This window comes from Gymnoscopelus braueri (assembly GCF_963280865.1).
Source record: "Gymnoscopelus braueri genome assembly, chromosome: 14".
In the NCBI taxonomy this organism is placed as follows: Eukaryota; Metazoa; Chordata; class Actinopteri; order Myctophiformes; family Myctophidae; genus Gymnoscopelus; species Gymnoscopelus braueri.
In genome coordinates, this window is record NC_137619.1 from 31,113,191 (window position 1) to 31,257,369 (window position 144,179).

The 144,179-nt window shown below is 42.3% G+C and overlaps 5 protein-coding genes across 7 annotated transcripts in view; 1 reads left to right on the forward strand and 4 right to left on the reverse strand.

Moving 5' to 3' along the window:
- Nucleotides 1-3,109: 3,109 nt before the first annotated feature.
- LOC308101067 (phytanoyl-CoA hydroxylase-interacting protein-like) lies at nt 3,110-22,947 on the forward strand. The gene is made up of 5 exons (XM_080450377.1): nt 3,110-3,369; nt 14,115-14,302; nt 15,936-16,110; nt 18,237-18,354; nt 20,661-22,947. The coding sequence occupies exons 1-5, from the start codon at nt 3,264-3,266 to the stop codon at nt 21,202-21,204; spliced, it is 1,131 nt and encodes a 376-aa protein (XP_080306503.1). The 5' UTR covers nt 3,110-3,263; the 3' UTR covers nt 21,205-22,947.
- LOC308101066 (protein FAM13A-like) lies at nt 22,944-72,409 on the reverse strand. 3 transcript variants are annotated; one of them, XM_080450376.1, is made up of 20 exons: nt 72,103-72,409; nt 70,930-71,131; nt 69,788-69,997; nt 66,787-66,967; nt 62,665-62,860; nt 56,039-56,145; nt 46,590-46,772; nt 45,795-45,903; nt 45,348-45,448; nt 44,485-44,521; nt 42,769-42,976; nt 40,887-41,175; nt 38,685-38,826; nt 37,037-37,118; nt 35,997-36,208; nt 35,732-35,815; nt 35,341-35,445; nt 24,579-24,793; nt 23,745-23,846; nt 22,944-23,206 (listed from the first exon to the last, which is right to left on the reverse strand). In XM_080450376.1, exons 1-20 carry the CDS (start codon nt 72,130-72,132, stop codon nt 23,080-23,082), a joined length of 2,922 nt encoding a protein of 973 aa, XP_080306502.1. In that variant the 5' UTR covers nt 72,133-72,409; the 3' UTR covers nt 22,944-23,079. The 3 variants fall into 3 exon arrangements, with proteins under 3 accessions (XP_080306502.1, XP_080306500.1, XP_080306501.1); XM_080450374.1 differs by having other exon boundaries at nt 38,685-38,868; XM_080450375.1 differs by lacking the exons at nt 22,944-23,206; nt 23,745-23,846; nt 24,579-24,793 and adding an exon at nt 31,301-31,608 and having other exon boundaries at nt 38,685-38,868.
- A 1,625-nt stretch (nt 72,410-74,034) lies between these two features.
- Nucleotides 74,035-82,601, reverse strand: slc16a9a (solute carrier family 16 member 9a). The gene is made up of 5 exons (XM_080449215.1): nt 82,379-82,601; nt 79,522-79,665; nt 77,938-78,033; nt 76,507-77,388; nt 74,035-76,144 (listed from the first exon to the last, which is right to left on the reverse strand). The coding sequence occupies exons 1-5, from the start codon at nt 82,575-82,577 to the stop codon at nt 75,960-75,962; spliced, it is 1,506 nt and encodes a 501-aa protein (XP_080305341.1). The 5' UTR covers nt 82,578-82,601; the 3' UTR covers nt 74,035-75,959.
- A 12,649-nt stretch (nt 82,602-95,250) lies between these two features.
- Nucleotides 95,251-130,424, reverse strand: LOC308100079 (coiled-coil domain-containing protein 6-like). The gene is made up of 9 exons (XM_080448978.1): nt 130,036-130,424; nt 128,550-128,699; nt 120,839-120,967; nt 119,970-120,073; nt 118,445-118,605; nt 109,968-110,124; nt 108,552-108,652; nt 104,369-104,490; nt 95,251-96,847 (listed from the first exon to the last, which is right to left on the reverse strand). The coding sequence occupies exons 1-9, from the start codon at nt 130,300-130,302 to the stop codon at nt 96,614-96,616; spliced, it is 1,425 nt and encodes a 474-aa protein (XP_080305104.1). The 5' UTR covers nt 130,303-130,424; the 3' UTR covers nt 95,251-96,613.
- A 1,334-nt stretch (nt 130,425-131,758) lies between these two features.
- The window catches only part of LOC308100967 (ankyrin-3-like), a gene marked incomplete at its 5' end in the record, with an annotated part of 144,595 nt that continues 132,174 nt past the window's right edge, over nt 131,759-144,179 (reverse strand). Inside the window, 7 exons of the mRNA XM_080450186.1 lie at nt 131,759-133,948; nt 135,781-135,880; nt 136,828-136,953; nt 137,106-137,189; nt 140,161-140,238; nt 140,680-140,845; nt 141,518-143,081. Of these exons, the coding sequence (XP_080306312.1) occupies nt 135,797-135,880; nt 136,828-136,953; nt 137,106-137,189; nt 140,161-140,238; nt 140,680-140,845; nt 141,518-143,081 (2,102 nt within the window). The 3' untranslated portion in view covers nt 131,759-133,948; nt 135,781-135,796. The remainder of the gene's footprint in view (nt 133,949-135,780; nt 135,881-136,827; nt 136,954-137,105; nt 137,190-140,160; nt 140,239-140,679; nt 140,846-141,517; nt 143,082-144,179) is intronic.

Genomic DNA, 144,179 nt, shown 5'->3' on the forward strand with positions numbered 1-144,179 from the left:
GGGGCGGGTGGAGAAGGGATCTATAGCCCGGGTCAGAACGGCAGACTGGACCGTGGTTATGTGGGAAGCGTTCCCACTCCCCTCCCCTTCACTTCCTCTCGCAGCTCGGATAGTATGCTGACACTAACACATAGTGACTCTCTCTCAGGGGGAGGCTGGGAGGAGAGAAGGAGAGAGGGATGAGAGGAGCAGGGGAAGGATGGATGGATGCAGGGATGAGAGAGGGGAGGCGGGTGCAGGATCACTTTGCTTCATCATCCAACTTTACTACCAGCGCTAGATGAGCGCAGCAAAAGGAGGGGCAACATGGAGAGATAGTGAGAGAGAGAGAGGGGGGGGGGTGTCAGCAGGATGAATAGATGATGGCAAGGCCATGAGCCCATCTTCAGCGTGTAACCTAAATATCTATTTAGTGCATTTCAGCTCATGCATTGCTTTGCAGATCCTGGATTGTGAAGTACATTTCTAATCCGATAGTTTATTCATATTAGCCTAAATAGTGTTATAGGTAGACTACTGATGATTTAGAATGCTCTGTTAATCTGCTGATGCCAGTGCAGATAAGGTGACACACACACACACACACATACACACACACACACACACACACACACACACACACACACACACACACACACACACACACACACACACACACTCACACTCTCACACACACACACACACACACATACACACACACACACACACACACACACACACACACACACACACACACACACACACACACACACACACACACGTGCGTGCCCATATACTGTATATGGTGGTGACACTTTAAATGCATACCTACCTATAAATAGCTTTGAATATTTATCACATTTCAAATGACAGATCAGCTGAATCCTCCAGTCACACTCCCCCCCCCCTGACATGGTAAGCCTTTGCAAAAAATAAAATAAATCAGACTTGCTGTTTTTCACGTGAACTAGATGCTGCACCAACCAAAGCTGATGAGGTGTTAAGACTTCATAGGGGTGTAGGGCTGCTGTCTGCCTCCCAATGCAGTAGCCTAGCGAATAGATTATGGGCTTATCCAAAGGTTTAATTCGCCTGCTTCACATAACCTCAATTAGTCATCCTCCACTGCACACGAAATGCACACTAACCAGTTTACTATACACTCCCTGACTTGCAAAATTAAATGGAGAGATGGTGCATTAAAGGGATAGTTCATCCCCAAAATGACTTATTTTCTATCAATTACTCACCCCATGGAGCCTTGAATTCATGGAGATTTTTTAGTTTTTGTCGCATTCCTAAGCCAATAATTTGATGACCAGCAGAGTCTAGGAGACTCAAAGAGTCTCCATTGAGTCTCCTACCGGAGAGTCCGCTGGTCATCAAATCATTGGTTTAGGAATGTGACAAAAACAAAAAAATCTCCATGAATTCAAGGCTTTATGGGGTGTGGAATTGATATAGAAAATAAGTAATTATTTGGGTGAACTATCCCTTTAATGTAGAAAATGTAATGACATTTCAAGCAGCACGCATATTGGCCTATGTTTTGTACAAACCTACAGGGAGATACTATGCAACTGCAGGCCTACAGGCAGACTTATGCACACATGCGCACACACAGTCTAGTTCTCCATTGTGTGTGCATGCGTGTGCGTGAGTGTGTGCGTGTGCGTGCCTGTGCCACTGCCTGCATGAGGGCGTGCGGGTTCCTCCTATTTTGAGGCGCACGCCCATATAAATGACTTCTAAGCATTTATTATAATAAACCCCTGGCTGCCTATTGAACAGAATGACTCAGGGCTGAGGTGAGGTCTGCCATCGGCGCAGCCGCACAAACCGACTGGCCGAGTGTTCTGTGGTCTCTCTCTCTCTCTCTCTCTCTCTCTCTCTCTCTCTCTCTCTCTCTCTCTCTCTCTCTCTCTCTCTCTCTCTCTCCTCGGCTAAATGAATCAGTAACAGATAGGGATAGAGAAGAGATAGAGGCCGGTGTACTATTTAACAACCCAATAGTTGGTTTGCTATAAAATGCTACATATATTGAACAATTGATTTCTGCATTGATTGATTGATTGATTGATTGATGTAGTTTATTTAGTAAGACATGAGAATAGTACATGACAGTACATAACAGTACATGTACAAATTCACAATACAAGGTCTACTAAACTGGAACTCTCATTAAGCACTAAGCTTGTTTAAGATGAGAACCCCATGTACACAAATCATGATTGCCAGGCAAACAGTGTTATATTATGCTATGCAAACCTCAAGGGTGTGATGTTTGCACGTGTACTTGTGACGTTCTGTGGCAGACCTGGTCCAGTGGTCCCTGTGGACCTCTATGCTGTGGACAGCTGATAGACTGGGCGTTGTGTTTTGGAGAGAGATAATAACACGCACTCTCTCAGAGACACACGCCTATGCAGCCCCAGAGAAACGCGAGCGAAATTCGGTGAAAAACGTGAGATTAGCACTTCACGTGTTAGTCCTACAGCCCATTGCCATTTCATTATACATCAAAGTGCATACAAAATGATTGATGTAGCCTAGACAAAAGATCATTTTAAACACATTATTCTTTGTCAGGCAATTGAGAGGATCTTTCATTCCCACCTAATTACGTGAGGTCCACTTGCACCTGCGTCCCTGTCTGTCTTCATTCAGCATGGCCGTGATGTGTGGGATCATGTTTAACGTCAAATAAAGAAAGGACGGGTGTTTGTTTTGGTTAGACTGTAGACAACAAACCCGAGGGGGAATCACCGCCACCGGACTAATCCGGTTACATAAAATGACACAGAATTTGTGGAGCCCTTTCATCACTAATCCAGTACAACTGTCCTGCGGGGGGATCTGGATCACAACACACACACACACACACTTGTAGCTCCGAGAGCTCTGCATCGCATACCGAGAAGCAGCCCATGCAGGAAAAAAACACACAATTAGTTTCGCTTTGCATTCGACCGGTCCGTGTCGATGTAAACGGCCAAGTCCTCACGTTGCAGCCTCAAATTGGCACAGTGTGTGTGTGTGTGTGTAAGTGCTGCTGTGACGACGCGCTGCTGACGCGCCTTCCACCGCACCACCACCACCACCACCCAACAGAGAGGCGAGGGAACGAAGACAAGGGAACGGACTGGAGAGACGCTTTTCTTTAGTTGAATGTGAACGGAGCCACAGCCCATAGTAGCAGATCCTGCGGTTGAAAACAAAGAGAGATTCTGACTATCAGCATCCCATCCCATCCATCTATCCAGGCTCATCTGATCTGCGGAGAGATGGAGGTACCGGGCTTTGCGCACAATATCACCAGTCCTCTGAGTCCGTGCGAGGGCATGATCAAGAACCTGAGCTTGGACGCCATACAGCTATGTGAACGAGATGGTAAGGATCAGAGCATCATTGTATTCTATGCATATTGTTTTTTATTTAACCTGCTATCAATCACATACAGAGGCGCTGCAGGTATTATTGTGTGTTGGAAGGGGATGATATGGGCCGGTTGTCCAGATGGATGGTGCGCTGGCGCGTGTGTAGAATAGCAGAGAGGGTCTTTAGATGTTTTTGAGTAGCCTAATGCAGTGGTTCTCAATGTGGGGTTTGGGGACCCCCAGGGGTCCTCGAGGGGGTTCCAGCCAGGGGGTCCCCAGCTAAAATACTGGTAACTCTGAGAGTGTACAAATGGAACCAAATGACCCTAACGGGTCCATTTGGTTCCATTTGTACACACTCACACCCATGGCCCTAATGCATAGTAAACTGGGGGTCCTTGAAATGAAACAGTTTGAGTATCTCTGGCCTAATGACCACACTTGCCACGAAAATTGTTGATAGGCCCATGTCCACAAATAATACAAATGAAGAAAAGGGAAGGGATAATAAACTATGGCTACTGTTCCTCAATGAGGTTTCACTAATTCAGCACCATGGAGCCTGGACAGAGGCCATCAGTATCTGTACCTGTGGGCGCTGCTCCCCCTCTCCTTTTAGGTTTCACGTGCTTGGTTTATATTTATAAATACAAAAAAGGTTATTGACCGTCTCTTTAAAGTCCATGAAAAAAAAAACTCAGGGCTCTTGGCTCTGGATGTTAATTGAACAGGCTAAGCTAAAAGGCACTCCCAGCACATTAATCAAAAAAAAATCCAAAAGTGTTGGGATATACTCTTAAATACTATAGGTTGAGGCTCCACCTAAGATTTGATTGACGTTTAATAAATGAATAGATTAAGGACTGTCTGTCTCTAAATCGGATTGTGTTTTCAGTGTACAGATCTGGCCCTCAAGTGATTGTGGAAAAATAGCAAGTCATCATCAGGACAAAATGATGAGAGACTCAAATATGGCTGCACCCATAGAAACTTGTGTAATCTCCGAATCAGAAACACACACACACACACACACACACACACACACACACACTCACTCACTCACTCACTCACTCACTCACTCACTCACTCACTCACTCACTCACTCACTCACTCACACTCTCTCTCTCTCTCTCTCACACTCACACGCAGTCGGAGCACCCATCCACACCCATCACAGTAATTACACAGCACTGATTCCACTTCAGAGTGTGAAATAGCAGGGAGAGCATGCTGATCCCCTTTTTAAATTAAGATGACAGCATTGGCTTTTCAACAAAAAAAAAATGCATGGATGGTTGAACTAAATCTGGAACTATTTAAAAAGTGGACCAGGGCTGCTTGTTTCTCTGGGTTAACACATAGAGTTGACTTGTCTGCAAAACCCATCCTCCCTCAATGGTTGTCTTCATTAAGCCACAAAAGGAGCCCCGGCCAGCCCCACATCACAGTGCAGCCATTGTAGCCTACTACACCGGCTCATCTTCTCTTCTACCGGAGCTGCACCTTATAATGCAATGCAGTGAGATGCTGTTTATAACCCTTTAGTGCTTCGCTGGCTTGATTTTAAAGCTGTTATTTAAGTAATTGAGTAATAGGCTTGCGTTGGCCCCAGCTAATGGACACTAGTTGTCAGTGCCAGGCTGCCAGCACTGTGCTTTGTACCACTGCAGGTTCAGTAGCCTAGAGGGCTTTCTGGTTGGACTGTTCTGTGAAGCACAACAATACAGCGTATTTATCAGTCAAGATTTTTGTGTAAATAGTGTACTTGAGACACCCACATACCCTTTTGTTTGTTAGAGCAACACAAACCACCATTTCTGTACAGCTTCAGGCGAAGAACAGAAAAGGACGTAGGTCTTTCTGAATGCAATGTGGTTTGAGGGCAGGATACTACGTTTCCAGCCAGTACAGTTGAAGCATTGTTCCATTATCGTCTGATTTCCCTATAGATATGTACACTGACAGTGTTGATTTGTGGCTTGCTGTCAACATTAAACCTAGCCCTAACTGGATTTTGTAGTCTAGACCAATTCATACTACCGTAGAGATCTGTCTATGTGGGCGATGTAGTCTGGGATCGATACCCTGAAGCTGCCAACCACTTGCTTTGATGCATATCAGTCTGTCAGTTTAAATGTTCTCCAGAGATAACTCATGTCACATGAGGTTGCCTCCGTGCCATAGCCCAAAGTGTTAAAATGCATGGCTACTCAAGGTTCCTTGGACATGAGAAGCAATTACTTTCTTATAACCCTTTAGCCAGTTGGGTTATAAGGACACATTTTCCCACTATACTATTCAACTATTCTACTGAGCTTTCTAAATATATCCTCCAAATCATAAATATTTCAGTCTTCACATGAGAAGGCTTCTGTTGCTTTGCTGACCCTGATTAAACTCAAGTAGCCTACGTCCGGTAGGCTTACGGTACATTCTGAATTGACCCTTTGTAAAGTCCCGTCCGTGGTTGTGCCCCTCTTCGCACCCATTGGTTACTGTTTCTTGGTTGGACAAAATCCTTTCTCTCCATCCACTACCATTGAAATAACAGGTTTTTCAGTTGCTTCGTGTTGATATTCAGTGTATTCAATTCTTATTTTAAACTTGGTCTCAGTAAAAAGGAACATCTCAGGTCCAGTAGTGACTGGGCATAAATTATGTTTTTTTTTTAATGTTTTAGAAAATTCCACATAAACAACCATAAGGAGGAACCAGGGTAGAACAAGGCAGAAAGAGTATTGTACCCTGGCCTAGTTGCATAGTGTTACAGTATATCCTGTTTAGTGTTGTACCCTGGTTGGGTAGTGTTGTATCCTGGTTGTATCCTAGTGTACCTGGTATTGTACTCTGGTTTGAAAGTGTTGTTTCCTGGTTGGTTAGTGCTGTACCCCAAATGGTGAATATCAGGGTGTTACTGAATCTGCTAATGTGACTAAACTGTTCTGTCACTGGTGGGGTAAAGCTCAGAGAACATGGTAATGAAATGGCTGTCATACAGTAGTATGAGATATCTTCTTTTTCATTGCCCCTCACAGGGCCAACTGAGGCCACCATTTTGTTTTTGTATCAACGTGGGATAATTGAATACACAGTGCACATCTCTCAAGTCATTCGTGCCATTGCCACCGACATTATTAAGTTGCCATGACGGATGGCTGTCGTTACTGTAACGTGTGTGTGTGTGTGTGTGTGTGTGTGTGTGTGTGTGTGTGTGTGTGTGTGTGTGTGTGTGTGTGTGTGTGTGTGTGTGTGTGTGTGTGTGTGTGTGTGTGTGTGTGTGTGTGTGTGTGTGTGTGTGTGTGTGTGTGTGTGTGTGTGTGAGCGCGTGCGCTCTGAGACCTCTATGCTCCAGCTGGGGTACCTTCTTTTTGGCTTTTGTGTATGTGACACAGAGATACACAGAAGGACGGCACGTTCAGCCTGCCGTCCCCCTATTTTCGGCACACAAAGCAGATATAGCTAGATTAGCTACAAGCTCACAAGGCGTCACAATTTTATGAGCCTATAGATCTGTTATTTAGATTACAGTGCTACACAAAGAATGAAATAGGTCCATAGGGGTTTATACATCACCAACTAGTTCTCTCAAGTCTCAAGTTGATCCCTGTCTTGAGCCTACCAATTGCTAGATGATGGCATGTACTGTTGTAATATACAGTATATCACAACTTTAAAGCAAAAGGCATAGCTCCCAATGTTAGTCTTTTGTCTAAAAACGAAAGTGAGCTTGCAATGAGCTTGACAGATTTCAAATTATTTTTAGCATTGGGTTTTTGATTTATGCAGAAAATAAGGTCTGTGGATAACAAAAGCATAATATTTTCTTCTACAATATAAGTTATACCTATTAATATCTCAACTGTAAATGTTTAAGCTGCCTTTCTTTTACTTTATATTTGTTGTGTGGTTCAAAAACATAAAAATTGTTGATTTGTGGCCTTTGTTTGCTCCAGAGCTTATTTTATTAATTTATCCTAATGTAAATCCATTGCAAAGTTCTCCGGAAATATCTGATGAGAAGCAGGTTATGGGTCAGAGAGCTGTTGCACTCTATAGGAGCGTAAATGCCACAGCCTTTCAGAATGTAAGTCCTTAATAATTGTTGTCATACCAAATCAGTCAGGTGACCTGGCTACAAATTAACCCACATAGTACAGTGGCAGGCCACATTAGTATCATTCCTGAGTAAGCGGGCATGGTAGCGTTCCTATATTTTATGTTTGGCAATTGCTTCATGACAATGCTAGTGAGAGACACAGTAAATACTGCTGTCACCTCACTGCCAGACCTCACAGGTTTAATCATGTCTTCCATAAACCTGCTGTCTAAAATGCATATCAAGTAAGTTAATGGAGTTATGCAGAGCATAGTGGAATATAATGTACGCCTTTGTGGTTTATTGCTGTGCAAGTCTTTGAAAATGAAAGGTCTCCCAGCCCCTTTCTCTCGTATGCTTGATCCGGCCAAGTATGGATTTACTTAACCCTTTTAAACGTATGTCGAAGATAGGCCTACTGTGTAATTAAATTCAAAAACTTGGTGGAGCTCCAATGTGCCAGTGTTCTATCATCCAGTGCCACAGGAGAGACTTTCTGCCAGAGAGGGCCATTGAGGGCTTTCACATGCCCTTATCAGGGAAGGCAAATTTTTATGCTAAAGATAGAAAATGACTCATCCCAAGTTAAGAAATGAGAACTTCCTTATACTGTCTCTCCAAAAGGTGTTCAATTCATTTGCGAGGAAAGGTGTGATTACATTCAGAACTCCTCTACAGTAATGTGTTTCTTTCAAACCAGCCCTTTTTGCAGCATGTCTTTCTTGAGTTTCATGTCTTTTTGTTCAAGAGACAGGAGAGGGGCTGAACTCTAGACTACATAGCCAAGATGACAGAGATTTTTTCGGAGCCAGAGAAAGATGCTTTCTACTCTTGGCATCACTTTCCACTCTCTGTATGGTCTCGGTCTTTAGACTTGCATGAACAGGGGTAGGAACAAAAATGAGATTTTTCAAAGGCTGACTTGCCTCGATGCCTATCAGTTGTCTGCTACACTGCACATAATGCTCGGTTCAATTTTAGACGAAAGAATGGATTTTGAAAGTAAGTGCCTTATTATATATAGTTGTACACAGCGGTATCAGTGCTGCTGTCTCCCTTGAAATACTAGCAGCCCGCATCAATAAGTAATCTTTAAAGTAAGAAGCTTGGGCCTTCAAGTATGTACCAGCACTCTCACTCAAGACAGACACAGACTGCTAGTCTGTCTCTCTGCTGCCTACTGCAGTACCATGAGTGCTTTTGTTGTCTAGTCTAGACCAGTGGTTCTCCAACTTGTATATAAATAGATATGCATTTGGCCGCAGACTCCAATCTGAAAAGTGATCGGCTATTTTCAAATAGCCAATGAATATTAGTTAAACAGATTTTTAACACATTTTGCTGGGGATCCCCTGGAACCCCCTCAAGGACCCCTGGGGTTCCCCGGGCTGGACCCCACTTTGAGAACAACTGGTCTAGATAAGTGTTTCTCAAACATTTTCATGTCAAGACCCCCGTATTGATATGTATTAGGCCACGGAAAACCCTTCTGAAAATATTAAAGTTTTTCCACCATTTTCCAGGATTTTTCCAAATGTTTTGAAAACAGAAGATGATACAAGCTTACGACACGACGCGTCATGACATGCTTGTAGATCGGCTGTTAGCCAAAGTATAAAATAGGGTTAAAGTCAGGTTAAACTGGTCCTCATTTTGCTGGTGTAGTGAATCAAACCAATATCCCTGGACTCATTCAGGCAGAAACAGATATTCCACAATATCAAACCAGGTGTGACCGCAACAAATCCTTTTGCAGAGGGCGATTATTAGGATGATCTCTTGTGTGCATGTAAACAAGGTTTCTATTGATCCCTCTGCTGCTACTGCTTTTGCTCACAGTAGCATTGATCTTGCACAGACTAAGGGTCAGTTCCCAATGAGGTCCATTTGATGAGGTCTATCCGGCATACAATGCAGCAGGCTGTGATTCACTTTTATGATGCTGTTGCCACTGCATGTCCAACTATTAGCTGCACTCTGCACGTTGGTTCTCTGCCAACCCAGCGTAATGTGGACCCGAATTCACCCCGGCCCTGCTGCGAGATAGACATGATAAGCATACTTGTTAGGGCTGTCACGATTCCAACATTTTAAGTTGACGATTAATTGTCTGACAAATAATTGCGATTAATGATTTAATTGTGTTTTTGTCATTGATCATTGGAACATATGAATCAAAATGAAATTTCTGTTTGCCTTTTAGGCTTTGTAATCAAAACTCATATGACAAATAACATAAACACTTAAATAGGTATACAAAGAAATGACTGACATATTTAATAATTGTATACAATAGCAGTATACAAAGTATACAAAATCAATAGCAGAAATAGCTGATCGCGTTGTAAGCAGAAATGGCTGATCTACAAGCTTACAATGCGTCACTTTTCTAATTAACACGACACATGCCTACATAATGTTTTTATACAAGGATGAGTGATATTATTTGTTAAAATAAGTCGGCTTAAAAAGGTGGGTACTGGGGTACAGCGACTCTAGTGAGAAATGTATTTAAGATGTACTGTATGAGATATACTGTAAAATATATTTTCTACTGTAGTGCTCTGCATAGTGCAGGCTATATACTGTTGTTTATTATTGATGGTGCTTTTTGTGATGTTGTTCTTCCCATGACCACGTACTCTTGCTGTATCTTACAGTACTTGTTCTTACTCTGTATCTGTAACTGTTCTGTGCTGCCTCTTGTGACTGAAGTTCTCCCGCGGGATAAGGTCTTATCTATCTTATCTAGTCTACAACAGTCTTTCTTAGTAAACTTCTTCAACTTGCCAACTTAACTAGTGGAAAATGTGTGGCAGTGTTGTAGTTTGGTTGCAGAGTGGTGAATTGTTAATAAGCCACTGCATTTAGCTGCAGGAGGAGAGCAGACTGAATGAGCACATAAGTCAAACCGAGTGATTATGCCTCCTCTGTGTCTGATTATGAGGAACGGGAGGCTTTTACTTTCTCCCTCGCCACTTGACCTTGATCCTACGTGGATCCATAATTCCATCCTCATTCCATAACTTCACTCATGGTCCCAGGGGTAAAGAGCAGCTCTATACAAGCTTAATTTCTAGTCAGCATTTTCTGACCAACATGCTACCTGCCTGGTGGTGGGTATGTGTAAGCACCACGGTAAGCACCCGGATTTGAACCAAGGTCTCCTGCATGGGAAAATATCTACCGCTCATGCAAAGGGGAACACACACACACACACACACACACACACACACACACACACACACACACACACACACACACACACACACACACACACACACACACACACACACACACACACACACACACACACACACACACACACACACACACACACCCCTACTATTCTACAAATGCCTTCTAAACCAGTAGTTCTTTCAAGATTTTTCAAAAATAGCAGATGTACAAGCTCGCAGCGCGGCATGAAGTGACGCGCTGTGAGCTTGTATATCTGCTATTTTTGAATAGCCATCGCAGAATATGAGAGAATGAGATAGATGCTTGCTTTTCCTGGTTTGAATGGGTTAAGGCAGAACTACCCTGTTACACATAATCACAGAGAATTGAAAGGCACAATGTTGAAAGGCCTACTAACTGCAGTTTAAAGATAAACATGAGGGCCCCAAGAAATGGTTGATTTATTCAATAAAGACATTTTATTTTATTTCAGCTTAATACCTGGAATAAAGTGTGGCTTGGGTTTGTTGCTCCTATGCAACAGGACAGTTTGTTGATGTGGATATCTGGGCATGGAGAGAGTTATTTTACACAGTTGGGTTTCTCTCACAAGGGTTCCCTTTGATTTCTCCCCAGCAGCGAGCTGTAGCCACGCCTGGAGTGTTGACAGCAAATATTTTTCCCACTGATTACATCACTGTTGGGCATGGCTTTGCAGTGTCCATGTAAATCCCCTCCATTTTGCAGGTTAACTACTGTAGGCAAGCTTTACTGTAAACAGATGATGAAGAGTCAGCATTCTGGCTGTTGGGCTCTAAGAAAGTGCCAGTTGGCGAGTAGACTGGCTCTCTTCAATAGACTTGGATTTGCACAAAAATGGATAGCAGAGATAACTAATTCAACATTTTATTTATTATTTATTATTGTTATTGTTATTAATATTTGGGGGGTGCAAATTCATGTAAGGCAAATGCATCAGCGTCATTCACAGCAGTCCTCAGGTTCTTCTGTATGCTAGTTATCTGTTGAGGTTCTTATTGCTTGTGTTAAGGATACTATTCCTTGTCTCTCCAACTTCTAACCAGTCCTCAGCCATAACCCTTCTTGCAGCACCTCACAACAGGCTAACGTTGTTTCTGAAGCTGTGTTACATTACACATGAAGGTTGTTTGATATATGAGTGTTTTGGTATTCAGTTGCAGTCCACACAAGATGGGTACCGTGAAAAGGTCATGGCTGCCTGCAGAGTGAATCAGGACACCAGTCAGAGATATTAAATCCCACAAAGATGTGAAAGACAGAATGAGCTTGTGAATGACAGCGGTATTGATTTAATACCAATATTACTCTGCATTTCTGTGTTCTTTATCATTCTGCTTGTATTGCAGCCAGATGGAGAAACCAAGGATATTATTATAATTGTATAAGCTTTACAATATGTTATTATTATTATTACTTATTGTTGTAGAGCTGTTAGACAAGGCAGTGGAGCCCCCCTCCCCCCCTCGTGACATTCTAATTTAATCTCCCCACCCTGAATCAATTGTCGAAGACTGTCATCAAGTCTTTTCCTTCTCCAGTGACACTGGATACCTGCTGGGGTGCTGTGAGGTTGACATCACAGGCTTGTACAGTACAAGTCATGCTGACTTGGCTGTCCAGACAGAATGGTTTCCCTACTGTGTCCTGTATTGGAGCTCTCAGTCTGAACCATGACCCATAACTCGGTAACAGCTAGCCATAATTCAGGATTAGGATGTACAGTATTGTATGTCTGCGTCTAGGCTAATTACTGGTTTGCTTTTTATCATTCCTCTCACAAATTCCGTACCCCCAACAACCAAAAAAACATTGTATGCCTCACATTTCCAGATAATAAATCCTACTGTGTGTGTTAATATCCAAGCACTGTGTGTTTAGTTACAGTAGGTTATTTTATCACTTTGTATTCTTAACTATGAAGATCATAAAGTGTTTTGTTTTGTTTTGTTTTGTTTTGTTTTGTTTTGGACTTTGGACTGGAGGAACATAGTGACTGTGTGACCTGTCACCTATCTTTTAGGTAAAGATTACTATTCTAGATTACGTCCTGCTAATTGGCTAACCAGTGATTAGGAGGATAAAAGTAGGTGAGTGACTTGTTTTTCACTTGGGTCATTTTGGGTCATTTGACCCACTGGTTTAACGATAGAATGTAGCCCAAGCTATAAAAAAGTTAGGCAGGGCTATTTAAAACGGTTTTCATCTTTCAAAAAGCAATGTAGGCATTTCTGGTTGACTGTTCCCTAAAAAAATGAATGAAGAGGGAATGCTCCATACTACCCAATTATGTGGAGTTACTCATTTATCAGCTCTTCTCTAAGCTGATGAGTGGAGATGGGTGTTCCATGCTCCACTGCTCGCCCCATTGTCTATTCTCTGGAATCTAATGGCATTGCGCACTACGCCGGAATTCCATGGTCTTGTTTCATATTCATTCTTAGATGTAGGCTCAGCACAGCAAACACATTGTTGCCATGCCAAGTGGGTGTTTATTAGCATGGAGCAAAGTCTATATTCATCGCAATTCTACAAAGCTTGTATTCAGGCACTTGTTTTGGTGTTTCGTATGCTGTGTGTGGTGTGCACTGTAGGGTGCAGGTCTGGGCTGCATGAAACCTACTTATCTCACAGCAGTGCACGGGTTATAGTGTATTGTCTCAGGCAATTTGATATGTGTAAAAGCCCAATTCCACCAAGGCTACCCCACTAACACTATTGCTGAAAAACCTGAGGTGGTGCATGACACATCAGTGAAGCTAGAATTACCCAGATCCAAAGAGCTAAACGTCTTCCTTTCACATTCTACATTTCCAAATGTGCCGATGCTGTCACATGTAGTAGACTAAGCTGCTAGACTATTGCCTGTCATTTCGAAGGCTGAGGCTTTTTCAATACCATCTCTGTGTTGTAGAAAGAGGAGGTACAGTCGTGTTTGAAATATTTAATACCAGCATGTGCTGCTCCACTGATAGGTATGGAGGGGATTAATGTGTTTCTATGGCAACGTGTGGGTGTGTGTGTGTGTATGTGTGTGTGTGTGTGTGTGTGTGTGTGTGACGCCAAGTCCTCTATGAAAAAACGAGGCAGATGTGTCGCCTACTGTGAGTGCTCTCTATGGCACAAAGGCATAATGACTGAGCCACTGAGCCACAGAGGCATTGTGCGTTTCCAGTCTTATATTAAGAAAGATGGCTACAGCCAGATAAATTAGGTAATATTACAAGTTAGTTACTGTACCTATTCCATGCAGCCTTCGGCGAATAATGTATCTATTAACAGGCTTCTCAGAGTTGATGCAGTGGAGTCATTTGGTCACAAGATTATATCGGCATACCTCTTTGAGGCTGTGGATTGGACAAATGTTGTCCGGGATTGTTTGTATTGACCAGTTTTTTTTTCTATTCTCATCGATGTGTTCTCGTTTTGTGTTGTGTGGCCAGGAAATAAGTCCCAGGATAGCGAGATGGAAGAGCTTCCCGTTCCCCAGAGCATCAAGATAAGCAACATCACATGTGACTCGTTCAAGATCTGCTGGGATATGGAGCCACGCGCCAAGGAGCGCATCACACATTACTTCATTGACCTGAACAAGAAGGAGAACAAGAACTCCAACAAGTTCAAACATAAGGTAATGAATGAGCCAATGCAGAAAGCCGAAACATTGTGGCTACATTGTTCGTGTTCTTTGAACACCAAGTTCATATATTGCATAAATACCAGATTGTTGATAAACATAATGGTATAAGAAACAGAATATATTCTACAGTACACTTTTTCAGAGGAAAGCATATGGCATGAAAAAAGTATTGAATCCATAGTGAATAGAGACAGACTTTGGCTTCCCCAAGTAGCTTTTAAAGTCAGTAATTGCTTCTCAGTATTCTCACAACACGAGAGAGATGAATCAGTCTTGCCTCTAAGAACAAGAGGTCATTTACCTTTTTCCATTGCTTGCTGTGTCAAGTTGATGATTGAAGTGCCACATAGGGGGCTAAACACATTGAAAGCACAAATCGATTGAAAGGGAGAGTATATTGGCATTGAAAACATTACAGAGTGAAATTATTCACTGAAATACTATGCAGGGGTCAAAAAGTTAATGTCAGGACATTTCACTACAGCATTGCATTATTTACACTAAACAACACCAGGTGTAAACTGAGTGAAGACGGATTCTTAGTGAACTCCACAAGGGAGGTAATATTCTCGTTAGACTCTTCATAACAAGGCCCGTGTTCAAAGGCTCGACGATGAGCTCCAGCTCCGAGCATTGACAGGCAAATATGGCAGAAGCCAACACTCTCCCAGAGAGTATAATTGCAGCAGCGGCGGGTCAGAGACAGCAGTTCTGAGTAGTTAGGCTAATGAACTGGCTTGGTAATCTTGCAGCCCAGTTTCATCAGCCTCCTGCCTTCTTTCCCACAGCTAAAAGCAAACCTGATAGGAAGTGTTGCTGTCTCTGCTCTGTGTGAAGGTAGACCCCATACCAGTGTTGTTACGGTGGTACACAGGGACGATGTTGGTGGATTAACGGGCTGCCACGGTTGCTAGGCAGGGGCTCCTGTAATTCTCTGGTCCAATCAATGATCCACTAAGGTGGGGACAAGGCTCCATAGCTGACTGTACCGCCGTTGCTCGGGGAGTTAAATTCGTTTTTTGTATTGAACTGGACTACACTCTAATTATTACGTATATGGGTTGTGTACAGTGTTGATTTCGTCGACTAAAACTATGACGAAAAATGTCTCTCAACTACCTTTTTCCACTTTTTTTTCAAACTAAATAAAAACTAAGCTATGATGACTAAAACTATGACGAAATATTATGAAATATACTGACAATTTCGTCAACAAATAAAAACTAGACTAAAATGTTTGGGTGTGACTGGTGGAGAAGAGATCCAGTAGAACTAAAGGACAAGTAATTTTATGTTTGGTTGCGCTCGGGTGTTGCGCTCTGAAAATAGCAGATCGGCTATTTTTGGCATGCAGCTAAGTGAAAATCATTTTGATGCCATCACGGCCCATCAAAAATACATTTTAGTCGACTAAATCAACTGTAGATTTTTAGTCGACTGAAATCTTATGATATTTAGTCGACTAAAATTAGACTAAAACTGAAACATTTCAGGTGACTAAAATATGACTAAAACCAAACCAAATTTTATTCAAAAGACTATGACTAAATAAAACATTTCTGTCAAAATCAACACTGGTTGTGTGATTATATTTATATTCTCTTCTTCTCCCCCCTTCCTTCAGGATGTGCCCACCAAGCTGGTGGCCAAGGCGGTGCCCCTGCCTATGACAGTGCGGGGCCACTGGTTCCTGAGCCCCCGCACCGAGTACACAGTGGCCGTCCAGACTGCGTCCAAACAGACGGATGGTGACTACGCCGTGTCAGAGTGGAGCGAGATCATCGAGTTCTGCACTGCCGGTGAGCGTGCCGGGGATGTGGGTGTACTGAATTATAAACACACAACGTGTGATGGATGGTTTTTTATCCAAAGTTGCCTCAAGGTACCGCGAGAGTGAGCAGTTTTTGGAATGGATGTGACCCCCGTTGCAAATGTGAATCGCTGACCTTGGTCTTCGTCGTCCATGCCTGTCCAAGGAAGAGGAGGGAGGAGATGATGGGGAGAGCCCAAGAGAGGGATGACTGTGTCACAGATAGATGGGGGGGAAAGACGGATGGAAGGATGGGGGAGAATGTCTTGATGGGGCAAAAAGAAAGGATTAGAAGGGGGGGGGGGGAGCATGCTGTCAGGATGCTGAGGTTATTGATGCACTACTGGTGCCTCAGCCAGGGGGGGTGAGAGAGGAGGAAGGGGCTTGTGATAATGGCACGCAGCCGGGGTGGAGGAGGAATTGATTAGAGTGGTTGAAGCGATGAGCTGTAGAGGGGGTGGGGAGTGAAAGAAAGAGAAGGTAGATTGTGGATGATGGAGGCATGTTGATGAAATGCCTTTTATCCTGGACTGTTGTGAGGAAAGCAATAAGCAAGAAAGCTGCTTACATCAACAGCCGCCTACCTGACTGAGCTGCTAGTTACGATTGATTAGATTACAGACTTAAATGTCTAGTCTAGACTCCAACCTATAAAAAGCTTGAGCTTGAGCGAAGTCATGAGTTGCAAAGGCATTTCCAAGAACAGGTTTATTGATCTATTGGTGCAGAAACACATGTCCATGTTCTATATCCAACTATGTGACCAAAGCCTGCACTTTCATGCTTCCCCATTAAGAAAGACCTCATAAAAGAAATCCAGTAGGATCTTACAGTGCCAGATACTCTTACCCCAAGACACTTGCAAGATCATCATTCCACAGCTGAGGGAGACGAGTCCAGGTCATTGGGAGCCTTGGCCAGGTTGTCGTAGGGAAGGGTCAGACAGACGTCCTGTGTTTGTTGATTAAAGTGTCCAGGATGTAGGGCTGGGTGATATCCTGCAGGTTGGGGGATGCCATGCTCTTGATTGCTTTGCATCACTAGTGTTTTGAATTTGATGCTGGCAGCACCTGGGAGACACTGAAGGGATTATAGAAGTGGCAAGACTTCAACATACATGCGTGCCACAGCATTCTGGATCAATTGTAGAGGTTTGAGAGAGCATGCAGGCAGATAAACAAGGATGGAGTTTGATGCTTTCAGCACCCTTGGTTGGGCAGATATGCAGACAGTGACATACTGTACCGTAGATATCCATACATACATATGCACAGATATTGATCATTTATTTTGTACTGTACTTAGTTTTTTTTAAGTAATGGAAAAATCACGGCCCCCTTATGCATTAGAAGGACATTCTAATGCGTGGGCTACATTCTTTTCATTTATTTTTTATATATTTGTTTGTGTTTATTTTATTTGAAAGTGAAATATCCCTTTAACAATCAGCATCCTTTATCACAGTATATCTTTTCCTCCCATTGGCCTGTGTTTATTCACACCCAGAATGTTGTCATCACATGCCCCAGACAGAGAGAAAGATGGAGGGAGGGCATGCCTCCTAGCAGAGATTTGCACTATGAGCACACCTTTCTAGGTATTATTATTTTAAAGATATTTTTGTGGGCTTTTTGGCAGTGTATAGTGGAGCTAGACAGTAAACAGGGAGAGAGAGATAGGGAATGACACACAGCAAAGGTCGTCGGGATCGGGATTCGATGTGGTACGTATGCGCCTGGACCGCTAGAGGTGTTATTGACTTAAACAAAAATGGATCATGTCTTATAAGACAGTGGGGCTCAAACATTTTCATGTCAAGGACCTCTAAATTCATACGTATTTGGACGTGGACCCCCATTTGAAAAGATGTTGTGCCAGGAACTCCCATAAGGGAGGGCTTTTCAAGATTTTTTTAAAATAGACAAAAAAATTATAAAAGTGTTTAAACTGTTCCTCATTTTGCTGGGGGCCCCTGGAACCCCCTCAAGGAGCCCTGGAGGTCCTGGACCCCACTTAGAGAACCACTGTTATAGGGAACAATATGATAATATCATGACTGTATATCTAATGTGTGTCTGTCTGTCTGTCTGTCTGTCTGTCTGTCTGTCTGTCCAGACTACTCCTCAGTGCATCTAACACAGCTACTGGAGAAGGCAGAGGTCATTTCCGGACGGCTGCTGCGTTTCTCCGTCTTCTACAGGAACCAGAACAAAGAGTACTTTGACCATACCAGGTGGGCAGCCCACACTTACATCTATAGAACCACAGCCAAAGAGGACTCAAGTTGTTGTACCCTTAACCTTGTTTGAAACAATTCATGTGTTTTCCAGTAGAGTGAATTGTTTATCAACTAATGAATCACTCACTCAATCAAAGCAATCAATAGGGGAACTACTGTAATTTATTTTAAATTAATCTGTTTGATTACAACTTTTATTGAATAGCCGACTTGTTATATTTTGTTATGTTTACACCATCTGCCTCCGTTTTTTGTAAGGTTAGCTCAACCTGAAGCCTTTCCACTTTGCCTTTGTATATGGTAGAACAATGACTAATGCTTCAGCTCTGTAAAACATGAGTTCCAATGTAGCACATTAATTGGATCTCTACACCTTTATGTTGCCCATTTCTCACACTGAAAAGTTGATGTAGCCTATTCGTGTATGCTAGGTAGGTATTAGGTACACTATACAGTATTATACTGCAAGGTTATAGGGCTGGGCAATACAGTCAGTAAATGAATGTTATCTAAATATTGTGATAAGAGACTAGATATATAATATTGTGATATGACATAAATGTTGTAATTTCCTGGTTTTAAAGGCTGCATTACAGTAAAATAATCTAATCTTCTGTACTTACCTGACCGATTTAGCGTTTTTTTCTTTACCCAGAGTTAGTTATTATATATGATTTATTCATGATTATTTATCAAAACTTTTATTGTCTAAATATGTCCAGTCTGAAAAGTTACAATGCTGAATCTCAATGGAAATATCACAGAGAAACTACAATTACACCGTTCAAAATGTGCATGAATCACCACTTAACACAGTTGGCTTTTTCATGGGATCATGGTGTGCTGCAGGTCCTTGCCATTACTCCAGTCCGTATGCATGTTTAATGGTTGAATAGCATCTCATTCAGAGACAGCTGTCATAGTCAAGCTGTGCTCTCTAGTGATATGCTGTTGATTGAAGCTGTTGATGCTCCGTAGTACGATTGTGTCGCTCGCTGAAAAGAACAGATTTACAAACTACAAACGTGTAGCGCCCTATCGGCTTGAATATCTGTGTTGTGTCATGTGGACAGTCTACAGAACAATGCATAAAATCATGTCCATTGCAAGTTTAGGATTAGCTCCATAAATCCCAAATCCCAAACACACTGCACCTGCTGTTCTGCTGCCAACAGTAATCTGCTAGCAGGCCCAATGTATTACTATACCGATAAATTACACCACTCACAGGATGTACTGTATCCTGGACACAGTTAACTTTTAATTATTGCAGTTCCTGTCAGAACAGCTAAAAATTGAAATGCATGTCTGTGGAGTCTACTTCTTTTTTTTTCTCTTCCTTTTGTCCCCTTCTTCCCTTCTTTTTTTTTTGCAGTCGGCACATAATCTTCCTGTAGCAAACAAGGTCCCTGGGGCTTTTCTTGCAGTGGTCCAAAGCCTGGTGTAATTTCTCCAGACAATATGACACAAATACTGTATGCTCGTGGGAGAAAAAAACTCTTTTAAGTCTGTGATGATTTCAGTTCAGATGTTAGACAACCAAGTATCAGCGAGAGACATACTGTACAGTACATTTGGAGAGGATGACATACTAACTACACGGTATGTCTGGAGGAGTAGCTTATTTTTAGTGGTTTGCTTGAGTCATGCATTTAGGTAGTGCATTTCCTTTTCTTGGTCCCTGCTATACTACTCTGGTGGTATTCCCCTCTCTCCCATCATCCTGTCATGCTCTCTGCTTACTCCACTATGGAGCTTTCTTTTGTTAGAGGTGTATGACGTCAGTCACACTGTGAGTTCTCCGACTTTCACTGCAGCTGGGGCATAAAGTACTACTATAGTAGAAAATGCCTATGTCAAACAGCACCCCCTTGTGGACATTACATTATCTGAATTTCACGTAGCCTCCCCTACCTAGCAGAGTTCATTCCATAAGTCAGAACAATTAGAACTATAATGACAGCCTTTAAAGTGGCAGCAGCAATTCATAATTGGAGCTACAGATCTCAGATGTAGTAGGGGAAGATAAGCAGCCGCCTCCAGCGCACACACATTTGCATCTACTAATTTGAAGCAGGGAGCTTTGTGAACGCTGTGTTTTGTCTGTCTGAGAGTTTGTTATAATAACAAAGGAATGTTGCGGTACACTTAATTACTGCTAGTTTACCTTGATGAGGCAGCCTAGACAAAGAGTGAAATCAAAGCAGAAAAGTAGATGCAGCTTAGGTGTAATTAATGTTTACAGGAGGATAATGCCCCATAATAATTAATGTGTCTGTCTGACTGTCCGCCCACCCCAGGGAGGCGCAGGGAAATAAGATGATGCCATCGGTGAAAGACAACAGCGGCAGCCATGGCTCTCCCATCAGTGGAAAACTAGAGGGCATCTTCTTCAGCTGCAACACAGAGTTCAACACAGGCAAGACGCCGCAGGACTCACCGTATGGACGCCACCGCTTCGAGGTGCTTGCCGAAGTGCTCTTCAACCCCGACACAAACCTGTACTTCGGGGACTTCTACTGCATGTACACAGCATACCACTATGTCATCCTGGTGCTGGCGCCGCGCGGCTCACCCGGGGACGACTTCTGCAAGCAGCGGCTGCCACTGCTCGACATCGCCAACAACCGCTTCCTCACCTGCGAGCGGGACGAAGAGGGCGGGGGAGGCTTGGTGTTCCGCCACGCGGCGGACGTGAACCTGGAGGTGATCTTCACGGAGCCTGTGGACCTGGCACTGGGCAAGGTGGCCGAGATCAGCGGCCACCAGCTGATGAGCCTCTCCACGGCCAGTGCCAAGAAGGACCCTAGCTGCAAGACCTGCAACATCAGCGTGGGACGCTAAAGGAGGTCTGGGAAGATGAGGAGGGCAGGAGGAGGAAGACGGAGGGTAAAGGGGGCGGGTCGGACCTCTTGGATACACACACAGTATAGTTAAACTCACATGCTCAGACGGAGCAGAACGACACAAAGTATCAGATTTGGCAGATGGCAGTACACATCTGGACCATCACCCCCGGAAGAAAACTGTGGAGAAAGAACAAGAGGAAGGTGGACACAAAACACACACACAAACTTAATTCTCCTTTCCATTTAGCAAGATTAACGTAAAAAAATACAATCTCATACAGGCATTAAAGTAGAATACCACACACCATCCATCAAGAGACATTACACTGGTCAATCCATCCCTCCCTCCAAATCTGTATGTCCATCGAGTCAAGCCAACTCTGGCTATTTGACTGAACCCTTTAACTATACTAACCACATAAATGCCCGCTCTCTCCCTCCTTGCATGTGTTCGCTGTTTTAATTTCATTCCCTGTTTTCTTATGTATCTATTTTTTATTTGTCATCCCTCAGTCTCAACGACCTTGACCTGTTTGGACTGATATTCTATTGGTCAACCGCTGTCCATGTGGACAGACACTTGTGTTCTTTTTTATTTGCTTGTCTGCCTTTCTAGAAAAATGTTCCGTTTGTAATTTCAGGGCAGACCAACATAGGTTTTTTTATCTCCTACTTGTGGCAGGGACTGGTACTACAATTTCCTAGGGCTGCAGCATTGATGTTCTTTCGGTCTTCTTTTACACCAAAGGTATAGAAAAAACACACACACAAAACCGTAGAGTCATAAAACTACAGTACTAATGCAACAGCTTCTGAAAGTGTGTTCACCAATAGTGGAAACTATACACTAACCATTAGTAACCTTTTAAGCATGATGCAGTTCTGTGCAGCATGAATTTGAAAACTGTCAGTACCTCCACCATAGCTACCTGTCTTAAACACTTTTTTGTATTATCTTTTTTTTTTTACTTATTCTAGCTGATGGAAAGATAAACAAAGTAGAACCATAAACTGTGTTTAGCAGAGTAAGTGTGAAAAAAATATTTATTTTTTATTGATATATAATATATATATATATAAATATATGAACCAGAAGTGCACAATGTCAAACACTCTGAACATTGTCAAGAATGGCATTTAGGGGGGAAATTAACTGTGCTCACAAAAGAATACGAAGGAGTGAGGGATTGGACTGCAGGAGAAACTTGCACTACTATGCCAACATTTACAGTACAATGCCCACCCCCCCCAGTTAAAACATGCAACTTGAACTGTCACAATTCATATCAACTATGAAATTCCTATTGCATATCATAGCACAATGTATAACTAAAAAGCTAATTGACATGCACAACCATTCTATGAGATTGTCTGACTGATTGTGTAACATTTAAGATGCTCTTGCCAAGATCGCACTTTACAAGAAAAAAATGCAGTGTTTCCACATCAACTCTGTACCATGTTGTACAAAAGCAGTATTTTGGCACGGGAAAAATGTGAAAGCAACAAAGTGCCATAAAATACATGAGCTTAGAAATTGCTAACATGTAACTAACAACAACTTGGTTATTGGTATATTTTGTCATGTCATGAGATGGACTAGTGCTACATGGAGTTTATAATAGGATGTTATAAACATGTCATGTACAACAAGGGGTGTGTTTTAGGGACTAGAATCTGCTGTTGCGACCAGCAGTTCTTCTGGCGTGTCCTTGTGTTGCCATCGCTCCAGACACCAGAGTCAAATGTCATTTAAAGTGCATCAACGTAAGCATGGCATGAAACACCAGCTTCTGACAGGCCTGACAGTTTTTGTTTCTGGAAAACGTAAAAGCTGTTTTCAAAATAAAAGTCCCACTGTGAGTGACTCTCAACCTGTCTTGGTTGAGTCCTGTTGTTTACTGAGCAGGGCGTCCAGTAGACGGAGCTTTGCTTTGAGGTTCTTGTACTGGCAGTACTCCTCTGCCATTGGTCCACGGTCCTCCTTTTGACAAGGCCTTGAAGAAGAAGAAGGAGAAAAAAATAAGAAAGTGAGGCCAGAAGATAGAGATGAAAATATAAAACCTTTTTTTTTATATAATTTCCAGACAAACTGCAGCAGATCCCATAACTGGTCAATAGCCCCTGTGTTGCCTTACTCAGATAGCTTTGTACAGTGTGTATTGTAATAAATAAAAAATAAAAAACATTGTATTTTACTTTGGAGAACTGCTAACGTGTACAGTATGAAAAGATGTGTACAGTTCAGAGCAGTTATCTCCATGTCTCTCTCTCCTGAGTACTTCTCTCTGTGTTGTGTTCTCGTTAAGTGAGTGTGCATCACGCTGTTGTACCATTTACGATGGGACTTTTTGTTTTATCGTGGATGTTCTTTCCTTTATTTTACACAAAGGCATTGTTGAAATATGAAAAACCAAATGTTCTGAATTTATTAAAAGACTAAATAAAATGCCAAAAAAACTAGAAGAGGTTGTGAGTGCCTGTGTCTTGTGTGTACAGTGCTGCCCGGGTTACATGAAACTCCGGAATGCTTACTGGCCAGTATGAGTGTAGAAATGCTCCTCAAACTCTCTGAGCACCTGGTGTAGCCGACGCTTTTCCAGCCTGGTCGTCCTGAGGTGATCCAGTAATTCAGACCTATGGCACAGTAAGAGGAGTATTCAAAGACAAACATAACACACATCCTCCATCTTTGGTGCTGAGCCAAAATGCAAATAAAAAAATCATGAAAAACAAACTTCAAGATTTGAAGCATTTTTAAGTGAGTAGCGAGCCTCCTGGTTTTTCCACTGTAAGGAGTATCCAGGAGTGTATTAACCTACCATTTTTGCAGAATGTTTGCGTACTATGACATGCCCAGAATAGATTAGTGACATTATGGTTCTTGTAGTTCACCATCCAGTATGTATTTGTTCATGTGATGAACACAAAGTGGATAACGTTACACCAAAATATGGCTTCACATCTTGAGGAAAGGCAGCCACTTAACGATACATATAGAATGTAATACTGGTGGTCTGCTGCCACAAAAAATACAGCAACTGACAGGAAAATAGCCAATGTTTACCAATATATGGCCGAAGCTGTGGCAATACATGTATTGACGGTGGTATGGTACTTGAAGGCTTTTCAGCTTTTTGCTAGATGGTAGTGTAGAGATCTGTTCTATCTAGCTGAGCACCCCCCCCCCCCCCAATTTATAAAATGTTTTGATAACATAACATTGATCCTCCCTACTGTAAATTCAATTGTTATGAGTTCAACCTAGTTTTGGAACCATGATATTGACATGATACTGACGTTGTACAACATGCTGTAGAATAAATTAGGCTTAACGTGGTAGTCAGGTTATTGGAACGCACGCCACACCTGGAGGCTTCGTGTAGTGTCGCCACAGCCACAACATGAGGCTGGAGACCTTTGACCTCCTCCAGTGGGGACACCAGCGGTGTGTTGGACACCTCGTGGAAAGGCAGATGAAGAGATTCGTCAGACGACAAACACTTGGTAGGCTTGGATGTGTGTGGCTGCTGTCTGGGGCTCCGCTGTCTCACACAGTCTTCATCAGAGCCCTCCTCTTCCTCCTGAAACAGACACACGGAATCACTTTAAGCCTTTACAGAACATTTCAAAGCCTTACTTAACCTGGAAAGTTAATTAAAAGCAGTTTTCAAAATAAAGGTCCCACTGTGAGTTACTTTCGACCTGTCTTGGTTGAGTCCTGTTGTTTACTGAGCAGGGCGTTATTCAGCATCTAAATCCTATGCGCTTAAATATATCTCAACTAGGAGCAGCAAACAACCAGGGGCCTATTTCACGAAAGCAGAATTAGGTGTTAGCGATGAATCGGGTTTCATGAAAGCTGAATTATCTTGCCAGATTAGTTTAGCCAGAGCACCCTGGATAAGTTTATCCATGACTCGATTTCACGAAAGAAAATATACGCAATCCTACCTTAGTTACCATGGAAATTTAGCTGTGAAGTTAGCCTGGTAGGGACCAGGCTAACAGCCAAGCTTACTTACTTAATTCAACACATGTGTTTGTATGTGGACTCATTTTAATGACCCTGCATTCAAATAAAATCTTCACCAATGTGTTTGTAAAAGTCTAGTAACACATCTCACAAAGACTGAAATGCAGTTTCCCTAGGAGAATTTTTGACAGCTGCTGAAAGTTGGGGTACCCACCATAACCTTATGCAGGGAAAAAAAATCTAAATTTAATTCTGTTTTAAGTAGCATGTGAGGGGTCAAACTAGGGTGTTTTTATGATTCTGAATCCATTGCAAGCATTTGTATTTTGCACCAAAACCACTCCTTGGGCTAAAAACAGCCCAATCTCAATGGGCTTTTTACACAAAAAGTATACCTGGAAAAGGATGGCTATGGCCGTTTTTAGCCCAAGGTGTGGTTTTGGTGCAAAACAAATGCTTGCAATGGATTCAGAATCATAAAAACACCCTAGTTTGACCCTTCACATGCTACTTAAAACAGAATAAAAATTAGATTTTTTCCCCCGCATAAGGTTATGGTGGGTACTTTCAGGAGCTGTCACAAATTCTCCTAGGGAAACTGCATTTCAGTCTTTGTGAGATGTGTTACTAGACACCTTTACAAACACGTTGGTGAAGAATGTTTTTGGTAAGGAATTTATCCCAAGATTATTTTAATATCCCCTGACTAGTAAGCCTGCAGAGCTGATCAACCAGGAGCTCCCCCTCCTCGCCACTGCTGTGGAGTCTGGCTCTCATGGTGAGTCACACACACCTACACACCTGTACGAATAAGATAACTGCAGTGGTGGAAGAAGTACTCAGATATTTTACTTAAGTAAAAGTAGCAATACCACAATATAAAAATTCTCTGTTACAAGCAAAAGGCCTGTGTTCAAAAGGTTACTTGAGTAAAAGTATCAAAATATGCTTAAAGTACCAAAAGTAAAAGTACTAATGTTTGAAAATAGCAGATCTACAAGCTCACAACGCGTCGCGATGCGACGCGTTGTGAGGCTTGTAGATCGGCTATTTTCAAATAGCCTAGGTATAAAATAGGGCTAAAGTGGTTAAAGCATGTTATATAATATAATAATGTATATCTCCAAAGTAACTAGTTACTAAAGTTTTCAAATTAATTTTGTTGAGTAAAAGTACAATATTTGCCTCTGAGATGTAATGGAGTAGAAGTAAGAGTATCGAAAATTGGAAATACTCCAGTAAAGTGAAAATGCCTCAAAATTGTACTTAAGTACAGTACTTGAGTACATGTACTTTGTTACTTTACACCACTGGATAATTGTGCAATGAGGAGTTTTATTTAACTGTGCTTGATTCGCTATATTCATTAGCCATCAATGGATGATATCAATTGGGAATAAGGTCATATCAATGGGGATAACAGAAGGTGATCACGTGTTTATCTGTAGATGGCGGTCGTTATCTGTAGCTAGCTGCACGGTTTAACTGCTTTAGTAAATCTGAGACTCCTTGGACCATGTCATTCACTCATCTCTCCATCGCAGCTCATTGCTCTCAGGAGAACCTGTTCCCCTGTCGTCAGCCTCCAGCACAGAGGTACGCCCAGGCAAGGATAACTTTTATTACAGTTTGTAAAAGTGACAGCTTCATGCTCATTGTCTGATGTGACTTTAAGGTTGAAATTTAAATCAGTGTGAATGCTAATGTGCACTTCATTATCATCATCAATGTATGATTATTTGTCTAATTGTTTGTTTTTAATGTCACCTTTTCTTCAATAAAGCCCTGCCAACTACATCATATGGCCTGTTCCTTGGAGGAGTTGATGAAAAAAGGAGTTTAGCTTGTTATTAATTCAGTTCCTACATTGACACAATAGTATATGAGAAAAGTCATACTAAACTCGTACTGTGTCATAAAAAATTAAGCCATACAATACTTTAGTATAAACAAAATGCCATACAGTCCTCGTCGTTAAAAAAAATACTTTGTTCTTGTCAGCCTAAATTGTTCACAGCACAGCTATCTATTTTTATATTTAATTATTGTTGTCAGGGTAACTGGTGTGGTTGTCATGGTTACTAACCATGTGTTTCAGAATGATTGGAGGGCGGAGTGTGTCATCAGTGGAGATCTGGCCCACCTGGATTGTCCTGTATAAAATAGGTGGCTGGACTTCACTCTTGTCCTCTCTCTCAACATGAAGCTCACTGGGAGCACTCCAGCCTTTTGGATTTTGGTTGTTAAAGGACAAGACCACTTTGGTAGAGGTTTGGGTTGTGTAGTTACCTTGACATGATGTAACTCCAAAGGTGAACAAGAAATCTAAAATAATTGCTCCATTGAATAGAAATTGATCATTCAAAATATGCTCCTCATTGACATTGTACGGTAAAACGGCTCTCAAAGTCACGCTTTTAGCACATAAACGAACACAAAGCTGATTCAGTCAATATAGAACCTCACCAAACCAAGTACCGTTTGTTTTTTTAATAAAAAATTTAACTTCCTGATGATTTTACTATTTGAAGATCCGAATCCTGGTCTGCGGATCCAGTCCGGGTTTTCTTTTTAATAAAAATGGCAAAATCAACAGGATGTTAGGGTTATTTAAAAAACGGGTTTGGTGATGTTTTATTTTGTCTGAATCAACTTTATTTGCGTTCGTTTGTGCTAAAATAGTGACTTTGAGAGCTGTTTCAGCATACAATTCAATTCAATGAGCATATTTTGAATTATCAATGGAGCAATTATTTTAGATTTCTTGCCCACCTTTGGAGATGCATCATGGCAAGGTAACTACACAATCCAAACGTCTACCAAGTGGTTTTTCCCTTTAAGCACTGTTAACCACCCCAGTATCCGTATTGTGGGGATAGCTTTAGCAGAAAATAGCCGATCGACAAGCTCACTGTTGTGAGCTTGTCGATCGGCTATTTTCTGCCAAAGCTTTCCCCACTAACACAAAACAGAAAATACACTAGTATTGAGCCCTGAGGGACACCGGTTAAGTTAGTTTTAATAAAATCATTTAAACATTCTTTGTTTGTGTGAGTTTCCTCATTTTGTTACAAACTCAGCCGTTTGCAACACTGTTTGCAATAAATACATTACATTTAAGTGGTTGGATTCAATTTACATAATTCGTTATCCCTGAGTCACTAGAATACCTCAAAACGAAGTATGGAGCTCGGCCTATAATTGATCATTGATTTGATTGATATGCTGCATGCCATGAGTGCAAAGTGGTATTTTCTTAAACTTAATTCAGCTAATCAAAGAGGATCTGTGGTCATAATACAGCACTGTTTGAGGAACTATAGTTGAACACTTTACAGACACTTGATTTAACACCAAAACTGCTATAGTTTTGATCATCTCAAACTAAGGAATTTATAAATGACAAAAAGGGTATGAATTTTTATGACATTACGAAACATCTCTGTTTGCTTTCAATGAAGGTGTAAATCTGGGTTCAGACTCAGAGTAAACGTTTTCTAATAGATGGTTTTAAACAACCTAAATCTCAGTTGTGTCATAACGAACCCTTTCCCTGATCATCAGAGGGTATATCTAGTAGATTCAGTCATTCTGTCAGGGGTAGAGGTGTTTGCTGTGGACTTTCATCTTTTGACCTGTCACCGCTCGCTTTAACTTTAAATATAACCTCAAAATCATAATAATTGTGAAAGGCCTGATGGTGCAAGAGAAAAGCATAGGCTCTATAAGCAGATGGTTGTGGGTTTGAATCTTGGTCAGGGAAGATCTCAATTTTCGGTCCTTTTAAAGCGAGAAGCATGGATGAAGCCCGCCTCGCTCCCTCCTCACGCTCTCTTTTAGCTCCGGTAGGAGAGGGAGGAGCATGGAGGGAGCCCACCTCCAGGGGGAGGAGCTTAAGAATCCGGTAGGAGAGGGAGGAGCATGGAGGGGGCCCACTCCCAGGGGGAGGAGCTTAAGAAATTTACATATTATGCATATTATTATTTATTTTTTTGTGATTTTATGGACGTTGTTTTTTTCAAATTAATTTGATTGATGTAATTATTTTTTTTATTGTTAAGTGTTTTTTTTTGTTGTTTAGTGTTTTTTTTCCCCATCACCAGTTTGTATTGACCACAGTTTCATTTCAGTTGTTTTACCCTTTCATTTTGTATTTAGTAGTTGTTTGAGTTGTTTTGAGTGAGATTTGAACCAGGAACCCTGGGATTATGAACCACGTATTTATCTTTTAAGCCACGCTGGCATGGAAGCTACAATTGGGAGCGTCATACTTAACCCACCTTTTAGAATTGAGATGGACAGTGAAAATATTCTTCAGGAGTTTTGAACCCCAAACCTTCTGCTATCAGACCCTGTACTTATCTCTTGAGCCACACAGGTATGAACAATTCGAATGAGAACGTAATACTTAAACCACCTTTTAGAATTTAGATGGACAGTGAAAATGTTCTTCAGGAGCTTTGAATCCTATACCTTCTGCTTTCAGACCCTGTACTTATCTCTTGAGCCACACAGGTATGGACAATTCGAATGAGAACGTAATACTTAAACCACCTCTTAGAATTTAGATGGACAGTGAAAATGTCCTCCAGGAGTTTCGAACTCTAGACCTTCAGTTTATAACCCCCAGAGTTTTCTCTTAAGCCGTGGTGGCATGAAAGATGCAACTGAGAACGTAATACTTAACCCACCTTTTCAGGATTTAGATGGACAATGAAGATGTTCTGTGGGAGCTTTGAATCCTAAATCTTACGTTTATAAACCCTGGAATTATCTCTTGAGCGACGCTGGCATGGAAAATGCATGGGAGGACGTAATACTTAACCCACCTTTTAGAATTAGGATGGACAGTGAAAATGTTCTTCAGGAGCTTTGAACCTTAAAATCTTTGATTCATAAACAGTGACACATCTCTTGAGCCACAGAGACATGAAGCATTCAGATGGGAGGGAAATACTTATCCTTTTAGAATGTAGATGCAAAGCATATCTCTACATTGTGGTATTGATATTTTCACTTAAACCCTCTATTCTTAGTAAAGTTGCAACTTTACTTGGACCGCTTGCCTTTTTCCTGTCTACACCAAATCTCTTCACTAAAAATAGTTAATCTACAAGCTCACAACACGTCGTCGACACGTTGTGAGCTTGTAACTCTGTTAATTTTGACAAATGTTCGCCCCGAGAATAGGGATGCTGGGGTTTACTTCTTCCACCACTGCTGAAGAGCATTCAAGACAGTAGACAACTAAGAAACAGTGGTGGAAAAAGTACTCACATTTCTTAAGTAAAAGTATCACTACCCTAAAGTAAAAGTCAGGAATTCAAAAGTATTGGCATCAAAATGTACTTAAAGTGCAGAAGTCCCATTTCAAGTTTTCAAAATGTATCAAAATCTTTTGAAAATAGCAGATCTACAAGCTCACAATGCGTCGTGATTTGTGAGCTTGTAATCTGCTATTTTCAAATGGTCAAACATAATGTTGAACAATTCTTTAGTGTGTATTTTTTTGAGAATTGAGACATATTTATTTTAAGCATTTTATTATTTGGTGTTTTTTTCACCCTTTATTTCCTTTTTCCCATTGTTTATTAATTTGACAGACCTGTTAATGTGTTTTTTTCATGGTTTGATTCCATGGCAATTTTAGTATTTTATTGAGGCATTTGAACCAGCTTTTTTAATCACACCAGTTAGATTTCACAGTTGTTTGTTGAGTTTGAGCTTTGAACCTAGAACCTTCGGTTTATAAACCCCTGACATTATGTCTTGTGCCACGCTGGCACAGAAAATGCAAGTGAGAACGAAATACTTAACCTAGTAGAATTTAGATGGAGAATGAAAGTGTGCCTAAAAATATTACTTTATTTTCAAATATAAAATCAAAATAGATTTTATTAGCATTATCTCTAGATGTATTTTTTTGCCAGATTTTGTCACATTGAGCGGGACATAATGCAGAGAAAACATGTTTTCTAAAAATCATCATGTAAAAAAAAACATTTCATTTCACTGCAACAGTAACTGAATTCTGTTTTGTGTTGAGCTATTATAGTAACTCAGGGATAACTAATCATGTAAATTGAATGCAACCGTTTCCATTTCATGTATTTATTGCAACAAACACCAATCAAGAATTAAATACAAAAACACACAGCTGTGCTGTGAACAATTTAGGCAAATAAGAATAAAGTATTATGGCATAGTATAACTTTATTTTTTAACAGTACTGTATGGCATTTTGTTTAAACTAGAGTATTGCATGACTTCATTTTCTATGACATAGTACAGTATGACTTTTTTGTATACTATTCCCATGTCAATGAAGGATCTGAACTACAAAACAAGCTGAACTCCTTTTTGCATCAACTCCTCCAAGGAACTCAAACAATGATGGAATGTGATGTAGATGGCAGGATTTTACTGAAGAGAAGGTGAAATTAAAAACAAACAATTAGGCAAATAAACATACATGAAATGAGTAATAACATTTACAGAAAACAAAGTTAAGTACACACAACTATTTTCTCTTAACTCTCTAATCTTAGCAAAGTCTACCCATTTGCAGCATACATGGGCTCCAAATACGATCACTTCGTCGCATATGATCATTACTAAGGTGTTTTAACTAAATATTTACTTACTGACAATGCCAGGAGAAACAAACAAGTGATCAAAAGGCATTTCTGAGCTCAGTCTCACCACATGTTCTCAATCAACCTAACACCCTGCTTCCTGGAACTGACATGTGACCACCTCACAAAAGATTCCTGGAGATAACATGAAACCACCACACAAAACTTCAATTCTCGGGGCTAATGGCCTAGTGGTTAAAGCGGGTACCAAATATAGGCTCTGATGCCGCCTGACAGAGAGTCCTGGGTTTGATTCCCGAGCCTAACTGACCTTTGCTGCATGTTACGCTTTCCCAATTCCCTGTCAAATCTTCGTATCAATAAAGGCAGAAAAGCTAATAAATAATACAATTAAATCAACCAATATCCAATCTTGCTAAAAATAAAAGTCAGTTTGACATCATTTCAACTGACATGTGATGTGCTCACTGGGTAGTCTAGTCTCTGGTTTGAACTAGCCTACCAACCCAACTTGTACAAGAGGCATGTGTGTTCTATGTTGTTCTCTTCAATGAAATATTAGGTAGGTTACAAACCTGGAAAAACATCTGAGGTTTGAACTGCCAACCTCCGCTATGAAAGGCTACATGTCTTAACACTGCCCCACTGTTTTGTCCAGCTTCCATGCACTTCAGTGAAAGATTAGAGCCAAGTACAACATTTGAAAAAATATCTTAGTCCAAGGTTTTAGCTGCCAACATCTGCTACGAGAGGCTCATATCTTACCACTGCACCACTGTGTTTGGTATTTTGTCTGTTGTCTTACATGCTCTTCAGTGAAAGATTAGAACCAGCTATAAACTTGGCCAAAACATCTCCAAGGTTTGAACCCCCAACCTTTGCAATACCTGCCCGCTGTATATTTTGTCTATTGTCTTTCATGCTCCTCAGTGAAAGATTAGAACCAGCTACAAACGATGCAACCAAAGAAAATATTAAGCATCTAAAGTTGTGTTCTAAATATGTAAACATTTGATATCAAAACATTCACAAGGTACACAGTAATGAGTCCAAATCACCACCTTGATTTGGCAGGGTTACCCTTTCAATCCCTATAACAAAGGGAGGTCCATAGGGTGATCAAGTTTCTACATCAAATATTGCTATGGTGTTCAGTTGTGTGTTTAACTCTTTTTGTCTTGCCCATATAAGGCTTCTCACAAGGGCAGGTAATCAGATAATGGACTCCTTTGAGTTGTGCTTGTGATAACTTCTTTAATAAAAATGTGGTGCACATGAGCCATATCTATAGTTGCCATCTGGTATAGGGCATGTGCAATGAGATTGTTGAGAGTTTATGTATTTATTTGTTTGTTTATTTACAACGTTGTAAATGAATACATTTTTGGACAAATAGAAGTATATCACTGAGGGAGATTTTGTGCAGCAATTAAATGAAATCACTTTTTAAATCAACCTCTGAGGCTCAATCTTAGAGAATCCCTGAAAGTGGAACTCAAAGAGATACTGATAATAGCAAATAGCAAAAAGCTGGTATATAACAAGGTGACCAAAAATGAAGATATCCGATGTCAAACCCATCTACAAAAATAGAGTGATATGAAATTCTTCATTGATACCCAGGTATTGAGTTGCTCTTCTCAATATCAAAGTTGGCTTCATGGCAAATGTCTGTAACGTGGCAATGGGGACCACTGGACAGAATATAGAACGAATCTTTAAATAAGAGGTACAGTTGTTGTTGTTGTTGTTTTTCTTGTCTCTCTACTCTCAGCTGTAACTGTCCTGTTTCATACTGCTGTTACTGCTTCGACACCTGAATTTCCCCACAGGGCTCAATAAAGGTTATTTTACCTTTATAAGAGAGAGAACTCTCACACAGGAAGATTCTGATTTAGTCTATACCACACTTTGAAATGTGAGTGTATCGCAAACTGCTAGACCGATCAGCGTCACATTTCTTGTGCACACTGCTAGCAAGCCAAGCCAAGGAATTCCATTCCCAAATATTTTCCTAATTGGTCAACAACAGCTATGCTATCTTTGTGAATTAATAACTTCAGACCTATAATTACAATTACAACATGCAGAGGCAGGGAGGGAGAGAGAGACAAAGACAGAGAGACACAGTGTGCCGTCACTCCGTCAGACTAACAACCAACACACATTTATGAACATGACATTCTACCTCAAAAGCCCTAAATTACTAAAGACTTAATGTCCACGACTCCACGCACACTCAACTCAATCCCACGAGAGAACGATGGAGAGCGTTTGATGTACACTACAGTACATGAAGACAAGAGACCAGTGTTGTTACAAATATGTTTGTCTATTTAGTGCAGCGTTTCTCATCACACTTGCGGCTTCGTTTTGTGGCTCATATACCGTAAAACAATATGGGTTTTTGTGTTACAAAAGCTGTAACTTACTGTACTGCAATAGGTAAGTCCTGTTACGCTGAAATTATTATTGTCCAACAGATAGCAGCATACTGAAATTACATCAAAGAACAGAGGCTATGTAACACTGGCATAGCCACAGGTGTGCCATGGAGAGTGCCATGGAGTTCTTATTGATTGGTAGTTTAGGGTGAAGGGGGACCTACAAGTACAGCTGGGGAAATATCTGGTGGTCTAAGCAGAAGGACTGTATATTGACTGATGAATGATTTTCGTAACATTACCGTTTAGTTTGGCATAGGATATGGCTGTAAAGCAGTCTGGCTGTATTCATGAATAAATGTCACTGGACATTTCTCCCTTGTGTAGGAGAACTCTACAATGTAATCAATAGACCTACTGTATTACACTGGTATTTTGTATATTTTAGAAAATAATAAAACACAATAAACATAAATAATTAATACACACACACACACACACACACACACACACACACACACACACACACACACACACACACACACACACACACACACACACACACACACACACACACACACACACACACACACACACACACACACACACACACAAAAGCTTCTGTTGTAGAGAAAATGTTTATGTGGCAATGCTTCTGTTTTAGAGAAAATCTGATCTGGCAGAACACAGCTTTTCTGACGCACACTGGGGGAAGGAATTGCTGCTATGTAACAGCAAGGAATCATGTTATAGCAGAGAAAACAGAGATAAGCGACATGGTGCAATGTGTGTGTGCGTGTGCGTGTGCGTGCGTGTGTGCGTGTGTGTGTGTGTGTGCATCCACTTAATTCAAAAGGATTAATTTTGGGAGGAGCTGTGTTTGGATTGGTCACCACTTCATGGACAGAGGGGAGGATGTTTTTCAAGCACTGATGTCAATTTTGGCAGAAAAACAAATGGACTGGTCAAAACTTGTGTCGGTGGGTAGTGGTACTGATCTCCAAGTATGATGAAGTGTAGCATTAGTAGGCTAATATATACAGTATATTTTTGTGAAGCACTTGCCTCCTGGCAGAGTCTTTTTCTTATTCTTCAGCGTTTATTAAGGGTGAATCAGAATTTATTTTATAGGTCCCTGGAGATTCTTGTTTTGTGTGTTTGTTGTGTTTACTCACTATTGTGGTGATGACTGGCGTAGTTGTGGAAGCTAGCAGCAGCTGTTTGAGAAGACGGTACCGATCATACAGAGGCTTCATAAGCGTCCGCTCCTGTCTGGTGCTCTGTATACACACACACATGTGCGTGCGCGCGCACACACACACACACACACACACACACACACACACACACACACACACACACACACACATACACACACACACGCAAAGAAACCACTTTAAGACCAAATAGTGGAGAATAAACGTCAAGAAAATAATCCTGCTCAACACATGAAGTCAAGTAAGCTATGTGTAATACACATGATGTAGTGGATTACATATGACATTAACATATACTGTATGACAGACAGACAGGTCTGTCAGGTAAAGACAATGTCCCAGGTCTTACCGGTCGGCCGTGCACACTCTCAAAGTAGAGCAAACACTTTTGCAGGCTGGTCTTCTCCAGGGCCATCTGTGAGTGGGACATCTCCTGGAGTATGAGAGCATACAGAGCTTCACTGAAAGGAAGTCAGCCACGCGAGCACGAGCCCCACAACGGGGGCGCGCACCGGAAATTGCAGATGTACAGTGTGTGTGTGTGTGTGTGTGTGTGTGTGTGTGTGTGTGTGTGTGTGTGTGTGTGCGTGCGTGCGTGCGTGCGATTTAACTACCTTGATGTTATCTGGCAGGCCGAGCTCTTGCCGTCTGTCCCTCAGCCTGTTGTTCAGCATGAGGACTGTGTCCTCCAGGCTGGGCCTGCTGTTCCTGCTGATGTGGTGTGGCTCTGTGGGACTCAGTGGAGCCCCCTGATGGTCTCCACAGGAGTTGTAGGAGCCCCTGTGCTCCCTGAGTGCACCTTCTGTAGACTGTCTTATCTTCATGTCTGGAGGGGAAGAGAGACGCACGGTACTGGAATCACGCTTCTGGTTTAAGAATATCATGCTATCTTCCACGTGATACTAAGGAGGTTCTTTGGGGCTGTCTAGAAGCAAATTCATACGTAAAAAGACTACTTAATCACACAACCATTTTCACTTGAAAGTATGTTTATATATATTATAATATTTTTGTTATTATGTCAAAAGGGTCAACAAAGTCACACAAGTCTTGCACCGTTTGTTTTCCTGGTCATACTTGAGCATATCCACAAAGATTAGTTTTTCTAGTTTGTTTAGTTTTTTAAGAATACATTTGTTTGACCATGAAGAAGTAAATATCCTGCTATTAACCATGGTTAACCCTGGAGTCCCTATTTTGGGCATGCCATTATTGGCGCAAATTCTCAAAAATAGCCTCGGCCTATATGCTTAATTTATGCACGTATATATGACAGTGTTGCACGGAGAAAATAGAAGATACTGTATAAAAGCTCAATCAGCTATTTTTGTTGTACAAAAGTGTCAGGCTTCAGACGTTTAAGGGCAGTACTGGTTTGAGTGTGTGTGTGTGTGTGTGTGTGTGTGTGTGTGTGTGTGTGTGTGTGTGTGTGTGTGTGTGTGTGTGTTTATAATTATATTAATTATTTATGTTTATTGTGTTTTTATTATTTTCTAAAATATACAAAATACCAGTATAATACAGTAGGTCTATCGATTACATTGTAAAGTTCTCCTACACAAGGGAGAAATGTCCAGTGACATTTATTCACATGTGTGCGTGCGTGCGTAGGTGTGAATATGTGAATGCGTGTGTGTGTGTGTGTGTGTATGACCTTTGAGCTGCTTCCGGCTCTTGCTGAGCTCTTTAATGAGTCTGGCCACCTCTGGATGAGCCGTCTTATCATTATGGGCCGGCTACGGACGACAACAAACAACTCTTATTACCAGGTGCAGGTTATTACGTCACTGCTACAACCATCTGTAGTACCGGGTGCAGGTATTACATCACTGCTACAACCGTCTGTACTGGGTGCAGATACTGTATTACATCACTGCTACAACCGTCTGTACTGGGTGCAGATACTGTATTACATCACTGCTACAACCGTCTGTACTGGGTGCAGGTACTGTATTACATCACTGCTACAACTGTCTGTACCGGGTGCAGGTTATTACATCACTGCTACAACCGGGTGCAGGTACTGTATTACATCACTGCAACAACCGTCTATACCGGGTGCAGGCACATGAACACATGCAGCTCTTCACTCAGTTCTCCCACCCACAGGCCTTCTGATTAACTGGCAGCAGCCTTTCATACCCAGGTGAGCTAGACTGCACCATTCAAATGGGTGTGTTGTAAAATAAAAAAATACATACATTAAATACAGAAATAAACACAATAAATACATACATCCCACATATCATATTAACAATCTTAATGAACTCACACAAGTAATGATTCCTTCTCAGTACAACCTAAATATCATTAGCAATTACCAAAAACACATCACAACCACCCCCTCTGCCATCCTGACTATGGTCCAATTATACTGGAAACACAACAGGTACTGTTAAGCATTCGATCAACCTTAACAATCACACTTCCTATACGATTGCGCTTCTCTATATGGCACTCTAAACATTACACTTACTATTGCACTTGCTCATCATGATTCACCAAACCAAACATTTCAGCAATAAAATCATGACTGTGCAAAATCTAGCTGTGCGAATTAATAAAGTGTAAATATGCTGTGCAACATGATTAAAGGTGCAAACATAGGTAACAGAGGACCTCTCTCTGTTACACACTGTGACGCTGCAACAGGCCTTACTGCTAAGACGCTCTTCTGTTGTTAAATAAAATATGTGATGTCTCTGATAATCCACTAGAGGGAGTGGTTTGGCTTTAGGGTGATCTCCATCAAGCATCAGCAGCACAGCACAGTAAACAGTAATCAGAACCAGAGTAATATAGTGTGAGATGAGGGACATCTGAAAAGTCCAATTGGCCCTCACACCCTTGAAGACAAACATGCGTACATGTTAATTATCTGCAGAGATAACAAGCTTTGACTTTAGTTATTATCACTTATCATGCTAAATGGTAGATTCTATGTAGATAAACTGTGAAAAACTGGGATTATGTCTAAGTTATCAAGGGGGGGGGGGGGCATTTAAGTGACATAGGGCAGTGAATCTCAAACACAAGGACCCCCAAAATTGTGTGCATGGACACCCATGTTGTGACAGGGACCCCCATAAGAGAAGATTTGTCAACTGTTTTTCAAAATAGCAGATCTATAAGCTCACAATGTGTCACAAGCGTGTAGATCAGCTATTTTAGAATAGCCAAAAAATAAGTGATTAAATGACCCCCTCAAGGACCCTGGGGGTCTACAGATCCCACTTTGAGAGCCAGTGACTCCATTCTGTGGTCACACCTAATGAGATGAGTGTGTTTGACCCTTCCCTTACCCTGTAGTGCCTCTCCTGCTCGAAGCATTCCTCGAAGAGTCTGATTCTCTTCCTCACAGTGTGGATGTGTCTGTTGAGCACGGAGAAGGACACACACTCTCTGGCTCCCTCCTGAAGCTCCGTACGCACAGCGCATCGAGCCCTGGGAGGAACAGAACAGCAGCGGTGAAACAATGTTTGAGATCTGTGGGAAAGATTCCAGAGAGTAGTGAGTGTGAGGCATTAACAATAACCAGGACAGCATCAATCAAAACAGCTCAAACATTTTTAAACAACTTTGCAGGCATCGGGTCAAGAGCACATGTTCACATGTGTAGCTTCTCTAAACTGACTCCCAATCCCTTTTAGAATTTTAAAATCCTGCTCACGATACACAAGGCTAGGTCTAGGTCGGGTCTTGCTCTGCCTTACATATCTGATCTACTCTCCCCCTATGTGTCAACACGCCGTCTGAGATCCTCAGGCAAAGTGGAAACCCAAGTTTGCAGTTTAAAGACCAGAGGAGATCTGGCTTTCAGTACCAGAGCCCCGACACTTTGGAATGCACTGCCCTTGGAGATCAAGCTTGCTGAATCGGTCTCCTCCTTTAAGTCCCTGCTGAAACCTCACTTTTATAGATTAGCTTTCAGTGCTAACTCCTATTAATTTCAGTCTATCATGTTAATTATTGAAATGTCTCTTGTTGCTTCTTGTTTTTGTGTACCATGCCTCATGTGTAAAGCACTTTGTAACACAATTTTGAAACCTGCTATATAAATAAAGTTTTATTATTATGTTGCAGAGCTTATGCTCCACTTCTTGTATTTCACTACGCTGGATTGAAGTGAAGTTGGAAAGAGTGCTGGCATTATGGCACCAGAAGATGAAGACACCATGTTATTCCTGATAATTGAAATGTTATACAGTAGTTAAAGTAAGAGGCAAATTCATTGCATTTCTACAGGAAGTGGAGCTCAGCTGGTATTGATCTGAGGGACACATTTCCTGCCAAAAACGTTTTTGAGAATTAAGCTATTGCCTGCCAAAAACGTTTATAAACGTTTTTTTATTTATTATTAAATTATTTTTAAAACATTTCTAAAATTATTTTTAATTTTTTAGGTTTTTCTGTTTTTCCGTTCTTCACAAAGAACCAGGAGATAACACGATCCAAAGATTTGCTGCTCCATTCACTTCAATGTTAAAAAATAAACGGAGAAAAAGATTCAAATTTTTCCTGTTTTACTATGTATTTTTGAGTGAAATTCAAATTTTCAAACATCAAACAACAAATGTCAACGAGGTCGCGATGACCTCTTGACATTTTTGAAACCACACCTGAAAACCTTCAGTGATTATCAACCATCAGGGGATCAATCATACTGGAGATAAATATTCTGTGACTACTTGAAAAGGTATGAAATCGTAAAAAATGCTGGCAGAGGCTTCAAACTGTTTTAGAAAACCCCTGGCAGTGAACGTGTTAATTCGTTTGTCAATGGTATTAAATAGAAACTTAGAATTATGCACATTTTCAGTGATGATTTGAGAAAAGTAAAAGCAAGATGTTTAGCATAATTTTGTATTTTCACATAATAATAAAAAACTAATATACATATTTATTGATTATAAAAATAATTGTTGGGTTTACCAAACAATTCCTAGTTTGGATCAACAGTAGAAGCGTGCACATACAAAATGATGTTACTTCGGTATACTACGGGATTAAATATAATGCAGAAACTCCAGAATACTGTACTGTACTTTAAATACATGTCACATGCACTCTGGTCCTGTGCTATTGTCTGATGTACTACAGTATATTATGCATGTCCCACACACACTGGCCCTGTATTGTTGTCTTACATACTTATGTGACATGTCCCCCACACACTGGCTTTGTATTGTTGTCTTACACACTTATGTAACATGTCCCCCCCACCCTGTCCTGTTGTCTTACATCATGTACTGTATACAGTATATGTTGTGATATGTAGTGAGAGATGTAGTGATATGTAGTGAGACATGTAGTGAGACATGTAGTGAGACATGTAGTGAGACATGTAGTGTGAGATGTAGTGGGAGATGTAGTGAGATATAGTGATATGTAGTGAGACTGATGTGGTGCTGACTACAGTTACTGACTATGGGGCTGACTATGGTGCTGACTATGTGACTATGTGTCCAACACACACACACACTGGCCCTGTCCTGTTGTCTTACATCCTAACGTGCGGTGAGCAGCAAGGCGGGGAGGGGGCGGCGTCAGGGTCCAGGTGGTAACGTTGGCTGTGGCTGAGGCTGGGACAGCGGGGCGACAGGACGGGGCAGTCAGCCATGGAGATGTGCAGCAAGAGGGGGCTGTTGTAAGGGCCAGGGCTGGAGCCGGGGTTGGGGCTGAAGCCGGAGTTAGGGCTGGGTCCGGTTACAGTGACTGGTGGGCTATCCTGGGTCTTGGCTCCCACTATCCCATTCAATGGAGACACAGCAGTCTGCCGCACTGGAGTGGACACTGATGGATATAGAGAAATGGAGAAAGAAAGAGGGAAAGAGAGAGAGACAGAGAGAGAAGGTTTATTATGCAATAAATCATTGCGATCATAACACCTATATCTTGGAGTCGCTCATATTTAAAATGTGTATCTGAATTTGATTGATCAAAGAGGGAGGGAAGGAACATGGGACTGATGATTAGGATGAGGGGGTGTGGGGGGGTGAGGAAGAGAGGGAGAAGAAAAAAGAGTGATGGAGGGAGACGGATAAAGGTGATAAAAGGAGGAAGAGCGGAAGATATATAAAACACACACAGAATTCCTACCTAAAAATGATTCTTGACAAGAATTTGGTGGATCAGCATTAGGTGTTAAAGTGAATTGGATGGTTTCTGTTTGTGGTTAAAGTATGGTGGGATGAAGAGGACTGCTAAAACTGTTCTTAATCTCTGAGACAGAAAGGAAAAGGTAAAAGAACAGTGGCTGCATAGTTAAAAAGGACACGAGACATGTCAGGGAACCTCATGCTCTGCTTTACCGTGCCATCATGCAGCTTTCACTGTGTGGGCAGAGAGAGATGCTCCAATTACATTGTATCTTGGTGCATTGCTACTTAACTCCCCCCAAAAAGGCACTGGGAAAGCGATACAGCTCACGATGCGTGCTAAACTGGCTTTGACTCATTTACTGTATGTACCTAGACATGCTCTAAGAGAAGTAGACTGAATAAATACATTGTGAATTGGTGAACTATTTGGAGTTATAACTGAAATAAGATGATGAAATTAGATCAATGTCTAGTAAGGTAGGATATCCTGGCACAGTTAGAGTTACACAAATGGTTTGTATGTTATAGGAGTAGAGAAACGTAATAGAGATGTCTAAGTTATCTTGGAAGTACTTGGAAGAACATACTGGCAGAGCTTGGTTTGTTAAAGGGCTAGGAGAATTGTCTGACAATAATCCTGTCATTCATCTTCACGCAGCTGCCGCATTATGAACAACACAATTAGGAAATCATGTAGATCTTGGAGAACACATAGAAATGGCATGGCTCCAGTGTGGATCTTGGACTACACGTGAAGAGCCTGTGACATCAGTTTCCTGTGATGTCAGTTGTCTATGACATATGACTCCAAATTTGGGCCAGGTGGGGCATTCTGCCGAATGGTTAGGGCATATACCACATGGGCTCTAATGCCCGGCAGTGAGTACCCCTTGCGCTTTCCGCCCGGCCGGACCATTTGCTTCATGTGACATGTCACTCCCCTGCTCTCTGTGTTTCCTGTCTTTATACACTGTATCTGTCAAATAAAGGCTCTGAAAAAGCCCCTCCAAAACTAAATACATAAATAAATATATAAATAAATAAATAAGCACAATCACAGCCCCACTGATTTCCATTATCAAATTAAAGTTACAAAAGATATGTGGCCTACTTGCAGCATGCAAAGTCTGGCACTGATAGGTCAAGCGGTTTGGGGGATTAGCTCTGGACAGACAGACAGACAGACAGACAGACAGACAGACAGACATATACAGCACACACAGACCTAGCGGAGCCATGCCGTATAAACAAAGGAAGTAAGGAAGCGAAATGGTCTTTCTCCTACCAGGCGGTGATAAGTTGACTGTATCCTGGCCCTGCTGTGGAGGTGATGGTGGAGAGCAGGTGAGCAGGGACGGGGACAGAGGCAGGCTCAGGTCCCCAGCGCAGAAGGGCTGCCGGTGGGCAGGTTGGCGTTCCACATCCTGGGGGTCAACTGGGGATGGTGGCGAGTCCAGTTCAGCCTCCAGGGCCTGCATCTTGAGGGAGGGGCTCTGGAAACAGAAGCAAAACATGGCTTCAGGGTCAGCCCTCACAACAAGAGGTCGGAGAGGTGTTGTTGTGGTTTTGCTGGGAGGGCTGTGAGGTTGTCTCGCGTATTGCTGATGAAATCCCTTCCTTCACTAGAAAAAAACGTTGGCAGTTCTTGGACTGCGAGGAGACACGGTGGGTGAGGTGAGCAATTGCGTCTTTTGGGGGAGATAGTGTCAAGAAAGGGGTGGGGGGGAGAAGTTCTCAGCAAAGTTTCACCATTCGCAAAGAGACAGAAATCCTTCAGTATACAAATCTGTCAATCAGTTACAAAAGACTCAAAAGGTATTCACAACAGTAGGGTAGGGCCTACAGTGAACGCAGAGCTGACCCTACCCCGCAAATCAGTCATAGTAACAACTGTCTCCTCTAGGTCCAGTCAGGTCTCCTTGCGATCAGCAGCCAGTGAAGCGCACCAGTTGGTCAACCACCCAGTCAAGAATCCATTATTCCTTTCATCACTGACCCGATCAGATTCCAAACGTGTCAGCAATCCTGATTCCAGAGCGGTTTCTGCTGCTGTGCCCATTCCCAGAGTGTGTGTGTGTGTGTGTGTGTGTGTGTGTGTGTGTGTGTGTGTGTGTGTGTGTGTGTGTGTGTGTGTGTGTGTGTGTGTGTGTGTGTGTCGATCTTGAGAGAATTCCAACATTCGTTACGGTTTCCCCTCTTGTTCAGCGGCATTCCCAGCGATGCGGCTCCGCATGAATTATTCACTCACGACAGCATGTGTAAGGGAGGGTGTGTTTGAGAGAGAGAGAGATAGCATGGGCATTGGAGGGAGAGAGGGAGTGTGGGAGACATGTGACGAGCCGTTTCCATGGTAACGTTGTCTGTTAGACTCTAACGTTCATTCTCAACCTTCTGAATTTCATGGATTTCTGTGGGAGATTAAAATGTCTACACTTTTAAAACGTGTTTAATTCCGAGAGTGTACAAAATGGAAGCAAATGGACCGGGACGTTGAGAATCGTAGTGTTAGAGGTAAGTGGCAGGCAGACTGTGTGCACAGTCAATATCTAGGTCTGCCACGCAGGGTTATGTAGAAATGACGTAGGTATGTTTTGCTGCAGACGCAAGGCTCTGCGTGTGAAAATGAAAATAATTGTTGAATTATGGTTAAAAAAAGAATGAAAGAATTGTCGTGGTGGTAGTGGTGGTGGTTGGGATCTAGTACATCGGCATCATCCTCATCTCCACGATCACCAACCATCAGTGGCTGCAGCTGACACGTGGGGCTCCGCCCCTCTTCCAACCTCCTGGCCGTTCATTCATTCACAAAAACAAGCACAGCTCTCGTGCGTCACACAGAGGAAGGAGGAGGGGGCAAGGAGAGGAGCGAAGGAGGGAAGCTGCTGTCATTGAGAGAATACACACAGGCACGCTCACGCACGTTCATGCACGCACTGAAGCTCTTGAATCTCAGGGCTACTTTGATCCTATGATAGACTTTAGACAGAGAAAGTCAAGTTACCTTCGAAAATGTCGTCTTCCACGTATGATTCAGCAGGCTAAAAGACAAATGGCACATTAATGGTTAATCAACCTCACTTTACTGACTTAATTGAAAAACAAAATCAAATCAAATACAGCACTAGGCCAACGCATGCAAAATCAAAGGCTGTTTCTTTTGTCACAATGCCATGGGCAGAAACCCTGTGTCCTCTTTGGCACCATCACAAACATTCTCCCATTAACATCTCTGCCCATGTGCCTGCACTGCACGTTCTGGTGTTCTGTCTATACGTAGTTCAGCTTTCAGACAGTCATCCACAATGTAAATAACATCATGACGTCTTCATGGTTGAACGACATCTTCATGGTTGAAATCAATGAGGTGGAAGTGGATCATCCCCTGCGTGGAAGCCTCACTAACACAGTGGCGGCGTGTCACTGTGACTGTCACCATGCTGTCTCTAGCATGGTACCGCTCCATGTGAGGTCCCCTGGCGAGTTATTTGAACTGGAATGAAAGCCGCGGCTGTAGGCAGCACACTGCTCCACTAACCTAGTTCTAACTAATAACTGAGCATTGCTACCGTACATGTTTTATAGACATTTGTTACATATTTGTTACATAATGATATGTCTTATTATGTTATTTTTGTTGTTGTGTGAGGACCCCAGGAAGAGTACATAGCTGCTACCTTAGTGGCAGCTAAAGGGGATCAGATCTGATTTAACAGATCTTTTATGGACGTCTGCAGTCAGATCTTATGGTTTTACTTGGTACCATTTTGTACTCTCTCAGAGTACACAGTGCACACTCTTGAGTGTTAAATTAACATTCAGGATTTAACAGTGCATAGTCTTCATCTAAAAGGGTGTTCCACTCACCTCTCTATGTGATGGCACTGGCTCTGGGCTCGGTTCTGCCGCTCCTCCTCTGCTGTGCAGTGGTCAGAAGTAGATGTGATCTGTTCTGGACCTGCTGTACCCTGGAACAATTCAAAACATTGGAGTAAGTGCAATATAATTCACCAGTCTCCAGATGTCAGTAAACATATTTATTAGGAACACACTGAGTTTTGAGACACAGTACAGTACAGCATCGTAGAGTAGTTTCAATTTGCAAACAGCAAAGACATCTCTGCTGTTTGCATTTGACAGCATGTGACACAGAACATTTGACGCTGAATAGGTTTCACCAGCTTAAGGCTGTCACGCATCTGTAAAACAGAGGAGGAGGCAGAGGAAGAGAGGCAAAGAAAGAAAGATTCAGGGATGAGAGGAGAGGAGAGGAGAGGAGTCAGGGATGAGAGGAGAGGAGTCCGGGATGCTCACCACAAAGCCACAATCATGGGTGATGGATGTGTCAGAAGCCTCTCTCTCCCCTATCCGCTCCTTTGTCACTGAGCCCAACGTCAGCATCTCATGATTTGACCTTGTCCTGCTTCACATGCAGAAGGAAACACTCGTTAAAAAAATATTAAGTGACAGTCTTTCCAAATGACTAGAGCTCACTATTTAGGGGACTCTCAGAGAGAGAGAGACAGAGACAGAGACAGAGGCACACGCACACGCACACGCGCGCACACACACACACACACACACACACACACACACACACACACACACACACACACACACACACACACACACACACACACACACACACACACACACACACACACACACACACACACACACACACACACACACACACACACACACACACACACACACACACACACACACACACACACGACTGGGCTGGAGTGTCTGACCCAGAGATGGATTAAAACAATGGAGAGATGGAGTGACAGAGAGACAGACACGATGAGAGTGCTTGTGCAGCAGATTAGTGGACACAATCGTTCACTTTGTGATACAAGCATCACATTTGGCATGAATAATGGCTAGGACCTACTTTTTCAGATTTTTTTATTGGGGTTCAAAGGTTTTATGACAATAACATAAGAGTATAATAACAAAACAATAACATATTGGACAAGAAAAAATGCACATAATTGTTTTTACTTATTTTAATGTGTCAGCAATACTGTTGCACGTGACATTCACCCTTATAAATTATACTGAGCTGAAGTGAACTGAATGTGAAGTGACAGGGTGCCTCACTGTCCAGTGGTGCGGTCCATCTCCATGAGCCCCTCCTGGTTGTCCTGGAGTGGTCTGTTCACCGCTGCTCCTGGATCAGTGGGGCGTGTCCCCTTACCGTCCCCTTTCTCCTCCAGCTGGTCCAGGATCTGCTCCTGGGTGCTGGTGCTGACGTCGGCGACGCCGTCACAGTCCGCCTTCAGACTGGCTGGGAGGAAGGGGGAGGGAGAGAGACAGAGACGCAGAGAGGAGAGAGAGAGAGAGAGAGAGAGAGAGAGAGAGAGAGAGGAGAGACACTTATTTAAAAATCACGATGGCCAATTTTATATAGGATTTCCTCTCTAGTCAGTAAGAATACCTTGAGGATTCTAACAGGGGCCATCATCCAAGGTCACTTCGACTATGCATGCACCTCATGGTACCACAACACCACTATGGCCTTAAAAATCACACCCAGTGTGAAGTGAGCGGTGCTATTTATGAGCGAAGTTTTAAGTTAATGTCATCATGTGTCTCGCTAGCCAATCACAGCACGTCCTGCAAAGATAAGTATTCAGACCTTTGCTATGACACTTGTATATTTGCACCACTATGTGCTCAAAAACAACAGTGGTCATCACAGTGATGGAAGCTCACTTCAAAAAAACAAGAAATGACAAAGTCATAATATACCCGCTTGCGGCAGGCTGTTTTTGCCCCAATCTGCAGCACAAAATGTAAAAGTTGTCATCAAAATAAAATCTCAGCCATTCGAATGCAACAAAAATAACTCCACAGAGGTTCATTGGTTGGCTACCAATATAAAGTGTGTGTGTGTGTGTGTGTGTGTGTGTGTGTGTGTGTGTGTGTGTGTGTGTGTGTGTGTGTGTGTGTGTGTGTGTGTGTGTGTGTGTGTGTGTGTGTGTGTGTGTGTGTGTGTGTGTGTGTGTGGTGTGTACAATAGCAATGATAGTGAAAATAATTGATCTACAATCTGACAGATCTGCTATTTTCACCAGCTGATATAGTTACTTCATAATGTAGCCTACCCTTACCCAAGTCAAAACTACAGTGTTTCACTTAGAAATGTATGAACAACAAAAATGACAAGACACACACACACACACACCCAGGAGGACTGGTTGATAGTGTTGTATGCATTGTTCCTGGACAAAAGACCGGTGGTGACCAGTTAGTATTCATTTATGTATGAAAGAAATAAACTATTTTCACAATAAACTAAGTGAGTCCATAGAATACAGGTAGCGTAAGGGCAGTCATGTTAAAAACATCAACAGTGGTGGAAAAAGTACTGTAATGTTTTACTTAAGTAAAAGTATCAATACTGCAATGTAACCCTAACCCTTTATAAAAGTGAAGCTCACAACGTGTCTTTTGATTTCACTGTTTGAAACAGCTAGGCTTGAGTTGTAATGCATAACTGCAAGTTAGCCCTTTTCACTACTGGCTTAAATGAAAGAAAAACCCAAATGGGTCCATTTGGTTTCATTAATGTCTTTTGTAAATGAAGTATTCAATAAAACGTCATAATAAAAAATAGCAGATGTACAAGCTCACAAGGCGGCGATGCGTTGTGAGCTTGTAGATCTGTTTTTTTCTGATAAAATGCAGCTGATTTTAGCGTCATACCTTACATGAAAAATGTTGCTACAGTAACCTTGGTTGTAGTGTGTAGTCATTCATTTGTAAACAGGGCAGTCATGCTAAAAACAGCAACAGTGGTGGGAAAAGTACTCGTACTAGTGTTGCCATGTATACTAATTACCGCTGTCCGAGTTATGTACCGATAGGCACAGAATAGTAAATGATGTTGTGGGGACTGCGTTTGCCCCAACTCGTTTCACTCAACTCGCCGGTCTCTCCCCGCACCCGCCCCGCGCTACTGAGACCGGGGGTAAAAAGGCAGGTCGCGTGAAAGGCAGTATTATGTTGAGAAAATAGGAAGTCATTACAGCACCATAACATGGTGAATAAATTTTGTTTTGGGATGTACAATACATGAAAATTACGAGAGTAATAACGCGACTTGCGTCGATAACTAATGGGGAGCGGACAGTAGCGTGCTTGGCTAAAAACAGTTAGTTAGTAACATCATACAAGCTAACTATTAGCCAAATTCGGCTAGCGCTCGGAGGACTGCATAGTCCCATAGCTTGGGAGGACGAGGCCGCCCGTTCAGAGTATGGGAAAGTATCCCATTGGCTTAAACGACAGCCAATGACGCAAATCTGTCGAACAAATCTGTCGAATGCAAATGAATCTGTCGAATGATGAGTCATAGGTCTGCCTCTGCATAGACCCGCCAGCTTTCAGCAAGCGGGTAAAAATCACACCCAGTGTGAAGTGAGCGGTGCTATTTATGAGTTATTAATTTCATCATGCATCTCGGTAGCCAATCACAGCACGTCCTGCGAAGTGACGTGCTTACATTTTTTACATTATTATTAATTTCATCATGCGTCTCGCTAGCAAATCACAGCGCATCTGCGAAGTTTGAAGTTAATTTCATCATGTGTCTCGCTAGCCAATCAAAGCACGTCCTGCAGAGCTTAGCCTATGGGCGTGTTTTCCACAGCATGGCATCACAGCGAAAGACAAATTTTCGTGACGGTAAGAAAAACTTTCACCACGGATGGGTCCTAAACCCTCTTATAGGAGCGGTTACACCGCTCAACAAGCCCAAAGTCGCTTATAATAAGCCAACATGGCAACACTGCCACCAGGGGTCCAAATGGACCCTTATGGCTCTGTAACTCAGAGTGTAGAAATGTAAGTTACATAAACACTGCCAATTTTGGAGATAAAACAAATTGCATAAAATGGGGGTCCGTGGCCTCATGCATATCAAACTGGGGGTCCGTGAAATGACAAAGGTTGTGAATCACTGTTTTAGCAATTTGTGAAAAGGGAAATATTATGCGGGAATAGAATCCTGCGCAAATCGCGGGCATGGCAACGGCTCGTGTTGTGACATCACACCGGCTTATATAAGGTGCTCCAGGTGTCGAAGGCGTCCAGAGAGAGAGAGAGAGAGAGAGAGAGGGCGCCAGAGATTCAGAAAAAAAGAGAAAGGAAGGAAGATGTTTTGCTGGACTGCGCATTTGAAAGGACTGCAAGGGGCACGTAGTCACGTAAATAAACATAGTCACGTTGCTGTTGCAGTGGAGGACAAGGTGTATTCCTTTGTCAAGAATGACACGGATCAGAATCAGATTCATGTGCACGTTTTCCATACAGTGTCTTTGAGCTGGAGATCGTTAAAAACTGTGACAATTGGAAGAGGAGAATTTTTCCCTAATTTCCGTGGGTCAGCTGTGCTGATCGAAGATATCATCTACATCTTCCCTTACAGCGGCAACAAATTTCTTTATGCATTTGATGTTGACACTCACAGATGGTTCAAAACCAAGGTTTCTGGGACTATTCCAGGGAAGGGGTGTGGCGACGCAGCCTGTGTCCTCGGGAAGGTCATGTATATGCTGACTTACCGCTATATCTATAAGTTAGACACCACCACATTGGTCTGGTCTTTGATGAACACCAGAGGCACTCAACCAACTTATCCTTCATCTCTCAACTGTGCCACCATCCTCGGGACAAAGATATTTTTATTTGGGTGGGACCACCGTTATGACACGGGTTACACGTTTGTGAGCGTTTTTGACACAGAGACCAACTGCTGGCTGCCTTCTGCACAGCCTTCTTCAGAATCACACTCGAGTCATTTAGCCTTTGCCTACAATGGAGAGCTGTACGTAATTGGTGGCCGCAACTTCAATGATTTGTGGAAATGCAATCCACAGACCTTCTCCGGGAAGATGGTTGAGACCAAGGGGAAAGACCCGTTGTCAAATACGTGTTACCGGACCGATGGTTGTTGCATGGCGGAAGATCGTATCATCCTCTTCCATGGTGATGACCTGTACATCTTGGACCTCAATCCTAGTTTGAAGACATTCTGCAAGCTGGCAGTTATTCAGTACCGTCTAGAGCAGTCGGAACTCCCACACAACATCAGGTGGGAACTGGCAGCCATGACTACCAACAACTAAAACATAAACAGTAATAAGCACAGCAGTAGGGGTGCTGATGGGGAAGCTGAACTACACCTTATAGGGAGAGGAAGAGGGACGTAAATAAAAAATGCGGTGTCTCTTCGGGAAACAACAACAAAATGCATAAAGAGAGAAAATAGATGTGCTAAAACAGGGTTAACCCATTAAGACCTGGAACTGTGTCATTTTTAGATTTGAGCTAAAAAAGCATTATTTTACACTTTGGGCTATTCAAAAATAGCAGATATACAAGCTCATAGCGCGGCACCGAGTGCCGCGCTATGAGCTTGTAGATCTGCTATTTTTGAAAAAAATTGAAAATGTGTGCAAATCTTAGGAATATATATATTTTTAAAGCGAACATTTTTAACTCAAATCTTTGCTTCTGGGGGGTCCCTGGAACAAAATATTTTGATGGGGGTCCGCGGCCGAATACATACCATTTTGGGGGTCCTTGACATGAAAAAGATTGAGCACCACTGATATAGAAACATACGTTTTTCAGAAAACTGTTGAGATTTAGGAGACATGTAGAATCGCCTCAGGTCTCAATGGGTTAAAGAAGAAGAAAAGAAGACCTGGCCTGGACCGCTGGCATAGCGGTCCAGGCGCCTAGGCTCAGTGTAGCCTGACACACCGGCTTCGAATGCTATCAATGCATTGAATGGGAGATTATCACGTTTTAGCAGACCATTGAATGGGCGAGTAGGCGACGAGTAGGCGATGGAAGACAGGGTTAAACAACTAAAAATGGGTCTGGTCTTCAAAATTGTAAATGCAGATTTGCCCGATATGCCCCCTATACCCGCATATCTGTATAAATACCTCGAAAAAGTTAGTGACACCCACAGCCACGAAACTAGAGGGAGCGTAAACAACAATCTGGTACCACCCACCCATAAAACAAACATGGGCAAATTCTCCTTCTATAGCACAGCCACCAAGGAATGGAATAGTCTAACCCCATCCCTCAAAAAATGCAGTTCGCTGGGCTCATTCAAAACAGCCCTAAAAACCCATCTTTCTGGAGGCCGAAAGAGGAGCTAGTACCAGTTTCCCTGTAGACAGACGACCCCCCCCCCCTCCTCTTTTTGTACATATTTTGTATTTCCTCATGCTTTTTTTGTATATAATTTTTTATTTTTCCATGCTTCCCCCCCCCTTTCTTTTTGTACATATATTTTTAAATGCTTTTTTTTTGTACATAGTGGTACTTTTTCTGTATTATCTGTATTTTCATGTTGATTTTTGAACTGTTTGGTTGCTACTATATATGTCTATGAAATTAACTCAAGGACCCCAACGGAAACAAGTCCGCAAGGACTTTTTTGGCCGGACCTTTTAGACAAAAGCATTATAAATGTAACTGTGTTGTTTTACATTCTTTTGCCTAATAAACATTTCAATCAATCAATCAATCATACTGACCTACCCGCGATTTGTCAGACCATTCATGGGGCGTAATCAGGAGCTACTGACCTTCTTGGAGGCGGAGCAGTCCCCACAACTTTATTTACGATTCTGTGCCTATCGGTACATAACTCCAACGGCGCTGAGTAGGCTCAGGCGAACGTCACACCGTTCAGGACGGCAACTCGGTCGCTTTAGCTCCCTCGGTGGTCCTTCACGGGGTGACAGTTCGCCTGAGACTGCGCGCCTCCGTCATGGTCCGCCAAAACCAAAACCGAAACTGAACTATTTAAGTCATCTCCGTTGGTAGGTCAGTATGTCTTGATAACACCCAATGAATGGTCTGATAAATCGCAGGTAGGTCAGTATGTCGCCTATTTCGCCCATTCAATGGTCTAATAAAAGGTGATAATGTCCCATTCAATGCATTGATGGCATCCGAATCCTGACTGGGGGGTCCCAAACCCACTTATAGGAGCGGCTACACCGCTCAAAAACAAGGCTCCAGACATCCCAAAACAAACTGGTAAGGCTACTCCTTGGCCTTACACCTACAACTTATCTAACCCAGCTCACTTTGCAAGGGTCGGATGGCTCAGGGTAGAGGACAGAGTACAGCAACTTGCAATGGGCCTGGTCTACAAGATACACCACAACGTAAAGATACCCATGTACCTGTCAAAGTACTTAAATACGTAAATGAACAATAACAAGGCGGACAAGGCCAACCCCAACTGGAAAATAATCCGACTTACTACAAAGCACACGGACACAGCTCTCACTTTGGGTGTACAGAGATTGGATGGCCCTCAACAAGTCTGCCACTCCCTCGGCGCTGTCCCAGCACCGAGCTGTATATATATAACATACAGTACATGTACTGTATATGTACTGTATATTTCACAACAAAAACAAAATACAAAAATATACATACTGTTCAACAAACAATCACTGACACAAAAAAAAGAATCATAAGTAAATGACCAATTGTCTTGTGTTTTGTACTGCAGAGCATGAGTCAACTGTGCTTGTTCCTAATACTGGCATGTCTCATGCTTTGCTCCCAGCTAAAACATCACAAAAACAACGCCTCAAGTCCAATATGTGTTTTCAGCTGTAAATTGCCAATTTCCCCTCAGGGATCAACAAAAAATGTTATCTAATGTTATATCCTCTCATATCTGTCAGCACTCAGCACGGCTATAACAACAACAACAAATGGATTTGCTTAGGACAGAATAAGTCAGCATGTACTACGATGATAGAGCATTCTTTTCTTCATAAGTCTTCTAATATCTTTGAGTTGGTTTGTCGCTAGAAGCGGAATACAGCATTGCACAGGACTGCAAACTCATTCGTTTCAAATATACCACCGGTATGCGATCGTGATAATGACACACTGACCAAAGATCAGCTCCCTGGCGTCTTAGGCCACATCCACACGGAAAAGTTTTTAGGTGAAACCGCATACGATTTTAATCGTTTAAACTAAAGGTCTGATTGGTCCCCAATATGCCAAAACCACTTAAACCCTACATACAAACTGACTCTATACTAGATCCTCTAGTATTTCCCTCAACACCAAAACTCTTTGGCGAAAATAGCTGTTATCTGTTATTTTTGCAGAGTGTTCGATCCAGAATAGGGATGCTAGGGTTCAAGTGGTTAACAGCCCAAGAAGGTACATTTCTCGGGTGGATCTCAGGCTCCCAAAAGGTTCCCCACCAGAATTGCTTTACTTACTCCTGAAGGAAGGCAGCTCCGCTGTTGGTGTCGTGTGCGCTGAAACAGAACAGGCAGGAAAGCATCCCTTTGCCACAAACTCTTGAAACTACACCAAGCCTGTCGTTCAAGCTACACACAGTACATGTGATTCGTGAGGCGCTGTCGAGCGAGGCAACCCGCATCGGGCGCTGTCACTGCAACTTCATGGCCAAGTGGAGAGACACCCAGAGGAAGAGCTTGCACTCATCACACTCTACGTTAAACACACTGAGACCTACACGCACACACACACACATACGCATGAGCACACGCACGCACGCACGCACACGCACACACACACACACACACACACACACACACACACACACACACACACACATACACACACACACACACACACACACACACCCCTTAGCATGTACAGCAGCAGTTGGTCATGTTGAGGGTCAGCCAATGGCAGCTCAGTAATGCAGGTCTCCTGTCTCTCTCTCTCTCTCTTTCTTTCTCGCACGCACGCACGATTGACCTTTTTCAATCAGCTATGATAATTATTTTGTATTTTATTAAAAAATATTGTATGTGTTGTATACCACCATCGCAATGGAATGTGTTGTGAGCTTGTAGATTGGCTATTTTCAAAATAATTAAGAAATGTTTGGTGGTTAAGTGGTTAAAAATAAATGAATTTGTTTCCATATGGAGGCATTATTCAAATTGTGAGTGAAGTCTAGAGGTCCAGATACAGACATGCATGAAATGGATAAGCATGACAACAGACTAATCCAATGCTGAGATAATCTATTAATCAACCGAGGGCTCCTTGTTATCTGTAGGCCATGAACACTGGAATAAATCTATAAGTCTGTGGGGGTCTCAAACTTTTTCAGACCAGGTCCCAAACAAAATACAATTTCGTTTTTTTTGTCTTGACTTCCAGGCTCATTAACCAATGTAAAGGTCTGTACACATCGGGTGCGTTTATTTTGTGCAATTAATTATAAATCATGTTGTGGGGACTGCTCTGCTTCCGGGTTGCAACCCGTGTTATTTCACGGTGGGATTTGTGGCTCATATGCGCGGCTTTTCGGGTTTTCTAGTCATCTATTTACGGAATTGTCATTCCGTGCTATTTCACCGTGTTCTGTGAGATCAGGCTGGGAAAACTACATTTGTTGTATTGGTAATTTTGTAATGGTCACACAGCAGACAAGTTTCGATTAACGATTATGATTTTCTTTTCCTTTTATATTTGACTAATCTTTGCTTTAATAAAGTTTTTTGTTTTGTTTTGTAAAACATCTTTGAGTACCGGTACCTCTATAAGTTAAATTTATTATTATTATTATCAATATTAAACGTATTACTATAAATGCATAAAATAAGGACTTTTAAGAAGAACGCTATGTTTTACGCACTATTGTAAAAACCCAGAGTCAGTTACTGGCCAAGACTTCCCAAGGAGAAGTGATAATACGGTACCAATGATTATGCTTTCTGGACGAGTCCTGCTGTCCTGACAGAGGGCCCTTCAGGGCTTGGCCTTAATTCCCCAGAAATGACATCTCATGATCCTGCATGACTGCCCTGTCATAAAAGGGGGCAGGGGTAGGATAAGGACGCTCTGCAATGCTTGCGGTAACCAATATATGTCAGTCAAAGTGGCGGCACAATTGATTCTACATTATTCAGCGCTCCAATCAAGAGGCTTGATTGTGTGTATTTCAGTTCGCAGTGCAAATTAAGCGCGGTTAACACGGTTTGCGTGCATAGATACGTGGTTGTTGACCACTTTCAACCTGGCATACCTATTTTTGGGCATGTATCGGTGAAGATTTTCCAAAATGTTAGCCAATCTAGATAGCCAATCTACAAAGACATGCAACGCATTATGATCTTGTATATCAAACCAAACCCCCCCACCCGAGTTTCATATCTAAAACACTCAGCCTGTCCCTGTCTGTCTGAACATTCCACTGAAAGAATGGCTGAAGAATCTGAATGTTATAAAATGGCACAGAGCTACAGTATAGTACTGGCTTATGGTATATTGGAAGGTTTCTGGTTAGCAGTGCAAGCTCCTGGAGTAGATAAGCTTATATAGCTGAGGTACCACAAAAAAAGCATAAACAAATCTGCGTTGATCTGAGTGAGTGTTGCTCATAGACAACTTAAACTGGAAAAGCAACATACTGTAAAGTATGAAAAGTTCTGAGCGACAAAGTATAAATTTGCCTTTGCTGAAAGTATAGTTAGTTGCTGAAAGTGAGGTGAGGGTCGTACCTGTTGTTGTGAGAGTGCGAGACACTGGTGAACGAGCCAGAGGCACAGCTTCCTCCCTCCAACCGGTCTACACTGCTCCGCTCTGACTGACAGCCTTGTGAAGATATCTGAGAAGGACAACAAGAACACGCACACACGCCACACGCACACACACACACACACACACACGCCACACGCACACACACACACACACACACACACACACACACGCACACGCACACGCACACGCACACACACACACACACACACACACACACACACACACACACACACAAACTGCTTAATTCAGCCTCTTACTGCTTTACTCATAATCTGAGTTTATGAAAAATGTTAAAGGGTTGACCATAATTGTGCTTCAGTGGAAAAAGTTGTGTTGTTTTGATTTTAATTAGAGCGTTGAATGCAAAACATCTGGTGTGACAAAGTAGATTGAAAGCAAGCGATTATACTATTGATGCTTCTTTTGATTACCGTAATTTTCGCACTATAAGCCGCACCTGAATATAAGCCGCAGCAGCTAAATTGAATGATTTGTACATATATAAGCCGCACTGGACTATAAGCCGCGGGTGTCAAATCCATATATTTAGGAGGTCCCCTAGTGGCCGTTAGCTGTAAAAATCCATAGATAAGCCGCACCGTTATATAAGCCGCAGGGTCGAAAAATTGGAAAAAAGTCGCGGCTTATAGTCCGAAATTTACGGTAATCAAATAATCGAGAAACGTGTTTTTATATAAACAAATCAATCAAACACTTGAGTGTTATTGTTATGAATTATATATTATATATAATGATTTATCTGAATAAAACCATATACACTTGATAGTGGAAAGGGCAGAGGGCAGACAGACAAGTGTCTGCCTCTCAGATACATGTGTGTGTGTGCAACAGTGACTCTGCAAAGTCTAATTACAAACATGTCATGCCACTGACCGGAGACATAGTCAGAAAAAGCTGAACCCTCACCCACTCCTGCTCAGATAACGTAAAATCATACCTGGAGCTATCTCATTGCAACAGGCTACTGACCAGCACAAAATAGATTCGGACATTGGGACATCCCAGCCTAAAGGCAACAAGGTTACTTTTAGAAGAAGACCTGGCAGTGATTGTGACATAGACTTAGAAAGGTCAAAGCTCTCAGATGGGTAAACTGTTCTAATAATAACGTTAATGAATGTACTTGGATTACACTGCGACGACATTCATCAGTGTATAATTTGACTTCTGGAGGAACCCTTTAAACTGCCTGACCCACCTAGACAGCTTGAGTATATTTTCTTGTATTAGCAGGTTGCTTTAAGTAGCTGTACTTTGCTCAAAAGTATCAGTGTTGTATAGTTGGTTTAGCTTAAATGTAGTTTGTTATTTTGCTTGCTTCAAAGCCTATTGTTAGGTCTCAGCTGACAGCCCCATTAAAGGGACTTCCACCTCAACCAGCTCAATAGCCTTGGATAAATAGGGGAGGGGCCTATATAGTCTGAAGGTGTTTATAAGTGTGTCCAGGAATAGTGTTACTTCAGTGTGTAATTTGACTTCTGGAGGAACCCTGTAAACTGCCTGACCCACCTTGACAGCTTGAGTATATTTTCTTGTATTAGCAGGTTGCTTTAAGTAGCTGTACTTTGCTCAAAAGTATCAGTGTTGTATAGTTGGTTTAGCTTAAAAGTAGTTTGTTATTTTGCTTGCTTCAAAGCCTATTGTTAGGTCTCAGCTGACAGCCCCATTAACATCCACCGCCAAGAACGTAGTCCTACGGTCCGTTAAATCCAATTGTTAAGCGCCGAAACCGTAGTCCTACGGTCCGGGTGTTTTTTTTCAATTTTCTAGGGGGACCATTTTCAGTGTAACACCACTGGAAGTCGACCGGAAGTGCGATCCCGTTTTTTGTTTCCCGTCGGCCTCCATTCTAAGTCGTACACTAAAACCCCTTTAAAACCTAGTTTTTCATCCTCGCATTTCCCATGTTAACATAAACGGTCAGAACTCAAACATGGCGGCTCCGTTTGACACGCGGTCTCGACGAGTACACACCAGGACATGTGCACGTTGTTTACAAACATTGGATCGCGCAATCTAAAGGATTTTAACGGGGCCTATGGCGACCTGAAAAAAACAAAAAACAACAATAAAACCTTGGCACTGGTGAGTACATTATGAGATTAGCCCTTGGCGGTGGATGTGTTAAAGGGACTTTCACCTCAACCAGCTCAATAGCCTTGGATAAATAGGGGAGGGGCCTACACTCCTCGCAGGCGATTAGCAATCAGTTGAAGTGGCCTTAAATACTTGCTCTGAAAGCGGTAGCTTTTAAGCGGCTAGCAAACGAAAAGGCTAGGCGAACAAAGGCAAGAGGCGACTTTGTCAAAGCCCGACTTCGTCAATGTATGACCTTCGACATTGAGTGCTTCTTCTCTTCATAAGCAGCATCAGTGTTTAGTGACATATATAGTAGTGTGATAGATATAGTAGTTTGTATATGTTTAGTGATCTACGATGTGTTTTCTTCCTATTCCTGTCCTCTCCTCTTCCTGGTGGTCGCAAAAACACTGGGTTCCACCCAGATGTCGCGATACCACTAATCTAATATATCCTACTCTTTCAACTCACGTCGAGCAAGTGGTAACAGGAGGGGTTTGGAATTGCCACTCGGCTGTGGTGGAAGGCAAAGCTACTTTCATCTCAGGCTACGCATCCTTGCTCTCCCTCAACTTCCTTGCTCTAACTGAGACTTGGATCAAACCAGATAACACTGCTACCCCCGCGGCTCTGTCAGATGTGTACTCTTTCTCTCACACTCCCAGAGCCGTGCGGACAGGTGGTGGTACTGGTCTGCTAATTTCCAGAAAATGGAAATACTCTCCTGTTTCACTGTCACAATTCTCTCCTAACTCGTTTGAATTTCATGTGGTCACTGTTTCTCATCCAGTCAAGCTCACCATTGCAGTTGTTTATCGCCCACCGGGCCCTGCTGATGGCTTCCTGGAGGAGCTTCTCACCTTCCAATCTCTCATTTCTACTTTTTCCTCCTCTCTATCAGCTGCTAAAGCTGCTTTCTTCTGCACTAAAATTCAGGCTTCTGCTTCCAACCCTAAAAAACTCTTTGAAACTTTCTCCTCTCTCCTGCAACCACCACCCCCTCCTCCCTCCTCGTCCCTCCTCCCTGACGATTTCGCCAACTTCTTTGACAAGAAGGTGAACGATATCCGATCCTCCTTCCCTCCTCCCCCGGCTGGTGCCCTGCGCACTACCCACACCCGTCTACCTGCCACCCCCCCCTCTCTACCTTCATCTACTCCTCTTCCCCCCCCCTCCCCCTCCCCCTCCCCCTCTCTATCCCACTTCTCTCCCCTCTCCCCTAACGAGGTCCTTCTCCTTGTTACCTCTAGTCGCCCCACCTCATGCTCTCTGGACCCGGTCCCATCCACTCTGCTGCAGTCTATTGCACCTGAACTTCTTCCCTTCTTAACCCACCTTATTAACACCTCTCTGACATCTGGCTACTTTCCCTCTGCTTTCAAGACTGCCAGAGTCACCCCCCTCCTGAAGAAACCGACACTTGACCCCTCTGAGATCAAGAACTACAGAGCTGTTTCCCTTCTATCCTTCCTATCTAAAACTCTCGAACGTGCTGTCTTTAAACAACTGTCCTCCTATCTCCACCAGAACAACCTCCTGGACTCCAACCAGTCTGGGTTCAAAGTGGGTCACTCGACAGAGACCGCCCTCCTGGCAGTGACGGAGTCGCTTCATGCCGCTAGAGCGAACTCTCTCTCCTCCGTCCTGATACTCCTGGACCTGTCTGCAGCGTTCGACACGGTGAACCATCAGATCCTCCTCTCCACCCTCGAGGGGATGGGTGTCTCAGGCTCTGCACTCTCCCTGTTTGCATCCTACCTGACGGGTCGCTCCTACCAGGTGATGCTGAGAGGGTCTGTGTCAGAACCACACAGGCTCACAACTTGGGTTCCCCAAGGCTCGGTTCTGGGTCCTCTTCTTTTCTCTCTCTACACTACATCTCTTGGTGCTGTCATCCACTCCCATGGCTTTTCCTACCACTGCTATGCCGATGACACCCAGCTGATCCTCTCATTCCCCCCCTCTGATACCCAAGTGGAGGCACGCATTGCTGCTTGTCTGGCTGACATCTCGGAGTGGATGTCGACAAACCACCTGAAGCTCAACCTGGACAAGACCGAGCTGATGTTCCTCCCGGGGAAGGGCTGTCCGCACCGAGACATGGCCATCACCATTGATAATGCTGTGGTGACCTCAACTCGGACTGCGAAGAATCTGGGTGTGACCCTGGACGATCAACTGACGTTCTCGGCAAACATCGCATCAGTGACAAGGTCCTGCAGATTCCTCCTCTACAACATCAGGAGGATTCGCCCCTTCCTCACGGAGAAGGCAGCCCAGGTGCTCATCCAGGCTCTTGTCATCTCCCGCCTGGACTACTGCAACTCCCTCCTTGCTGGTGCTTCGGCATCTGCCATCAGACTTCTGGAGCTTGTTCAGAAAGCTGCGGCTCGTCTGGTGTTCAACCGCCCCAAGTTCTCCCACACAACCATCCTTCTCCGTTCTCTACACTGGCTCCCCGTAGCGGCTCGCATCCAGTTCAAAACCCTGGTGCTAGCCTATAGGGCAGTGAAAGGAACAGCTCCTTCTTAACTCCGGGCTATGGTCGATGCCTACACCCCTGCCCGACCACTTCGGTCTGCCACCTCGGGGCGACTGATTGCCTCGTCACTCAAGGGTCCTTCTGGCCGATCCACACGGTCACGACTCTTTTCTGTTCTGGCCCCACAGTGGTGGAATGAACTTCCCACTGATGTTAGGACAGCAGAGTCACTGCCCATATTTCGGCGCAGGCTGAAAACCCACCTCTTCAGGAAACACTACCCTTCCTCTCTGCCTGACCTACTTGTTGTTCGAACGCTTGTTTTCTATTGTTGTATTGTTTATTGGATCTTGTTTAGTCGATACACTTATTTGTTTTGGCTCATGCTCATTTGATTTAGCTATTTTGTCTCATCTGTTTAACGAAATAGGTAGCTGATATATTGCACTTTTACCTTAGCGCTAGGTATACTCTTGGTTGCTTGTTTTTGCAGAAAATGCACTAAAGACTTCTGGTGATTAGTAGTTTTCGTTCCCTACCTATGTTGAATACACTTATTGTAAGTCGCTTTGGATAAAAGCGTCTGCTAAATGACTGTAATGTAATGTAATGTAATGTAATGTAATGTAATGTATCAAGACACCCTGAATCCTGTAAAGTCCTAAGCAGACCTGCAGCGGTCTGCTTCAGCTTGTGTTATTGGCTTATGTATGGCTAACTATTTAAATAAACTAATATGTGATTATAACTCGTCGTTGTCTGTCATAACTTGATTAATAAGTTAACATTTGACGTCAATCGAACAGGATATTGATGAATAGATTGGCAGAAGCGGAGAGTGCCAGTACATCTAGCAGGCAAAGGCGCCAACCAGTGACAAGAAAAAAGGTCAGTTTATTAATTCTTTCTAGATTATAAAAAAAATAGGGAATTCCTGCTGGATGTACTGGGAGAATCCTAATTGTTGTTGAATCTGTTCAAAAATTAATAAAACAACCAAGTGCGAAGGACATAAGACCATAAATGGAAGACAGACAGACATACTTAAATGCATGAATGTTTTAAATAACTGCATGACGTCGCATTGCACTGTGCTTGGTGAAAAGATTACAGATGAAATACGGGTGTGTTAATCAGATCGTAATGGCTTGGACGTAATGACAAGAATGAAGCCATACGGATGAAGTCTGTTTTAAGAAGTACATACAACGTAGACGACCAAAATAGTGGTTTAGCCTTCGGGCTCTACATGTATTGTAGAATTGAAAAACACATAGACATCTCTTAAGTCGAGAAGACGATGACAAACAGGTAGGCCTGCCGTTTTAACCATCGTATAAAAACGTAACTCACTTTACAAAAGGGGATGTTAGACACAATTGATCAGTCATACATTTAAGGAATTATTTTAATAAATAATAAATCCATAAAATAAGATATTGTAAATTTTGCACCAAGCCAACGCACGAGTATGATTGTGTGAAAAACATGGTTGTGACCTGATCAATCAAAAGCATGTTTTGAAAAGTAGAAAGTGTTGTTACTAGTAGGAATTATAAAGAGCCACACAAAATGAAAAGTGCAACCCAATAACCACGGTATTATTTTAATCTGTCTGTGTAACAGTAATAACCTACCCCAAGTGTTCACAGTTGTACATTTACTGTCATAACTTGATTAATAAGTTAACATTATTTTCTACTTTGTCGTACAAGGGAGTCGTGCAAATATAAAGAAATTAATATATCTACAAGCTCACAACGTGTCAGATCGCAAAGTATGTAGATCGGTTATTCTCATTATTTCTTTGAAAACTATGTTTTTGAAACTTTTCTCCTGTCATGACATGGTGAGAATTGGGATCGATTATGAATACATTATTTTATTAAATGAGTGATTATTGATTATAGTTCATAATTAAATAGTAATTAATGAATTACGATTTAATTAATTAATGATTACATTGATTAGTTTGATAATTGTTGCACCCATAATGTGCCTCACCTCAAAGCCAGCGAGCGCAGAGAGAGCTGGAGGAGGGGGTGATGAGGAGGGGGTGGTGGCGGCTGTTTCCCTGAATGACGGAGGGAGCAGCGCCGCAGGGGAACGGTTAAAGAGGACAGACTCATGTCTGAGAAGGTGGAGCAAGAGGCCGTTGCACACATTCTGGTCATCTAGCATCTTGGGCCCGACTGGGACACTGCAGAGCAGAAAGACAGAAGATCACAACAATGTCATTTAGTGTTACATTTAACATGAATGTTTAACTCAAAAATGTATCTTCATGTGCCCGTAGTTGTTTATTATAATAATGAATGTGGAGAAATGAATGGATATGCAAAATACAGGTCCCCTCTGAATAAAGGTGTTGTGTGCAAAGCCTGCTGCTAAAGGGTTCCATCTAGTGGAATCGCACACGCATGGCACAGAAATCTACAAGTGAATGGAAGAAAAAAGAAGAAAGAAAAGAAGAAAATATTTACACAAGGAGAAAGCCAGAAAGGAGGGGTGACAAAGCTCAGCCTGACAGCTTAGACTGGAACACCATATCAAGCATCACAATCACAGGCCAAGCTAATAAAGAAGGAACATTATCTCAGCCACTCTCACGTCATCGCCATCGGCACAACTTTCTATTGGCTGTACCGACATATTTGACCTCAAGGTGAACCACACTAAAACACGCTCCAAGTTATTAATGTCTGCAATAGTGCCAAAAAGTACTTTCCAAAACAAAAAAGACAAACACACCTCCCCACCCCACCCGAGCACTTTCCGGCCACTTGGCCTACATTCCACAGATATGATTAACAGCTCTCCGCTCCGGGAAGTGCCACACACAGTGGGAACATCTTCATGTGTTTACCTGGAAGGGCTTGTTTGTTTTCAAATAGGCTCCGCCGCCTCCGTCATTGTCACATCGGAAAAAGAGTACAGTTCGGGGCAAAGTTCGCCGAAAGCATAAACTCCAGGGAAGAGAATGTGAAACATTTGGGTATTAATAGAAGTTTGTTTGTGTGTGTGTGTGTGCGTGAGTTCGGGCCGGAGGGACAGTATGCAGGGGATTACATAACGGACGCATGAATGAGAGGCGTCACTCACAGGCTTTTTGGAAGAGTCTCGGGTGACAAATGCATGTGAGAGTATTGGACTGTGAAGCAGCGGGGACACCCGCTGTGTGGCAGGATTAGGGCGTGCTGAGTTCAGAGACAAAAGGGATGCTTAACCGCAGTCGAATCATGAGCGGGTGTTGAAGTACATGTGATATACTGTGTGAGGCTGGGTTATGCCGTTGTGATCGTCATTGCGTTATATTACATCAATCCGTTCAGGGAAGTCCCATGCCTTTTCAAGAACGCCAACCGCAACTTTTTTTATTTGTCAGTCACAGGTATAATACCAGCGGTGTCAAACTACCATCCCAGGGGCCGGATCCAGCCTGTGGGACCATTTGAGGGGAAAAAATATAAAAGAAAAATAAATTAACAAAGGAAAATGTAATGTAAAATATTCACATCCAGCCACTCTCTCCCCCCTTGCCGCTGCCGCACAGGTGAAGCTGCCATTGTGTGAACATCAAAAACAATGGAGGCAGCAGGTAGGTGGTAGACCTTTATCAAAGGAGTAGTTCACCCCAGAAATTACATATTTTCAATCAATTACACACCCTATGAAGCCTTGAATTCATGGAGATTTTTAGTTTTTGTCGCATTCCTGAGCCAATAATTTGATGACCGGGTCATCGGTCAGTAAGAGACTCCGTCGGTCATCAAATTATTGGCTCGGAATGCGACAAAAACAATGAACAAACAAACATGAATTCAAGGTAATTAATAGAAAATAAGTAATTTTTTGGGTGAACTACCCCTTTAATCTCATGGTTGAAATTCAGTTTCACCTTTTCAAATTGGGAATATTTGATGAGGGGTGGGTTGCTACCAGGAGTCACCCATAAAAGTATCATTTAATTTAACAAATTAATTTAACAAATTATTAACCTGATCTACTGTAGCAAACATAACATAATTTCAGCAGAAAACAGGTCTCTCACTCTGACTTTAGGGGTATCATTCATGACACTTCAGTAGCCATTTTTTTGCCCTTCGCCCCTGTGAATTTCTCTCTCTCCTTTTCTCTCCACATCTGTCCCCCTCTGTTTATTGTTCTTCTCTCTCTTGCACCAGAAGCAGGCAGTGCAGGATATCCGGCTATCTCCCAGTACACACACACTGTCACACGCGTGCGTGCGCACGCTCACACACACACACACACACACACACACACACACACACTCTATTTTCCTAACAGCGCAAAATGTCACATGAGATAAAAAACATCACATGACATTTTGCCCTCGTATGCAGAACTGTGGAGCGTGACCGAACACAAATTCCATTGGGGTGTCATTAACTGAAGAGAAGAGAAGACCTGGACAAGGGGGAGGTGAGCTGTGGAGATAGGGAGACGGTTGAGGGGGGAAAAGGGAGAAAAAAGAGAGAGGCAAAGAGGAGGGGATGGAGAGGAAAGGGTGTTGACTGATTCTAAATAAATCTTTCTCCAATGGAGCCCAAATTAGGAGAGCGGAGGTTTGTAGAATGTGTGTCTGCTCTTCATGTACACTGTACTGCATGTGTCTGACTCCCCAGGGGATGTAATTGTTTACAATGACGGTTGAGTTGTGTAAACAGGATGGGCCGGGGGTGACAGTTTGGGCCCAAACCTCTGCCCTGTTCCGTCCGTCTGACTGTCAATCTTTTTGCCTGTGTCTCGCCATGGCTTGCCCTATCGACTCACCCACACCCATTTCCTAAGCAAGCCCACACCACCTCACTTAGCCCCTGTGGTTGATCCGAACATGCACAAATGGTTTGTATGTTGTCAAATAGAGGCAGGGAAATGAATTACATTTGTGGAGATTTTGTTCACATCTGGTTTGGGAAAAGTCCAGGCCAAAAAGCATTTTTTGTTTTAATTAAAAAGACATCATTGTCACTCAGACTTTGGGCTTGACCCTCTGCATCCAGATGTAGTTAACCAACGATGGATTTTCATGCCAAATTTGCTGAATTGTATGGTATATTCTGCCTGTTTGTGGTGACTTCGAAATTGGTCTTCTGCTAGTCGAGCTCTCTTGAGAGTTCTAATGTGTCATGTTTTTAGGCTGAAAAGCTGCTATTTTTGGCAAGCAACATGGTCATATGAAGAAGTATAAAACTATTAGGTATGGTGTGAACAAGCCCTCAATCACTCTTTTACAAGACATCATGTCTTGTAAAACTCAAGTTCAGCTTCCGGCAGCATACCAAGAATTCACAGATTTGCCTAGGGGTGTAACAGTTAATTGAATTAATCGATTATTTAAACAGGGTTCAGACTAATTGATGGATAGACTAATATCTATCCATCAGTTAAATTAAATTATCCATCAAAATACCTGGATAGGCTCCAGTATGTCCAAAATTGGCAGCATATCACCCCCACCCGTGAACAACTGCACTGGCTTCCTGTTAAGTTCCGCTTCTATTACAAACTCCTCCTTCTCAACTACAAATGTCTCAATGCCCTGGCTCCAGACTGTCTCTCAGGCCTCCTCCATAAACGTACTCTGTCACGGAACCTGCGGTCCACAGACTTGGACCTCCCCTCTATTCCCCCAACAAGCAAGCGAACCTTGGGGGACAGAGCCTTCAGTGTGGCAGCCCCCACCCTGTGGAACTCTCTCCCAATGGAGATTCACCATGCTCCAACACTGGACTTTTTTAAGGCTGCCTTGAAAAGACACCTATTCTCCCAGGCTTATAGCAAATAGTTGTTTGTTGTTTTGTTTGGTTGTGTGTTTGTTTGTTGGTTGTTTATTGTTTTTGATGCAAAGCATCCTTGGGTTCATGAATGGCGCTATATAAATTCAAGCTGTTAGTACTATTATTATCAATAGATTTTTTTTTGCAGTCAATTCCTTGTTATAAGAAAAGCATATATATCAAAAGATGCGCTTCAAGATAAGTACTCGATAGAATAATCACTAAGAAAATAATTTATTGCAAGATATGCCTTTGAGAACCTACTGTAGGTCTCATTAGTGCTCTGAGAGATGACTTGGTTATGTCATTAGAAACAGCAACTCACTGGAATATGCAGGGTCCAAAGATCGTTGCCAGGTTCTCCACTGGCATGTGATTGGATTGGCTGTGAGCGGCCACTCTGGCCAGGAAGTGGACGAGGTAAGAGAAGATGCACAGGTTGTCATCAGGGAGGTGGCGAAGAGTTTCTCTGAGAGACTGGTTCAGTTCTCCCTCACCGGCACATCCTGCAACGCAACAAGTTGGATTTTATAATAAAGCAATAACTCACTTCTCACTGGCAGGTGAGCCCGGTGAGCTGGCAATGTGTGGTGAGGGTTAATTGACAGAATGACTAATTGGGAGGAAAAAAGAGGTAAAGAAAATAACTGGCTACTCTAAATCTATTTTAAAAAAAGACATAAAATACTTCATAGCCATGGAATTATGGTTATTATACCACACATATCAAACAATCAGATTTAGTGATTTGTAGTTTTATAAAGTGACACTTTACATAATTAGTGGCCAATTTATTTGATGTAACATAGATACTGGTAATGCAAGAGCATCACTTTTCCATGCAGATATAAATATCCTTAAATCGCCCCAGTCACAAAAAAACAGAACTAGATCCGGGGCTATATTGACAAATATCATATTTTTGACTGAATACCTCTATATCTGTAATGTGACAATCATTTTGGCTTTCAGAAGATATTTAAATCCAACAGAAATGTTGGACAAAGGATCATTGGAAAGGCATATGATGATCAAACTGGTAAAGGCCTTCAATGTTCATTTCAATCAGTTACAACAGAGATGCACATTTCTGAACTTATAATAATAATAATAATAATAATAAACTTTATTTGTATAGCACCTTTCATGACATGAAATGCAGCTCAAAGTGCTTTACAGAGCAAGGATACAATTACAGTTAGAACCAATTTAACAATAAAGCAAACAAAAATAAAATAAAATAAAATAAAAGCAGTAAAATGCAGTAAAATGCAGTGGCCCTCGCCACTACACAACTACAACACAAATGGATATAACTTAAATGTAGTGGCCACTGTCCTCTACAACACAGCTAAAGAAATATCCACACTTCACACAATTGCCAATATTACATGTGTACCTTGTGTACCTTAGTAATATATCTTCACACAATTGTCAATATTACACCTTAGTAATATATTTTCACTTAGTAATATTACACCTTAGTAATATATTTTCACCATGTTTACCACGTGTGGACTAGCCCAGGGGATCTGCTAACTTATCACATCCAAACCACACACCGTACACCCCTGAGAATGATATCGGGGTTATACAAGATATATAGAATAAACATAGACAAAAGGATCTGCCCTGGAGGGTCCACAACGTGTCGACGTGCTAAAAATAAAATAAAATAAAATAAAAGCAGTAAAATGCAGTAAAATGCAGTGGCCCTCGCCACAACACAACTACAACACACACAATTGCCAATATTACATGTGTACCTTGTGTACCTTAGTAATATATCTTCACACAATTGTCAATAAGTCATAAGTCATAAGTTACTACTTTACTGTTATGCAGCCTTTAAGACCAGAAAAAGAGAGCAAGTTATTACGATAACCAAAATCCCCAAATCTACCGTAGTCTCATATCACAATATCAATATTATATACCGTATATCACAAAGCAACACAACTAGCATATAAACTGCTTCAATAACACAATCCCAAATGGTCAAATTACACACACATTACACATTACATGCAGGCTACTGTCAGTCAGTATTCTGCTGTCTCTTATGACAGGCAAAGGCACGTTCACAGCAACATTATCTGTCCTGGACTCAACCTGTACAGCATCATCTAGCACTGGCGGTGACAAGCCAGGATAATCAATGGCTGGCCCTGGGGCCCGTATTCCCCATTTCTGAATTTAGAGACTTCATCTTATGTAAGAAGTCAGAGGCGGGGGGACGTTGTCAAGACTAGAACAATGGATGGCAGGTGGTTCCAGGGATAATAATCCTCTCCACCCAAACTGCCATCATCATGGTATCATTTCCCCTGGTCCTGCCAGTAAGTCTTGGGGTTCCATTGCACTCACTGGGAGTATTTTCTCCTCAACTTCCTTGTCTGGATAAAGCTTTTTTCCCCATGAGAATTTAACTGGTGGAAGAATAGGCTGATGTAGCAGCAATGCAACCTATTGCATGAGACTACAACTGTTCTAAATGGAATCTAATTTGGAATTATTCTTAGGTTAGTTTAGCCTCTGATTTGACATTGCATTATATTTCATAATATATTTATTGTTGATGTTTTGAAAACACGAGAAACAGACATAAAACTAAACAAAAAAAACATTATTCACAAAAGACAAAGCATTTGATAAAGAAAAAACATGGCCTATTTCAAGAAAATAAGTTACACTGCTGAGTCACACAACATGTCTTGAAGGGGGTGTAAGTGACATGCTCCTGCAAACCAAAGTGTCATACCCCCTAAAGCAACCACCGCCACAGAGTGAGCCAACCCCCCAGCATAAAGCAGACACATTTTCAGGGTGGGACACCAACCCCACCCAACCACGAATGAGAACTCCACAAGGAGACGGCACCCACCGCTCGCCTATACAGCAGAGCCCATTCAGACTAGCCGGTGAACGCGCACGAACACGCTACGGCACAACCATACATACATGTCGGAGAACCGCTGTGTCACACCAAAAGTTAATACAGTTTTGGATATGTCCACAAATGGATATGACGAATTTTACAGAGTAAGCTCCGGTGTGCCTTCAAATTTCCTCAAATGTACCAAAAAGACATGCTAATAATTTTGTCAAACAAAGACAAATATTTTACTAACTTCAATTAGTGTATGGTTACACTTTTCACCCTACAAAAATGAATGCTATTTGCTCATTGGTCAGCATTTTTCTTTTTTTTATATTTTGTTCATCGATGATCATACCTGGTTTGTGAAATTGCTGAAGGATCTATAATTACTTTTCCTATGGATTGTTGTGGTTGTGTAATGTGGCTAATGGTAATCATATTGTACCTGTGAAGCTGAGGACTAGAGCTTTGCGTTGAGGCTCTGGAACCAGGGGACTTGGAAGCTCCCGGAGGAAGAGCTTGAGGAGGGAGGCCACCGTCGGAACATCACCCTCCTGCTGGAAGTCCACCCTCTCCCCCTGATCGCAGCGCAGCCTCAGCTGCCTGGTTCGGACCACCGAGCCACACAGACGAAACAGACCCCTCTGGTGCACTCCTGAGAATTGAAGAGGATTAGTTGTAATAACAGATTCTCTCAATCACTTGGATGCATTTCCTGAAAATTTTAGAACAAACTACTAGAAAAAACATTATTTATTACATATTGCTTTTTTTGCCACTGTTGCACAACCCCACCCCTCTGGAGACAAACAGTACAGTCAAGTTCTACTGGACTCTCAAGGGGCTTCCATTCTCTCCTCCCTGCCTACCCGTCCTCTGTGTTTATTGTTTATTTGTCCCATAAGCTACTACCTTAGCAGCAGCTACTCTTTCTGGGGGTCCTGTGCCCTTCACCACACTACCCATGGACCACCTGCTTCTTGCTCCATTTTTATGTAGAAACAGTGCACATTTAGCATTTATATATGTCTGTGAGTATTGTATTCACAATTTGCACCTGTAGGATGGAGTTGACAGCATGTGTTCTCTGTTACTCTTCAACTGTCTGGAGAGAAGTTACTTACTTCAACCACCCATGATGCTGGCCTTATAATTCTCCTTGTACAAAGTATTTTGCATGCAATGACTTACCCAGTGAAAAACTCTGTCAATGCGAATGGATAATGTTCATAGACAATTGAGGGGAAATAAACTGTTTTAATCAGAATACCAAAGTGGAATGAGAATTTCATCTACACTATGACAACTGTGTTTTACATTCTGTGTGAACACAATGAGAAGTGCAATAGTGTAATTGGCCAATTGCATTAATGGTGTGTGGGGCTCTGTTAAGAGAATGAGGTTAGAGTTTCAAGAAATGCATCCAAGCGATTGAGAAAAGCAGGTGAAAATTTACTCAGTTAAAAGTGGAAAGGCAAAATATTGGGGCGGGCGGGTCTAGTTTGTGTTTTGATATATCACGGGTGACGGGTCGGTCTACGAATCTAATTATTGTGTAAGCCGATCGCATCATGATATCTCTATTACCATTCCTGTCCAGAAACTCCACCATCTGTCTCAATACGAAGGGGACTCCACTGGCCAGCTGCCCATCTTCTCTCAGCCTCTCCAGGGCCACACCAAACACAGAACTGGACCCTAGGTCAAGCTTGGGAACCAGGGCTGGAGTAGTGGGCTCTGGGCCGACTTTGACATTAGACCTCCTGATCCTCACAGAAGATGGGTCATTCTGCACAGAGAGAGACGGAACATGCTGTTAGTATCATTAATTTAATTTTCCCATAATTAATGCCTTCAAGGTATGAGATAAAAGGAGTGTTTTTTTGGAATGTGATGATCCTCCACATTGCACCGAGATGCCCTGTGATACACTTGGGTATTATTATTATTATAAGATGAGTGCTTATCTTAGCTATTCATTAATGACCCGGGTTATAATGTTGAAGAGGTCACGAATAGCTGCTTAGTGCTTAGCAATGTAGTTACTAGTAGTTACATAATCCAGATGTTATGACAACATTTACAACATTGTAAAAACCCAGTCAACTGAACAAAGTGTCATTAACCCACTAGCTCAATTATTTGTAGCCTACATTAATCATTCAAAAATAATCCTTGCATAAAAGCCCTGCATACGTTTTTTTGCTTAATTCAGTGGTTCTCAACCTTCAGGCCGCTATGTGACCCCCCCAAATAATCATATTTCACACACACACACACACACACACACACACACACACACACACACACACACACACACACACACACACACACACACACACACTGATAAGCACCTGGAAAGTAGGAGTTGAGGCATTACATTTAGACTCGGTTCCACAGATAAATATTGTGATACTAGCAATATTGTACAATAATTACGTGATCTACAAGCTCACAATTGTGAACTTGTAGATCTGCAATTTTCACAATGTTTGCCTATTTCTTATATCATTTGACAATTTGGACAATGTTTGACCAGTTTTTATAGTATAGTTTGTTGATTACTTTTGATGCAGTAATGATCTTTTTTATTTAATTTTTTTTTTTTTTTTTTAGGCATTAAAAAGGTCTTAAAAGTACCTTAAATTGTCTCTTTACAGTCATCTGCCCCCCCCCCCCCCCCCCCCGCCCCCAAAAAAAAGAAATCATGTGGGGACCCCAACCCACAGGAAAACCACTGGACCAAGAAGTTAAACTTACACAGAGAGACATTGAGGCGCTTGCTCCCATCTTTCTTTCTTTCTTTCTTTCTTTCTTTGTTTTTTATCTTAGTGGACAGTCAGGACAGCTCTTCATTTTTCCAAGTGTGGCAAAACAAAACGTCCTTTTTCCTCCTCGACATGACGCTCCTATTGGAAAGTTGAAATGTAACACGTGAAATATAATAATTGTTGACATGATCCTACAGAATGTGGGATTGCTGGAAGTGGAGGTGGATCTAAAGTAGAGGTTGATAAATAAATACAAATATTCTAACGGGACTATACTAGCGTCGATCGTCGCCTGTTTCAGCCATCAAGGCTCAGTCAGGGAAGTTGTTTAGGTTGCTAGTCATGTGACATAATATGTGTTGCCATGGTGATTTCAGCCGGTTGCCAGGACAAGGCTAAACGTACTCAGTGTCGACTATGCAGTGTGTGCGAACAATTGTTCATTTTCTCAGCGGTGGAAACAGTACTCAAAATGTTTCCAAAGTATCAATACTGCTGTGCAATGTAAAAATACTCTTGTTACAAGTAAAAGTCCGGAATTCAAAATGTACTTGAGTTTACTTAAGTACAGTAGCCTACTTGTGAACATGTACTTAGTTACTTTACACCACTGCATTTTCTGTTCTTTTTAAAAAAACCAATGTAGAGAATTTTTTTCAGTCAAAGGACGTTATTGGAAAAGCACCGTGCATTTACTTTAGTTTTCCCATGAACAGTAATTAATTTCCTCCAGTCCTGGCACAGGAGGACTGCCTCCAAACATGGCAACCTTGCCAATGAAAGAGACCAATTATTTGTTTAGCAACAAATAATTGGTTACCAACAAGATAATAAACGAGAGTGGATGCACAGGTGATTGTTTCACGCAATCACTCTTGTGTGTTGGCTGGTGGAGGCGCGTCCTAGCGAGACCTGATAGAATGGGTTTCATTGCGCGCATACTGGTTGCACGCATACTGGTTCTATCAGTGTGTGACGTCGTCTGTTAAGGGGTCTATAACATGCATCGGAATGAGACTGAAGTACACTGACATGACATTGACCATTCACAGCTCACATTTGAATGGGTGAGCGGAACATAAGGCAGTGGTGGGAAAAGTACTCAATCTTTTTTACATAAAAGTAAAAGTATCAATACTGCAATGTAGAAACACTATGTTACAAGTAAAAGTACCAGTATTCAAAATTTACTATTTATATTATTGTCATCAAAATATACTTAAGTACTATAAGTAAATGTCCCATTTCATAAGTTTCCAAATGTATAAAATCCTTTGAAAATAGCAGATCTACAAACTCACAAGGCATCGCAAAGCGACGCCTTGTGAGCTTGTAGATCAGATATTTTCAGATAGCCATATATAGTACTAGTACAAGTAGTTAATGTATGTTTTACAAAGTAACTAGTGACTAAAGTTTTCAAATAACTGTAGTTGCTTAAAAAGTACAATATTTGCCTCTGAGATATGTAATGCAGTAGACGTAAAAGTATTGAAAACTGGAAATACTCCAGTAAAGTAAAAAATACCTCAAAATTGTACTTAAGTACAGTACTTGAGTACTTGTACTTAGTTACTTTCCACCACTGACATAAGGTCATAAGGTATATTGTGCGTGTGTTTCATAGGTGTTACTGTGTGTGCCAACATGATGTAACTGTACAGGAACTGTCCATGCTGGAAACACAGAAACACCTAAATTAAACACACCCACAATTAGTGTTATAATACCTTCTTCAGCTGGGTGTACTTGTCAAACTGTGCTTGAAAGGGGTCTATTATTGCCATGGATAAACACAGCACTCTACTTAATAATTTCAAATATATTTTTATTGGCATTTTTAAATAACAAAATAAAAGAACAGACCAACAGGCATAAATACTGTAATACTGACATATAAAAGAAGTAGTTAAAAAAAATTAAGTGACAGCCAAATACATTGTCTCTTGTCTTTCTGTATTTCTTGTACTTCATTTGCACCCTGTGTATACCTTCTACAAGTATGAAAATAAGTCAAATAACTTCTACAGAAAGTAAAACACCAATGTCCCAGTTGTAGTTTTACACATTCAATTGTAAATAATCTCATCTATAAAGCAGATGTGTGTAGCAGACTATAGTTTTACATACACCATTCAAGTGACCATAATAGCCTACTGCAAGTATTAATTACAATTATAATCATAATAATATCTATCTTTTAAAAACAAACCATCAAATAGCATTTCTTTACAGAAGGCCTACATACATGGTGAATCTATGACTGGCTCAGTGCATATAAAATTTGACATTATAACAGAGAACTTTACAAAATTAGAGCTATTTCAAAAACTATTATATGCATATGTACATGCTCTCTCCCTCTCTCTCTCTCTCACACACACACACACACACACACACACACACACACACACACACACACACACACACACACACACACACACACTCACACTCACACTCTCACACACACACACACACACACACACACGCACATACACACGCACGCGCACGCACGCACGCACGCACGCGTGCGCACACCAACACAGATATATATTTAAACGAACAATTAAACATTTAAAAGATTGGCAAGGTCCAGCCTGGTGAAAGTAGATGCAATGAATGTCATTATCATATTCATGCGACAGAGAGAGATTATCAGCATGCTACAATGGAAATGATTATTCTCTCTCTGCTATGCACATGTGATAAACTATTCAGGAAGGTCTTGGACTTGATTAAGAAAACAGGAGGTATATCCTTCAAATTCAAACCATTTCAGACAGTTCAAATACGGTACAAGGTCAATGCAGCTGAGAACAACAGTTATGTTTGATTCAGGGCAAGGCATATAGATAGTTCAACAGGCATATTGTGCTGACAGGTATTCGCCGTCATCGGTGCTTTGGTACAATACACAGGGATTCATTATAGTTACACTCAACAGAAGACACAAAAGACAAAACAAAAAAACAGGAAAAGGACAAACAAACAAACACGAAAACCAGCAAGAATCATAATTATGACATTAAAGTGCATTCCCTCATTTCCAATTCTTGTTATCTACAGTGGTTTCCAGCTGGAATTCCAGGGAAAGTCTTTGGAATTGGAAATTTGGCATTACGGCTCAGCAACGCAGACTGATGTGAACAATCATTAGCGTGCTCTCTAATTAATACAAACATTATCCACCAGGACACTTGTGGTGACCTACTGCATAATGCTGTGCTCCCAAGGGTCACCAAACGTAATGCCTCTTTTATGAAAGTGAAAATAATTATCTACTACAAGTAAACAGGATCAAGGATCTGAGAGACTAACTATGTTGTTGGATTGGCCTCGTAAAATGAGGCAATAATAACATAAAATCTTCTGCATCACAGGCTTCTGATTCTCAAGTACATTACAGTGTAAGAACTCTCAGAAACACAGGCAAGTTCCAGAGAAAAAGGCCTGGTATAGTACTGTATATGTGCTTCAAGCTGTTTGTCAGGTACACTGTATTTCTGTGTATGGAAATCTGGCACCTGAAACAAAACAAAGGGTAAACACTTCCCCGTGTCAAGGAAAGATATATTAACCACACAGACCTTAGTATCCCTATTCCGGGGCAAACGTTCAGCGAAAATAGCAGATCTACAAGCTCACAATGCGTTGTAATATGACGCGTTGTGAGATTGTAGATCAGCTATTTCCGGCCAACGATTTTGTGTAGAGCCCTTGGGTACTCCGGTCATATAGGTGGTTTGAGTGGTTAAACTCCTTATTGGCTAAGTGTATGAACAGTTCATTAGCAGAAGATTGTTAGGCAGCCGTAGGTGATGGTACTGTGTAAGGTCATAGTGTTGTTCAGGCTACAGAGGCCACTTTGTCACAGCTGCTGGTATACTGGACGTCTGGTCTGCCGCTCTCAGACTTCCTTCTGTCCCAGCAGGGCAGAGCGAGCAGGAAGAGAGTGAGTCCTCCAAGCAACACACAGGTCCCGCTGAAGTAGAACGCCAGGTCGTACGATTGTGTCCAGTCAAAGAAACACCCTGGAAATGACGGAATAAGAGACAACAGAAGAAACAAAGATGAATTGTGGCTTTAGCAGAGTCAGCAAAGTTTCCTGAAAGATGCTTGAGTCAGCTGAAGAGTCACAGGCCAACTTTTTACAGAGGTTTACCCACTCCCACTGACTCTGTCTGCCAAGCCAAATAAATGTTCCAATGCTTGAGATATCAAAACACTTGACCTCATAAGAGTTCATGTCTGCACAAAGAATTCTAAACTACTGTAAGTACGGTATGTGTTCTCCATTTTAACGATGATTACATACAAGCATCCAGCAACCAAACCACAAATTTACACAATAATTGCAAACTACTACGTTGAGATGTAGGTAAAGTCCGCTTACCCACTACAGGGGGTCCGAGCATGATTCCAAAGCCTCCAAAGCACATGATTATGCCGTGGGCTTGGGTCAGTTTCTCCAGACCCACGATCTGGGTGGTGATGTAGGAGGTGAGGGACCAGTTCCCAGAGAAGAAGCCCACTACGGCAGAGAGGATCTGCAGTCCAAAGTAACTCTTAGTGATGGGTATGAGTAGCAGTGCTATGCCCGCTGCAAGCAGGGTGAAGGCGTACAGGTAGATGCTGTTGATCCACCGGACGTCCGCCAGGGTGCCCAGCGCCAGCTTGCCCACCCCAGTGCCGATGGCCACGATGGATACCAGGGGGATGATGCTCACCTCCTCGATCAAGCCCTGACTCTGCGCCACATCCTCCATGAAGAGCACAGGAGGGAAAGCCCCCAGGCTGAACAGGAAGACGGACACGCAGAAGGCCACCAGGACGCGGTCGTGCATGATGTCTGCCATGGCGTGCATGTACTTGGAGTACGCCTGCCACTTCTTCTTGATGACTTTGACGATGGTCGAGGTGGCCAGGAGGCCGCCTTGCTTCTTCTCCGTCTGGATGACGAGGTCCTTGCCGTCGATGGTGATGAGCAGCTCCTTGGCCATCATCAGAGCTTTCTCCGGGTCAGCGGTGCTGGAACCTGGTGCGATCTTCAACTCATCCAGCGGGGGCTTCTCAAAGAGCTGTTCATCGTTGCTGCGCTCCAGGGCAGCCTTCTGTTTGAGGTAGTACCCTGGCATGTTGAGTGGCCTCATGAATCCAGCGCAGGCCATCAGGTTCAGTGCGAGGGCTCCAACGATGAGCAGGCACCCGTCTAAGCCAAATAGCACAATCAGCTCATTTTGAGCTGTGGCGTAGATGAAAGCTCCAAAGCTGGTGCCTGGGTGGGCAGAGGAAGGCATCGATTTAGTACAACTTGTCTCAATAAATTGGTGAAGTCAGTCAATAAAATGTTATAGCTTAGAGATTAACACCTCTAATGAAAGCTAGCTGCCTCCTGACTTATATATGTTGACAGTGGGTACTTTAAAAGAAATAAAATAAATAAAAATAAACAATAATAATAATAATAATAGTAAATAGTAAAAGGACATGTTGCTTGGAGTATATCTCACTCTCTTAAAGGTAATACTGATCTGGTTGACGGTGATAGTGTAGTCCTAGTTCTTTGTCTTGTCCTATGTTTTTCTCTTTCTTTTCTCTTTCTTCGGACTGCACTACAAATACCGAACCTATGATCCTATGATGTTGCAGACCAAAATGTGCACAGTCCCACTGCTTGAGAGACTACTAGGCCACCCAGCTACTACTACGCTACAGATGTTTACCTCGGTATCCCTAGATTCCTGGACTGTCCATACATAAAAGAAGTGAGCATGGAGAACTGGTGTGCACCCAGAGAGCGCAGAGCAGAGGGGGGCTGCAGTACCTGTGGTGACAATGCCGAGGGCAAGGCCGCGTCTCTTGTCAAAGTACTGACAGGTGATGGTCAAAGTGGCAGCATAGACCAGGCCACAGCCCAAGCCTGTAGGGCGGAAGAGACAACAAAGAGAGACAGTTAAAACGTGTAAACTGCAATTGTAATTGTAATCTGCAGTTTGCTACATGTGTCGGGAAGCATTTGTTTTAAATACCCATTTAGATTCTAAAAACGCCTTCTAAATCTTTTCTGAAAAGATATTTATTCAAAAATGACAACAAATGTACTGTATGTTGCTATATACTGTACATAGCAACAAGAACGCCAAAAGGGGTTCCCGTCCTGAACGGTATAGTTGCAAATAGGGGTTCCCGCCCAAAATGGGTTAATATACAAGGGTACAATATATTTGCTTACTGATTGTGTACAGAAAAGTCTGCAACATTTGTGATTAGCTTACAGTTCAAACAAACATAAGCAAGATCTGTTACTGTACATCCCGAGTCAGAAAATCATTGCAGGCAGAGATGAATTACACATAAATCCCTTCCATATGATGTTAACCCTCAGTAAATTTGGCTCATCACTCGACGAGCATTAACAGAGATGCAACGTGTGAGCTGAGTCAAAGCCATGGTCTGAGGGGCTCTCCAAAAATAGACGGCCGCCTTTCAAATATGCATGCCCTCCACTCTCAGGCAGCACAAGAGAAGGGCTGACGTGGTTGAATGTGGTCGACTGGCCCGGAGCGCAGCTCGCCTGTCACTAAGCGTTAGATAGTGGGTGGAGATGGGGCCTGAGTGGGCAGACTGTGGGAGTGGGGGTGCCAACTAGAGGCATCAACAGTCACGTGCGGATGGGGCCAGGCCATCATTTCTCAGCCTTGTCAACACCACACATAAAACACAGACGCCGCAAAATTGACATGCTGCTAAAAAGTTGAGACCGCGACCAAGCATGCTCTGCATAAATGCAAATTTAACGTTGACTGAATGGAAGGAGAGGATGGTTAGCCTGTCTTACATTGTGGTTAGACCTAATGACTGACCCTTCGTTCTTGTACAATTATAAAATCTCGAATGAGTTTTTGGAGGGATGAGAAACGTGGCTGGTTATGGTTCGTATCGTTTTACAGTACAATGTCAGTTAGATTAACACCGGATCTTACTGCACAGGGCATGAGTTTTGAGTCCTCATGACCACTGTGTGAACAAGGACATTCCACTCATTTTATTTTTTCCCTCACATAAATCAAACACCAAATCCTCTACTGTATGTGAGGGGGCCAATTCCAGGCAAGGGGGGGACATACTGTATCTTTGGTCTCCAGACTCATTTCAGGTTTCACTTTTGTGTCAGCGTTAAAAAATGCAATTGGAGTGCCCCGGTAGCTCCCCTGGTAAGAGTGCATACCACATGAATAAGGCTATAGTCCTTCCTGCAGCTGGTCTAGGTTTGAATCTGAACCAAAGCTCTTTGCTGCAAGTCATCCCCCCTCTCTATCCTGCATCAGAAACTGTCAATATATATATTTTTTTTATATACAGTATGCAGGAGGATCGACCAGAGAGGTTTTCGTTGGGCTTCCCTTACCGACAACAATCCCATAGGAGAAGATGAGGAACTGCACGTTGGGAGCGAAGGCACTGAGCATCAGCCCCCCCGCCACCATCACACCGCTGAAAATGGTCACAGGACGTGCCCCAAAGTTGTCCACACAGGCACTGCAGACGGGACCTGAGGGAGAGACGAAGAGACAGAGGCAGAGCGATACAAAGAGAGATACAGAGAAAGAGCGAGGCAAAGAGGCACAAAGAGAGAGACAGACAGACAGATGGACAGTGAGTTAAGGAGGGGGAAAAAACATTTGGGGAACAAAGGCAACAACAATATGATACCAATTTGTGTGTTATTTTTCCGGATCCTTGGGTTGAAAGAGGCAGATCGGTTTCCCAACAAACAAAAGACCAAAACAAAGAAGGAAAATAATACTCAGACATGGGATGCTATTTTTATGACAGGGAAACATAATGCTCAATTTGAGACACACACGGCAGGCTTTTCCTGGATATTCCTTTATCGTGAACCATTTTGTCATCGCCATCTTATGTAAGAATTACATCTTGCACTGGAGGCTCATTCAAACACAGTGTACAGTGTCTTGCTTCTTGATCTCTTCCACATGCATGTTTTCACTAAACTTGTGACCCCCCCCCATCTCCTCACATGTTCCCACCATGGCACAGAGGACCTAAATCTAGCTACAGTTATTTGACACTTCTGGTGGGTGAATAATTGTGTATAGTTTCTCTGCCTTCCTTCCTAACATCAGGTAAAAAAAACAAAAATGTCGTTAATGTGTTGAGTGTTAATTTAATTGTGTGTAAAAAGATTGATGGGTACATTTTTACACTGTTATAATTAACATGCAGGATTTTACAGTGTATGAGGCGCCAGGAAGCTGCCAGGTCATATTCAATACAATCCGATAATCTCCCAGAGCTGCTCTCCATCACTCAACAAAAACAGAATTTTTAATTACAGGCTCGCTCAGACCGAGAGTGTACTGACTTTTCAGTAGAGAGAGTCAATAAAGAAAATACCATGACTGTGTGTGAGAGTTTCTATGCGTGCGAGACTGCCCTGGTTTTACGGGCATCACTTCTTGTGCATAACACATATCAAATTCTCAATGGGAACTCCAATATATCCTGGGGGAAGGGTGAACCATCGGCAATCATGGCACCAAACCCTGCCTACTACCTATGGCTCATCCCCTGTCCAAACAGTGGGGCGAGAAGCCTTGGACGAGGGGAACTGCAATGCTGCGACTGTCATACAAGCTGTGCTGTGACACGTGTCCAGTACTTGGCCGGAGCCTGAGGCCAGATTCGCCCAGTCATGACTTTTCCCTAAACCACTTTGGAAAAGGGCGAGGACAGCATGAGGACAGATCTGGTTAGCAGACCAGCCTCCTCCTTAGTTGTAAATGTCAACTAAGACCATGCTGTCTCCAGAATCTATCACAATTATTGCTTGGACAAAACAGCGCTGGAGCGTCAGTTTGCTTGCAAACAGTATTGCAAATATGATTGCTTGTCTGTGGCAAGGCTGGTTTTATTGGTTTAACATTTATTAGTGGTTTAATAAAATGTCTCTCTTTTTTGTTTAATAACATTATGTTTTCCAATGAGCCTTCACTCTCCAGTCTCAAATGTCTGTGCCATCTTGCACACACTTTCAGGTATTATTTCCTTTCATTCTTTCAGCATTAACCAATTTCAACCTGGCGTCTTACATTGAGTCATTATAAGCAAACATTTTCAAAGATTTTCAAAAAATATAACTTTGTAATATTCGATCTACTAGCACAACACGTCAAAAATGATGTGACGTGTTGTGTGAGCTTGTGGATCGGCAGAGGATCAAAAAGTATAGGGCTTAAGTGGTTAAACTGAGATAATACAACAATGTAACCTTGCTAGATCATACAATGGAGATACAGTACATTCAATCTCAGTTTCTGACTCTCTCTTTCTCACTATATCTCTATGTGTCTCACTATCTTTCCCTTCCTCACTCTGTGGTTACAGAAGTGCTAAGTGATCTAACATTCATAGCAGGGATGACTTGCACTTGGCTTACCCCAGATACAAATCAATGAAAAACAGCTCAGCATTTCAAGGTACACAGCGAGCTTGGCTCGCTGTGTACCTGCCAAGCAGATATTGATACCGTTTTTTCTTTCCGTCCCATTGAACCAGAGGTGCTAAAGTAAGAATACTCTTTCACAGCCATAGATGGATGAAGTAGATAATTGACATTGTCAGCTCCTTTTTGCTTGCTCATAGGAATTTACCCTACCGTGGAAAATAAATAAACAGCTCCTATGGGATTGTACAATGTAAAGTGAAAGCCAATATCACCACTACACATGAACGTCTTTGTGCAGAGTTTTGGACAGGTCTTTTGTCTGCAGTGAGCTTCCTGACCTGGCTTTGTGTCGTATTATGCAACTGAAGGAAGTGACTTTGGCGTGTATTACAGGTAGGTGAGAGGCAGGTGAGTCTTAAATTGTGATACAACGCAGATGTGTGTTACGGTAACAAGAGCACAAGTCAAGTGAGGTTCCCAGCCACCACAGTAACAAGCCACTGGAACAGGTCAATTTCAATAGATTAGGTAAGATTTGAAATTGGACTCTTTAGAAAACAGGGTTCAGTATCGGTGTCTCTGTACAGTACGTCTATAACACTGCAAAATCAAATCAACAATGTCCATCCATATTCATTTTACCTTAACTCCCTTCCCTCCATTTTATTTTGCTTTTTGTTTTTTACATGACTGAACTGTAACTCGCATTGACATGGCTTGCAGCGGTCTAACTTGACTGACCCAGACACTGACCCACATCTCTGCAGGACTAATGCAGCTAGTATTAACTACTCACTCGCAATGAGTCCGACTCCGGAGACCAGGGAGCCCACCCAGGCCGTCATGCCCTTGCCCTCCTGGAAGATGTGCAGCCACTCTGGGTAGAGGACCCCCACCGACTGGGGCGCTCCGTAGGCGAGGAACTGGGCCATGAAGCAGGCTGCGACGATCACCCACCCCCAGCCTCCGTCCAACGTTCTGGCTGATGAAGTCATGGTTGTGCTGGAGTTGTTCTCTGGGTTCTGATACAACCTTGATGAAGGACGGCTTCATGGAGGAGAAAAAAAGAAAAGGGGAAAACATTTGTCATTAAAAAGACAAGTTTAACAGATGAGTGATGAACGATGCGTTTAAAAAATACATGATAATACATTTACAATTTAGGCATTTAGCAGACTTATGGATTTACAGTAAGCAAGGACAACACAAGGTAATACATCAAATGCATAGAAATAGTCATCTTGGATCATAGGTAAACCAAGAACCTATCATCAGTCTAACAGTAGAATCGGTCAAATAAAAAAAGCAATAATCAACAAATTATGGCGAAAACAGCATTATAGACTTTGACACAAACAATTTCCACTAGATGAGCACAGAGGAAACTTTCTCTTTTCTTAAGAGCCCTGGCAGTCTTCCTAATAGCACTCACTCTACAGAACACTTACGTCGGACAGCCTTGATGTAGAGAAGGCGGCTAGAAGTTCTTGCCTGGCCGGGCAGGCAGGCAGGTCACCTGTCTTAGGTCTTGAACACAGACGTACTGTACTGCGCCTAACCCATAGCGAGCTGCCCCTTTTGTCCTTTCCTCTCTGAAACCACACCTTGAAGGAGGAGAGAGCAAACTGGGAATGCCCGTTGCCTCCCCTTAAACTGTACCTTAACCTGCTGCTGTTCTGATTCAGTTGCTTTAACTTCCCTCCTACTGTTATTCTGACCTCAAGAGACACTGACCCTGTTACTTCTGCTGACGGAAGATGTTTTTCGACCTTTTCTCATAAATAATTTGGTGCTGGGAGGGACTTTATGCAGCAACAGCACCTGCACCAGTGCTGCTGCAGGCAGCAACATCAACAAAGTCTCAGCTCCACTAACCAGGAGGAAGTTGGTGGACATTTACACAAATATTAGCAAGGCTGTTAAATTAGGGAGAAGTTTACAACAATGGCAGCCTACTTGGTACATATTATTATCACACAGTTCTCCGGGTTGTAACAGTTCTCCAATGAATGGTTATAACATAAGGGTTAAACCATTTAACACCGTCATATCACTAGTGGTGTAAAGTAACTAAATAGATTTACTACTTAAGTACTTTAAGTACAATTTTGAGGTATTTTTTTTTTAACTTTCCTGGAGTATTTCCAATATACTTTTTTCTCCACTACAAATATTTGAAAATTCTTTACTAGTTATGTTGTAGATTATCACAAAACATACATTAACCACTTCACCCCTATATGCATTTCGGCCATTTAAAAATAGCCGATATAAGCTCACAATGCATCACCATGCAATGCATTGTGAGATTGTAGATCTGCAATAAAAAAAATTAATTAAAAAAAAGCCTATATGTATGGGGCATTTACCTTAAATGCCGCATACATATAGGCAATTCAACAACACTCCCTGGGATATTCTATAGCCTATGAACTTGTCATTCTGGAAACCTGAATAAACCACTGATAAATAAAGTAGCCTATTAGTGATAAAACGTGCACAGTGTTTGCGATGCAAAAAAAAAAAAAACAGCAACAAAAAAAAACACACCATGCAAGAATCATATCATGCACAACACTCACCTATAAGCAATTGAGAATAACAACACAGCAGCAGCAGCCAGGCTGCAGATGAAGTGCTCTCTCCCTACAGTACCTACAGGATGCTGCTGTCCCTGTGTGACTTCACTGTGTAGTGTGTAGAAAACACAGCCCTCATCACATGCGGGTGATGCTGAACATTTGATGCGCAAACGGCGCGCCGGGCACCATCATCATCATTATCAGCGATGCGCATACTTGTTACTAGTGTCCGAATTACCAGCGTTTTATTAGAGCCGGTGAACAAACCGGTTCGAGGCTGTTTCTGCTGGTCCAGCTACTAAGGGAGGAGGAGGCAGTAAGAGAGACGCTTTTTCCTCCATATGCTGCCCTGCAGCGGCCAGCAGGCAGCTACTACAGTACTAGTCCATTTATTTTGGTACTTAAGTAAATTATCAATACTGCAATGTTTACAAAAACATTTTACTTGAGTAAAAGTACAAAAGTGTATTGGTATCAAAATGTACTTTAAAGTACCAAAAGTAGAACGTATTCATTATGCAGAATATTATGTCCCATTTCACAAGTTTTCAAATGTGTAAGAATTCCCACAGTCTATAGAAAAATCTTTTGAAAAAAAGCAGATCTACAAGCTCACAATATGCTGGCATTGTGAGCTTGTTTTAGTGGAGGAGAAGTAACAGCACAGAAAATTGGAAATACTCCAGTAAAGTAAAAAATACCTAAAAATTGTACTTCAGTACAGCACTTGAGTAAATGTACTTGGTTACTTTACATCACTGAATACAGTCTATTGGGAACATATCATCCAGATGAAATTATAGTGCTAGGCATATATTAATGTGTATTAAATGTGTATTTTAGATAAGACTAAAGAACACATACACTGCATTCCATGTACACAGTGGTGGAAAGTAACTAAGTACATTTACTTAAGTACTGTACTTAAGTACAATTTTGAGGTCTTTGTACTTTACTTGAGTATTTCCAATATCCAATACTTTTACTTCTACTCCACTACATTTCAGAGGCAAATATTGTACTTTTACTCCACTACAATTATTTGAAAACGTAGTTACTAGTTACTTGTCAGATATAAATTATGATATTATGAAATGACATTAATCACTTTAGCCCTATTTTATACATAGGCTATTTGAAAATAGCAGATCTACAAGCTCACAACACGTCGCATCGCAACGCGTTGTGAGCTTGTAGATCTGCTATTTTCAAATATTTTAGTACTTTTACTTTTGGTACTTTAAGTACATTTTGATGCCAATACTTTTGTACTTTTACTCAAGTAAATTTTTAATTCTGGACTTTTACTTGTAACAGAGTACTTCTATATTGCAGTATTGGTACTTTTACTTAAGTAAAGAATTTGAGTACTTTTTCCACCACTGCATGTACAGCATATAGCCTATAAAGGGTCAAACACAAAGTGAGCTTTACCTGATGGGCTCCTCAGGACCCTTCCACTTCCTTGAGTAGCTACAAATAAAGTGGAGTTTTCGTCTCAAAAAGAGCACCACGCAAATTTAATTACAATACAAAAATAATAAATCTGGTTACATTGGGGCAAAAATGATGCTCTTGGTGTGATGAAGGGGCTGGTTGTGTGAGGTCTACCTCCTGGGAACAGTGTTAATATTGCCATCGATCCAGTCTGAACCGGTTGTTGGCATTACAGTAGCAATGTACTTGTACTGTACTGCACTGGGTGGGCGCGTTGACGCTGGTGATGACAGGAATGAGCCCTCCCTGTAGTGCAGTGATGAACTCAATACTGTACTTATCACCCATGAGGTCCTTGTTTTTACCCCCCTTTTTATGGCACCATAGCACCAACATAGATTTGTTACTTAAGTAAAAGTATCAATACTGCAATGTAGAAATACTCTGTTACAAGTAAAAGTCCAGAATTAAAAATGTAATTGAGTAAAAGTACAAAAGGTATCGGTATTGGTATCAAAATGTACTTAAGTACTTGAGTAAATGTACTTAGTTACTTAACACAACTGCCAACATAACCTATCTATGGACCGATAGATACGTTTCTGGTGTCATAAAAAAAAGACAAAAACAATATCATAAAGGTGGCAAGAAGTACCAACGGACTAACTTCTAGCCTAATGCAACATTGCATAATAACCAGTGTAACAGAGCTTGGGGTTGACCGGGTTCGAATCCTGGGGGTAGGATCTACCTGCAGGGACCAGAATAAACAAAAAACAGATGACAATGAGGATGTGTGTGCGTGTGTGTGTGTGTGTGTGTGTGTGTGTGTGTGTGTGTGTGTGTGTGTGTGTGTGTGTGCGTGTGCATGTGCGTGCGTGTGTGTCAGAGTCCAACATATAGTTTTATAGCTTAGTATGTGTGGCAGGTAATTCCTGACATCAATAGACTTACATAAGGTGCTCATAATCATAATGCACACAGACACAAACTCAGCAGGAGGAATACTTTACTGTACATGAAGGCTATAAATAATGCTTTGACTCATCTAGGTAGAATAAATGCTATAACTACACCAGCTTAGCTACCAGTTAACCAGATGCATATTTTAAAAGCATTGTGTACATACATAATATATTTATACAGTAAGTGCATTTAAATAGCCAAAAGATTCATTTGGCTCATTGCCTCAAAACTCAGAACACTGAGGGACAAAAGTCCCACCACATGTTTTATCATGTGGTCTACTGTACATTACTTAACATTGACGTATGTAATAGTTTTTTTCTGATCACATGACTATCTTATTTGAGCTCACTCCCCTGTCATATCACTAAACCATGTGCTGTTGTATGTTTAACCTTTCCACATGCTGTACATTTCTCTGCTGCTTTTAGGTACCCCATTTGTTTTAACCCATTAAGACCAGAGGCCGATTCTACAAATGCTTTCTAAATCAGTGGTTCTAAAACTTTTTCATGCCAAGGAAGGACCCCCCCAAATTGATTTGAAATAAATTAAAATTATTCAAAGTTTTTCAAACACTTTCAAGATTTTTCAAAAAAGCATATAAGCTCGCAGAGCTATGATAGATTTTAGGAAGGAAGCCGCGGGCCATATAAAATCTGCCCTCGTACCATGATTGACCCCCGGGCGGGACTTTGGACATGTCTGATCTATGCAGTGTTTGATTATAAACAGCAGACTCACTTCAGGTGTTGTTCCAGGAATAAAGGATTGCCCCAAGGCTGACAGAAGAACTTCTGCCATACAAGACCTAGACCACCTGACAATCCTTTTTTCCTTTTATATGCTCCCTTTAGGATCCATTCTTAGAAAATATGGCATCTCGTTTCACTGCTATGTAGATGACACAAATCTAACTGCTTTAGTAAAAAGATTCAAACTCTTTGAAACCATTCCATAATCTTTGATGTCTGAAAGACTTGGATGGCCTTAAACTTTTTAAACTTTAATAAGAGTGAAACTAGAGTCCTGATATTTGGACCCAGTGTTGCCTGTCATATTGTAGTGTTTTCCCTGCAGCCATTAAAAATCAGGGTGCAATGATGGACAGTGATTGTAAATTGGACAACCAGATAAACTCAATGATGAAATGTAGCTTTTTGTAGCTGCTGAGGCTCTTATCTAAGGTCAAGTCCTTTTATAGGCCTACATGCCTTTATCTCGACCTGACCTGACTACTGTAATGGCCTTCATGTTGTTGTTAGCCAGGCATCACTTTCAGTTGCACTTGCTCCTCGGGCTCTGAACAGACCTTTTCTTATCTTATTAGATGCATATCTCACTCTTGGTTAGTTTATTTGTTTCGGTCATGGTTTAGAAAACAAACAGTTGAGCACACAGAATATTTTCAACAGGAACTGTACTCTACCGTGCGTCTGTTATACATATCACAGTTAATACATATATTGGACTGTTTATCTATTTAATTTTCATTGTTATTCCTATTGGTTGTGTTACAAATGGCTCAGTTTGTAACAAAAATGAGGGAGCCCACACGAACAAGGAACGTCTGGCGAATTGCCTAACTAAAACTCAACCCTAGTCTTCCATGTATTTTACACAACGGGTGTTAAAAACACAATCTCACGGACACAGTTACTCACCTGACAGTTAGCGAATGTTTACCCAAGGCCCATCCAGAAATTTGGTTAATTGTATTTATATACACAACAGTTTAGTGTTTATAAACACAATTAGCCTAATTTCTGTTATTTTAGGGACTAAAACTAGTGACTAGTGGCTTAAACTAGTGACTAAAACAACAAACTGAAATAACAAACTCAACAAGGCCCAAGGGACAAGTTGCTCAACCCTCCCGGGAAAGGCAACTCCAAAAAGTACCCCAGCTATGCCCCATACCAGGAACAGAATGTATATTAAAAAAGAAAAACATCCTCCAATAACCAAGCTCTTCCCCCCTGGGACACGCAACTGACAAATCATTTGTTAGTGTTCTTGTTTGTGGAACCTCCTCTACTAGTGTAACTGCAGCCCCTACAGTTAACACACTAGACACCAAATTAACCCAAACTCTAGGATATATTACCCTGCGGCCCAAAATGTTAAAAATTTAGTTTGAAGTTATAATGGGTTTGTATAGGAAGGGGGCGTGTCTGATAACATGAATATCAAATATCCAAACACTGAAGAATCAAGCAACTTAAAAACTGTCCGGGGGGCTCACAAAAGCCTGAGTAGACGATAAAATTACCCAATAAAAAAAAAAAGTGAAATATCCCTTTAACACAAACTTAAATAACGCAAACCTGCAAACAAACTCAATATGTAACCATGGAAGTCTGTAGAATCAGTGGTGTATGCATGAGTGTGGATGAGTGTAGTGTGTTGTATGGGTGCGCAAAGCATAGTTTAACCAACTCAAAACAAAAAGGGTTGGAGTGGTCCCAGTTGCATGGTGAGAGAGAAAGTGCAAAGCTGGCCCTGCAGCCTCTTATATAGAGGGAAAACCAGGTGGGCCAGATCTCCACTGATGACACACTCTGCCCTCCAATCATTGGTCTTCTGGAGACCCGGTACGAAACACATGGTCGCTTCTCTGAAACAGACACCAGGTTAGTAACCATGACAACCACATGAGCTACCCTGTCAACACAGTTGTATATATTTTATTTTATTCTATTTTATTTTGTATCGTTATTTATTCAGGTTTTTTGTAACTGTAAAAGCTGATCATGTCTGTCCATCCATCCATCCATCCAAGTTGGGAGAAAGCTTTTTTTGTTGTTAAAATAAGAGTTAAATAGCTCTGCTTTCTGACAGTAATCATTGCTAATCATTGTTTAGTAATACAGGTCTTCTCGTCTCTCCAGTTCTTTAGTATACATAAAATAAGATTTCAGGTCGGGATACCAATTTCCTACAGCAGGGGTTTTCAACTGATTGTGAACCAGGGACCACTACCCTGACTAAGAATCAACCTGGGGACCACTGCTGTGTTGGGAGGGGATATATGGGCTAAGATTAGTTTCGCAACCAATGGTCCACGGACTAGTGGTCCAAGTTCATCAAATGTCAGAAAATGTTTGAATTAATAGGCGTGTGTGGGAGAAAATGCCTATTAGGCGATAAATGGGTTCTTTCTCTCTGATTGGAAGGGATTGGTGACCCACTTGAAAAAAAAAATTTAGTTAAAGATTTGGAGAGACCCATGATAAATAGCAATGATTACTATCAGAATACAGATCTTTACTTGTTAACAAAAAATAACGTTTTAAGCAAAGAACCTCACAGCACCTTTTAAGCTATCGTAAATTACATTTACAGTAAACCGACATGCAGCAATGCATTCATGAACATTTCCCAAACGTTCTGCATTGTTTAACCACTTAAACCCCATATGGGTAACCGGAGTCCCTCAGAACTCAATACTATAGTGTCTTTTGTGTTTTCTGTTATTGTGGGGAAAGCTTTTGCTGAAAATAGCCGATCGACAAGCTAAAAATAAGAGTTAAATAGCTCTGCTTTCTGACAGTAATCATTGCTAATCATTGTTTAGTAATACAGGTCTTCTCGTCTCTCCAGTTCTTTAGTATACATAAAATAAGATTTCAGGTCGGGATACCAATTTCCTACAGCAGGGGTTTTCAACTGATTGTGAACCAGGGACCACTACCCTGACTAAGAATCAACCTGGGGACCACTGCTGTGTTGGGAGGGGATATATGGGCTTAGATTAGTTTCGCAACCAATGGTCCACGGACTAGTGGTCCAAGTTCATCAAATGTCAGAAAATGTTTGAATTAATAGGCGTGTGTGGGAGAAAATGCTTCAAATTAAATAATGACTGTTAAGGGCTTGATTTCATTCGTTGCACGATACTACACGCAACAAATTATATCAAGCACAGGCATTATTTAACTAAAATATACAAGTGGTCCAGAGCTAAAAATTAGAATAATGATTATTGATGACTCAATCAGGCAATCTGGTACACTTCCTCTTCTTGAGATTGTAACTCCCTTTTCTGTGGAATTTCTTGACCTCCGACTTCCCAGTAACTGACAACATGGACGCATCATCATAGGTTACCAGGTCATTTAGTGCACTGTTCCGTGAAGAAAATTATTTAAAAAAAATCACTTTTCTGCATTACTAAATGCATGGTAAGGGACCACATGCATTACCTTCACAGACCACCAGTGGTCCACGGACCACCTGTTGAAACCCCCTGGCCTAGGATACAGGATAAACAACTAAACAACAACTGGAAGTGATGAAAAAAAATAAGGCGATAAATGGGTTATTTCTCTCTGATTGGAAGGGATTGGTGACCCACTTGAAAATGTTTTTTTTTAGTTAAAGATTTGGAGAGACCCATGATAAATAGCAATGATTACTATCAGAATACAGATACTTTACTTGTTAACAAAAAATAACGTTTTAAGCAAAGAACCTCACAGCACCTTTTAAGCTATCTTAAATTACATTTACAGTAAACCGACATGCAGCAATGCATTCATGAACATTTCCCAAACGTTCTGCATTGTTTAACCACTTAAACCCCATATGGGTAACCGGAGTCCCTCAGAACTCAATACTATAGTGTCTTTTGTGTTTTCTGTTATTGTGGGGAAAGCTTTTGCTGAAAATAGCCGATCGACAAGCTAACAATGTGATGCAACGCGATAAGGATAAGGATAATTCCTTTTAACAGGACGTTCATGAAAGTCCTTGCGGGCTTGTTTCCAATGAGGGCCTGTGAGCAATTAGGGGTTAAGAGTCTTGCTCAGGGACAAATTTCATTTCATCGACACATATGCTGGTGTGGCCTGGAATCGTACCTGGGGCAACCAGGGCCTCTGGCTCCCTAGGCGGGCTCACTAACCACTCAGCTATGGCCGCCCCATACACTCAGCGATGCTGGGGTTAAAGTGGTTAATTGAAAACCACCCACACAAATTCTCAACAGCACTATAAAACAATTAACCCAAGAGTCAAACTAAGATTAACTGAGAGAATAGAAGAAAAAGACAATAAAAGAGGGAACGATAAAGAGAGGTAAGTACGGACTAGAGGAGGGAAAGATTAGCGATGCAATGTGTTTCACTACACCTGCACCCAATACTCTTGAGGGAACTTTGATGCCGTTTCCCACAGTCGAAGTCCACAGCCAGGAAAGGTCTTAACGGGAAGATTTACAATCTATAATCCCTTTCTCCCTGAAAAAAAAGAGTGTGTGTGTGTGACCTTTAATTACATTCTCTGGTACTGAACTGACATGTGATTCCTTACAGTTTCAGAGATAATGGGGATGGGGGTGTGTGTGCACGCATATGCACGCAAGAGGGGCGGTAGTGTTACAGTGACCACAATGTCCTTTCAACATTACACCGTATTGATCCTCACTGACTTATCAATTACATTGACTTGCACTTGCTTGCATATAGATATTGATGCGTTATAGATTGAACATTATAACAATAAAAGTTATTATTAACACACTGATAAAACTATGGGAATTTAAGCTCATGCACAATAGAACCAGCCAGGCACTTATATTATCCCATTTGGCATGGTCTGGGTATTATATCGAGTCAAATCAAGGTCTGTAGTACTCAAGACTAGTCTCAGTCCAATCTCAAGACCACAATGTTGATTGTATTTTACATGGTCTTGACTCAATCTCAGACCAGAGGACTCAAGATTCCTTTAAAAAAAAAAAAAAAAAATGTCCCGGCTCATTGGCGTAGCGGTCCGGGCACCTAGGCACAACGTAGCCTGACAGCTCTGCGTGGGTTCGAGTTCCGATCCCGACAGCCTTTGCTGCGTGTCACTCCCCACCTCTCTCTCCCCATTTCTGTCAGCATACTGTCCTGTCAATAGGCATAAAAGCCCAAAAATGAAATAAAATAAATAAAAATAATGGAGAAATGTTTGCTAATTTCTTTAAAGTTGCCTACAACAGCATTAAGAAATTTAAGAGCAGACATTGTCATCCAGAGCGTCTTACAAGTGTGAGATCGGAATAGCAGCGAAAGCTGCCGAATTCTAGTCAACAAACAAGGTAAATAGTCACCCAAGTAGAGTGCAGAGAGAAAAATGTATACTGCTCAAAGAAATGTAGGGAACACTTTGATCCCTTAATTATGTTGAGTTTTCATGAACTGTGTACTTACTGCTAACAAAAACTGCTCAAAATAATTAAGGGATCAAAGTGTTCCCTTAATTATTTTGAGCAGTAGTTCCACAAAGAAACTAGGCTACCAGGTAAGCAATGAACCTAGCATCTGTCAATACAACATGCACCATATACTGGGGCTATTTCCCTTTTGGTTCATTCTGAGATTGAATTAAATACTTAAATAATTACGTATTTAAGTAAGTTTCTTATACCCAATTCTGAGATTTTCCAAGGTCAGCTAATTATATTTGTGTATTTCAGACCGAAGGAAAACCTTCTGTTGTAAAGTCACTTTAAGGCTTCTTGAATATTATACTACCCAAATTTAAAAAGTCATATTCACAATTTAGCTCTTATGCAGGTTTCACGTTTCTCGCTTTTTAATATATTTTACAATAACTATACCAAACACCCTGAAACAAACCTAAACCAGATCTTGTGGCAGAGCAGGATTCTGAGATAAACTTGTGACATGATACTTACTCAGCAACTGCACGCACAACCCGTAACATACAAAAACGACTGTATATTTGGGCACCATTAATTTAAGAAGTTAGCAGACAAGTGACTGAAAGATCTTGAGTCAACATATGTGCATTAAACTCTAGGCAAGTAGCAGGAAATTTCAGAAATGGCAATGTGTTCTGTTCAGTACACCACTGAAGCATGTGCTCTTCTCAATTCCGGTCGCAACCAGTCTGACTATAGCTTCAGGGATACAGATCCTCGGATGTTCCTGGTTCCACATAGAATAGCCTACACACACACACACACACCTTTGCATCCCTGCAGCTTTACATGAAGAATGATCTGCGATTTTGATTTCTAAATATTTATAGAAATATTCTCCCAGTGCTCATCTGTCTGCACATCTGCAACATTGAGCACGGAGGAGTAGCGTCCTGCTGCGTAGTTACGTACCTTCCGCGAAACCTGCCAGGGTAAGAGGCTCGACAGGCGTAAACGCACAGCGAGAGCCTACCATGTGGATAAACCTCTGTGCTGGTTCCCCGATGAAGCTTGTGGTGGTCGAAGGCCGCTCAAACACCCAGCATGGACGCACTGAACCTCCAGTTCAGATTCCTGCTGGGATTAGTTCAGGTTGCAGGCCAGGACTGTAACAAAAATCCTGTCATAGCAGAAACACCACACACATGCAGTTGTATCTGCACTCAGCAAATCTTGTACTTATGTAAGAGTTTTGGGTCAACTTTGTGTTGTGGTTCAACCGTCGAGTGAATGTAGGGGTGCAACATATAAACTCATTGATTTAATCGATAAAATAATATTTTTTCTTAAATAGTGAAAATAGCAGACGCACAAACTTGGCTTTTTTGCGCGACACTGTTGTACGACATAAAATAGGGCTTAGGTGATTAATCAGATCAATCAATTGTGTAACTTTGTCACATGCTTCTCGATTATTCGTTTTATCGAAAAAGTAATTGATAGAATAATTACTAAGAAGATACTTGATAGTTGCAGCATTATGTGAATGCTTGGTGGTTCCTCGTAAACGGCAGTGACCTGATGGCTTAGCATGTTGGGCACTGGACAGGTTCCCATCCCTGGCTGGTCCACTGCCATCGTGGGGTTACTGCACTCCCATTATAAAACTTTATCACACGAAACTGTCCAGGGGAGAACAGTCATGTGAGGCCTTCGGTCGACCTTCAACCGGTTTGAGCCAGTCTAAACCAGGTTGGGCCAGGAAATGACTGACGTTGGCTACGGGCTGTCGGCCAGAGGCGAAGCAAGGTGCTATGTGTGAAAGTGAAAGAAAATGGACCAGGGTAGGAGATTTACAGCACATGAAATAGTTGTGTGAGAGTAGATTAACATCGCTGCAGTGGCTTGAAGAAGGCCAGCCAGAGTCCGAGATATATTTCTTCAGTATCGGCCTCTCTCCATGGCTAGACAGAAAGAAAGAGGATTAAAATGTACCCTGTGAAGTTAAAGTAATGCCGAAGGGCCCTTACGAGAACTGGATTTTTTTCTATACCACTTTACAGAAAGTGGAACACCAGCCTTGCTCAATGCTAACACCTGACACCCGTCAGTGAAAGGTATCTTAGACAAACTTTCCTTTTCCTCATGCTGGGCCAAATTCTTCATCATATTGGTACTTATTCCTCATGATGATCTTATATCTTCTCCAAATATGCTGCATTAACTTCGATACGGTTTTGTGGGCCACGTTCATTTGCCATCAAATTAAGTTTAGAATCAGGATATCCCCAGAGGAGTGGGTTACAATATGGAATCAAATATCCCAAAAGAAAGCTCATGCACCAGGGCTTTACTCTGATGTAAACAATCATACATTTTAGTATAAATCATATAATCTATAACTAAAAAAATAATCTACACACACGAAAAAAAATCTGTGCTTCAAACAGTAACTGGCAGCTCTCACATCACATACACAGTATATAAACTCTACCCAGATACAGAAACATGCATGCAAAAACACAAGTAAAGTCGTCTTCTCAAGAGCTTTAATCATACATAGAAATTAAGTTCAACAGTACCATTCGTTTAGAATGTTTTAGCAGTATGTATATTTAGTGTAAAGAGCATTACGATTTTTTTTCTTTTTGTGATGAGGAATATCCATAGGGATGATGATAGAAGCTTTCAGAACTACACCAGAGAGATAAAGAGAGAGCGAAGAGCTGAGAAGAGACAGGAGTACATGACTAAGTTGCAACACCTCAGACTACATTTTAAACACCTCAAAAGGCGACATTTATCTGTGGTTTATGTACCAGTGTCCGTCCTCGATTATGTCATTGTTTTTTTTTTATTACATTTTTTAATGACTTCCTACTGAAGAGCAGCATTGCCATCTGAATCATTTTTTGGAAACAAAATATTGACGTATAGTGTCACTAGCTCCTTTTGATCAATGCCCTATGATGGAGTTACTCCCATCAAAGTTGAGCGGTCATGAATGCTATCTCTTACTTATGAAAGCTGTGTGTAATTTGTGGGCCAATCGCTTTACATCGGTTCTGACACAAAAGGTGGTGGGAGACGGGGTGAGCTGGAGTGGAGCACATTACTGCAATGAAGTGTGGCAATGTAGGCATGGAAAGGATTGACCGCGTTTGTCTGTCTGTCCATCACATGTCTGTCTGTCCTTCCATCCATCCATCCATCTATCCATAACTCCGTCCATCGATCATTTGACCACTCGGGGGGAAGGAAAAAAAAGAAAAAGAAAACATCACCACGAGACGGTTATCTGTGCTACCTCATAAGCGTCAGAACATTTCCAATTGGCAACAGTCCCAAGCAAAGAAATGTAATCGATGAAACGAGAAAATAATAAAAAAATAAAATGCATGTACAGGACAGGAAGTTGAACAGATAAATCCCAGAAGCGGCTGTTTTTTCTGTCGGTCCATGCCTTTTTTAGAGTAGCTAGGCTAGCTTCTCTCCTGGGGAGTGTGTGTGGGGAGAGGGTTCTGCCAGTTCTTTTTTGTTTTTACGGCTTCGCTCTGTAGGAGGCTAGCCGTCTATAAGGGATGTGTGTGTGTGTGTGTGTTTTTCAGAACTAATCTCGCAAAGCGCTGGACTGATCAGTGCCAAAATTCCAGTAGGCCAACTTCATTCTTTCTTCTTCCTTTCGCCCAAACTGTCAAAGCTTCCGTTTATACTTTGTGTGTGTACAGTATGTGTGTGTTTGTGTGTCGAGTTGGTAGAGTAGTAAGAGACTTCAACTTCCCAGGGCCGGTAATGATGGAAGCTGCTGCTGCCGTTGTTGCAGTAGCGGTCGAGGCATTACGGTGGCGCACAGGCGGGCGCTCACACGCGATGAGCAGAGAGACCGCGTGTGGGCTTAAGGCTGGGAGGAGGAGCTGGAGGGGGGCTGCTGCTGCATCGCGACCACCGATGAGGCTGCCACGTGCTGAGACATAGCTGCCGGGGAGGACATGGACTGGACCATGGGCTGGGCTGGCGGGGGCAGCTGGGGCTGCTGAAGGTGCTGGGCCCCCGAGTGCGTGTTGGGGGAAGGCGGGGGCGTCGGACGTTTGAACTTGTCGGGACTGGCGCTTCTTCGCGGGGACGGCCTCTGTTGGGGGCGAGAAACAAAGAGAGGGAGGGTAAAGAGAGATACAAAAATGACGGATGATTACAAGAGCGTCAGTGGTGCATCTTGCATGATTTATGCTGGTTACGTTGCAAGCATCATGCATTCTGTGGTCTTGGTAAACAGGGTCTGTCTATTGCGTGTGTGCGCGTGTGCGTGCGTCTCGCTCTCTGCTGGCCTTAAGCCCTAGCCCAAATATTGCAGAGCTCTGGGCTCTTGCTGGGTCACGGCTTGTAGTTTGGGATATGGTGAAAGTCATTTGCCTTTCAATCTAATTTGTGGGATATGGTGAGAGTCATTTGCCTTTCAATCTAATTTGCACTCCATTTGAGGGAAGTGACCATGTTACGAGATGGGGTGGGGGCAACGCTGTAAAAACCTAATATTTCCCATTCTGGACAACAGCAACACAGTTCACGAATTTGGATAAAATTGGTATCCTGACATGGTGAAATGGTTGCGCTTGATTTGTAGCCAATAACACTTAATGAACAAGGACACATTGATAGATGTTTGGGATGTGTAGTTACTTTGTCATGCAACTAGTCCAATCGGTGAGATATCTTGCTCTGTTGATTAGAAATGGATAATCCAAAAATAGCCTTCTCTTTGACTTACATAGCGTAATCAATATGAATTGCCAGAATTTAGCTTTGTTTGCATTCCTTTATGTGCCAAAAGGGTGACTTTCAATTAGGCTATTTTTGGATGATAATATTCTAATCAATGAAGCAAAGGAGCAAGATGTCTCGCCAAATGGACTATTGTAATTCCACACAACCAAAACATCTATAAAAGTGTCCTTGACACCTGACTACATGTCATGAGTCATGATGGCAGACTGGCACAGGCCTGCTGGACAAACTTTACAGCAGGTACAAAATGCAAGCTCATAAAGGACGAATACGATTGATAAATAACTAGATAAAGGCGTAATAATTCACACCTTATTAGGCCATCATCCTTCCTGTTGAAATATTCATGGAACATCTTACGATGGCCTCATAAATGTCGTAGGTGTTCCATCCGTCTGTAGTGTGTGTGTGTGTGTGTGTGTGTTTATTTATTTTACACACTTGACTCCCTAACCCTAACTTCTTACAGTATGGGAGGTTAAACATGTCACAACCTCAATTTGTACAACACTTTTCTGAATAGAAAACTAGTATACATACATATGAAAACACAAAAATGCCATAATTAACAGATAAAAGAACAGTAATGTAAGACGAGGATAAAACAAAAAATAACAAAAATGCATAAAAACAAGGTCTAAGAATGTAACAAGTGGCTGCTCCAATAACAGCCAGCTGGCACTAGTCATTAAGCTTATCTTTCTTTCAAGGCTGAGAGAAATGGAGAACAGTAGACTGCACAGCTCCTAAACAAGGTGGGCAGAGCCATAATCAAGAGACTATTTTTAACACTCTGTTTTGGTCTATGATGGACCCAGTTTGACATAGTCTCTCTATATACTGTAACAGGTTTTAATCTACTTGAGATACGGTCTGATAAAAGTGGAAATCCAGGCACCAGACAAAGCTACTGTATATAAACTCAAATTATGTGGATCTCGGGATTCCATTATAGAAATGAATCTCGTCATCAATGTCACTCATCTGTGACATAAGACTATAAATTTGGGCAAGGACTCAGCCTGATCAAAGTCCCTTGACTTCCATGAAAATAACTATGTTTGAGGAAAAAACATTAGTCATGGTACTTCTGTAGCCTACTAGCAGTGTTTGCATGATTAGCTCTGGACACAAGACACCCTCTTGTAGATGGCTAGACCCTCCCTTTTTGATTAAATTGATTACCGGTAGTTCGATTAACTGTCACAGTCGACTTTTTAACCTGTGGAAATTAATGACTGAAATGCCAGAGAAGCACAGTATTCACACAATCCCGCAATTCATTATCATGGCTTGACACCACTGTATAATCTATTCTGGTATTTTGCTGTCCACTGTTGCTGGGTATGTGGTCTACTGTTGTGGTTTTGACAGGCAGATGAAGTGAATACATCATGGAACATTGTTACCATAGACCAGAAGAAGGAAAAAACGAAACAGGGAAGAAATAAGACAAGTATGGGAAAAGATTGGAGGGGAAGAAGGAGGGGGAAAAAAAAGAGCGTGTGATCCCCTCAGACTGAGCTGTGACCTGGGTTAACTCCCGGGTGGTCCTAGCAGTGACAGAGGGAACAAGCTGACCTGGACTATACCATATCAATGTGGGACGCTTATGAAATGCCTTGAGGGCAAATCTTACCCTCTGTCCAAGGGTATGTTGTATAATATTTGAGGGTATAGTTTTTTATTAAGCACTGAGCGCACTGGCCAATACAAACTAATAGGCGAGTGCGCTCCGGTGCGCAATTTCCGAACGCACCCTAAGTCATTAATGTACAAATTTAAGTCATTACGGCACCCCGTTCCCCTTTATATGACGTGGCTCTGTAGGAGGCTAGCCGTCTGTAAGAGGGACTGTCCATCTCTGTGTGTGTGTGTGTGTGTGTCCGTCTGGAGTAATCAGTAGTACCGATCAGCTACATTTTTTTCATGGAAGTCAAAGGGACTTTGATCAAGTTGAGTTTTCTTTAAGACCTGAGGCCGATTCTACAAATGCCTTCTGAATCAGTAGTTCTCACCCTTTCAAGATTTTTCAAACATGTTCAAAAATAGCAGATGAACAAGCTCGCAGCACGGCACTAAGTGACTCGCTGTGAGGCTGTGAGCTTGTATATCTGCTATTTTTGAATAGCCAACGCAAAAATCAAAAATTACACAGATGCTTTCCTGGTTTTAATGGGTTACCTTAACATATTTAACTTAGATTTTGTGATGTCATAGACACGTCAAGACAACTGACTGATCACAGGCTGGACACAAAGTCTGAGATCCACATGCAGCCACGCCGTTCCCATGTGGATCCTGACATCCACAATGCAATCCATTGACAAGGAGTTGCCCTGAAAGTTTAATGACAATATTGGAAATGATTTTGCTAAATTGATGGAGAATACTGTACACATGTACTGTAGATATAATGCAGAATGGAGGGCTGACATGCTACTTAACCCATTTTGTACGTTTAGTGTCTCTTTGGACGGGAGAACTGGAAACGGCATGGCAGACAGAGAACAGGGCTATGAATAGTCTCACCAGACTGGTCATTAGAGGTAATTCTCCACTACATTACCAAATGTAACAGTGACAGTTGTGGAGGGCATAGGACTGATAAATAAATCATACTGGTTTTGTGGACGTACAAAAAAAAATCTAACAGGCCACATTATCTGAAGGAGCAAGGCATTCCTAATGGTAGATTCTAGTGTCTGTCTGAGATTGGATCTAGACATGATGGGATCCAGTGACCTGAATACGCACAGACTAGGAAGGATTCTCAGGCCGAGAGAGAGACGTGGACATTTTCTATTGCTTAATGAAAGGTGACAAGAGACTTGTCAAGTTGAGTCAGAGAGGGGCTATTCTTCTGTGTGTGTTATAAGTGTATAAGCCTTACTTAACCCAGAAAGTCAAACTCAGCATTTTTCTCTTGCTGGCTAAAAACGGAAAAGCGAAATATCCAAACCATGAAATGTATGCAATGAGTTCTCTCTCGTTTTCGCTCAATCAATCAAGTTACAGAGTATTTGTGTCCAAAAGTTACTTTTTTCAGCTGAACATCAGCTTTCTCATGTTTTATGGACGAAGGGAGCTGTGACGTCACCCATTGGTTTCTACAGACACGTTTTGAAGACTGTTTTCAGCTAATTATATTTCGCCGCAGGTTGAAAACCCACCTCTTCAGGAAACACTACCCTTCCTCTCTGCCTGACCTACTTGTTGTTAACTAGTTGTACGAACGCTTGTTTTCTATTGTTGTATTGTTTATTGGATCTTGTTTAGTCGATACACTTAATTGTTTTAGCTCATGCTCATTTGACTTAGCTATTTTGTCTCATCTGTTTAAGGAAATAGGTAGCTGATATATTGCACTTTTACCTTAGCGCTAGGTATACTCTTGGTTGCTTGTTTTTGCAGAAAATGCACTAAAGACTTCTGGTGATTAGTAGTTTTCGTTCCCTACCTATGTTGAATACACTTATTGTAAGTCGCTTTGGATAAAAGCGTCTGCTAAATGACTGTAATGTAATGTAATGTAATGTAATTCAATTCATCTTGGAATTTCCAGAAAACAACCCGAAATGAATGCTATTGGCTAGAAGGGCAGCGAGGGCGGGTTTTCGCTCATTAGAAGCATACCCTACTTTATCATGAATTTTTTAATTGATGTGACCATAATTTACAATAACACATATCAAATCCCCATTGTAATCAATGGCATGGTAATTCTTCTGCAGCCAGCAAGGGGGAAATAGCAACACCTTTAATGATAACTGCAGCGTGTGTTTATCGACTTTCTCATTGGCTTCATTTTCAAGAAGGCATGGTTGCCGCTTGGTCAGGACCCAAGGTAGCTGCGGGGGGAAAAAGCATTTCTATGCCATACAGTACAAAGTTTCGCATTTGTGGCGCCCCTATGGCAGAAATGAAAGTGCTTTTGGAGGTGCGCTCTATAGAGGCCCCTCAGCATGAGATTCCAATTAGGAGTTTAATGGATGTTGCGTTCAGGAAATATGGCATTCTTTGTAATAAATAGACCCCTCCCACTCATTTAAAGTCAAACATTAAAGGACGACTTCACCGCTTTTCAACCTATCTTCATATAATTGGTCCTCACTAATACTCATGATAAAATGGTACAATTTTTTTCTACTTGGTCTGTGTCTCATAGGAGGGCTGTGGACAGTCCAGAAACCTGTCTACCAGTGACATCATCGTTAGGCATGATTTTCTTTTCCCAACAAGATTTCACATTTTTATTTAGATTTGTGTTAACACGAGAACAATGGCTTCTTTTATTGCATTGCAACTTTCCAGGAATAGAAAGCCTGCAGTTTCTATTAGCTTGGATTCCCCATTGATGATGTCACTGGTAGACGGGACTCTGAACTGTCCACAGCCCTCCTCTGAGACACAGACCGAGTAGAAAAAAATTGTACCATTTTATCATGAGTATTAGTGAGGACCTATTATATGAAGATAGGTTGAAAAGCGGTGAAGTCGTCCTTTAAGTCAACAGTATGCAATCTCAAAACCAGTTTGTGATGCTCTCCGTCATGACTCCCAAGAGATCATTTGTAACGAAAGAGAAAAAAATCATGTTCCTGCAACAGTGACATTTGTAGCCTTTATGGTGACCTCTATGGGTCCAAGTGAAATCGCTAAGCGTTGTTTAGAGGCCCCTCAATGGGTGATTCAATGTGGGGTCTGTCGGATGATGCATTCAAAACTAGACCTGACCTGGTCTCCGCCAGGTCAGGTAGGTTATTGTGGCCTCCTGGTGGCGCTATAATAGGCCAATGTGAAAAGGGTGGCATTTTTTCCTTGGCCTAGTGGGAATGTGCGTGCAAAATTCCACGTCAAGCACACACACGATTTGAGGCATTTTGTTCAAAATACACCAATCCTGCAAACTTTGGAAGCCAATCTTAGCCAATCAGGAAGGAATATGAAAGATCTGACACTTCCGTCTTGATCACATGACTATAGAGATACTGTGTACCGATTTCCGTGAGGTTTGGACACATTCTGAAGGAGTAATATAAAAAAATATTGTTTTACAAAAGTCGGCCTCCTGGTGGCGCTATAAAAGGCTGATCTGAACAATTTGGGGCAGAGGTTCTCCTCTGGCATCCAGGGAATGTGTGTGCACAGTTTCGCTGCGATTGGGCCAACGGTGCCAGAGATTAGCTGCTCGCAGACGGACAGCCACACCTTCGGTCCTTCATCAACGGTTTGAGTTTTGGACCAAATCTGGAGGAGTAGCAAAAATGGCCCATATGGGGGTTTTAGCATGATCCAAGGAATCCAGGGAAATAGTTTAGATTGTGCGACCTAGCGTTCAAGAGTTATATGGCCAAAAGTATAGCAGCCTGAATAGTGCCACCATGAGGTTGATTTGAAACATTGTGTAGTCTCTTCCTTGGTGCACAAATTGACGCTAATCACTAAGGTGTTTTCGAGATTAGCTGTGCAAACACACACACACACACACACACACACACACACAAACACACACACACACACACACACACACACGCTGAAACATAATCTCTGATTCCCGGACTGATTTGGAATCCACTTTGTACAATGTGAGCCATAATCTTTTCTAGTATTTCTATTCTTCTTTATTCAATAGTGTCAGTATGAGAGAGACAGGAGAATGACACATCCACGTCAGGGAGTTGAACCGAGGACACGATGAAGACAGCATTTTGTGCCCATGTGGTATGAGCCTCAGCCATGTCGCCCCCCATCATTTAATTCATTGGACAATATTTGTTATATTGATGATTGCCTTGACTGACAACACCAGCTAGACGGATGGTTACATAAGAACATAATAAGAAGGGCTGATATTGAAAGTTTATGGACAACCCATAATTCCACTACAAAGAAAAGAGTGATAGTGGATGGAGATAAGATAAACAGAAACAAAAGACACAGTACACTAACTATTATGTCACACATTCACTTGCACTCTCACTCTCTCCCTGGTTTTATATATGGTTTTTATATACCATAATATGGTTTTATATATATAATATGGGGGTTAGACGAGTCGGCTATCACCTCCATATCTAAACGGATCAATACAAACTGCATCTAGAGCAGAAGGACATTGGCTTTGGCACCACCCTAATCTGATAAATGCTCCAAAGTGTGCTATTCTACGAGGTAAGCCAAAACAATGCATCTGCGCACAGATTGACCCCGTTTTCCCCATTGCAAGGAATTCTCTGCAGGATGGTAGAAAAAGGAGGGCGGGGCCCTGCGGAGGACAATGCACGGTGAAAGAATTGTGATCCGAGATGTCGCCCTGCGATGCATTAGTCATCCAGGTTTCCCCGCTGAATAAGAGGCAGCAGAACAGAACAAATACCCCCTCCCTCTTTTGTCAAGGATGCTACCGGGATGACATAAAATGCTAGGAGCAGAAGAAAGAAAGAAAATGGGAATCTCTATTGAAACTATGTGAATGAGTGCTAAAAGACAACAACAATAAACACCTGTGGAGTTAGTGGTTACCACCTTCTCGATCGCAGGAACTTTCCCTGAAACTCAGAACTTTTCTCCTTTTCAACTATATGAACCCAATTCCATTAGAACTTTGTACTAAACTCCCTCTCAATGATGGTTCTGGAACTACAGTATCATGGCAGAGCCAGAAGCACTGAAAATGCTGGTTGCTCAAACACTACTGTAGACACACACTCACTAACTTGGCCGGAAAGGTTATGTTTCAATGGATAAATAGAATATTCAAAGGGGGAAAAATGTGTCTTTACAGGAACATATTTAGACAGTACAACTGCGGGAATGAAGGGACCCTGTATATTCACTGCTCTTGCAAACTGGACGGGGTACTCACTGCTACGGCGTGGCCGGAGGTTCCGTGGACGTGCAGAGCGGGTGCATTGTAGTGGGAGATGCCGGCTCTGGACAGAGTGGCCGGGGGGGTGAAGCCAACTGTGTGGCTGCCGTACGACAAACCTGGGATGAGGCAAGAGGGACAGAGTTGGAGTCACGTCAAAACTTACAGTAGGTGCCATAATACAGGCAATTACACAGTGCCAATGTCTTTACAGTGCTCTAGGACAAATGGTGAAAACAATGAGGGAGGGTGGATGATGTTGACTTTGGTTCAGCAGCTTATAAACATTTATGATTCCATACACATGTGATTTTACAACTGTATGATTAAGATATTGTATGAGAGCTATGGCACAGAATTCCTCATGTTCCAGGGTTTCTCACTCAATATCCATAAAACTCAATGGCAATGACGTCAAACCACCTGTGGATAATTTGTTTTGCACAATTAAGGCAACTGCAGGGGATAACACACACACACACACACACACACACTACATACCCAGAGGCACCACTTGCCTACTCTTTCATGACAATGTATGCAATGGCACACATAAATTCCATTTGACATTCACATCAGTAGCTGGCTGCGTGGCAACTAGGCTACTTTGAGACCATTTGGGATGGAACAATTAAGGAAATTTGTAAATTTGATAGCTTGAGCACTCTGCATGCCATGGCCAATGGACTCACCACAAAAGGAATTGGTAATCCACCAGGGTTACTTATATTCAGGAGTTAAAATCTCTAAAATGTCTTAAAGTCGAAGACAAATAAGCCCAAAAACCAACAATGTGGCTTCAAAGTGACTAGGTCATAGGCACCAAGCTTGCCAGTTAAAGTTGACATTATATTATATTACTATTATTTTATTTTATTAAGCAGCAGCCACATGAATGTAAAAATTACTATATGTTGGCATGAAGGCTACTTATTTTAAATGTTTATTATTCACATTGTTTTGATAATACATAACTTCCCATTACGTTTGCTAAATGAATTATTCTGCTTCGTTCCAAAGGGAATGGCACTGAGAGCGACTCTCTTGTTCTCACAGAAGTATCATTTACAAACACACCCGGTGTATGTCAACCCTCAGCTTGGTTGCCATGCCTACAGTCAGTTTCTGTGGAAGACTCCCTCTCATAGAAATCATGTATTTAACACACAAAGTGTATGTAAACCCTCAGTCTGGTTGCCATGGGTTCAGTCAGTTGCTAAGGAGGACAGCTGATGAGACCATGCAAACCAGGTCACCAACATTGATGACTAACTACTGATGACCGCTACTGCAGCATCTGTGGAGCTTAATGGAGATTATTGTTCGACCACTTAAATATATTGAATTAAAAGAAAACAGAAAAGGAGTCTAATTGACACCACTGCAGTACCACCACAAGATAAGATAATTAAATGAGGACTCCCAGACATTAAATCTCTGAATGGTGTATTAGTAAACAATATAATATCAGACCATCATGTTGATTTATTTAGTCTTAAAGGACAACTTAGTTTTTTACAACCAAGGTTTATGTTTTTTGATTGTAATTAAAGTAAATAAAAGATGTGTTAAAACATTTTAATTTACTGCTTTCTACAGTTTTAGCAATTTTCTGTCCGGTGGCTAAATATATATTTTTTACACGATAACCAGCGTTTTCTTTATTATTATTTACAGTAGCTCTTCTAGCCCCCAATAACTCACATCTGGCCACCAAAGACCACAGGACCTTTTTTTATTGTGTAAAAAAAGCATATTTAGCTACCAGACAGAACTGCTAAAACTCTAGAAAGCAGTAAATGAAAAAGAAATAACACTCTGTTAAAGGACAACACAGAAATAACACTCTGTTAAAGGACAACACACAGTTGTCCTTTAACAGAAACATGGTTGGTTCAGGAAGAATATGTTTAGTCTAAATGCATCGACTCCCCCAGTCATATTAATACCCATATTACTCGAGACGCAAGCCAAGGAGGTGTAGTTGCAGCTATTTTCAACTGCAGCCTGATAGTGAACCCTAGACCTAAACTGAACTATAACTCAATTGAGTTGCCTTAGTCTTTCCCATCCAAACTAGAAATCATTACAGACACTTTTATTTGTTATAGGGTACTGCCCAGATAATACAACATTTCTTTTCAAGATCTTTTTATTCGTTTTTTAGTGATAATACAACATTTCAATCAACTTTATTCCTTAGTACTGGTGAAGTAGTGGTCATTTCTTATATTGTTTAAATCAATTAGTTTGATCAACTGTTGCATCCCTGCAAAGTATATTAAGTGGTTAATGATCAAATTCAAATGATTAAAAACAAAATGTGCAACCTCCTCCCCTCAACCTGTACCGGTCTGTCCTCAGACATAGGAGCCTTTGTTGATGGTTGCACTGCCTGATGTATATCTGGACCATTTTTCTACCTCTGAATTTACTTTAACAATTGAACTTTAACCGTTTTTAGACCCCATCCCAACTACACTACATAAGGAGGTCCTAGCCCTGGTTGGTGCCTCATTGCTCGATATGATCGATCTGTCTCTGGTGGCAGGCTATGTGCCACAGTCCTTCGTGCCACGCTGCGAGCCAAATACATATACAATTTTGGGGGTACCTGGCACGAAAACGTTTGAGAACTACTGATTTAGAAGGCCTTTGTAGAATCGGGTCTCAGGTCTTAACACATTGACTGCCAGAATTATTTCATATTTTTTTAGCCAGTGCCAGAGTTTTGGAAAAAAAAAAGTACTCAGGAGCCGAAATACAGCATTTTCTAAGTTTTAAGTTAACAAGGAAGTGGATAGGAGTCTAGATCTTCAACTAATCATATCTCCTTGGTCTTTGGGTGAAATTGGAAAAAAGAAACATTAAAAAAAAAAATATATATATATATTTTTTTTTTCACTTCACGTAGATCTACGCGATTGGCACGTGGCGGCTTTAAAGCGGTTCGCGTAGATCTACGTGATTGGCAGTCAATGTGTTAATGGGTTAATAAGCCTACACTTGATTCGGGAAGTTTTGCCAACTACAGAACTAAATCTAATCTTCCCTGTGTTTCTAAGATCTTTGAGAAAGCAGTTGCCATGCAGTTTTCAGACTTTTTACGTGTTGGTGTATTTATATGGAATCCACACCTGTGGCTCTGTTCAAGTGTGCAGTACATTCTAATGGCATGGATTTGCTCTATCCAACTTCTAAGAAGGCAGGGAGAATTCCAATAGTTCATACGAACCTATTTACTCCATTCCCATGGGACTTTCAGGATGACAATCCCTCTGTCACTGAATGGTTTGATGAACAAATAAGTAAACCATGGACCATGGCCTTCTCTGTCACCAGACCTCTACACAAGTTAATAGTTGATGCCAGACACCGGAACAGCACCTCAATAATGCACCAAAAGATGGGACCTTCCTGCATAAGAGACTGTTGTCATATTCCACTAACATGGTTCCACACTTTCTGAATCTAGGTAAAGAAAGACCCCAAATGTCTCTCCTATTTACGGTGGTCTGGCACACCTTACGTCATCATTTTTCCAGACGACTGTAGCAGAGGACAACACAGCCAGTAACTAAGACACGGTCTATAACCAAGGATGTCCTTCGTTATAGACCAAGGACACAACTATAATGAACGTACACGTGTGGTAGGATCAGTTTTTACAATTTAATAGAGCTGAGAAAATGTTTGGCAACGTATAGACTACAGACTTCAACAATGGTACTTGAATCCCGACAACATGCGACTCATTATGAAATGGGAGTTAAATTATGTAACAGGAGGAATACTTGGTTGAAGACAATCCTTTTCAGCACTCCTTGACAATGGGACACTCGGGACTGGCTTATTGTTTGAGCCAGACCTGGATTTGGAGACCTGAAGTAGTCAATGAATGGGGGCAACAAAGCCTATAGGAGGCAAGTTCATATTGTTGACCTAGCGACAGTCACGCTGTATGCTGAAAACTGGATCAGGGTGGCTCAGATTGAAGGCTAGATAGCGACACTTGGTTTGCAATGTTCAACTTCATATCAAAAAGATATGTGCCTTTACAGTGCAATAAAATGATATAATTTGATATCAAAGGTGCATGACGTGTTTATAGACTTATGCACCGCCGTGGTGTTGCGTAACAGGACGAAGATCCTGGGGCGTCCCGTCTGACTGTACTTACCAGGTGATATGGGTCGGCTGGAGCTGGGGGAGGGGGTGTAGGGAATGGGGCTTGACACGGTCCTCGCTCGCAGGCCCTGCGCAGACATCTCGTTGAAGTACCTGACAGGATGAGATGAACTGGGTTACACACATTAGTTCCATCACATTTTCAGTTCATTTTTACCTAAAAAGTGAAAACAGCAGGTTTCCTTTGCTGCAGCACATCAAGAACAAATGAAAATCTCATCAATGTGTTACTTTGATACCAAGAAAAAAGATCAAATCACAATGAACTCAACATTAAAGATAAAAAATAACATAAAAAATACATCTAAAAGCCCCACTTAGGGACCTAGAGGCCAATGCTGCTCCTTACACTCAACCAGTGTGTGGTTCAAAGTGGTTTGAACCACTGGACCAACATCCTAAGGGCAGATTCACACTTCACACTAGGTCTGATTGATTCGAACAGTTCCCGACTACAATTGCCCTGCCCTCGCTGGCCAGCATTGAGTACACTTCAATTCAACTGTAATGGTGCTTAGATGACTTAGTAATGGTACTTAGGTGCCTCAGCTGTGGACTATGGGGCTTTGGGAGATAGAGAATGTCAAGTGACAGAAGAAGAGTCACTTGTCAGAGTTTAGAGCAAATAATAAAGTTTGACTGTGTTCCTGATGTTGTCTTGAGTTATAATACAATAATAAACATAAATATAAAACAATACACAACCAAAGCAGTGTGTGCTGACAGTCTTTGACACCTTGCAACGTAGCGTTGTCTGCAATTGTCGCATGACAGTGACAAAGCACTGACGCATCCTTGGTAAATCTTATAAACATTCACGCTGAGGGCCGAAACGTCCGTCGTGTTTGATCTGCTGCTGGGACTTATGATTTAAATAAACAAGAAATCCTAAAAGGATCAAAGTGAGTGCTGGTATTCCTTTTTAAGAGTTTGGGGTCATGGGGTGACCAAAATCGGTAGGGATCACCCCCCTTGGTGATATTGTGTTTGGAAGTAGAGTATTGGATGGAAAGACGGTCAAACCAACTGACATAACCATCCTTAGGACCCTGCCCCTAGTGGGGCTAGAAAGTGTTTAAGCCTCCACCCTCTACCTCAGGTCTTTTAAGCCCCCACCCTCTACCTCTCTGCATCCACTTCCACGACACATTATTTTGTAACTCAAATCTTTGCTTCTGGGGGGGTGGGTTCCTAAATATTCTAAGATGGGGGTCCGCGGCCAAATACAGATCATTTTGGGTGGTCCTTGACATGAAAAAGTTTGAGAACCACTGATACGGTATTACAGCAACAGAAGTGTTTCAGAAAACCGTTAGGATCCAGAGGACATTTGTAGAATCGGCCTCAGGTCTTAATGGGCTAATCCTCCCTTCCTGCGCTCATCCCTCTCCACCGTCTCTCCTCGTACCTCTCATCGTCCATCTCCAGACTGGATTCGCTCTCTGACAGCTGTCTGCAAAGCGCCTCCCTGCGCTCCATCTCTCTCTGGAGTTTCCTCTGGAGTCGGATGTTTTCCTCCCTCATGTGCCGTTCCTCCTCTATGTATTGGGCGCGCTTCTCTGTGTCTGTGGAAGGGAGATGCACATGAAGGTAGTCAAAATTCATACATACATATATACACACACTACGATTCGTTTCAGACGTACATGTACTGCACGATATAGGTCAAATAAATTCATGCACAGACTAGAATGTAAAGTGAAATGTATGTTTTGAGAGACGACGCGTTGCACTTCGCGTCTCATGACATGCTGAGTTTTGAGCATTCATACTGTCTACGACTTGCCGACAGCATTGCCACAAAATGTTAACAAGTGAATAGCCTCTGTTGTAACAAAATGTACTTAATCTTCCAAACCAAATCTGAGTATGTATCTGTAACACATTTTTGTCATTTTTAAGTCACTTTCGTAATGCGACGTGTCGGTCGACATGTTTCTTTTACTTTTTAGTCTTTTTGGTCAACAGTTCAGGCTGGGTTTTATTTTTGCTCGATTTCAAAATAGTATTCACACAGTCAGAGTGGGTCACAGGGGCCTTCTAATAACACAGCAACTTATTAAGTAAGAGAGCCTATGATTTCATCAGTTTGTCAGTGACTATGTTGTGTGCTTCTTGCCTTGGACCATGTGGCACACACTGGGCCTATAAGTCAGAGTGACCGCTCCCTCTAGTGGCAAAAACAGGGTAGTGCAAGAATGGCAAATGGATCAGCCATCTATTTTGACTCGAGACATTAAGTTGTCTTGGCTTGACTCTAAATGCTATATAAAGATGTACTGTAGGGTTAGAACTAGTTTCTTAAGAATAGCCTGGTCTGTAATCAACAGTGGGTCATAGGTAGGGCCAGAAAACAAACTCCACTAACACTTCAGAAATTGGGATTATGGGGGAAGATGGAGGGAAAATGTGTATGGAATATAAAAAAAGGGGAACATGGACTTCAATTCATATAGCATATTGCTATTTTGAGACATCAGAGTGTCATGATAATTGCCTGATGATTCTTTAATATACAACAGGGATGAGAACCGCACGCAAATTTGGTACCTTTGCAGGTCCCCTTCCTGTTCACAGTACACAGACACAGTAGCCTAGTGTTATGTTGGAAGACGCAGTCATAGACTTGAGTAAAGCTTTCTCCTTTTCGGCTTTGTATGCAATCATTCTGAAAGCACAATTCTTTAACTACAGTATGCTGCATTGGTAGGGTTGATATTTGGAGGAACCAGCCAAAGGCACGATTTACAATTTAGGCATTTAGGCTCTTATCCAGAGCAACTTACAAGTGTGAAATTAGAACAAAAAACTAATTATAAAACAAAACAAGAGAACAAGTAACCAAGATCAGTAAAAAACTAGCATGAAGAAGGGATACAAAGAGAGTGAAGTACTAGGGGGAGAGGTGGAGTCTGAAGAGGTGAGTCTTCTGACTAAGGCGAAGGTCTGCAGTTCTGACTGCAATGGGGAGTTTATTCCACAGTCTAGGAAGAAGAAGGGAGAAGAGTCTAAGATGTATGGAGCGTTGTCCAGGGTGTTTTAGGAAAGGCTCGGACAGCATTCCTGTGTTGGCTGATGTAAGTGAGCGGGAAGGTTAGAGCGGGAAGGGTTGCAGGGTTGGATCAAGTCTTGAAGGCATTATGCTTTCGCCTGCCTTGTAGGTCAGCCTTAGTGTTTTGTACTTGGTGCGGGCAGCAACGGGAAGCCAATAAAAGGGAGCGGAAATTACTATCATTGACACACTGATATTTATTCATAGCAATTGGTCCACTCGCCAAAGTAGTAATAACTAGCTGCTACTTATTTTCATATGTTTTCCACAAACTTTATAATTATAATGTGTATCTATAGCAGTATTAAGGTATTGGAACCAATAAAACCCTACTAATACCTATAAAAGTAGCCTACAATCACAACTTTTTATCAGCACAGAAATTATAAATGACCAGCGACACCAGCAAGATTAGAATGAGTGCATTAATCTGGTAAAAATAAAATAATGACTGCCCATCTGTACTCAAAACCTATGCAAAATGAAATCCCTGCAATGTGGTGCTGTGCTCCCAGCAATAACCGTTGACGCACAAGGATAACTTAAGAGTCACTTCTCAGTGCCACAGGCTTCCATGGGCTCTGTTCAGCTCTGTATCAATTACTGATGGGTGTCGTGTTCCTCTGACACCCGACTGAAGCAGGATGAGAGGAGGTTTATTAGGGCAGTAGAGACTGACACCCCCCCCCCCCCATTAGGACAGTTGAGACTGACTTGACCCCCCCCCCCCCCCCCCCCCGCAGAATCAGAGACGTTTGAAGGAGACCAGCTCAGTAGCGATTTGGCACCTGGCTTCAAGCATGATGGGTGTGGCCGAGTATGTGCGAGCGAGGCAGCGCATGTCCGTGTTTTAATTCCGAGGCTGGATTATTGTAAACCTGACCCAAAATGTTCTCATGTTTCATAAATAAGTGGCCATCCACAGACAAACCTGATACCTGTTGAGGCATAAATCTGCATTAATCAAATTGGCTGTGGCTCCCTAGCCCATACATGTAAACGGTTTAAGACTTTGCTGATATTATGTCAAGCCAAACAAGTTTCAAATCATCAAAATTACTGTACATTACATAAAAGTTCAGTAAGTTCAGGAACTGTGCAGGCTTTAGGCCACGGCAATATTTAATTTTCGTCACTTCACTAAGCTCAACTCCCATTAAAGCTCAAGACAAATAAGTTGTAGTTGTAGTTCTGGGAATTTGTCAGCAGTTAAACCAACCTCTATGGCAGGTTGATTTACAGTCTAAAGGAGCTTGCACACTGGTACGTATTTTTCGCCTGAAATACCTTTCACGTAAAAAGAATAATTTGACCTTCTGTTGTGTCAATCACGCTTACCCACTGCCTCCGAATTTTTCGGCTGTCATTAATTGTTTCGGACCAGGTTTGTTTTCTGCCTTTTTCGCATCATCTTTCCTGTATGTTGCAGTGTTTTGAGACTGTAGCCTACCCTGAAGAATGAAGCTTGTGGATTGATGAAAGGCGCATCTTTTCAGATGGGATAATACTCTTCACGTGTGTGTGTGTCTACTGTCAGCCGCTGTTTAGGATCGTGGTGGTCTTCTTTTTAATGTGCCTCCAGTACAGCAAAGCATCAAACTGGGCCAATGAAATAAACATAGAAACGATGGGGATAATCCTGCAGTTCCTCGATCAGCAGGTGAAACTCTCCTTGTTCATACAGTAGCAATCTCAGAATGGACACTATATTTACTTTTACATTTTTGCGTTCAACAAGTGAGAGAACCACAGTGACCACACAATCATCATCACTGCTTAACACATTTACCGCCGGGCCCGTAGTTCTACGGGCCGTTAAATCCAACGGTTAAGCGCCGATCAGAATCAGTTTTATTGTCACATCACAGGTTTACAAGGTAAAAAAGTGGGTGAAATTCTTTTTTGTACATCGTTCCCATCGCAACGTTAGTTTCCATAGAAAGAAGAGGGGGGGGGGGGAGAAGAAGAGGGTGGGGGGCAGGTGGGAAGGAGATCAAAAACAAGAGAGCAACAGAAGGCCAGACAAGTTATCTACATATTTACAAATTACCTGAGATAATAAAAAAACTAAAAAACTAAACTAAGGTGCCTGAGCATAGCAGCAATGTATTGTATACTGTGCATGTTATACTTATACTGTGCATGATAGACAAAGGACGTTAAGGTGCTTAGAGGAAAAGGAGCACAATAAAAAGACCCAAAAAAAGTCAGTGCGTTATACAAGGGATTAAGGTGCAAAAGGTCAGTGCGTGTCCACCTAGAGTGGACTGACCCTAGTATAATCCGCATGTAGCTCCATGAGGGAGTGCAACAAAAGTCATTTGTACCTGGTGTAGTCCACAGGTGTGTCCGAGGGGGGGGCTAAAGTCCAAGTAATTGTCCCTGGTATAATCCACAGGTGTGTTCAGGAAGAGCCAGAAAAGTCTGCGCCGCCTGCTGTCAGGCTGCTGAACTCATCCAGGCTTATGCCCCATTCAGCATTCTGACAGCAGTTGGATTGAAACTACACCAAAATCTGGTGGTGGAACTCTTGATACTGCGGTAGAGCCCCTTGCCCGGTCGCGGTCGTTGTAGGGGGTTGAACAGTCTGTGACTTGGGTGGTGCTTGTCCTTGATGATGCGCTTGGCTTTGACCACGCACCGCTTTTTGTACAGTTCCTGGAGCGCTGGGAGCTCGATTCCCATTATCCGCTCTGCCGATCGCACTACTCGTTGTAGGCTGACCTTTTCTCGGGCAGTGCAGTTCCCGTACCAGGCCGTGACACAGCCTGTTAGGATGCCTTCAACAGAACTGTTGTAGTACAGCCTGAGGATGCGACGTCCTACTCCGAGCTTCTTCAGGCGGTGGAGCCAGTACAGTCGCTGCTGAGCCTTTTTCCTCACGTGTGTGGAGTGCGTCTCCCATTTGAGGTCCTCCTCGATGTGTACTCCGAGGAACTTGAACTCGCTGACCCTTTCCACTGCAGCACCGTCGATGAGGATGGGCGCATGGTCTCTCCGCGGCCTCCTGAAGTCCACGATCAGTTCTTTGGTCTTGTCGACGTTAAGAGAGAGGTTGTTCTCACGACACCAGTGTGCCAGTGATTTGATCTCCTCTCTGTAGTCAGACTCGTCGTTGTTGACGATTCGGCCTATCACTGTCGTGTCGTCCGCGTACTTTATGATGGTGTTGGAGACGTGTGTGGCTATGCAGTCATACGTGTACAGGGAGTAGAGGAGAGGGCTCAGCACGCATCCCTGGGGTGCTCCGGTGTTGAGGGTCAGGGGGTCGGATGTGATGCTGCCCATTCTCACCACCTGATGTCGGTTGGACAAGAAGTCCTGTATCCAGTCGCACATGCTTGGGTGTAGCCCTAGGTGTCTGAGCTTTTTGTCAAGTATTGCTGGGACAATGGTGTTGAATGCTGAGCTGTAGTCCACGAACAGCATACGTACATATTTGTCCTTCAGCAGCTTGTTGTCCATGTGCGAGAGGACGGTGTGGAGAGCCATGGCAATAGCGTCGTCGGTGGATCTGTTTTTGCGGTATGCATACTGCCACGGATCCAGCGAGGCAGGTAGCGTGGAGCTGATGTATTCCCTCACCAGTTTCTCGAAACACTTGCTGACGATCGGGGTGAGAGCAACAGGTCTCCAGTCGTTCAGGCATGTCACTTTGGCCTTTTTGGGAATGGGCACAATGGTTGACATTTTGAACCCTGCAGGGACCACAGCCAGGGAGAGGGAGAGGTTAAAGATGTCAGCGAAGACACCCGCCAGCTGGTCTGCACATGTCTTAAGGACCCGGCCTGGAATCCCATCAGGTCCGGCTGCCTTGTGGATGTTGACCCGTGTGAAGGCTGTACGCACTTCTCTCTCCGAGATGGTTAGAGGAGGGTTCTCCTCTGCTGGTGCTGCTGATGGCCCTGCTTGGCTGCCGCGGTTGGAGCTGATCTCAAACCGGCCGTAGAAAGTGTTCAGTTCGTTGGGGAGGGAGGCAGGCGGGTTCACCTCGCTTCTGGTTCTTGTTTTGCAGTCTGTCAAGGTGTGTACTGCCTGCCATGTGCTCCTGATGTCGCCACTGCTGAGTTTGTCTTGCATCTTTTTTGTGTAGGCCTTTTTCGCCTTCCTGATGGCGCTGTTTAGGGCCGCGCGCGTCGTGTTGCGCGTTTCCACGTCGCCAGATTTGAAACCAGCGTCCCGTTCATGCAGATGTGCACGTACTCCGCTGTCCATCCATGGTTTCTGATTGGGATAGATCCGAACTGTCTTTTTTGGGACTATGTCATCTATGCACTTGCTGATAAAGCCAGTGACTGAGTCTGAGAGTTCGTTGATGTTATTCCCAGCGGCGTTCTTAAACATCCCCCAGTCAGTCTGGTAGAAGCAGGATTGTAGCATAGCGTCTGTGTCCTCAGACCAGATTCGGATTTCCTTCTCAACGACCGGCTCCCTTTTTAGCCTCTGTTTGTAGGCAGGTAGCAGCTGGATGGCGTCGTGGTCAGAGCTTCCTAGCGGTGGGCGGCGGAGAGCTTTGTATCCATCCTTGAAGGGCGTGTAGCAGTGGTCAAGAATATTGTCACCACGGGTACTGCAGGCGACATGCTGGTGGAATTTGGGAAAGACCTTTTTTAAGTCTGTCCGGTTGAAGTCGCCTAGGCAGATGACTGCGCAGTCCGGGTGGCGATTTTCTTGTGCACTGATCGCCTGGTGTAATTCCCTCATAGCTGTGTCCTTATTAGCTCCAGGATGAATGTAAACAACGGCTACAATCACGATGCTGAAGTCGCGTGGTAGGTAGAAAGGACGGCAGGCTATGATTAAAAGTTCAAGGTCTGGTGAGCAGTGACTGTCTAGGATTTTAACATCTTTGCACCAGTTGTTGTTGATCAAGGCACAAACTCCCCCCCCACGTTGCTTACCGCTCAGTACAGGATCTCTGTCCTTCCTATACGCGGTGAAGCCAGGAGGAGTGATAGAAGAATCAGATGCTAACTCCGTTAGCCACGTCTCTGTTAGCACAACAATACTAGTCCTCCTCGTCTCTGCGTTGTATTTAACGCGCGCCAGTAAGTCGTCACTGTTCTTGATTCACACAGAGATCTAACGTTCGCTAGCAGGATTGAAGGCAGTGCAGGTTTATATCCACGTTTTGTTGTTCTTACGAGAACTCCCGCTCTAGTGCCTCTTCGCCACGGTCTTTTTCGTCGGGGGTTTGTTGATCCAGCCGGAACAAAGGGGACCCCACCCCCCACCCAGCCGAGTGGAAGGTTTTCAGCAAAAAAGTCCGGAATTCTGTGTGTAATCGCTGTGCTAATGTCCATAAGTGCTTGTCTGTCATAACTCCTTAGACACGCGACGGTGTAGGGAAAGAAGAGAAGGCTAAAAAATACTAAAAAGATGGAAAAACGTTGCGATGTTACGGAGCATGTACGAATGCGGCCGTCCTTCATGGCGCTTCCGGTTCCGATCCCGTAGCCTACGGGCTGTGGTGCTTTTTCCTTTTTTTCGATTTTTTTTTTTTTTCAATTTTCTAGGGGGACCATTTTCAGTGTAACACCACCCGATGTCGACCGGAAGTGCGATCTCGTTTTTTGTTTCCCGTCTGTCTCCATTCTAAGTCGTACACAAAAACCCCTGTAAAAGCCCCTGTAAACATGTAGTTTTTCATCCTCGCATTTCCCATGTTAACATAAACGATCAGAACTCAAACATGGCGGCTCCGTTTGACACGCGGTCTCGACGAGTAGACACCAGGACATGTGCCCGTTGTTTACAAACAGTGGATCGCGCAATCTAAAAGGATTTTAACGGGGCCTATGGCGACCTGAAAAAAACAAAAAACAACAATAAAACGTTGGCACTGGTGAGTACATTATGAGATTAACCTCTGGCGGTCAATGTGTTAATGACTGTTTTGTTTCGTTCTGCGAAATTGTCCACAATTAAAAGAATAATACGGACTCAGTGTGCAAGATTGGTGGGTGTGTGTAAGGTTTTGTATCGGATGCTGGATTCAAAAGACGCATACGAAAATACAGACTTCACAGTGGGCAAGATCCTTTAGTTCAGGGCTACTCAACTTAAGATGGCTCAGGGGCCACTCAGCAAAATACCAAAAGTCCAAGGGGCCGCAAGCTAAAAGTGACGGTCCTATTTTGGATTTTTCGATTTTGTAACACACACTACGCATTGTTATTGTTATAAGAACATTTACATTTTGACATCATATTCTTTTCACTGTACCTGTTTATTTTGTGTGTATGTCCAGTGGCATCAGTTCAGCAAAAGCTAAGGTATGGCAAGGTTAGGGTTGCCAACTCCGAGAGATTGAAATAAGGGACACCTACCCTGGGCGCGCGGCAAAGCCGCGCGCCCAAAAAACCCGAAAACCCAAAAAACCCGAAATGCATAGAAAACTATGCATTATACCTGTAACAATTGATGTTTGTTTTTGGAAAAAAATGGAGCAACCCATATATTTGAACGGAAATGTATATTTTTATCCTGTGCTTAATTCATTAATTTTTTTGGTTTGACCATGAGGGGCCGCCAAGACGCTGCGTTGGGGCCGCGGGTTGAGTAGCGCTGCTTTAGTTCAAGTTCTACATAAATCCTCACTTCTCTTTAGTGCACATGAACAGTCCCAAACTCAACTAAAGGTTCACTGAACAGCGGGTTGGCGGTATCCTGTTCCACTTGATACATGTAACCAAGCCACCGCCGGGGCATAAGGTGGATTTGCATCCGGAGGGGTCAGTTATACGATTTCCATCCCTCGTCAGGGATTGACGATGACTGCTTTTGAGTGAGTTTGAATGGGTGTGACTATAGCGCCCGGTCCCTCTACTCACGCTGCAGCTCGGTGGTGCGAAGGCTCTTCTTCAGCCTCTCGACCTCGTTCTTCAGGAAACGGATGTGTCGCATCATGTTCTCTGGCGAGTCGATCTCCATGGACACGTCTCTGGGGGAGGGAGGAGCCGAAACGGGCTGGTCCAACTTCTCCTGAAGGATTCTGGAGTACCAAAGAAAGCACACGCACAAACACAATGAATGTGGCGAGTCGGGCATGATGAGAGAACTGTCTTAAGTCTTAACCCATTAACTCATTCAGTGCCATGCTTATTTATGGCAGTTTGGTTCTGAGTGCCACAGCCAAAATTCATTGTAAAAAAAAAGTGCTTAGGAGCTGAGATACAGCCTTTTTCAGTAAGAAGTTAAACAAGAAGTGAATGGAGCAGCAAATCTTCAAATCATCATATCTTGGGTTCTGAAAAAAAAATTATCAAAAAAAAAAAGGAAAAAAATAATATTTTTTTTAAAGTTTATTATTATTATTGAGTTAAGACCGGGAACGCATCCGTGTCATTTTAGATTTTTAGCTATAACCATTATTTTATACTTTGGCTATTCAAAAATAGATCTCTACAAGCTCATAGCGCGGCATCGAGCTTGTATATCTGCTATTGAAAAATCTTGAACATTTTGTGCAAATCTTTGGATATATATATTTTTTGGAAAGAACATTTTTAACTAACATTTTTGCTTCTGGAGGTCCCTGGAACAAAATATTTTACAAATGTTCACTTTAAAATATATATATTCAAAGATTTGCACAAATTTTCACGATTAAAAAAAAATTGCAGATCTACAAGCTCGTAGCGCGGCACTCGGTGCCGAGCTTGTATATCTTGATATATCTAAAATGACACATACTTTCCCGGTCTAAACGGGTTAAATGTACCATTTTGGGGCCGTGTTCACAGAAAGTGCTTTTCTGCCATGCATTTCTAAGACCATCGTGTTTCAGCACTCTCTGCATTCAGCGTTTTTTTGGGCGAGCGCCCTTGGTGCCTCGAGTAGAAAATAGTTCCAACGTTTGCAGAGGAGCACCGCCTCATCAATGTCATTTGCTATGCCGAGCGTTGGAGCGGCACAGCCGGAAGCGGCAAACGATTGAGCCAGGGCGTCTTGCTCAGTGTTATGTGTAGCTCTCTTGGCATGATATCCAAAGGGCTCCGCCACTCAAAGTACTTTATGAGGACACGGCCCCCTATTTTATTACACTTTGTGGTATGATGTTGCTTTGTGACACGTTGCAATACAAGTTCAAAATAAGGACAGGAGGTTGGAAGTTGTTAACCTTTAGTGGAACACAGAGGTTCTCAAAACCGCAGACCACAGTGTGCACAACTCTGCCTTGCTAAACTTACACCTTCGGTCTATGGTTGACAATATGCCAACAATCTGTTTTCCATCAGAAATCCATCAGATTGCTGTAAAAACATATACTTTACATAGTAGCTAATTTTGGCAGCAGATTCCTTGTTTATCTACTAATGGAAAATTGGCTACTGGAAATGGGCTTCGAGTCAGTACCTTTTCTCGGCCTCCAATTTGTCCATGCGTTTCCACAGTCTGTTGACCAGAGCTTCCTGCTCCTGCTCTAATGTGTTCTCAAGGTCGATCTTTTCACGCCTCAGCTGGAGAAGAAAAGGTGAGAACAGAGAGACCGAGATAGTGTGAGTTGGACGGCGGAAGAAAAACCTCTGCTGCATTCATTCACATTGCATGTGCCCCCCCCCCCCTCCCACCACATCACACAAAGAATACAATAGGAGTAGGAGAGCCAGGAGACCAATCCATTGCCAACTGATATGAAATGACCTTGTTAGGTCCTCTTTCCAATTAGCTTCTTCCCTTGAGGGACAAAGAACCTGTTGCATAACGCCATTCTACATTATTAAAACCTCCCATGCTGTGTCTGGAGCTCTGCAGTCATGACCGCATGGCGACAATATGCATGATATAATAACCTAGTGTAATGCCGACACACCCACCTGCGCTTAAAGGGCACTAATGCTGGATGCACATGAAGAATAGAATCCCATCATTAGAGTGAGAATGCGACAGGCGGTTTAATTCTTTTTCCTCACAAGTGGGGTTAACATGGTTCTAGATCTAAGTGCTTTTTTCAGAAGAAAGATGACGGGAGAAATTGATTGATGCCAAGATAAGAACTGCTGATAAATCCCCATGGCCGTACACAGCATTATGCCTGATCTATACTTGGTTGTGCACCGAAAATAGCTAATCTACAAGCACAACGTGTCGCACTCCAAAGTGTTGTGAGCTTGTAGATTGTTGAGTGTTGTGGGCTAAGTATAACTCAGGCGTTATTTCACTTGGGTCCCAGCTCTCCATGGCTTTTGTATTCCCTTCTCCACCCCCTCTCCTGGTGAGCGTACCTGTTCCAGGGTGAGCTGCTTGGAGATGGTGTCGTTCTCCATCTTCTTAATCTTCTTCATCAGCTTGTTGACCTGGAACTCTTGCTCCTGCTCCAAGTGCTGCTCCAATTCCGCTTTCTCGTGTTGGAGCTGGAGGGAGAGCAGGAAGAGTGAGAAGAGTTAAGAGCTTGGGTCCCACGATTTTCTAACAGCACTTCCGAAACTCTGGAAATGACCAGAAACTGAAGTGACACACACACACACACACACACTTCTGTTTTGCATGTGCAGTCGTGTAAATAACTTGTACTGGAAACCAAATTATTCTAAGCCTATCAAGCTAGCTGCTTAGTAGAAATAAAAATACAATACAATACAATACTGGGAAACCTGCATTGTAATTGGTTGAATACCCTTCCAGTCCTAAGAGCAGATGGCAGCTTCCTGACAGGGCAGACTCTGTAGGATTTGAAGAGATTGTGGAAGAGATAGTCTGACTTGAGAGACTAGTTGAGAACAGAGGAGACTTGGTACATATTGATGGGGTTTATAAAGTGGGGTGGGAGGTGTTAATGAAACAATTACAGGAAGAATTCACATTGTGAAATTTTGGCATGGTTCGACTTTTGCCTGAAGCGACCAAAGTAACCACCTTTGGCAGCCTCCCAATACAAAGTAAGGGGTGCGGCTCAGTGCTGGATTCAAAATGGGATGACTGTGTGATGGATTACATAAGTGATTACTCATTAGGAGGAAAGGGCTGGATGTTGTTCGTTGGGAACGGGAAAGAGTTGAGCGGTAAAATTGCTACCGCTGCAATTAAAAAAGAAAAGAAAAAAACATCTCAAAGCAACACAAACTGGTTTCAATTTACAATTGCGTTCACACAGGGTCAACTGTGGTTCAATAACCTGGCAGGAATAATGTGCACCTAAAAACCGTTCATAGATGTGGGCCACACCCAGTCAAGCCATTTCTCCAACTAATGAATAGGATAACCTTTTTAGTTTTATGGCATCATTTTATGTAGTACATAATCTCAGCATAGCCTATTACAATGTCAGGTACAGAATGCCAACACATTCTATTAATGAACTGGTTGACACACATAGCATCAGTGCATGTTCAACATTCTTGCAGAGCAGACAAAATCAGCACACACCTGAATAAGTAAAGTTATTTTCTTATGTTGAAGAGAAAAAAGGTGTGTGAACTAACTGTGCAGAACTCATATGTTTAATGGTGAAATATAACCAGTAGTAAGTGGTATGAGTGAATAATTGATTCTTCTGACCCATTCCCGTTAAGCAGAAAAGGTTTGCATGCTCTAATAACGGCTAAGTAACAGAAACAGAAAGGGGCATTATAATTGCCGCATTCTTCGAAGGCTTTAGTAGGTGTGCTGAGCCATCAGAAAATGTGTGTCTAATAGATGCAAGCGTGGGGAGCTGCATTTGTCCACATATGAGGCCGGGGTATAATGGACCATAGTATCTGTTGGAAGGTGGGGAAGAGCGTCATCCCTCCCGATTCAAAACAGCATCATTTGCTCCGTCTGCCTCTGACCACTTAAGTAAACCGCCGTCATCTAAACTTAAGGAGGTAGGGGGGTATGGGAGGTGGTGGTCAGACGGGACTGTGTTTACAAAAATGTCTGCACAGGAGTGAGCGCACAAACAACAGCCTGCAGAATGAATTACCACAAATCCTCGTTTCTCATTTCAGCATTGCTTAGGAGTATGACACACACACACACACACGAATGCATGCACCCACCCAAATACACACACTATTGGCTGTCAACACCACATCTCAGGGCAGCAGCAGACGTAGGCCTGTTTCATGTTAGGGAAAAGGCGAGATAACAAAATGACTAAACAACAAGTCCATCTGTCTGACCTTAAACAGGGTCTGGTGAGGCACATACATGTGTGGCCCAACCAGATTCCTGCTTCTTTACACATCAACAACCCATCAGTCAGACCTACATCCAACCATTCAAAGTTGTGTTTATGTCCGTGCATAGAATGTATGTGGGCATCCTGTATGCTCTGCTGTTGGGGAAAAACAAGATGTGGAAAATAGGCTGGACCAAATAACAAGAGACGAGAGGAAAAGTAATTTGAGAGTCATTTAGACTTTGGAGTAGTCCAGCAGCCACAGCGAAGTCATCTTGAGTAGTTCCAGCCTTCAGGCAAGAACCAATACAGTTGATAACGTGCTGAGCTGACTGCTACTCTCAACACCAGTACACCACACACAAAGAGGCTAGACAAAATTGGCGGAGCCAAATACTTGATTTAAGTCAAATGCCAGAGTGCTGGGCTGAAAATCAAACACTTATCGTGCAATGCATATTTAGTTTTTCCTGCAGAGAATTAAGAAGCAGCCACCTACATGGTACTGTGTCCAGCTAAGCAAAAAAGGTGTCTTTGTGGGAAACAATTTTCTTTTCAACAAGCGTTGCACTTGATGAATTTGTCATTTATAACTCCAATTATGGCATTAAAGAGCTGCAATTTCCACTAAAGAGTTCTTTCCCTACAGCAGAAATGTGTCAGGTGGCACCCTGATATTTTGTGGCTGTTTGAACATGTCAATATAATTTCTTTTCAATCCAAGCAAGTTCTTCAACAACAAAATAAAGTTTTCTAAATTAGAGTTGAATCCCATTATTGTAATGTGTTCAGCTTTGCCGATATGGCTGGGAGAATCAGTGATTCCGTTACAAGGCCAGTTGGCGAGGAGGAGATTCATGAGGGCAGGTGAAACAGTGCAGACATTATCTGATTATTAGAGGCAGTTAAAAAGTAATAATTCATGTTACTGACAAGAAGTGGAAGGGACCGGTAATGGAGAGGATCATAGTCGAGAGTGCAGGACAAATGGAAATAAAATGGAAATGTAAGTGTTATTTGCTCAGGCTATATTTTCCATGTCATATGTTATAGAAGAAGAAGTCAATTTATGAATTAATGAATCCATTAATTTGTCAACATTTTTTTAATTTGTCAAATACGTCTTTGGGAGAAGTACTTCAAAACCTTTAAGGCGACAATGTGGAGTATGTGCAAACTTGGAGTATAATTTTTTTTTTTTAAAGAAATTACGATAAAGAATTCATGGAAACACTAACCTCAGTTAGCATGCTCAATCAAGCTACCTCCCACATGGTAACAGCTAGCTAGAAAAAAAGTATCAGGTGTTCTGGCCAGCTCAAGTGCTTTCCGCATCAGCATCTTTCTTTAGCACATCCACAATGTGCTAAATTTACCTTGCTCAGACATAATGAGCTAGCTACCTACCCCAAAACCACTGTGCCCCCAATGCAGCAGCCTACACGATGGATATTTACCTTAAAACGTCAAAACATTGCAGCTATCATTAAGTGGCAGAAGAAAAGATACACAAATCTGATATAAAATAGGTGATTAAAAAATGTATTACCCGTAGTGTTTTTAGGAGAACCTGGCTGGCAGTGTACCATAGCTGCACAAGAGGACATTAACTACAGGACTCTTGAAGGCTGCTACAATGAACACTACAGTGAACGAGCAACATTATTTGCTTATGCAAGTGAGTGGGGCTGTGCTCATTTTCATGGTTTCAATGTAAATTCTTCAATGATTGTAATTTGAACTTCTCCACATAATTACTGTCAAGTAGGCCACACTAATTACTTTTCTGCCCCAAGGATATACAGTACAAGCAGCCACATAATTGACAAAATGGTGGAGATCGTCGGCTAGATTTTGGATACCCAGCAGAGTTGTCAAAATCCTGTGTGGGGATTAATGGTTGATGAGACCACTAACATCTCTTTCACCAAGCAACTTGTTGTGAGGCGAGATTTGTTTCTACAAAAATGAAATGTACATGTATATTCTGATTAAAATTACTTAACCCATTAACTCATTCAGTGCCCGACTTATTTATGGCAGTTTGGCTCTGAGTGCCACAGCCAAAATTCATTGTAAAAAAAAGTGCTTAGGAGCCGAGATACAGCCTTTTTCAGTAAGAAGTTAAACAAAGAGTGAATGGAGCAGAACATTTTCAAATCATCATATCTTGGGTTCTGAACATTTTTTTCCAAAAACGTCTTAGACATCCAGTGGCACTCAGGGCTTATGTTAAAACGGACGTCTTAGACGTCCAGTGGCACGCATCTGTGTCACTTTTTGATTTGAGCTAAAAAGCATTATTTTACACTTTGGCTATTCAAAAATAGCAATATACAAGCTTGTATATCGCTACGAGCTTGTAGATCTGCTATCTTTTTTTTTTTTAATCGTGAAAATGTGTGCAAATCTTTGAATATATTGTTTTAAAGCGAACATTTTTAACTCAAATCTTTGCTTTTGGGGGTCCCTGGAAATAAATATTTTGAGATGAGGGTCGGCGGCCAAATACATATAATTTTGGGGGTCCTTGACATGAAAAAGTTTGAGCACCACTGATTAATTAATTAATTGAATAAATCGAGGTGCCCGTTTTTTCCCCCAATATCACTCATTCTTTATAATCGACTAAATTGATTAGCCCGATTAATCACTTGAGCCCCATTTTATACTTTGTTGTACAATGTCGTCACACAAAAATAGTGAAAATATCCAATCTGCAAGCTCACAACCAATGTAACACGTTGTGAGCTTCTAGGATCAGCTATATTCGCTGAATTATTTAGGGAGAAAAGAAATGAGTTGGAAAGAGACTCCAGGAATCATTCCCTGGCCTGATAACGGAGTGCGCTGTGTGGGTCGTCGCTCAGTCTGACCATGTCAGACTGCATTAAGGGTCGGATGGAGTACCATACCTCTTTAAATATGCTATTACTGTGTGAACAGATTTTGGTATTATCAGGCCTTCAACAGGACCAGCAGTCGTAACCACTTGACTAGAGATTCGGTGTAGAGGGAAAAAAGGAGAGGGAATAGGATAGACCCTGGTCAACGAAGTATATAGGGAGTTATGGGAGATGGAATGGCTTGTCTTTTAACTCCACCAAATTTTACTGCAGTATAGCAGTATTAAGCCATTATTCAGTATTCATGCCAAATTATTCGCCGATTTAACTACCAGGTGGGAGTCAAATAAGGAAGAACCAGATATGCTGCACCAGATTCCGCCTGCTTTCACTGCAGACCTCTCGTTCAAAGCCCAGAATTATCCAACAGCTCTGTAGTAGGGTTCTCAATGGGCCTGAAATTTAAGGCCCAGCCCTAACTGGGCCACCCCGAACAGGGCCCGACCCGAACAATAACCATAATTCTAGGCCTGAAAACCCCAAAAGGCGTCGTTATGTGTTTAATGTCCTCAAAGTCACGCATCCAACAAGCTTTGAACCGAGCAGATTGTATCTTCCATTCCAGGGATAATGGCCAAAACATCTTGAAAACGGCCACTTTCGCAGATTTTTGGCCATTTAAAAAATATATATATAACACAGCCTAGGAAGGTCGTACGCCGACGAACTAGATATCCGAGTAAAGTTCACCATCAGCTGCATCCAACGCATCCACTGCCAACCTTACCGTTCGGTCGCTAGGGGCAGTTGAAATGTCTGTTTTGGGGTAAATAGTTCTTTTTTACAGAACGCTCGGCTCTGCCCGACTAATTAGCATACATTTTCGGCCCCGCCCGAAAACGTCAGGTCGGGTTCAGGCAGAATTTGAGAACTCTACTCTGTATTCCTTTGAGTCAGTTCTTTTCCCCTGTCCTGTGCATAATGCAACTTGGGTATGCACTGGTAATTGTTGGTCCGGGTGGAGCAGGAGGTATGAGATCAATACTAAGGTAGTTGGTCTTCCAGTTAATTTAATGATATTCCTACCTAGCTAAGCAGTCATGCTTGACCTCAGGTCACAGTGCTGAAGACATCCCTGACACAGCTGAGAGAGAGAAACATAGTCAACTTCAAGGACTGTTGGCAGGCATGGCTCCAATCAGATGCATACTTCAATGGGGAGAGGTTCAAGAAAGAACACTAAGAACTTCAGTATATTGTACATACCATCCTCTAAGTACGAATGTATTTGAGTAGTTAATGTTGACTCAAGATCTATTTGATTTAAATTTGTTCAAATCTTCTACAGGTGAATGAGCCATTTCTGACCGCAGTGTCTGAGAATATTGGGAGACGATTCCCGAACACCAACAGTTTTTCTGTCTCCAGTTTGTTCTTTCGCAGACACATTCTGACAAACTCTGCAGAGTATGGGGATGCTGAGATGATGACACTGGCAGAGCAGTTCCCAAGACGGAGGGAGTCTGGTTTGCTGTCCGAGTGGGACTCCTAAGTTGCGATGTATTCAGTTACATTAACTGCACTACCACCAAAGTCTATTGGTTTTAAAGATTAACCGTATCTTTGTTCTCATTTTGCTTTACTTCAGACCAAATCCCTGGAAGAGATGCTTCTGGGGCTTGTACTGTATCTCCAGAATCCTCCGAGCTGTATCCCACCCTGAGCCTTGCAGCTGCATTCACCCTCACAGCCCCTGTCTAGACTACAGACAAGAGGATAATGTCTGCGCTAATTTTTTTACTATGCGATTGACACCATCACTATTCATGTCTGCATCAGAATAATAGAGAACACTGGGTTAAAGCTTCCACAATTGTTTCCTTTAAATACATTTGTTTGAGAGCTTGTACCCAGTATTTGGATATTTTAAATGATCTTTGATTCCAGCCTTGTTATCCAGCACCTGGCCTAAATACAGGTACAAGATGTGCACACAATCTCCTCATTTAACTGTACCAGAAAAATACAAAAATATACTTAAGGAGTCACCAGACCAGGAGGTCTTAGAATACAAGGAGCTCAAAAATAGGGGACGGAAATGTTCAGCCTCTGGTTGTCAAGTAGTGCAGATGAAAATAATGGCTTTAATGAACTGTTCAACTACACAGCAAGAGGACTACAGCCTCATTTATTTGGTAAGCATTCTTACTCAGTGACCCATTGTGGGCCCTGCATATCCTTTAAAAAGGGTGATAATTTAAAAAGGGTCATTTTCCTCGCTTATAACAAATAAAAAGTCTCTAATTGAGCCAGTTGAGTTAACATAACACATGCACTTGTGTGTGTGCACATGACCAGGGTGGCACACAGTAAAATCATCTTGATAATTTATCCAAATGGACCCCTACAGTCCATTTGGTTACATTTGTACACTCCCGATTAACACTCAGGATTTACCACCTCCGCCTCCATTCGAGGCAGGAAAAAACCCAGGATCGGTATCAGTATGTCAGGTTATTACAATCTTCATGTTCTATATATTATTTCTCAAATATTTTAAGGGTCATTTGTCCCTTGTGTATGGGAACTTCTTTTCCTTTGGAATTTATTTTTATTTTTTAAACATTACAAATGTTATAAATAGTCCTTATAATGCACTTGCATTCAACCTGATGAAAGATCAGGTTACAGGTAATAGCTCCAGCATGGGTGCAGAATTGCTTAGCTCCCCCAACCATCACAGCCCAAACCAGCACCAACAACCACAGCACGTTTTCTCCTTTTAAGAGTAGGAAATCAATACAAGCCAACAGCCCAGATACTGGTAAATGTTGGCAGTGTCAGTAAGTTTGCTTAGTATTCTCCTTGTCACTTCATTGGGCAATCAGATCGGTGTTTAAGCATTCATTTATAATGTTGCTTGGACTGAGAGAGCTCACTATGGTCAATGAATAACAAAAAGCTTCTTGCCCCATACCCATCACTCACTTGCATGAGCTTCCTCGACAGCTCGTTGGTGAGAAATTCCTCTTCCTTTTCATAGTTGACAGCCAGAGTCTCCTTTTCTTTCTGTAGGGCCTGGATCTTCTTAAACAGAGTGTTGCTGATAAACTCTTCCTCCTGCTCTGCTCGTGCTTGCTGCAAGACAGACACACAAGTCGAGAAAAATGTGAGGGTGGGGGTTAGACTTCGATGGGACTGGCAGCCCAATGTGCCAAAATGTTGGACAGTAGCCTTCATCCTGCTGAAAGCGCTTCCAAATAATTTCTGCACATAAGGCACACACACATGCAGCATGCACACACACACCGCCCATCAACCAACCACCCCAACATCTGCTGCAGAGACATTTGCCAGCAAAAGAGGAACCTGCATTTTCCCCTCGTGACTCAAGATATTGCAGTAATGGGTGACTGACAGTAAGGGGAGAAGTGAAAGTGTTGAGGAGGGTGCACATGTGTGGGGGGGTGGGGGGGGGGCTCTAAAGAAGGGTGGAAGAGTAGCCACCACACAGCACAGCAGGTGTCATATCATTGCCCTTGTCGGTGTCGCTCTCACGTTCTCCATCATCATACTCTCATTCACATCAAGGCCACATTCTCTTTTGCAAGCTGGGAGTCTTTATCACTTGTTCAAGCACAATGAGAAGGACAATGGATACCAAATAGCTAGCTAAGCCACATACATTCAGAGAGAGAGAGAGAGAGAGGAGGGGGGGGGTCAGACTAGTGCAATGTGGGCTGACTGGTCAATAATATTCAAAGCTGGCATTTAGCAAAGTTAGGCCTACGTGCTTCCCGGTTCCCACCTTTTCAAGTGATCGGTTACACCTTTTTGTGTGACACTGGCTCAGACTGATGAATCAAGCAAGAGGACATAATATGACGCATTGATCCATGCTAAGGGTACAGCTAAGCTCACACCAATTATCCAATTAACAATAGCTTTGTTGGGACGTAACATGGGGACAATGCCGTCTGTCAGCCCTTTATATCATCTAAGTTACCAATAATAACATCACTCCAGCAAGTTGCTAGCCTGGTTGCACCCCGGGGTGGCAACAACCCTGCACTTAAGCTCTTCTCAACTTGACATCACCACAGCAGCAGCATACCCACCTGCTAGCGTTAGCCAGCATTAGCAACGCAAAAACAAAACAAAGCGAGCTCGCTAGCTACTTAATAACCCAAGGATCATCCAGCTAACGCTAGCTCACCAGCTCATTTAGCCCAAGCAACGAGCGTTAGTTTAGCTAACATTAGCATAGCTCTGGTCCATAGTTAGCACAGCAGCTACTTCATGTGTTCATAATAAACCAGCTTGTCTACCACTTCTTGGCCATTTCTCTCCACAAAACTAACGTTTTAACAGTGTGTCAGCCCGAGTCTCGGCGACACTTTCATCAGTTCAAAAGAACGTCATTAAGTATAAACATTATGAATTAGCCTCCAGGCTAACCCGCTAGCTAACTCACAATGGTGACGCTCGCCTTGCGGAGGTCCCTGTTCTCCTCCTGCAGGGCTTTGCACTTGAGTTTGAACGTCTCCAGCTCGATCTTCAGAACTTTGTTCTCCTGCTGCAGCGAGGCCAGGCGGTTGGTCAGCTCCTCCAGACGGAACTGGGAGATGACCACGCTCGGTTTGCCCGAGTTGGAGGCCGAGGAGGAGGAGGAGGTGGACATGGGGACGGCCGAGCTGCTCCCAGCGCCGTCGGTGTCGCTCTCGCTTGCACTGTCCGCCATGGCTGACTGTGTGTGTGTGTGAGTGCGACAGTACTGAGTGGAGAGCAGAGCAGGAACCACAGCGGCTGCTCTGCAGGCAGGCGGACTGAGGACCGTGTGACCTTGCTGGCGATTGTCGAGATAGCGCCACCCTGTGGCTGTTTACTCCAACGACTACATAACTCAACAGGAACACTGGGCACCTTTCCATGTAAAATTGGCAATTTTTTTGTCCAGTGGTGGGAAAAGTGTTTTTTTTAAAGTAACAATATTAAAATACTCCTTATGCAGAATGTCCCATTTCACACGTTTTCAAATGTATAAAATATATAAAAAATCCTTTGAAAAGGATTTTTAGGGCCAAAGTGGCTACTGCATGTTTTGTAATAATAAGTAACTAGTAACTGAAGTTTTCAAATAATTGTAGTGGAGTAACAGTACTTGAGTAAACGTAATTAGTAACTTTCCACCACTGCTGGACACCTCACCTCCCTCGTAAAATTGGCTATTTTGTCCAAAATATTAAAAAAAAAGAACATTTTATAAAAAATGGGAAAACGAAACGGTTTTAAGTAATGTGAAGTATACATGATTAGAACATGATTTAACATTCGACAATTAAGGCCTAATATTTCTACAATTGCTACAAATTGCTACAAAACCAGTCATTTTGGGCATAAACAAGAAGCTGAACTGAAGGGTACATTTCTGATAATGATTTAACCGTGCATGTTCACATCATGTATACTTTACATTACTTAAGACCATCTTTCAATTTTATTTTTCAACATTTTGGACAAAATAGACAATTTTGCATCGTGGCCATGGGCACTAAGGAAGAGTGGGCACACTTCCTTAGTGCCCACTCTTCTTGTATCCATATAGATGTATAATAATAATAAGAACATAATCATAATGATCATCACAATGACCTAATTTATTGGTCAAAACGTTACCTAGTATATGTTACTTTGCAGCGCTCAATTGATTTCTTCGCACTGTACTTGACCATTTACCCTGTCGTTTATGTTCATGCCTTGTAGTTGTACTCTTCGTAAGTTGCTCTGGATAAGATCGGCTTCAACTGTAAATTGTAGTAGTTATAAAGTGCTTATAAACCCATAAAAACATAGGTGCTCCAGAATTAATAGAGGTTCAGGTTACCCATCTTCCCGGGAGCAAGCTACTGTAGCTGAGATCTGTCTGTATAACCTATTAAAACTTTAATAAATAGCTAAATGCCATTTTATCTAGGATGTAAGACTACCATATCATCCAACAAAGATATAACACCATAAAATAAATGTTTGAAAAGGGATCACTTAATGATAATGTAATGACTGACACTCAACATTGAAAAGTAGGTTTCGTGTACAATTTTAAAACTAGCTTTCTCGCAGCTTGCTTATGTTCTGAATAAAAGATGTACAATGAGACAAAAACACAAACAGAAACAACTGATTGCAAAATCAATGCCTTTTTGTTATTTTTTTTATTCATTTATTTGATTTTTTAAAGACGTCTGAAACATTTGTGGTGGCATCATTGCTGCTATAGCCTCTAAAAGAAGACCTTGAATAACCAAAGTGCTAGAATAGTTACATTTCAATGGCTTCACTCTGTTAGTAAGAATTGTACATCGAAAAATCTGCTCAGGTGAAAACACATATCAAACAAAATTGACAAAATTGATAGTTCAACCATATCAAAGGATCCTCTATCCTCTGATTGACATAATTGGGTAAGGGGATACAACACCCTACTTGATTCACCTAAAAAAAGAAAGAAAAGAAAAAGTCCTTTACATGGTTTTCATGTCCACAGCATAAACATCAGCACACTAAAGTCTGAGCCGTCACACCAGGAGAACACCACACTTAAACTACATGGGCATCTAATCCAAACCAATACAAAGATAATGCCTATAATGCAAAGTAATTGTTTGCCAATGAGCTATCAAAAAACCCAACATAAAACAAAAGAAATAAATAAAAAAATAATGCTATTCGACACGGCATATACAGATTCCGAAGCCTAAAAAGATCACACAGTTTCAGAGTTAAACACAATTTATTTAATGCTTAAATAATTGTCTTGACCATCCAGTGTTTTTGTCATACAATATGCTATTTAGAGCTACAATCAAATAATGTCTTTATGTGACCTTAATGTGAGTAAGTTTTAAATTAAGGAAATACTTCACCAAAAAACCCAAAAAATGAAATGCCCCAGTTTTTCGTGACTACCACAGCAGCCTTTAGAAAACCAAATTGACACACTGCTAAAATGGTTACAAACAGTCTTACAGTGTACAGAGACTCCTATACCTTATCGCCAATACACACCATACAGTTAGAATTTTACAGCGAGCCAGCCTACTAGCATTTACATTCAGGTTATTTCTTTCTCGTAGCAGAAGCCTTCCCTCGCTTTAACATAGACAGACAAGACATTAGACCCTTGAGAAGCTATAGGACTTTTTTTTCCTTCATACGGTTTCCTCATTCCCAACATGATAAATGCTTTTAATGGTATCCTTTTTTTCATTTAAAATATAAAATTGGTGACAAATGTTAGGGATATACGTGTACACAGATAAAGGGTTTCATTTTTCGTTTGAATACAGTGTTTGCAAACTTGTAAAAATTGTACTTAAAATAATGTGAACAGCATGCATGAAAATATGAGTACTCTGAAAGGCTGCTTTCGCAGGATTAGATCCATTCCCACTTTGGGAATTAACTGAAATTTGCAGAAGATTCTCTGGAAATTTCCTCTGTTAAAATCGAACCAGCTTTTTTTTTTCATATACAAACATTATACCTGCTATAATAATTAATTATACAAGAACATGTGAAGTTACACTCAAATCTTTCCTTAAAAGTGGAACCATTTAGCTTCGATTACATTTTGAATGCACTTGAAAAGTTCACCCTTCTCTGTGCATTCTAAAACCTGCAACTTATCGTTTCTTTTTTTGTTTGTTTGTTTTTTTAAAGAATTTTACACGTCGTCACTTTATATACAGAAAAAAGCCTTCGTGTTAGTTTCAGTTTTTAAAAAGGAAGGAAAAAAACCCCAACCCAAAACAATTTACATCCTGACAATAATGGGTCCAAGAAAAAACGATAAGGCGAGTGTTGAATGTGGATCTGGAGTGTTCATTTCAATGGGATTTTTTGTTGCTGTCATTTCATTTACTTCTTTCTCGTCTTCCACCACTTGAATTGAGCTTTTGTGCCATCTTTGGTCACAGGGCATAGTGTCATGTTCAGTTTCACCTGTGTGTTTGTGTGGAGGTGGAGGGGGTTCTCTGTAACGGGAGTGTTTTCCCCGCAGTCACGTCAAACAACGCTCCTCAATGTATCTCACGACACCAGTGGACCAATGGCACGTATTATTGAGTCACACAAAACAAGGAAGCAGAATCTTCCCTCCACAGGTCCGCTGTTGAGAACCTCCCAGGTCCTCTTGATTGACAGGGGGAAGTGAGTTTTTCATGCTCATGCTAAAAGTCAGACGGGTCAAGTCTTCTCCCTTGAAAACCACCATGCTTTAGAAATGGAAAGTTGCACACTGCGCCCGTTGGGCCGTGACTCTTCCCATTCTGGCTCTCCACTCCTGTTGTATCTTTCATCCCCAGGAGACCCGGGAAGTCTCTCTACACCTGGAAGATAGAAGAAATTATGCTTTAGAGGGGTCTTCAACAGGGGGTCCGGAACCCTGGGGGATCCTCAGAGTTACTACAGGGGAGCCGCCAAATCTTTGCGTGTTGGATAATTGTTTTACATGAACCACCTAGCATCCCTATTCTAAGGAAAACTTAAGCCAACAATAGCAGATCTACAAGCTCACAACGCCTCGCACTGCGTTGTTCTAGATCGGCTATTTTCGGCAAAGAGCGGGGGAAAAAAAGAGTACTGGAACAGTAAGTACAGAGTGAAAGGTCAAGTATTGACAGTTAAAGAGGTGAAATGTCTGAAAATATACATTAAAGGAGTAGTTCACCCCAAAAAGTACTTATTTTTGTATCAATTACACACCACATGAAGCCTCGAATTTATGGAGATGGTTTAGTTTTTGTCGCATTCCTAAGGCAATAAATTTGATGACCGGTGGAGTCTCCGGTAGGAGACTCAAAGAGTCTTCTACTGAGTCTTCTATTGACCCATCATCAAATTATTGGCTCAGGAATGTGACAAAAACAAAAACAAAATAACACCCTGTTACATTTATGTAACAGGGCGGAAAGGATGTCAGAGAGAAATGCTCCCTTTCCTAATGCCCAGATGTGCATATAAATGCTCATGGTATTAATTAAATTGGGAAAGAAATTCCCAGTATCCTTGTATTTCAAAATAAGAACTTGCAGTCATAACTATTTGAATATAATTTGAAGGTTTTGAAGATGTTTTTTGTTTTAACAATAACATGACAAGATCATCCACTGGTTTTGAAGGAGCATAATGGTCTGTGGGTTGTTATGGTGACCATAGTTACCATAGAAACTCGTTGCTAAAACCAGTCCTCACAACAAAAAGAAAAAAATGTATTTTTGTACACACGCACGCGCACACACACACACACACACACACACACACACACACACACACACACACACACACACACACACACACACACACACACACACACACACACACACACACACACACACACACATATAGCCCAATATGTACAGTATGCGTACCTACCCCTTCTTCTGTAACCACCCAATGCAGACACAAAGACATATGTGCATACTGACACAAACACACATACACACTCATCTGATAGGTTAGACTGGGATCAACTCCTTGCTCATTTTTCTGTCTTTGCGTTATCAGGCGGGTGGAAACCAAAAGCGCCGGTGCTCCTCCAAAAGGATTCCTCTCGGTCAGGGGCGTAATAATTTGTTTAATTTGGCGTTTTGTTTCGTATAATGGTAATCGTTTGGTATATCCATCTTTTATTTTAACTCGTAGCACGACTAGCGAGAATTAACTAATTGCCGGAAACCACAGCCGGAAACCACTTTTTTTTTTGGCGTGGCCTACAACGGATCACAGTGGTCAGTTTGGAATGAAAAGCAGGCTTTCCTCTGAGTGGAAAGCCTGGTGATACGAGGTTACTGATAGGGAGAAACACTGCCAGTGCTCAGCTTTTAAGCTGTGTCTGTCAGTGACACAAAGATGCTATGTACATCTTCTCTCAAGAAATTCAGTACTGGGCGGGCTTAACGAAAAAAAAAAAAAATTGCACGCCTGCTCGCCTCAACCTCAGTAAGCACAACTCCAGTATCTGTATCTGAGTTTCTTTATCTTTCCTTTCATGCATATCAGAGAATAAACAGTAGAATGATTTCTATGCAACCTTAATAAATTGAGAGCCCAGGAGAGCAGTGGACCAACAAAATGAAAGATTTTGTGCATATACTGTATAAAACATGGGAGTACTATGTTGAATGTTTTGTTTTATGGACAGCATACAATAGTGCACTACCTGGCAGAGCACATCCCTACGAGTGGAGCTTCTTATCTCCTGGCTTCTTATCTCCTGACTTCCTCTCGTCCTTTCTCCTGCCGTTCTTAGCTCCTTCTCCCTGTTGGAACAAACACCAATAAATATATAGATGAGATGTGGTTATGCTAATCCTCCAAAGGTGGAGAGAAGATGTAACCCAACACAGCAACCCGAAACAACAAGCTTAGAGGAAAAAGTGACACTCCACGCGTCTTAGGAAGAGCAACCTGAAACCAGCAATCTGAACGCAGTAGAACCCAGCAAGCGCTAGCATTAGTGTCACTGTTAAGCACATTGACCAGACAGACACCTGGGGACTGAGAAATTATGTTAGAATTCACAAAGCCTGACAAACGTTTCAGAGCAGGGTTATAGCATGGATTAGTTATATAATTAACTAAGTTATGCATGTCAACCATAGTGGTATTCATGCTTGCACACAATAGTAGCACACCATCAAAACAACTGGGTCATGGTCAGCATTCTCTTTGTAACACTGACACAAAGGAGAGACCATCACACAAAGTTCCCCTCTGAGGTCAGGTTCAAAGGGGCTTTAATTATCTGCATTGTTCCATTGGGTGTATATATGTGTGTGTATATAATTTGTATATATATATATACCGTAAATCCTCTAATAGTGACCCAGGCTTTTATTTGTTTCAACTGTAGCGGGTACCAGGTTTTTATTGAAAGGAGGCATATATAAGAGAGGCCTATATTTCTATTTTTCGAAAAAAGGCTTGTATTATATTATTATTGTATTGTAATGTACAAAAAGAGGCTTCTATTTGAAGAGAGGCTTTAATCGCTTCTTTCAACAACGCCCCCGGTCATTAATAGAGACCTGGTTTATATATATATATATCTCTCCTGAACACAGGGTTTCTACCTTCCACCAACTGTGTTTTTTCAGTTATTGTTTTTCATTGAGACAATGTTATGCAGCTATCAAGTGAATCTGTTTGGGCCTTGAACCCTTGAACACTCTCAGAGGGAGAACCTTTTCACTCTTGTCATGCCAACCTCTGGCTCCTCCTCCTGGAGGATGGGACTGGGCCAGGGGTCTCCCAGGGTCCACATCCCCTCCTTGTCCTCTCCCTGGTCCTCAGGCGTGGGGGGAGACACACGCCGTATAACTTTCCTGATCACCTGCGCAGCCGTAGAAGTGTGTGGATGGATGGAGGATAGAGGTTTTGAAAGAGGTTAGAGAGGTTAGAGTTTGTTTTCCCTGTAATGGATGCTAAAGAATAAGATACAACGTCAGAACTGAACGGCACAGGGGGACAAAAGTCCCACATTACTTTTCTAGTGATGAGGTTACCGCCTCCATCGATGTACTGTTCCTCGGTCACAGACTCGCCTGGGATGTTCTTCGCCTGCTCGCCCTGATGATTAGGGAATGAATACAGGGCCAAAAATGATTGGTTCGACTGTTAGCAAAACAAAATCTTGAATTGAACAGCACCTCCACCACACTGCAAACCCACCTCAAGAGAAGAGAGCATCCAAGTTAGTAAGAGACTGAATGTTAGGCGACGAGACACCATAAGTTGTTCAAGCTTTCATGAAAACGCTTATACAGTACATCAGGGATGCAAACAGGTAAGAGGTAAAAAAAAAGAAAAGCTGAGAACATTGCGTAGATAGAGAAAACCTGCTACAACTAGGGTGGTCTGTGGGCATGCTTCCTTGGGAGAGAATTTTGAAAGATATTTGCTTTACATGCTCATTTCTAGTTGCTTTTACATTTGCATCTGCCTGAAAAAGTAATTCTAACAGCCATTGTGAGCATTTTTCCAGGCTTAGAATGGACCTTTGCGATGTGACTAGTGACTACGCAAGACAGTAAGCATAACTACCTTGTTTGTCATGGTGCCTTATTTGTATGAAATCTTCAATGAAATCTTCAATGAATACCTAATTAATACATTTTTATTTTATTTTATATTGATTGATTACTGATTATTGTTTACAGCATATTCTTGATTCTTGAGTTCTACAGTACTTTGTCAATATAAATTACGTTACTAAAAAAACAACAACAAAATCGTCTGCCCCGAAATAATTACTTTCCAACATAAAGTGTGTGTGTGTGTGTGTGTGTGTGTGTGTGTGTGTGTGTGTGCGTGTGCGTGTGCGTGTGCGTGTGCGTGTGCGTGTGTACAGGGCCGGCACGTCCATACAGGCGACCTAGGCGGCCGCCTAGAGCGGCAGTTTGGAGAGGCGGCAAAAAAAGTCGGGAAAAAATTATAATAATGATAATAAATCGGTAAAATCAGAATTAAATAACATAACCCTAACCTAACCCTAACCCTGTGTATATGTCTAGTATGTCACTGGAGGCCAAAACAAATCGTTGAATTGTCATTTTGATCTGTTGAGTACAATTCAACTATTGAAACTCCTCAGTCAAGAAGATAAAATTGACCAATAGGGCTGGCAAGGCTGGTGTCACTCCGCGGCTGCGGCTAGCCCCGCCCCCGGTCGGTGGGGTCGACATCTCCCTTCACTCGGAGGTTCGCTAATAGTAGCCTGCTAGTTAGTGCTCTTTCAGCAGTGTTTCGCCAAAATGGGAATGAATTGTTGTATGAAAACTGTTCCACGGCTTCTCACCATCGACAAGTTGAGAATAAAGGGGCTAAAATGGACAACGGACTAACTTTTCACCGCATTCCCAAATGGAAGCCAGCCAGGTCTCCCGACGTAACAAAGAGACGATGCATGGCTTGGTTGTCTGACAGCCCAGATGACAGAAAAAGACGTGGAAGAAACACGCAAGATAGCATACCTCAGGATCCATGTAGAGAGGGTTATAGGCACTATACGCAACAAGTACCATATATTAAATGGTAGGGTACCCATCACTCTGATGCATACACCTAGCCTGGTTCCAAACAGGCTGATAATCAGGCTAGCATAAACCAGGAGTGGGCAGGACATGACAATCCTTGACAAAGTTGTCTGAGCATGCTGTGATCTGACTAACTTGTGCACCAGTGTGGTTCTGAAACTATTTGTAATAGTACCCTTCTGCATAGTAAAAGCAGATATGAGGTTATGCTCTGTAGATACATTATCTGTTCCCTTTTTATGTACATAGTAACCTGTACATGTTTTCAAATAAAATACATAGTCTTTCTACATAAAATGATTATATGCAAATAGAACCGAATTCTTTCACATGGCTAAAATGCATAGGCCATTCTATCATTATGCAGTGCTTTCATTCAATGCAAATATAACCGAATCCTGATGATGATGATCAGATCACCAGTTGCCTCACGTGTTAATGATCACATTATAATATGGATGGTTAGAGACCATTTTACTCCTCTTTGAGCCTGATGAGGTTCCTTTTTATACACATAGTAACCTGTAAATGTTTTCAAATAAAATACATAGTCTTTCTACATAAAGTGATTTTATGCAAATAGAACCGAATTCTTTCACATGGCTAAAATGCATTGGCCATTCTATCATTATGCAGTGCTTTCATTCAATGCAAATATAACTGAATCCTGATGATGATGATCAGATCACCAGTTGCCTCACTTGTTAATGATCACATTATAATATGGATGGGCAGAGACCATTTTACTCCTCTTTGAGCCTGATGAGGTTCCTTTTTTATACACATACCTGTAAATGTACCTTGTTTTCAAATAAGACACCTTCATGTGACGTTGACTTACAGTGGTTACTTTGTAGATTTTGATTATTATTACAAAACATACAGTAACCACTTCAGCCCATACATTTCGGCCATTTGAAAATAGCCGATCTACAAGCATTTTGAGCTTGTAGATCTGCTATTTTCAAAAGATTATACATTTTATACATTTGAAAGTTTGTTTTTGCAGTTGGCTTTTAACATTGTTGATGTAATTCTTTGGATGTACCGCTGTGTGTACTAGCTATATAGTAGTGTACCCTGTTGGATGGGTCTGTAGACTGGTAGTGACCCAACCAACATGGTGAATCTTGGCCACGCCCCCCAAATCACTCCCCCACCCAAGCGAACTTTGCCAGCCCTATTCTGCATTTAACACACACAAATGAATCTTGGAGGTGACCTTTTGCTCTCAAAATAACAATTTTCCGTCAAAAGGTGAGGAGGTTTGCATCTCTGACACATACATACACAAACACATGAATAATGTTTATGCACAGATAGAATTCACCAAAGAGGGAGGAAATAGAGAGAGAGCACAAACTATGCTCATCTACCCCAACACCACTGCAATGCAGGCCAAAGTCCCCACCCTCGACTGTAGCCTGAACCAATCCAAACAGAACAAGATAAAACCAAACCAAACCAGGCCTGGCCCTGCCTGCACACCAGGTCAAGCAGGGTACCTTTAGAATGACCCGGCGCCGGAACACTCTGGTGGTAACAGTCCGTTCCTCGTCCGAGCCAGAGTCATTACAATACTGCTGCAGAAGTTATTATAAGGTCATTTCACAGACAGACATACAAGGAGTCAGAGAGGAAACAAGTACAAAGAGGGGTGAGATCATTCATTATCAGAGTTTTATCTGTTGTCTCAGTTTTCCAAACCTTTTTTAGCTCAAGACCCAAAAGAGAAAGTTGGTGTCTCCCACTTACAAAAATACATCATGGAGCCCTATTTAAAAAAAAAATTAAAATAGGCAACAAACAATCTCACAACTCTTTGCGATGAGCCATGTTGTGAACTTATAGATCTGCTTTAAAATAATATATATCCAGGCTTTTATTTATATTTTCATATATATATATATATATATATATATATTGAAATTGTGGTTATGAATATGTAGAATCTGGTGAATGTGTTCCTGTATTCCACATAACACCACTGCACAAGTTGTCGTATAAATCAGTAGTGTTATTACCTGGACTTTCTTCTCAGACACCAGCGTTCCTTCTTCGTTCCTTCTGCCATTGGATGATTCCTGCGAGCCGCCATGAGGTGAGTGTTGTAAGTGATCGCCGTTCTGCCGAGATCTCCCTGATTCGACCCTGGACGAGGAAGTGATGGAGTCACTGGAGTTCTCTTGGCTGTGGTCGGCGAGGTCAGGAAATCATTAGTGAGATTGAACAGAGGGACCTTGTAAGAGCTGCTTTAACCCCATTCAATCCGGGAACGCATCTGTGTCATTTTAGATCTGAGCTGTAACCATTATTTTATACTTTTATACTACATTAGCTTGTAGAGCTGCTATTTTTGAAGAATCGTGACAATGTGTGCAAATCTTTGAATATATATATTTTTAAGGCGAACATTTGTAACTCAAATCTTTGCTTACAGCACTTGGTGCCACGCTATGAACTTGTATGTCTGCTATTTTTGAATAGCCAAAGAAATCTAAAATGACACAGATGCTTTCCCTGGTCTTAATGGGTTAAAAAACAAACATAGTAGTAATATTATAATTATTTGTTATTAATGTAACTCTTGCTACAGTACGACATTGAAATTGGCAAACACTTTTACAAGATACCTTGATTTTTTTTACAAATAGACCTCAATTCGAGATGGTGATTAGATTTTTGTAAATGACTAACATTTATGTTTATCTATTTCAGTGCTACCATAATGTCAGCATACAAGTACAATCCACAGCGTTAATTCATCCATTTGTACACTGTGAATTAAGTTAACCCTGGGGGTGCCGCGTATGCCGACATTATGGTAGCACTGAACACAGCCTGGAGAAAAGTCCTGTGTACCTGTTCTCCTGTCTCTCCAGCAGGTCCGAGCTGACGCTGCGGCCCGGCGTGGGTGGCTCCACGTTGACGCTTGACGACTCGCTCTGCCAACCTGCTGGAAATGAACACATATCTTTTTCTGCCTGCTCCACCTTACTGAGAATATCCTGCACCCTGGCCTCCGTCATCTCCTCGCCCTCCTCCTCCGTGTCCTCCGAGCCTAGCTCCCTCTTCACCTCCTCCAGCAGAGATCGGATCTCCTCCTCTATTTCTTCGTCGTCGTCTCTTTCTCCGCTGACCTCCTCGTCTTCCTCATTGGAAGTCGAGCTGCTGGGCTGGAGGTCCGCCAGCGCCACGACCCAGGCCTGAGGGGAGAGGTCTAGGGGAGCGGCCTGTTCCTCCTCACAGGCCTCGAGCCGCTCTGATGAGCCTTCTACCCCCGTCACGATAACTTCAATCACCTGGGTCTCTCCTTCACTGCTAACTGGCAACCCTCTACTCTCTTTATCCTCACGTTCACCCACGTCTCTCTCCTCGCTCTCCCCCGCTGCGTCTGAACGTCTCCCTTTAAGTACCTGGCCTGTTTGATCAACCCACTCAGTCCCCTCCTCCATAACATTTGAGTCAGACTCTGCTTCTATTGCAGTGCTGTTGTCTTTCACCTTGTGCCCCAATTCTGTCAAACGATCCTCTTCTATCAGATTATGTACCTCTTCTATCGCCTCAGCTCCACACGCTGTCTCCACCTTCCCATGCTCTATGAGATGTTTGTGTATCACGACTCCCCCCACCCCTGCGGACTCCCCCCTGTCTTCTGCAGTAAAGTTATTTTCCAGAGCCAGCGTAGGCCCGTCTACTGCCATCGACTCACTATTTCCTTCACCTGCTTCATTCCTTTGTTCAGCCTTTTCAGTCCACTCCTCCGCTACTTCTTCTCGTCTCACCATGCCCTTTCCCTCAACTGACTCTGCTGTAGCCATGGTTACAACCTCCTCTGGCTTCTCTGTCACTTCCTTATCACCTGCGTTCACACCTTGCTCCTCTGTTGCTCCATTGGGAGTCAGCCCTCCTCCATCCCCCTGTTGTACTCTGTCGGGCGTCAGAGGTGATACCGACAATACCGGCGACACCGAGTCGGAAGACGTCGAGTAAGCCATCTCTCTGTCTGACTCATACCTCTCAGGAGAGGAGAAGAACTTGGCCTTGTGTTGGACCTCTGCCTCTTGACACGACCTGTCCTCCTCCTCGCTCAGCAGCAGCTGGTCGTTCAGAGCGATGTGAGGCTTAGTGACGGCGGGCGGCATGGGGTCGGGGAGTACAAAGACAAGGGCGAGCTCACAGGGTCTGGGGGGGCTCCGGGGGGGACTGTCCGGCTCTCCGCTACCAGGCTCTATCTCTGGGCTCCAGGGCAGAGGCTGAGGTTGGGGGCTCGCCGCCGCGGGGGTGTCTGGGTCGGGGTAATGGTAGGGGTGGTGGTGCGGGGCAGGGGTGGGGTTGGGGGTGACGGGGAGTTCGGGTTCCAGGAAGTGGGGGTTGGAGTGCAGTGCGGCGGGGGACTGCAGCTCCGCTAGGATGCTCTGATAATCTGTTGGTGACAGGATGACAAATGTAGAAACAAACACCCACGCACAAGCCCATGACACACTGAGTATGACCCATGCACACAGTCAAACACAGACACCAACACATGCACACCTCATGACATGGACAATGACACAGAGACTGGAGTGTATAGCATGTATCCAAGCAACCACGAGATGGTGATATACATTAACAACAGTGATACTGATGCCACAATGAGTCGTCGCCATACAGGCAATACGGCAACAGATGCACTGCATAAAATAATTACTTTCCTATAGAGCTTGCTCATGTCATACACAAAGGTAAAAGATAAAAGCATATTGGGGGGGAAAAAATCTTTTAACAGTATTTTAGCAGGCAAGATTGTTTTCTTATCTTGTGATGCTGTTAAAAGTACAGGGTCACTCACAGTGTTTTTGGTGAGATAAGTCATTGAATGTGAGACACACTAGGGACATAAGGCCTGAATAGTCATAGGGTGCAATGGGATGAATGCAAATGATTACGATTTGAGTGGATGTTCAGTTACATGCTCACATGAGACACAAGAGAGATGAGAGAAAGACGTGGAAGAGGACAAGCAGAGGCAGGAGGAGGCATGTGGAAGGAGGAGCTAGATGAATATTTCCATAGCGGAGGGGTCAACAGGAAGGGAGGGAGCAGGGGGGACGGAGGTCACGCAGGTACACTGACAGAGAGGACAGGGGGACAGGGAGCGGAGCGGCGGGGAGGAGGGACCGGGGCTGGGACAACGAGATCCAGAGGGTGACACGGGAGGGAGACTGGCCAAGGAGAGGGAAGGGGAGACAGGACGGCAGGACGAACACAGCTGGGTCCTCGGGGATGGAGTGGCAGACGGTGAGGGCCCAGGTGAGGGCAGGGAGAGGCTGGAGGACACCGGTAAAGGTTCAGATGGGGTACAGGAGGATGAAAGAGTGGGGGAGGATGGCATGGTTGGAGCAGGTATAGGGGTAGAGGGGACAGTGGCCACTGCGGTCGCAGGTTCAAGTGGGACCGCGGTGGGAGAGGACGTAACTGGCGTGCATGAAGGAAAAGGGGAGAGTGCATCGCCAACGTCCAGGACGGCATCAGACGGAGC

Coding starts and splice junctions, on each gene's coding strand:
- LOC308101067 (XM_080450377.1), top strand. CDS start 3,264: ATGGAGGTACCGGGCTTTGCGCACAATATCACCAGTCCTCTGAGTCCG. Junction 14,303..15,935: donor CCAACAAGTTCAAACATAAG/GTAATGAATGAG, acceptor CCCTTCCTTCAG/GATGTGCCCACCAAGCTGGT. Junction 18,355..20,660: donor GAGTACTTTGACCATACCAG/GTGGGCAGCCCA, acceptor CGCCCACCCCAG/GGAGGCGCAGGGAAATAAGA.
- LOC308101066 (XM_080450374.1), bottom strand. CDS start 72,132: ATGGGAGCAAGCGCCTCAATGTCTCTCTGT. Junction 71,132..72,102: donor GCGCCTCAATGTCTCTCTGT/GTAAGTTTAACT, acceptor CTCTCTGTGCAG/AATGACCCATCTTCTGTGAG. Junction 66,968..69,787: donor TCTAGTCCTCAGCTTCACAG/GTACAATATGAT, acceptor GTTGCGTTGCAG/GATGTGCCGGTGAGGGAGAA.
- slc16a9a (XM_080449215.1), bottom strand. CDS start 82,577: ATGACTTCATCAGCCAGAACGTTGGACGGAGGCTGGGGGTGGGTGATC. Junction 79,666..82,378: donor CGGAGTCGGACTCATTGCGA/GTGAGTAGTTAA, acceptor TCTCTCCCTCAG/GTCCCGTCTGCAGTGCCTGT. Junction 78,034..79,521: donor CTCCTATGGGATTGTTGTCG/GTAAGGGAAGCC, acceptor TCCGCCCTACAG/GCTTGGGCTGTGGCCTGGTC.
- LOC308100079 (XM_080448978.1), bottom strand. CDS start 130,302: ATGGCGGACAGTGCAAGCGAGAGCGACACCGACGGCGCTGGGAGCAGC. Junction 108,653..109,967: donor CTGGAGATGGACGATGAGAG/GTACGAGGAGAG, acceptor TCATCCTGTCAG/GTACTTCAACGAGATGTCTG. Junction 96,848..104,368: donor CCTCCGGCCACGCCGTAGCA/GTGAGTACCCCG, acceptor CGCCCCCAACAG/AGGCCGTCCCCGCGAAGAAG.